The sequence below is a fragment of the Delphinus delphis genome, chromosome 2 (genome assembly GCF_949987515.2).
Source record: "Delphinus delphis chromosome 2, mDelDel1.2, whole genome shotgun sequence".
Lineage (NCBI taxonomy): Eukaryota > Metazoa > Chordata > Mammalia > Artiodactyla > Delphinidae > Delphinus > Delphinus delphis.
The window spans coordinates 78718189-78862367 of record NC_082684.1 but is presented as its reverse complement, the minus strand read 5'-3'; the positions used below and the strand labels follow the sequence as shown (position 1 = coordinate 78862367).

Sequence of the window (144179 nt, the reverse complement as noted above, 5' to 3'; positions counted from 1 at the left end):
AGAACTATTCTAGGCCTTTACCTGTATTATTTCATGTTCCTGAAACAAGCTAATAAGGAAAGTATTACAGATAGGAAAGTGGAGACTCGTTGATTTTGGGTACCGCGACCAAGGACACACAGCTGAGTCAGGACTGAGACTCAAATCATCACACTGGATTATAGTAAACCTAGCATCCCTACCCGCAACTGTGGTTTTTATATTTGGAGCAATGGGAAAGTTGTGATTTTCAAGGTCACAAGTCTCCGAGCCCAGAACTCTTCTCACTCACCATTTTGCCTGTTAGATCTGGTGATGAAAGAACCAGAATAACACACAGGACAGATGGTTCCGCGCTCATTATCTAGCTGTATGATCTTGGGCAAGTCAGCTGTTGAGATGTTATTTCATTTTTGAAACAGGAGGAAAGTATCATACCTACCCAGGTCATGAAATTCTTTGAAAATCAATTGAAAAAATATATGTGTAACTCTTTGAAATATAACATCCTGAGTGGGTGTTAGTTTTCCCTATTATTAAGTTTTAAAAGTGAGGGTAAATGCTGGAAGCAGGATATTTAATGGAATGAGCCATAGCATGCATTAAAACAATATATATAAAATATTTTTAAATTTTAATTTTTGTATATATACACTTTCCCCCTAGTATACAGCCCATCACTTCTGAGAATAGAGAGTATCTGAAAACTGAAAGGCCCTATAGGAATGCCGACAATGTCTCAGAACTCTTCAACCCAAATAAAAGATGAAAAAGTGAAGTTGATGATAAGTGTAAGTGGCTTCCCATACTCAGGGTCCCTACTGTTTAATTCATGATTCTCTCTGGGAAAGCTTCTGATTCTGACCTAATTACCTCCCCATGGAACTCACCAGCTCAGTGATAGACTAAATCAGCAACTTCAGTGGAGCCCTCAGCCCTCAAATTAGAAGGTGGGGTTGTACCCATGGTTCATAAGAGGATTCTATAAGGTGTTTGCCCTGCTGAAGTAGAGAGAACTTTAATAGGCATCTTATCAAACTAAGCACAGAAGGTACTGGCTTAACTCTTCATAGCCTTTCAGCACTTTCCATCTCTCTAAGTAGGAAAATTCTGCACTTCTTTGTCTGGTGGGATTGCTGATTCTATTTTAGTCCCCATATATTATACATGATAAATATAAAAGGAATTCATTTTTTTCTGATGAAAGAGGCTTTTATTCCTACATAAGAGAATCATAACTTTTAGTAAAAAATGGAAATTCACCCTGTTTTCATTAAATGTTTTGCATTTGTTTTGTTTAAGTGGAAGAAGCCATGAAGAAAAGTGGGCACAATTCTACCCTAGCACCTAGTGGTAACTGAACTGTGTGATTAGAAAAAGCATCCTCTTCAGACACACAAATTGTAAAAAGGCGCCTCCACCAGACATGGCAGTTAGACCGGAGCTTGCGGCCTTGCCCCAAGAGCAGAGGTGGAATTCAGCCCCCACTGCTTCCTTCTTACCTACTGGAAGGGGCCCAAACAGCACAATGTAGCCCTCTATGCCGAACAGTCTATTTCTTAACACTCAACCTTCTTAGAAAGTCAAGAATGGGAGAGGGAGGGCTGTATAACTAAAGCATATCTTTTCTTCCTATCTCAACGCTATGACTAGCACAACTGTAAATGCTGAATAATAATAACAAGGACGATGAGAGTGTACCCTGAAGAGGAGGGACAGGTGAGGGATGTGTCAGAGGGCTGGAGGATGAGTAAACCTCCTGGGGACAGGGATGTGGGCTTTGAAATGAGTTCTAGTGAAGGGAGTCAGCAGGAAGAGAGAGGTTGTTCTATGAACAGTTTGGACAAAAGCTCAGAAGTTATGAAGAGAGGAAAGTCGGATTCACTGGGAAGGAGTAGAGTTGAACCTAACAATGGAGAGGTGTAAGCTAGACAGTGAGTTCTTTGAAAAGATGGCTGGGTCGTCTTCAGTCTAACATCCGCATTGTTTAGCATGGAGCCTGGTTCAATTTATTTACTTAATAGATTGATTAATTAATAGATTTTAGGCAATGTCAGATTGACCTAGAGTCGGTCAGTGCAGCAGCAGGTGAAGTCATCCCCTACTCTTTATTGATGACCCAGCCAGTCCCTTCTGCCTTCACACTATAGCACTCACATCTGCCTGTAACAGCTGCACTTCCAGAACTCCCCGATCGGCTCAGTCATTTCAACCAGGGATTGCAAAAACTGAGTAACCACTGAAACACTCAGGGCACATTTAAACACAGCTCCTGGGTCCGCAGATGCTTCTGGTCATCAGCCAAGTGGAGCAACCATTCAGTTAACCAATAGCAGGAAAGAGGAGAAATTAGAGGCCTTAAGCTGAGGGAATGTGGGGAGTGGGAGCTTGCTGACTTCAGGCTCTGGGAGCATTCCCTTCTTACGCCCTCTCCCTGCACATCTCGGTTTCCTGTATCACCTAATGTTGACGCTACAGCAGCATCTGGGCTACTTCAGGTTCACAACCTTCGGGGCCACAGCATCGTGTCAGCTGTCACTTTGAATTCAACCTAGGTCGTCAAAGTAATTGTGCAGAAAGGCAGCAGAATGCTCAGGACCCAGCCCCTCATATGGTTCCATCTTCCAACCTCTCCTATTCAAAATACACCTTCTGAGCTGAATCACTGTTTTTTCCCAGCTCCCACGTCCATCCCCTGTCTTCAACCCCACTCTTCGAAAATCCTCCTTTCTAAACTACACAATTGTTATAGGATATTTCTAAGGTATAAGGGATTATACATATTCCAAAAATTTCTTTGTTGGAATTCCTTTGGAACTCAAAGCACATTTCCCAGAAAAATGATGTCAGACAGATTCTTAGGTCACCCATAAAGTTCTATTTAACATATGATTAAATTAATTCATGACATTTTACTCTCTCTAGTTGCTACTCATTTAACTGATGAGCAAACCAAGGCCCAGTGAAAGTGAGTTGCCCAACCCAAGGTTCTCAAGAAGGTTGGAGTGAGGACAGGGAATGCTTGGTGGTTGTGTGACAGGTGGCTTTGATGGGCTGGAGCTCAGGCAGTGGAGAACAGCTGGAGACAGGGTTATGTGGACACAGTTAGAAAGGCATCAGAGGAAAAGGGCTGGGTGGCCACCTGGATTCAATAACCCACAGAGTGCTACTTGCACAGTGTGGGGACTACCCATCTTCCCCCATGGGCCCTCCGTGACTGAACATAACCCTCCTCTTTTAGGAAGGAGGTGGTGTCTCCCGTTCTTGCCCTGACTCATGCCTAGTGTGTAGGTGTCCAGAAAGCGGGGAGGCCCTTGAGTTTGTAGACACACCGTGGTTCTCAGGAGGACTCCAACACTGGAGAAGAGGGAGGCTGGGGAATGCCTTCACTTGCACCCAGGAAGAAGTGGTGTGGTGAACGCGAGCGGCAGCTGCCACGGTGGTCCTTTCATTTAGGTGAATATTCAACATGTAATGAGTACCTACCATGGTGTGACGTATTTCCATATATAGTCCTTGAAGTTTGCTTTAAGTTGATTCTACCTATATAAAAGTAACTAAATGGGGGCAGGGGTGGTGCAGGAAGGGTACTCTCCCACTCCTGCTTTTATAAGTGGATATATATTTTACAGTTTTCATGTCATAAGCATATGAAGAAGGCCTGCTTTGTGTAAAACCTTGTGATCAATTGTATGTTGTGGCAGGAAGCAGGAAAGTTTGCAAATATAAAAACAGTCCTTCAAAAGACTTTGCAATTTATATGGGGAAGCAAATGTGCCTCAGTTATATGGGAACGTCAGGGAGAGGAAGGCTGACTGTGCAAGGGATGTACAGAGGGTCAGCCTTGATATCGCAAAGTGGGATTCTGCTCCTACGAATGCACTTTTTCATAGTTTATTTCTTATGTATAAGTAAAGCATGCACAGAACACGAACTCCAGTAGGGACAAAACGATATTCAATGAAAAGCCTATCTCTCCTTCATCCTAGTCTGCTTTCTGTCCCCAGATGCAACCATATTTACAGGTTCTTATACAGCCTTCCAGGGTATTCTCTGTATTTACATGCATCAGTTATGTTTTTCCTCTTTGGTTTACTTTACTTAACAACATATCTTAGAATTTTTTCCAGAGTAGTATATAGAGAGACTTCCCTCATTTCTTTAAATTTTCTTTAAACTACAGCCCACAGGTCAAATCTGGGCTCTGTCTGTTTTTGTAAATATAATTTTATTGGAACAAAATCACCTCCATTCATTCACACATTGTCAGTGGCTGCTGTTGCACTACAATGGCAGGGCTGAGAAACTGCAACAGAGAATGTATGATCTGCAAAACCTAACATTTTCTATATCCCCTTTGCAGAATAAGATTGTTGACCCCCTGCTTTAAATGACTACATAATGTTCTGTGTATGAACTGTTATAATTTATTTTAAGAGTCCCCTATTAAAGGATACTTAAGTTATTTCTAATCCTTTGTTATAATTAACATAGCTGTAATGAACATATTAATATTTGTGTTATTCTCAAATATGTGAGTATATCTGTATAAGAACCCAGGAGTGGGATCACTGGGCAAAAAATATCATAGGTTTTTCATTAATTTATGCATTAATGATGTAAAGGAAGTCTAAGGCCAGAAGATGGACCAATAGCGAGAATGAATTGAGAACTCTGGGCTGCTAGGAGATGAAATGAAGAACACTATTGCAAAGGAGAGTAAAAGGTAGTTGCTTTCAGCCACATGCCTTGAATGGGACTGTAGGAATCTGATGGATGGAAAGTATGTATCTCCATTCAAATAAATCTACTGATGTATCAGGACTGTGGAAACCAATGCAAGAGCATTCACTCCTGTTAAGGTCACTCTTTTTTTTTTTTTTTTTTTTTTTTTGACGTCTTTATTGGAGTATAATTGCTTTCCATTGTTGTGTTAGTTTCTGCTGTATAACAAAGTGAATCAGCTATATACATACATATATCCCCATATCCTCTCCCTCTTGCATCTCCCTCCCACCCTCCCTATCCCACCTCTCTAGGTGGTCACAAAGCATGAGCTGATCTCTCTGTGCTATGCAGCTGCTTCCCACTAGCTATCTGTTTCACTCTTTGTCCTAATTGCAAACTCCTCTCCACATCCCTCCCTGTTCTCATTCCCCAAAAAGAGCTGCGTCAGAGCCTTGGAGGCAAACACATTTGACTGTCAGAGCTGCTGCTTTTGGGGACAGCTGCATAGATCACTGGGGTCAGGGAGTTTGACTTTGTGTGGACAGGTTTGGTTGACTTTGCCTTTGCTAGACTGAACAGGTCTTGGCGATGGGGCTGTGGGTTCCCCAGCCCTGGGAGACCAGTTTGAGCTCATTCTTAGAAAAGGGGATCTGGAATCAACAAGCTTTGGGAAGAAAATCACCCCAGGAGGCGCAGAAGAGTTCAGCTCTTCTCTGTAGAGAACAAGAGGTGGGTCTGAGAACCAGGAGCAATTCAGGCCTCTCCTTTCACCCACTAATGCCCTGCTATGTGCCAGGCCATATGCTAAGGGGGAGTGTATAGGGATAAAGAAGACAATTTGGCTGACTGTCAAAGGGCTCACAGCCTAGTGGAGGAAAATAGACCTGCAGTCCCCAAACTGTGTATACCTTATAAATTTTCAAGAAAAACACATCCATGCTTGACATCTGTCAGACCTGGCACAAACAGCTAACTCAAGGTAGTCCACAGCTTCAACATTAGGATGAAACAGTCCTTTCAATGATGCCATGTCTTTGCTAAGCTAGGTTTTTGGAAGTTATTATGCTAAAAAAGAAGTAACACATAAAACTCAACATGGAAGAGAAAATGAGGGTGGTGGTATCCAGTTTGACACCAAGTTTGGGAAGCTATGCATGCCAAACAGGTACACGCATCCCATTAGTAAGTGAGTGTGGTTAAGAATTAAATAAAACATGGTATTTTTTTCTCCCAATTTATATGTATTGTTTTTTGAAATGACTACTAAGTTGTCAGGACAGAAATATTTATAAATAAATGGAACTGTTAGTTATTTCTTTTGGCCTTTGTGCACTGGAAAAAAATTAATGAAACACTAGGGCACAGAGAACTGAAAAAGTTTGGGAACTCTGAGATGGACGTGTAATGCTACTTCCAGCATTGTGGCCTTGAGAAAGTTAACACTCCAAGCTCAGCTACCAGTTCCTCAAATAGGGATAGCATAATAAGGATAATAAGGAAAATAGGGATAATAAGACTAAATACTTTTGGGGGCTGTTGTAAAAGTTAAATGAGATAGTGCAAGTAAAGAATTTAGCACAGGGCTTGGCACATAGTAAATGACCAAAAAACACTGGCAAGTATAAATCCACAGAACCTTGGAAACTGTAAGTTTAGCCCTAACTATCCTAACAACGTCAGCTTCAAATTCATTTTTAAGCCTTCTGTTTCTCAAATCAGGTGCTGTTGCCATGGTAACTGTTGTAATGTCCGTAATATCTGGTGTCAACTAATTCATTCTGAAACCAGGAAATTAACAATCCCCCAGGGAATTAACAATCCCCCTGAGATTTGTCATGGGACTATGTGAATGATTTCACTGTCAGTCTTCCATTAGGGCTTTCCTCCTTATATTAGTTCACAGATTGCTTATTCTGTTTGATAAATCTAAGGATCCTTTAAGAAGCAAATTTAAGACAAATTGCATCAAAATTACTTTCTGGTGTCTCTGAAATATTTGTTTCAAAAACTCAATTGGCTTGACTATGGTACGGTTTTATCATGGTTTATATTTTTTTAAAACTAATTTTGTATGTAAGATCTTATTTCCCTCCCAAAGACAAATTTATAGTAAGATCCATGAGTCCTCATTAAAAAAAAGAAATCCTGGGCTTCCCTGGTGGTGCAGTGGTTGAGAGTCCGCCTGCCGATGCAGGGGACACGGGTTCGTGCCCCGGTCCGGGAAGATCCCACATGCCGCGGAGCGGCTGGGCCCGTGAGCCATGGCCGCTGGGCCTGCGCGTCCGGAGCCTGTGCTCCGCAATGGGAGAGGCCACAACAGTGAGAGGCCCGCTTACAGCCAAAAAAAAAGAAATCCTTCCATTTTGGACGCTACCTTAATTCCAAAACATCCATGAAGATGGCTACTTCTACTATTAAACAGAGCCTTCCAGGCCTTTCAGCAAAGCTGGTAACTTTTCTGCTAGTTCCAGATGGGTTTTAAGAATTTATTAGACATGTTAACTTTAGGACAGTTGATCATTAGATAAAAGAAGAGAGAAAACCCTCACTCTAATTGTCTAAATCATTGGTTCTCAAATGGGATCGGGGAGGGCGTTTACGCACCAGGAGACATTTGGCAATGGCTGGAGACATTTTTGGTTGTCAGAATTTGGTGGGGGGAGTGTAGGGAGGCGGCACTGCTACTGGCGTAGAAACCAAGGATGCTGTTAAATTTCTTACAGTACACACAGGGCAGCACCCACAACAATTATCTGACCCCAAATGTTAAGATTACTGAGGTTGAGAAACCCAGGCTGGTGTTGATATTATTCCTTTTCTTCATTGAATCACACTTTTTGATTCTTCATTCTAATACCTCTTCTCCTGACCTTATGGATTCCTTTGAATAATTAGCTTCTGAAATTAGGTTACAGTAACTGCAGAAAAGTATCAGGCTTGTCTCCAAGTCAGTGGTCCGCAACATTTCTGCACATTAGTATCACCTGGGGGAACTTTCAAACTATGTCAGTGTCTGGACTGCATCCTTGACCAATTTAATCCAAATATCCAGAATTAGGACCTAATTGCAGTATGTTTCAGAATTTCCCCGTATCACCGTAATGGGCCACCAGGGTTGAGCACCATGATCTAAATAAATAGAAAGGTTATTTACTGTACTAGTCATGCACTCACAAAGAGAGAACTCAGTTGCAGGAGGGGGGGATAGTGATGTTTCTGTCAATGTAGAAATGCTTTTTTTCCCCGTAAGCGTCAGGTTGACTATCCGAATCAAGGGCTATTTGAGATTTTCACTCATGTGGCTTGATCACCTGCGATATTTCACTTTTGGTGGCTGATCTATGCCTGACCCAAATTTTATATACCTATAAGTTCTCAAGGGTTTTCTTAATCTTTTTCAAAAAATTATAAGTTAAAGAGAATTATGTAGCGCTCCTCTGGTGCCCCAAAACTTGACTTTCACCTTTACTTGAGTCTAAAGAAGACAGGAATATTTCTTCTTTGGATCTCATGCACCAGTGGAACCCAGATGCCTCTTAGCATCCTGAAAGGCCAAAGGACGGTTTTCCAACTCACCCTTTCTCTGTCCCTTTCGCCCTTACTCCCAATCGCCCTAGAAAATACCGCTTGAGCAGATGGTTTTGGTGTGATGCCCCAGAGGTTAACAGATGTGAATTCTGATGGAATAACAAGAGGACAGAACTTTTCCACTGCCATATTCAAACTAAACTCATGGTTTTCCCCCCAGCAAACAAAAGGTGCTTCAGATGGCTGACTTTAAACATCTAAGCCAGGGTCAGAGACTTCTCAGAACAAGGGGAGAAGTAGAAGCCAATAAGAGAGAGCTGATTTCATCATCACAAGAAATGAACACTTGTTAGTATGCAGCCTACTTCTCATTTTCCAAGGGTTGCCACCTTCTGGCCCTGCCCAGTGCCCTCCTTGAAGGACACCAGATGTTTAGGGAAATAGGCCTCTTTCTCTTGATGGACTGTGATAAACGAAAAGTGTTTTATCAAAATGGGGCACAGGACCATAGTTGTATCCTCGAGTCCAAGAGTTTTAATGAATATCTTTAATATTATGCTGTCATGTCATTCTAAACAGTATGTTAGCACAATTCTGATCATCTGAATAATTACCTTAAAATTAAGATGCCACTTGCTGTAGGTACCTGAAATTGTGTTTATGTTCTAACCCTGCGAAGGGTCGGTGATGTTGCCAAGTGCTGCCCTAAAACTTTGGTAGTTGACTACAGAAAGATGGGACAATGGAGTCATCACATTTTCACAGCATAGCAGTCCCACAATATTTGCTTTGTGAATGGATACGCCACACGGATACCAGTCGTGAATATACCACCTTGAGACAACAGGTGATTGACAGTGAGCAGAGTGACAAACAGACAATAAAGCATTCTTTTATTCAATTCTATAAAAATATTTTGATTATTACTACTAATACCATTTTATAATAGCTACTTATGAAAACCAGCATTCACTGCTTTAATGCTTTTATTTTGAAATATAAAAATGACTAAATTTAGAATTGTACCAGAGGCTACTTCTTTCTAGCATTAAACCCAAAATCATGTTTTGCTTCTGCAAATCATTAGTTATCATATTTAATTGGTATTTTAAATTTAATTTTCATTAGTCTTGTATTTTGTTTGTATTTAATATACAAATTTGGGTTTTGTATTTACATAAGAGCCATAATATATGCATGTTTGTATTTAGGTAACATTAAACATGTTAGTTCATGCTGGGATTCTGTGTGCACTTATTTTTTCCTTTAAGAAAGATTCACACATTGGTCAATTTTGAGAAATGCAGGACTAAAAGATTTCTTTTGAAACCAAGGCTGGTTGAAACCTTAGATTTGGACTAGGTCTGAGCCTGGAGACTGACTGAGCCAACTTAGGATGTTAAGGCAGATTTGACCCAATTTCCCCTGCCTTCACCAGAAGGCGAATAGCCATATTTTCTTCCTTCCTAGGTATACTTGCTGAATACTTGTTCAATGATAAAGAGAAGGAAGAAAGAAGTTTAAAAATAGACAAAAACAAGTAAATCTGAAAATAAGATTACAAACAGGAAGAATACAGATTGTGAACTTTACTTCCTATTGGTATAATTTCAAAACTAACACCCATAATCCTTGTATCTAAAATCTACTGTAACCTATTTCACTGCATGATCTCAGCCCCCTGCAAAGTCCTTCTAACCAAATATTTCAGAGTGTTCTAGTCTCACAGATGCTCGTGAAGGCATCTAGTCAGATACCAAGAGCTGTTCACCACTTCTTTCCCGGCCCCTCCTGGTAGCCCTATAGCAACCGGTCCTCCTGTCACAGTTACCACTTTGCTGGACACTGCTCCTGGTGCCCCGTGCTCTTGAGTTCAAAGCATTGGGAATGGCCCCCATCTCTCTTTTTTTGGGGGGGCACACCCCCTGGCACGTGGGATCTTAGTTTCCTGACCAGGGATCGAACCCACGTCCCTTGCAGTGGAAGAATGGAATCTTAACCACTGAACCGCCAGGGAAGTCCCACCCCCTCACCTCTTTTTTATGTAACATTTTGTTACCAGGATACCAAAGGCTTTGTGCTTTAGTGTCTTACAGATTTTCTATTTAAAGGAAAAGAAAAAAACAGTTTTTACCTTCAACTCTCCTTCCCTAGGATCAAGAAGTAGAATTACTAGCACACAGGTAGAAGGGAGAAGACAGTCATGTACAAGGCAAGGAGAGAGTTCTCAAAAGATGCTGACCCAACCCTGCTGACACCTTGGTCTTGGATTACTAGCCTCCAGAACTGTGAGAAATAGATTTCTGTTTAAGCTACCCTGTCTCTGGTACTTTGTTGTGGCAGCCCTAGCAAACTAGTTCAGGGAGAAAGAGCTCGGAACTTTCAGAAATCCACAAGTATTATGGAGGGGCCCATTATGTGGTGTCAGTCTTAACTTTTCTTCAAAATTCTCTGTGTAATCGAGTGACTTGCCAATAGATTTACTTAGTACGTAGTGAAACATTAGTTTCACCATTTCCATCCCAAATTCTAATGTTCTCTGAGCTCCCACAGGCATCTTACTTGTACCTTTATTATAAAACTATATCCTGGGCTTCCCTGGTGGTGCAGTGGTTGAGAGTCTGCCTGCTGATGCAGGGGACACGGGTTCGTGCCCCGGTCCAGGAGGATCCCACATGCCGCAGAGCAGCTGGGCCCGTGAGCCATGGCCGCTGAGCCTGCACGTCCGGAGCCTGTGCTCCGCAACGGGAGAGGCCACAGCAGTGAGAGGCCCGCGTACCGAAAAAAAAACCCACAAAACTATATCCTATGTTTAAACTGTTTCAACCATTATCTGTTTCTCCACAAGACCATGAGCCCCTGAAAAACAGGGACTGTGGTTGTATTTCAGTCTTCTTTGTATGCCTGGTACCTAGTATATAGTAGGTGCTCTACAAATGTTTATGGAACAAATGAGTTAATAAATGAATACATTAAAAACAAAAGCCACCTTTATCCAAAAGATAACTTGAAGGAGTTTTTTTTTCTGGGAGATTTAGACACAAGCAGCTAAAATTATTTATGCAGCCCTTAAGTCAAAATTGTGGTGGCAGCTGGGCACCAGAGCAGTATCACTTTTTGGAAGCCACCCAAAAGCCACTGCACATTTGCCCAGCCATGGGTGAGATCATCTGCACCCTGTCTTAGCAAGTATTTTGGAGGGAAGATACCCCAAGGTACACTGCCCTGGGAAGTCTTCTATGGCCTCCTATCCCTGGGAGGAACCTATGTTATTGTTTTGTCTTTTCTGTTGCATTTTAGTTTTATTTTTTTCTTAAACATCTTTATTGGAGTATAATTGTTTTACAATGGTATGTTAGTTTCTGCTTTATAACAAAGTGAATCAGTTATACATATACATATGTCCCCATATCTCCTCCCTCTTGCATCTCCCTCCCACCCTCCCTATCCCATCCCTCTAGGTGGTCACAAAGCACTGAGCTGATCTCCCTGTGCTATGCGGCTGCTTCCCACTAGCTATCTATTTTACATTTGGTAGTGTATATATGTCCATGCCACTCTCTCACTTTGTCCCAGCTTACCCTTCTGCCTCCCCGTGTCCTCAAGTCCATTCTCTACGTCTGCATCTTTATTCCTGTCCTGCCCCTAGGTTCTTCATAACCTTTCTTTTTTTTTTGATTCCATATATATGTGTTAGCATATGGTATTTGTCTTTCTCTTTCTGACTTACTTCACTATGTATGACTCTAGGTCCATCCACCTCACTACAAATAGCTCAATTTCGTTCCTTTTAATGGCTGAGTAATATTTCATTGTATATATGTGCCACATCTTCTTTATCCATTCATCTGTTGATGGACACTTAGGTGGCTTCCATGTCCTAGCTATTGTAAATAGAGCTGCAATGAACATTGTGGTACATGACTCTTTTTGAATTATGGTTTTCTCAGGGTATATGCCCAGTAGTGGGATTGCTGGGTTGTATGGTAGTTCTATTTTTAGTTTTTTAAGGAACCTCCATACTGTTCTCCATAGTGGCTGTATCAACTTACATTCCCACCAACAGTGCAAGAGGGTTCCCTTTTCTCCACACCCTCTCCAGCATTTGTTTGTAGATTTTTTGATGATGGCCATTCTGACTGGTGTGAGGTGATACCTCATTGTAGTTTTGACTTGCATTTCTCTAATGACTAGTGACGTTGAGCATTCTTTCATGTGTTTGTTGGCAATCTGTATATCTTATTTGGAGAAATGTCTGTTCAGGTCTTCTGCCCATTTTTGGATTGGGTTGTTTGTTGTTTTGATATTGAGCTGCTTGTAAATCTTGGAGATTAATCCTTTGTCAGTTGCTTCATTTGCAAATATTTTCTCCCATTCTAAGGGTTGTCTTTTCGTCTTGCTTATGGTTTCCCTTGCTGTGCAAAAGCTTTAAGTTTCATTAGGTCCCATTTGTTTATTTTTGTTTTTATTTCCATTTCTCTAGGAGGTGGGTCAAAAAGGATCTTGCTGTGATTTATGTCATAGAGTGGAACCTCTGTTTAATGCTAGCAAGGGAGAAGCTAACTGAAGTAAAAGCTTTGCTCACTCAGACACATTTGTTGTTGAAAGGGTATATCGTTCCCCTTGTGAACTGCTTTCTTCTTGGGAACTGTTTGCTTGCTGCTCAGCGTCTACCTAGAGACGGCAGCAAACATTTTCTGTAAAGGGCCAGATAGTAAGTGCTTTAGGCTGTGTGGGCCGTGCAAATATGCACCTGTGAATATTTCTGGAAAGTCATGGACCCTCTCCTCAGTCATTTCCAGCTCCCTGGGAATGAGTAAATAGCCAAGGCCTTTCCTCAAAGCCTGGAAGAAAATGAAGGTCAAGGATACTTGAAAGAAAATAAGATAAAGCCAAATTTAACCCAGCAAAGCCTTGCCTGACACCTGCAAAACAGCTTGCTTTGGTTACAGCTCAAGTCAGGTGGATTTTTCATTGAAAAAGAATGAGCTTATTTCTCTCATCAGAGGGAATGTTCTCATTTCAGATAAAGCAAGGAAACTGTTGACTCGCTGACCTCAAATTCAGTGAATGCCTGTGAGCGGTTGGTCTGGGCCTCGGTGTGAAGGAAGGAGGACTCACAGCTGATATGACTTGGTGTTGTGCCAGTCTGTGCAAAATTAGAAGATGGATTATTGTGGATTTGTTTTCCTTTAGGAATTAGGGCTGGCACTGGCTTAGCTTCAGTGCAGCCGAGCTATTAACTGAAATGCATTTTTATCTTAACAGCCACATCCCATTTAGCCATAGTGACTTTGGGGTGACTTCCAAAGCAGTCTCATCAGAATGAGTCGGCAGATTAAGGCTAACCTTCGTGTCAGAACTGTAGGCAAGAAGAAATGAAATGCACTGCATTGATCCTACTCCCGCTGCAAAAAATGAAACTGAACTGTGAGGTGGGCTAATGAATATTGGTGGAACTTTCAAATGGATCTCCTTTAGTCAGCTAGCTTCAGGAAGATTCAAAGCAGTATAAAACACGCACGACAAGGTAAAAATGTGCTGCTGTGTCTGGCCATGCACCATGCTGGAGGGCTCTTGTGATTCCATGTCAGGTCTGATTTGAAGTCTTTCCCTTGTCTCCTTACCTGTTTGGTAAATTCACTCAGCTCAGTCGGAGCATGTATGTGCATGTGCACGGAGCATGACTCCCTCTAGATGGCCCTCCCCTTCGCTGAGAAGTCAGCTAACTCTGGGAGCCTCAGCTTTCGCATCTGCAAAATGGGGCTTAGCGTCCACATCTCAGGACTGATATAAGGATTACATGAGATAACACATGTGAGGATGGCTTATAAACTCTACAAATATTGGCTTTTGTTTTACCCTCTCTCCTTGCCTAGAACCCAAACAGAATGTATTCTCTTCAGCTGCCTGCAAACTGGGGAATGGACAGCTGAGTCAGCAACCCAAAGAACTGTGCTCTTGTGGTCTTCTTGCCTTTTGCCTCCATCAATCAGCACTTATCAAAAGTATGTATGCATTAGAGCAGGAGACATTTGATTTACAGAAGCATGGATTTCTTCAAGGATGCAGTTCAATTTGTTGGTAGCCTCTAATTTTTACCTGCCCACCCCTGCCAAGCCAGTTCTGCACAGATCTATCCTTCAAACACACATAGAAAATTCCCAACACCGTACCATGCAAATAAGCACTACATACGTGCAGAATCAGTCTTACAAATAGACAGCTGGGTGATCACCCCCATTCTGTAGTATAGGAATGCCACTGTGGTTCCTCTGCTATAAAATACCTCCCTACTGACTTGGATTGTATATGCAAAATGCCACCATTATGGAGTTGTTCACTTAAGCTATAGAATTGCCCCTTTTCAAAAGCAAATATTTCTTAGAAAGGTAATATTTTGCTGCCACCAGATATTAACAAATTCATGTAAATGTCTTTATTATATCTCCTCTAGAGTACGAAGCCAAGGGCTTCCTTTAATCTAGTAGAATGGGCAGGGAAACTGGGGGCACAGAGATGGAGGAAGGACATATCAAAGAAAGGAAAATTTCCATTCCATTCTGTTTGCTGTTCTGCAAAATTTTCCAGTGAATTCTTGGCTGTCTCTTCCGCTTTGTGTCAAAGGCACCCTGGGGAGCATTCATTTGATTGGTCAACCCCAGGCCCCATGCCTGTGCCCTATCTACAGAGCTGGGGATATAAAACTGCCAAGGTTTTCACTTCTTAGTGGGAGGTGTACTCTGTCTTAAACTGTTAAGAAACAAAATCCCATTGAGTAAATTTTAAAGATCTTACTGGCTCTATTCAGTAATTCCTGAATCAGGCAGCATCCAATCTAGCAGAGAGAAAGGAGCTCTGAAGACCTGAATAAGGCAAGAGAATTTTATAGGCCAAAGTGAGCAGGAACAAAGGAGATATGCTGGGCATTTGCTGATTGGTTAAAGCAGGGTTTGTTTCCTTATATGGAACAAAGGGAAGTCTTAGAGCCAGGTCAGGTAACTAAGCAAAAGCCGATTGGCTGACCTAGGACTGCCTTTTCTGGAAGAGTTAAGCATAGAATCGTAATTAAATCTGGGCTTGCTGATGTGGGGCTTAGCATGAGTGACTCCATCTTGGGCCCAATCTGGTTACTTTAATAGCATCGAGACTCATAAAGTGAATAATTCCCTCAAATATAGAAAGGGAGCAAAATGGTGAGCAGTTCCCAAAATGATAAATGCCTTTTACCGGCCTGTTATGTGTCAAGCACTGTGTTTGATTCCAAGAATAAGACACAGCCACTGTCCTCAAGTAACTGATAGTGAAATGGGAGAGACAGGCAGGTCAGGGGACAGTTACACTGCAGTGCCCATTGTAGCAGCATTTAATATAGTGCAGAAAGTGCTATTGGATCCCACTGCAGGGAGTGACTAAACCCCAGGAAATAGGAAAAGGCCACAGAGAGGAAATACCATTTGAAATGTGTCTTGAAGGATCAGTGGGAGTTGCGTCCTGGAGAAGAGAGGGAGGTAGCCACCTTTCTTGTGTGTGGGGAGGAAAGCTTATACAAAGGTATGTAATCATGAGAAGTGAACAACTGAGAATTCTTCGTTATAATCAGCTTCCACTGATTCTGGCCAACTTAATTTGAAAAGGAATTCATGAGATGCATGGCTGATAGCTCAGAGTCAACAGAAAGGCAGGAACTAGGGCTGGAAAACTGGCAGGAATCAAGGGATTGTTGCTAAAGGGCTGGATCTTAACCTAGGAGCAGCCTGTCAGGACCCCAGTCACTGGACGAGGACCCCACCACTGTCCTTGCACACAGAATGCTGCTGCCACTGCCACCAGCAGAATGGATTATCAATGGCCTTTGCATCTTTCAAAGTCCTGGGCCAGAACACTCAAGTGACCAAACCAGAGGATACACCCATACTGTCAGTGCTCCCCAGTGAGAATACCCTTGGACTCCCACCCAAACTCACGCCTTGAGATTCTCCCCAGATAGGAAAGGGGTTCATAAACTGAGTAGCCAGAAAATAAATAAAACTGACAGATGTCCTTGGCAAAGGGTACGGCCTAATCTGAGAATATTCAGAAACTCTGCTTGTTAGTTCCTAGAATGTGTGGAGCAAAGTAATGCTAGAGGAGGTTGAAGAGAGATGAAACCGAATTTTTGAAGACTTGCATGACCACCTCATTAATTTGAACTTGCTCCTATAGGCAGTGAGAGTCAGCAGAGGTAGTAACAGCCAAATGACTGTGTGTGGGTTCTTCTTTTTCGAGAAAGATAATGTTGGTGGCAATGTGGACAGTGAACAAGAGTGGAGAGAGATTGGTATCTGGGTATCTGGAGAGTCAGTCAGGGCTTGTTGCTATATTACAAATGATAGACTTGGAGAGTTTGGGCTATGACGGTGCTCGGGCTGGAACTGAAATGCAGTCAATGGGATTTGATCAACTTGAGGTTGCACAGATTTTATCACCTTCGCTTAACCTGCTCAGTGACTTCAGTGTGGAGAGAAGTGGAGGGCCAGGAAGCAGCTGGGGATAAAGAAGCCTTATGTTCCCCCCTTGTCTGTTCCAACCCCAGGAGTGAGATCCTTTGTGTTTCCCTCATCAAGGCAGGAGCCTGTATCCTGAGGCTCCTTAAACAATCTCAGCTGCTGGCAAGAACTGAGGGTGTGGTGCTGCCCTGGTACCCTGCTGAGAACTACGTACCTGCTCCACAGCTAGCTCCTTTTAGACGAGTGAACCTTTGGTTCTTACCAATTTCCATCTGTCTCCAGCTTCCCATCATGGCGGAAGCTAAAAACGTGAGGCAGATGGGTCTTATAAGCCCCCGGAAGCCAGGGGGTGGAGGAGGCTCTAGGACCTCAGGGTCCAGCTATTTCCCTTGTCCTTTATGCATTCATTTTCAATGTTAATGAAGTTTCCACTACTAGCAGAGCCCTGCAGTAGATTCTATGGGGTGTCAGAAGCACTATAAGACACAAGCGTCACTCTAAAGGAAATTACAGTTGAATGGAGAAGACAAGGCATGAAGCCAAGTCAACAAGTGTCTGTTAACTGTGTGTTGTGTTCCTGGCACACTAGAGAAAAATTACAAGGCTCCATATGTCATGCATGCTAGCAGTGCTTGGCTAAATGCTAAGGATGCAAAATATAAAGAAATGAAAAGTATTGGGCAAGATAAATTGGAGAAGACTGCTTGGAGAAACTGATTCTTACTCTGGGCCTCAAAAGAAATGCAGCATATAGGTTCCTCAGTAGAGAAGAAAGGAGGAGTATTCCAAGGTGGGGGACCCTCAGGAACAAAGGCACTGAGGAGAAGTGAACAGGCAGTGCACAAGGGACAGTTCAGAGGCCGGCATCACTCTAACCAGGTGGCTGTGCAATAGAGTAGAGAGAGATGAGGATGGAGAGTAAAGTGGACCCAGCCATGAAGAACTTCAAATATCTGGCTAGGGGATTTCTGATGCACTGCCACTGAGAGTTGCTGTGTGGGTGAATCACATGTCAGATGATATTCAAAGGGGGTTAATCATGGGATTGGTCGGCATCATGGCCCAGGACAAGAAAAATTCAAGATCTCGCCCCTTGGGGAATAGTGTAGTAGTTTGGGTGTGGGTAACCAAGGGTCTGGAAAAGAGTATTGGGTATAGAATGAAGAGAAAAAAGTCAAATCTGGAAAACACATTGAAGCATTGAAGAAAGAGTGCATATTCCTGATAGGATCAGGATTTGGAGGTAGAATCAAAAAAATCCCAAGGCCTCCAGGAGCCTTGGAGAATGGTAGTATCCATAACAGAGAAAAACAAACATTGACCTGGGCGGGGAGGGAAGACTGGGCAGGTCAGATTTTGAAATGTCCTACATGGAAATAATAAATACCTCTTCTGTCTGACCTGATCATATCACCTCTGAAGACTGTAAGTGGTTCTAGTCTAACTGTGGAGACAGAGAGGAAGTATTATGGAGAAAAAATAACATACCATTTTCAAGCTTACACATTCGAAGGTGAAACCCTGAAATATTTTGACTACATGCTTCAGACTGTATACTAACTCATCATTTCATATTAATCTCTTGCATTTGTGACCCACTTTATATTTTTTAAAAGATTCCCCCATATTTTTTCCTGTGAGTTCATAATAACTGTAAAATAAACAGGGCAGGAACCACTGTTGGGACTGAGGTACAGAAAAGTGAAGTGATTGGTCCAAAATCACATAGCTAAAAATCATTGGAATGTTGATTTCTGGTGTTGTGTTTTTACCATTAACCCAGGTTACCTTCCTCATATGGCATGGTGACACTAACCATTATCTTATGATACAGTATTACTGAGTCTAGTATGGACTAGCTGCAATGCTAAGCCCTTTAAATACACTACGTCATTTCATTCTCCCACCATCTCTGCAAAGGTTTGATGATGGGCCAGCAGCACTGTGCTAGTTGTTTTAGATACATCATTCCATTTAATCTTTACAACAACCCTATGAGGAAGATACTGTTATACTCATTTTATAGGTGAGGAAAACAAGGCTCATAGGAATTCAATCACATGTACAATGTCATGAAGCTAAAAAGAGGCAGAGCTGGGATTTGAACTAGGACATTCTGGTTTCCAAGCTCATAGTTTTCCATTATTTTACACCACTTCTAAATTAGCAGCTAAGAGGTGATTTTTTAAAATAGTCTGCATTACATAGTGTTACATTGTCAAATGGAGCTGGATTCTGGAGGCTATGCTTAGTGTACTCTGTAACCAAAGTGCTCGTGATATTGGGTTTTCTTTTTGTGATAGGGAGAATGATTTTAATTTTCCTCTTTCACTGCTGAAGCCTACAGATCAGTCCAGGATACTCCCTATTGTTTTTTTTCATTCACTCTTTCCTTCTCTTTCTACTCCCTTTCCCAAGCTAAAGCAAAAATGCTCACCTGCAATGATTCTATCCTGTAAATTAAGAAAGGAATTAGAAATGTCATCGATGACTTCTTTGGTCACGTGTACCTGGCATCCAAGGTTCATGTTTCAAGAGATCATCCTGAAAGGATATGAAGGTCTTCATAAGCTTGGAGGCTTTTCAAATACTATAGATCTTATGCCAATAATTACACCCCTCCAGAATCTCCATTTCAAGAATCACAGTCCATCACCGTCACATCCTGTCCTTTGAGTGAGCGCCCTCACAGTGCCCACACCTTTACTCTGTTGTCTCTGACACAAAAGCATAACTAGCCTATAGAACTGACTATGAGCCTTCCTGCCACAGTATGGTGGCCTCTCAGGTTCTGCTCCTTACTGGATAAATCGCCTGACCTCAATGAGCTTCCACATGGGTATCATAATAGAACCTGCATCATAGGTCCATTGTGTGGGTTAAAGAAATGTTTAGCACAATGCCAACCACTAGAAAACACTCATTAAATGATTCTTATCATAAGAAAACTTCAAAAAAATAGTCCCTGAGACATGGGACAACTGGCTTTGGGGAATTACCTGGCCCAGTGCAGAGCCTGTTGTATGTAGGCTTCTAGGAGTCAGTACCAGCTAGATCTGCAGTGAACAGTCCCCACTTACGTGCTACTATCCTGGGGGGCTGAGTTCACATGCATACCCCAGCCTCACACCCTTTTCTTGAAGCACAGCACGTTGGGCACTTCCAGAGGGAGCCCAATGCTGGACCTGAGCACGAAGACCAAGGGTGCAGCAGCTCTGCAGCTCAGGAAGCTGGGGCTGCCTCAGAGTACACAGAGGCTGACCCCAAGCCTGCACGTCCATCCTGACATCTGCTGAAATGAATGGATTGAAGCCTAAGGGTGAATGGAGGCAGCAGGGAAGCATTTGATTTTTCAGTCAGGTTTAGAGAAACCCCAGAGCAGAAGTGGATTTTTTAAAAAGTAATTTTGAAATGTCTTGTTGTGTCATGAATGAAATTAATAGGGCCTCCATCCCTGCCTCAAAGGGGGGAGTTTGACAGACAAACTGCCCCAGGAGGAGCTTGGTGCCTCTACATAAGGCCTGACTCAGCCCTGGGAAGCAATCCCAGTGCTCCCTAGGACTCATGAGGAGACACTACAAGGCAGGGTGGAGTGGGGTGTGATAGCCATCCTCTAATGTTTGGAAGGCTGTCACCTGAGAGACAGAGTAGACTATGTGGTTCCAACAGGCAAAACAAGGACCATTTGTTAAAATTACAGGACAGACGTTTTTCACTTAACCAAATAAAGATCTTTGTAAATCTACTACAGTCAAACAATTGACAGGCAGTATTGTGATAGAAAGAACACCTGTATAATGCTTTCCAGTTCTAGTCTTCCATAAGTCAAGATGGACTTGGCTGTCTTGAAGGGATAAGAAGGATTCTGCACACCAAAGGATCAGAAGTCAAATGCATGTTTCATGCTTTTTAATGTCCAAAGTGTTCTGCTGTGAGAACAGGGCACACCTCAGGAAGCCAGGATAGCCATGGATGGAAGACCTAGGAAACACGGCCTCTGCTGGAGCCCCATATGCAGTGGCCCCTGATGCGTAACTGCCGTGGCTCAGGCATACTCACTAGCCCTTCTGGCTGTCACCTGTGTGAGCTGCCTATCTCTGCTACATCTGGAACTTATCTGGTGCCTGCCTAGGTCTGCGTTCTACAGTTTCTAACCTGACTCTTCAAATAGCCCCTTCCTGGTTCCCTAAGCTCCCAACCTAATCCAGAATAGTGGCTGGATCCGGTCTAAAATGAGTGGGGACGGGGGCGCGAGAGGGGATAGCCCGTGACGTTCAGAGGTGGCTGGTACTCACAGCTGAGCCGTGTGGCTCTCCTCTTAGATCTGAAAATCTCACAGAACTCCAGCTTCAGACAAGGTCACTCTGAGATCATGATAAACAAGGCCATGTCATAGTTTTGCCTAAGCACAGACAAAAACAAGGTCACCATGCCAACTACAAAATACCAAATACCTTTCTCTCAGCCAAAATGAGCAACCGTTACCTCTTTACCAATTACAACTTTATACTTACTCTAGTCTTCCTTCTCTGTAGATAAGACTTACTGAGATACCCAATTAAAGAATTGCCCCCACTGACAGCATCCAAGCTAGAGCACATCTTTTACGAGCTTAGACCGTCCCCTGAGTAACCCAACAAAAACGCAAATCTCATAACTGGTTCTTTCTATACCCTCTTACTGAGATGCCCTAAGGCTCTCTGCGGTGTGTGTTGCCTCTCACTGCAATGAGTAATAAGCCCAACTTGTTCAACTGCAAGTGTTTTCCTGGTGTTCTCTGGCTGGAGTGTATTGACAGCCTACCCTTTGTCTAGAGAATGAGCACCAAACCTCCTAGCCACCATTGTATTTTGCTTTAAATTTAGAGGCAACTTCATTGGACTGCCTCACCACCCAGTGGATTTAAAACCATCATATTCACACTCATGGGTCTCCTCCAGGTGCTCATTTCCACAGCTAGCCTTTCTCTAGTTATGATGCCTCCAAGCTACCCTACATACATTTGATGCACCAGATCCCCTCAAGTCCCTCTGCCATCAGGACTTGCAGTAGTTGATGCCACTCTCACAGAGTTATCTTTTAGCCACGATGAAGAGGATCAGAACCAATATTTCCAAATTCTTGACTACTATCTCATTATCTACCACGCTTATCACTTCACCCCCATTGACTCTCCAAGTACTGATTTGGGGATTTTTTTCTGTTTCCTACAGCTGGTCAGCATGGCTTCTTAGGGTCCTGGGGTAACTTAAGGAAGACAAAAACATGTTCAGCTTCCAAATCTTAATCTTACTGATTCCTGTTGGTATGGAAACAAAGCATGAATGTCTCCCTCCTTGCTCAAAGGCGACTATTTTGACTCAGGTTTATATAAATCACCAAAGCCCTTCTCTGATTGCAAATATTCCTAATTCCTTCCCAGTTTCAACGCTTTTTCATTACCCTAACTGCCTGTTTACCAAGTAGAGCAGCAGGGGAAATAGCAAATGAAAATGAAAGAGTCAGCCTAGCAATACAATCTTTGCCACCAATTTGGAGATGTCTGTCTTCACAAAGCCTTCTCCTTGGGAACCCTCAGCATCTTATGACATTATTTTATGGATTTTTCAGCCTAACTCATCTTCTGGTATCAAGGTTATCTCTTCTGTCCTCCCCAGTGCCCAGCTCCAGCAGATCAGAGAAATGCAGACTTTACCTAAATGCTGAGTATTAACTAGACAATACCTAGCAAACTATTCTAAGGAAAAAGAGACAAAACCAGACAGTTTGCTTTGTTGAGCAGATAAGGAAATGCAGGATGATGTACGGATGTGCTTAATGCTGGAGAACAAAAGAGAAGAAACATTTAGGGTTTTTTTAGAACTTAGATTCTTTCTTAGTTTCTGCCATTTTAGTTCCAGTCTTGTCAGCTTAATTGAGTCCAGTGTTGACTCCCCACTTCTATTTGAAACACATTCAACATAAGCTAATGCCCACTGTTTGTTATAGATCGGCAGTTTGGCTCCAAATTCCTGCAAACTCATGAAGGCTCCTTTTGTCTAGAACAGAGGAAATTCAAGTGGCTTGTTCCTTGACTCCTTTCCTCTGAGTCTATAGTAAGTCTGTTTTCTTGATCTCTGTACTTTATGGGCTTCAGGTATAGAAACTAGAGTCTTCCCCTTAAGAACTGACCACAAAGGCTCCCTTCCCCTCGGACCCCACCCTGGCCCTGCTAGGCCTTCCAGGATGGAGGGCAGGACTCCCCCAAAGGGGTACAGTTGAACCTCTGCAACAGTTGACATGGAGTACTTATCATATGCCAGGCCCTATTCTTGAGAGCTTTATTTCCTGAATTAATTTAACTCTCTCATCCATTCTATGGGCTAAATGCTATTATAATCCACATTTTACACATTAGCAAGCTGAAACACAAAATTATGTAACCTGTGCAAAGAAAACTGACAGGTAGGAAAATCAGGACTTAAACCCTGGAATCTGACTTCAGAGGCCACGTTCAGCTGCCCCTCAAGAAAGGAAAAGGAAAGAAGGAAGTGATCCAAAAATGCTTTGCATATTAGCGCCACCGTCCATATGGGTATGTCTGAGTACATCATGGTATCCATGTCTTGGAGTAAAACTTCTCTTCCCCAAGGTCAGCAGTGGTCTTCACACCTGGGAATGAGTGCCCCTAGGCATATGCAGAGGCTTTCCAGGGTAATGTGGGTGCAGTCAGTTTTAAGGGGACTGATTTCCATGTCCCCACCTTCCATGTGTTCTTTCCTAAAATGGATCTTCTTCAGAACTTACCAGCATGGACAGGCAGGCTCTCCCTCCCATCTCCCCTCCATAGTAGCCCTTCTTCCAATTAACAGAAGAGCACACCTCTCAACCTTCCCAAATATTGATACGGTTCATTGTCCCAGGTTGTAAACATCTAGGGCCTCAGTTCTGGAGCTGAGAAAGTGAATAACTCTAATGATTGGCTAATATATTCTTTAGAAAATCAGTGTTTCAACAAAACTGAAACACTACCTAATAGAGATGATGGATCACTAACAATAATTGTTGATGCTAGAGTACCACTTGACTTTAGCATATGATTCAGGAGTCTGAGAACTGAATGACATTGCTATAAAAAAAAACTCTTCAGATGTGTATGTGAACAAGATTATTTAGTGCTTACATCTGTTAAAATGGAACTAGGAATATAATTGTACCTTCATTTGTAATATTCATCCATGGATATATAATACTGTTTACCCACAGATATATGACTAATTGGGGGGCTGGGGGTGACACCCACTAGAGATGTATTTCCAAAATTTTTTACTTTTATGTTTTTTTATTGAGGTATATTTGATTTACAATATCATGTTTCAGGTGTACAGCACAGTGATTCAGTTATACACACACACACACACACACACACACATATATTCTTTTTCAGATTCTTTCCCCATATAAGTTATTACAGTGTATTGAGTAGAGTTCCCTGTGCTGTACAGTAGGTCCTTGTTATCTATTTTATATATAGTACTGTGTATATGTTAATCCCAATCTCCTAATTTATTCCCCACTCCCTTCCCCATTTGGTAACCGTAAGTTTGTTTTCTATGTCTGTGAGTCTCTTTCTGTTTTGGAAATAAACTCATCGAATCTTTTTTTTTAAGTAAGCCAGACAGAGAAAGACAAATATCATATGATATCGCTTATATGTGGAATCTACTTTTATCTTTAATAATCATCAAAGGTTATAATATAATTATATTGCTTTGATATATTACATACCAATAGTCATTTTGATAATATCTCAACCCAGAAGACTGTTTTTAAAACTTAGACCAAAGGTTCTCAAACTTTCTTGTTTCACGGCACCCTTAATGAGCCAGCAATATTTCCAGTGTCCCCAGACTAAAAGAATTACCTATCGGTTCCATTTATTAACTGCTTAGATCCCAACAACGTAATAAGTATTTATATCCTAACAACATAGTAGCCATTGGCAACAATAAAACACGTAAAGTGGAAGAAAAATTAATATTTTTTAATTTCATTCTTAATGAGATGTGTGCACCTGTTGTACTCTGCACAGCTTCTCAAACCTGGGGATCAGATTGGGCACCACACCCTCATTTCCTGTCCCACGCCATCTTTCGCGCTGACATGCTTTCGAATCACAGCAACTGCCGAAAAACCAGCTTTGCAAAAATATAACCTCATCAAAGGAATGTAGTTCAATCTAACGGAGAAGCTATAAACTACTTCTAAACTGTTGACACCGTGTTTCCTTGCAAATTTAAAGTACCCCACAGTTCCCCCGCGGATTCACTGAAGAGCCCCTGGCACACCTGGGTAAATAGTTGGGGAGTAGCAGACTTAGAGTCTCAGGTTCACAGGAAATAATTTTTTAAATCTCAATTTATTTATTTTGTTGTAGAGAAAATGGTTGTGTCATAAGTCTTACAAGCATAAACTATATTATGTTGCAATAATATTCCACAGAGGAAGTGGAATGGAAATACCCTTTTTTATGTATCTTTTAAAAAAGATGATGTTAGATATCAATTTGATATGGTGCTTAAATATCATTGGATATCTTTAAAACAATGATATAACTTGTATTGTTAAATATTTATTTTTAAATATCAGACTTAATAATATACCAGCCATTACAATCCTTTGCCACTGTTTAAACTTATGATGAAATATTTACATGTCAGCCTATGTGTAAAAGGGTCATATTTTTCAAAATTCTTTTAGGGCAGGGCTTCTCAACTTTAGCACCATTGGCATTTGTGGCTGTATAGGTCTTTGCTGTGAAGGGCTACCCTATATGGTAGCTACCTTATTAGCAGCAGCCCTGGCCTCTTTCCACTAATGCCAGTACTATTTTCCCCACATTGTGACAACCAGAAGTGTTTCTAGATATTGCCAAATGTGTTGGGGGGGGGGGTGGTTGGGAAAACACCCCCAGCTGAGAGCCATTGTTTTCAGGGTATTTAAGCAAAAAGTTATAAAAACCACAAGCTAGACTTATATGAGACGCAATAAAGAATGATCGTTAGGAACTCAGGTTTTAGAACTTCTGGTCCTACTGTTACTCACCTTGGGCAAGATAGCTAATTTCTCTAAACCCATCTCTTCAACTGTAACTGAGAATAAACTTTATTACCGCTCCAGAGAGTTGTTGTGAGCCTTAGATAAGAATATTCATGTGAGAGCCTTAGGAGAACCTGACACACAGTAATCTGTTAATAGGTCTTAGACATTATTAAATAGTTACTCCCAGCACCTCTTCAGTATGTACTTCCCTACAGAGGCCACTCGTCTACAGCATCATCTGCCTGAACTCCTCTGGCTGATATTCATGCCTTTTATAATCTGTCCCCACACTATCTAGCTAGCCTTATGCCCTAGTGAGGAAAGCATTGCACATCAGACTCAACATGATGCAGTCTGATTTCTTGTCTGAGTCTAGTTCCCGGTTCTGTCACTAAAGACCTGTGTGAGCCTGTGCGTGTGTGTCTTTCTGTGTGTATATGTGTGTGTCCGTGTGTTTTGGGAGGTGTGTAGCAAGACTTGGTAATCTCAAATTATCTCTTTAAACTTCAGAAAGAGGAGGGGGAAAGGAAAAGAAGAGGAAGAAGAAGAAAGAAGGAGAATGCTGTGGACTGTGGCAGGAAATTCTTTTCCTAAGGCAGGACTCTATTCTCTTAACAGGCCAGACTCCCTGCCTTTATTCGTGTTATCCCTGCTCCTCTCTGCTCTTCTGATTCCCTCAGGGCAGCTTACATTCCACCTCTTCTAACCCTGCCCTGCTCACCCAGCTCACACAGCTGTCTCTCACTTCTCTAAACTCCTGTAGCACTTGTGGTCTGTAAACTAATTAAGTGTAGCACTTAATTATATACCATCAATTCTCAATGGTCTCCCTTTATGTCTTGTGTCTGTCATATGACCCCATTGAGATGACTTACTTAGGGCAAAGAGTGCCTCACATCCTTTTTAATCTTTTCTTTTTTTAACATCTTTATTGGAGTATATTGCTTTACATTGTTGTGTTAGTTTCTGCTGTATAACAAAGTGAACCACTATACATATACATATATCCCCATATCCCCTCCTTCTTGCGTCTCCCTTCCACCCTCCCTATCCCACCCGTCTAGGTGGTCACAAAGCACCCAGCTTATCTCCGTGCTATGCAGCTGCTTCCCACTAGCTATCTATTTTACATTTGGTAGTGTATATATGTCCATGCCACTCTCACTTCGTCCCAGCTTACCCTTCCCCCTCCCCGTGTCCTCAAGTCCATTCTCTCCATCTGCGTCTTTATTCCTGTCCTGCCCCTACGTTCTTCAGAAACTTTTTTTTTTTTAGATTCCACATATATGTGTTAGCATACGGTATTTGTTTTTCTCTTTCTGACTTACTTCACTCTGTATGACAGACTCTAGGTCCATCCACCTCACTACAAATACCTCAGTTTCGTTTCTTTTTATGGCTGAGTAATATTCCATTGTATATATGTGCCACATCTTTATCCATTAGTCTCCTGATGGACACTTATGTTGCTTCCATGTCCTAGCTATTGTAAATAGTGCTGCAATGAACATTGTGTACCTGACTGTTTTTGAATTATGGTTTTCTCAGGGTATATGCCCAGTAGTGGGATTGCTGGGTTGTATGGTAGTTCTATTTTTAGTTTTATAAGGCACCTCCATACTGTTCTCCATAGTGGCTGTATCAATTTACATTCCCACCAACAGTGCAAGAGGGTTCCTTCTCCACACCCACATTTATTGTTTGTAGATTTTTTGATGATGGCCATTCTGACTGGTGTGAGGTGATACCTCATTGTAGTTCTGATTTGCATTTCTCTAATGATTAGTGACGTTGAGCATCCTTTCATGTGTTTGCTGGCAATCTGTATATCTTCTTTGGAGAAATGTCTATTTAGGTCTTCTGCCCATTTTTGGATTGGGTTGTTTGTTTTTTTGATATTGAGCTGCATGAGATGCTTGTACATTTTGGAGATTAATCCTTTGTCAGTTGCTTCATTTGCAAATATTTTCTCCCATTCTGAGGGTTGTCTTTTGGTCTTGTTTATGGTTTCCTTTGCTGTGCAAAAGCTTTTAAGTTTCATTAGGTCCCATTTGTTTATTTTTGTGTTTATCTCCATTTCTCTAGGACGTGGGTCAAAAAGGATCTTGCTGTGATTTATGTCATAGAGTGTTCTGCCTATGTTTTCCTCTAAGAATTTTATAGTGTGTGGCCTTACATTTAGGTATTTAATCCTTTTTGAGTTTTAGTGTATGCTTTAAGGAGTGTTCTAATTTCATTCTTTTACGTGTAGCTGTCCAGTTTCCCCAGCACCACTTCTTGAAGAGGCTGTATTTTCTCCATTGTATATTCTTCCCTCCTTTATCAAAGATAAGGTGACCATATGTGTGTGGGTTTATCTCTGCTTTCTATCCTGTTCCATTGATCTGTATTTTGGTTTTTCTGCCAGTACCATGCTGTCTTGATTACTGTAGCTTTGTACTATAGTCTGAATTCAGGAAGCCTGATTCCTCCAGCTCCATTTTTCTTTCTCAAGATTGCTTTGGCTATTCGGGGTCTTTTGTGTTTCCATACAAATTGTGAAGGTTTTTGATCTACTTCTGTGAAAAATGCCATTGGTAGTTTGATAGGGATTGCACTGAATCTGTAGATTGCTTTGGGTAGTATAGTCATTTGCACAATGTTAATTCTTCCAATCCAAGAACATGGTGTATCTCTCCATCTCTTTGTATCATCTTTAATTTCTTTCATCAGTGTCGTATAGTTTTCTGTATACAGGTCTTTTGTCACCTTAGGTAGGTTTATTCCTAGGTATTTTATTCTTTTTGTTGCAGTGGTAAATGGGAGTGTTTCCTTAATTATTCATCATTAGTGTATAGGAATGCAAGAGATTTCTGTGCATTAATTTTGTATCCTGCTACTCTACCAAATTCATTGATTAACTCCAGTAGTTTTCTTGTAGCATCTTTAGGATTCTGTATGTATAGTATCATGTCATCTGCAAACAGTGACAGTTTTACTTCTTCTTTTCCGATTTGGCTTCCTTTTATTTCTTTTTCTTCTCTGATTTCTGTGGCTAAAACTTCCAACACTATGTTGAATAATAGTGGTGAGAGTGAACAACCTTGTCTTGTTCCTGATCTTAGAGTAACAGTTTTACCTCTTCTTTTCCGATTTGGATTCCTTTTACTTCTTTTTCTTCTCTGATTTCTGTGGCTAAAACTTCCAACATTATGTTGAATAATAGTGGTGAGAGTGGACAACCTTGTCTTCTTCCTGATCTTAAAGGAAATGGTTTCAGTTTTTCACCATTGAGAACGATGTTGGCTGTGGGTTTGTCATATATGGACTTTATTATCTTGAGGTAAGTTCCCTCTGTGCCTACTTTCTGGAGGGTTTTTATCATAAATGGGTGTTGAATTTTGTCAAAAGCTTTTTCTGCATCTATTGAGATGATCATATGGTTTTATTCTTCGGTTTGTTAATATGGTTTATCACATTGATTGATTTGTGTATATTGAAGAATCCTTGCATTCCCTGGATAAACCTCACTTGATCATGGTGTATGATCCTTTTAATGTGTTGTTGGATTCTGTTTGCTACTATTTTGTTGAAGATTTTTGCATCTATGTTCATCAGTGATATTGGCTTGTAGTTTTCTTTCTTTGTGACATCTTTTTCTGGTTTTGGTATCAGGGTGATGGTGGCCTCATAGAATGAGTTTGAGAGTGTTCCTCCCTCTGCTATATTTTGGAAGAGTTTGAGAAGCATAGGTGTTAGCTCTTCTCTAAATGTTTGATAGAATTTGCCTGTGAAGCTATCTGGCCCTGGGCTTTTATTTGTAGGAAGATTTTCTTAAAAATAAATTTATTTATTTACTTATTTATTTTTGGCTGCATTGGGTCTTCGTTGCTGTACACAGACTTTCTCTAGTTGCAGCGAGTGGGGGCTACTCTTCATTGCGGTACATAGGCTTCTCATTGAAGGTGGCTTCTCTTGTTGCAGAGCATGGACTCTAGGTGTGCAGGCTTCAACAGTCGCAGCATGCAGGCTCAGGAGTTGTGGCTCACAAGCTCTAGAGCACAGGCTCAGTAGTTGTGGTACATGGGCTTAGTTGTTTCGTGGCAAGTGGGATCTTCCCGGATCAGGGCTCGAACCCATGTCCGCTGCACTGGCAGGCAGATTCTTAACTGCTGCACCACCAAGGAAGCCCTGCTTGGAAGACTTTTAATCACAGTTTCAATTTCAGTGCTTGTGATTGGTCTGTTTATATTTTCTATTTCTTCCTGGTTCAGTCTCAGAAGGTTTTGCTTTTCTAAGAATTTGTCCATTTCTTCCAGGTTGTCCATTTTATTGGCATATAGTTGCTTGTAATAATCTCTCATGATCCTTTGTATTTCTACAGTGTCAGTTGTTACTTCTTTTTCATTTCTAATTCTGTTGATTTGAGTCTTCTCCCTTTTTTTCTTGATGAGTCTGGCTAATGGTTCATCAATTTTGTTTATCTTCTCAAAGAACCAGCTTTTAGTTTTATTGATCTTTGCTATCATTTCCTTCATTTCTTTTTCATTTATTTCTGATCTGATCTTTATGATTCCTTTCCTTCTGATAACTTCGGGTTTTTTTTTCTTCTTTCTCTAATTGCTTTAGGTGTAAGGTTAGCTTGTTTATTTGAGCTTTTTCTGGTTTCTTGAGGTAAGATTGTATTGCTATAAACTTCCCTCTTAGAACTGCATTTGGGGTATTCCATAGGTTTTAGGTCATTGTGTTTTAATTGTCATTTGGTTCTAGATATCTTTTGATTTCCTCTTTCAGTTCTTCAGTGATCCCTTGGTTATTTATCAGTTTGTTATTTATTGTTTAGCCTCCATGTGTTTGTATTTTTTAGTTTTTTTCCTGTGACTGATACCTAGTCTCATAGTGTTGTGTTCAGAAAAGATACTTGATACGATTTCAGTGTTCTTAAATGTACCAAGGCTTGATTTGTGACCCAAGGTGTGATCTATCCTGGAGAATGTTCCATGAGCACTTGAGAAGAAAGTGTATTCTGTTGTTTTTGGATGGAATGTCCTGTAAATATCAATTAAGTCCATCTTGTTTAATGTGTTATTTAAAGCTTGTGTTTCCGGCACTGAAATTGAGACTGTGATTAAAAATCTTCCAACAAACAAAAGCCCAGGACCAGATGGCTTCACAGGCGAATTCTATCAAACATTTAGAGAAGAGCTAAAAACTATCCTTCTTAAACTCTTCCAAAATATAGCAGAGGGAGGAACACTCCCAAACTCATTCTACGAGGCCACCATTACCCTGATACCAAAACCAGAAAAAGATGTCACAAAGAAAGAAAACTACAAGCCAATATCACTGATGAACATAGATGCAAAAATCCTCAACAAAATAGTAGCAAACAGAATCCAATAACACATTAAAAGGATCATAAACCATGATCAAGTGAGGTTTATCCAGGGAATGCAAGGATTCTTCAGTATACACAGGTCAATCAATGTGATATACCATATTAACAAACTGAAGGATAAAAACCAAATGATCATCTCAATAGATGCAGAAAAAGCTTTTGACAAAATTCAACACCCATTTATGAAAAAAAACCCTCCAGAAAGTAGGCATAGAGGGAACTTACCTCAAGATAATAAAGTCCATATATGACAAACCCACAGCCAACATCGTTCTCAGTGGTGAAAAACTGAAACCATTTCCTCTAAGATCAGGAACAACACAAGGTTGTCCACTCTCACCACGGTTATTCAACATAATTTTGGGATTTTTAGCCATAGAAATCAGAGAAGAAAAAGAAATAAAAGGAATCCAGATCGGAAAAGAAGTAAAGTCTTCACTCTTTGCAGATGACATGATACTATACATACAGAATCCTAAAGATGCTACCAGGAAACTACTGGAGCAAACCAGTGAATTTGGTAAAGTAGCAAGATACAGAATTAATGCACAGAAATCTCTTGCATTCCTATACACTAATGATGAAAAATCTGAAAGAGAAATGAAGGAAGCACTCCCATTTACCATTGCAACAAAAAGAATAAAATACCTAGGAATAAACCTACCTAATGTGACAAATGACCTGTATGCAGAAAACTCTAAGACACTGGTGAAAGAAATTAAAGATGATACAAAGAGATGGAGAGATACACCATATTCTTGGATTGGAAGAATCAACATTGTGCAAATGACTATACTACCCAAAGCAATCTACAGATTCAGTGCAATCCCTATCAAACTACCAATGGCATTTTTCACAGAACTAGAACAAAAAATTTCACAATTTGTATGGAAACACAAAAGACCCTGAATCGCCAAAGCAATCTTGAGAAAGAAAAATGGAGCTGGAGGAATCAGGCTCCCAGACTTCAGATTCTACTACAAAGCTACAGTAGTCAAGACAGTATGGTACCAGCACAAAAACAGAAATATAGATCAATGGAACAGGATAGAAAGCACAGAGATAAACCATGCACATATGGTCACCTTATCTTTGATAAACGAGGCAAGAATATACAATTGAGAAAATACAGCCTCTTCAAGAAGTGGTGCTGGGAAAACTAGACAGCTACGTGTAAAAGAATGAAGTTAGAACACTGCCTACCACCATACACAAAAATAAACTCAAAAAGGATTAAATACCTAAATGTAAGGCCACACACTATAAAATTCTTAGAGGAAAACATAGGCAGAACACTCTATGACATAAATCACAGCAAGATCCTTTTTGACCCACGTCCTAGAGAAATGGAGATAAAAACAAAAATAAACAAATGGGACCTAATGAAACTTAAAAGCTTTTGCACAGCAAAGGGAACCATAAACAAGACCAAAAGACAACCCTCAGAATGGGAGAAAATATTTGCAAATGAAGCAACTGACAAAGGATTAATCTCCAAAATGTACAAGCATCTCATGCAGCTCAATATCAAAAAAAATCAAACAACCCAATCCAAAAATGGGCAGAAGACCTAAATAGACATTTCTCCAAATAAGATATACAGATTGCCAACAAACACATGAAAGGATGCTCAACATCACTAATCATTAGAGAAATGCAGATCAGAACTACAATGAGGTATCACCTCACACCAGTCAGAATGGCCATCATCAAAACATCTACAAACAATAAATGCTAGAGAGGGTGCTGGAGAAGAGGGAACCCTCTTGCACTGTTGGTGGGAATGTAAATTGATACAGCCACTATGGAGAACAGTATGGAGGTGCCTTATAAAACTAAAAATGGAACTACCATATGACCCAGCAATCCCACTACTGGGCATATACCCTGAGAAAACCGTATTTCAGAAAGGGTCATGTACCACAGTGTTCTTTGCAGCTCTATTTACAATAGTCAGGACATGGAAGCAACCTAAGTGTCCATCGACAGATGAACGGCTAAAGATGTGGCACATATATACAATGGAATATTTCTCAGCCATAAAAAGAAACAAAATTGGGGCATTCGTACTGACGTGGATGGACCTAGAGACTGTCTTACAGAGTGAAGTAAGTCAGAAAGAGAAAAACAAACACCATATATTAACGCATATATGTGGAACCTAGAAAAATGATACAGATGAACCGGTTTGCAGGGCAGAAATAGAGACGCAGATGTAGAGAACAAACATATGGACACCAAGCGGGGTAAGTGACGGAGGGGTGGTGGTGGTGGTGTGATGAATTGGGAGATTAGGATTGATATGTATACACTGATGTGTATAAAACTGATGACTAATAAGAACCTGCTGTATAAATAAATAAATAAAATTCAATTTAAAAATTTAAAAGAAAAAAAGACGAGATAACAAGTGTTGGTAAGGATGTGGAGAAAAGGGAACCCTTGTGGACAGTTGGTTGGAAAGTAAATTTGTATAGTTACTGTGGAAAACAGTATGGAGTTTCCTCAAAAAATTAAAAGTAGAACTACCAAATGATCCAGCAATTCTACTTCTGGGTATATATCTGAAGGAAACAAAATCACTATCTCAAAGAGATATCTGCACCCTCATGTTCACTGCAGAATTACTGACAATAGCCAGGATATGGAAAGAACCTAAGTGTCTGTCAACAAATTAATGGATACAGAATCATGGTGTGTATGTATATATATGTGTGTGTGTGTGTGTGTGTGTGTGTGTGTGTGTGTGTGTATACACACACACGAATGACATATGAGTTATATATATATGTATATATGTGAATGACACATATACAATGGAATATTACTGAGCCATGAGAAAGAAGGAAATCCTCCCATTTGCAAGAACATGGATGGACCTTGAGGGCATTATGCTAAGTGAAATAAGTCATACAGAGAAAGACAAATATTGTATTATCCCTATGATCTCACTTATATGTGGAATCTAAAAAAGCAAAAAAAAAAAGAAAAAAAGATGTGGCACATATATAGAATGGAATATTACTCAGCCATAAAAAGAAACAAAATTGAGTTATTTGTAGTGAGGTGGATGGACCTAGAGTCTGTCATATAGAGTGAAGTAAGTCAGAAAGAGAAAAACAAATACTGTATGCTAACACATATATATGGAATCTAAAAAAAAAAAAAGTTTCTGAAGAACCTAGGGGCAGGACAGAAATTAAGACGCAGAGGTAGAGAATGGACTTGAGGACATGGGGAGGGGGAAGGGTAAGCTGGGACAAAGTGAAAGAGTGGCATGGACCTATATACACTACCAAATATAAAATAGATAGCTAGTCGAAGCAGTGCGTAGCACAGGGAGATCAGCTCGGTGCTTTGTGACCTACCTAGAGGGGTGAGATAGGGAGGGTTGGTGGGAGACGCAAGAGGGAGGAGATACGGGGATATATGTATATGTATAGCTGATTCACTTTGTTATAAAGCAGAAACTAACACATCATTGTAAAGCAATTATACTCCAATAGCGATCTTAAAAATATATAAATAAATAAATAAAAAGCTTGTATTTCCTTATTTATTTTCATTTTGGATGATCTGTCCATTGGTGAAAGTGGGGTGTTAAAGTCCCCCACTATTGTGTTACTGTAGATTTCCTCTTTTCTGTCTGTTAGCGTTTGCCTTATGTATTGAAGTGCTCCTATGTTGGGTGCATAAATATTTACAATTGTTATATCTTCTTCTTGGATTGATCCCTTGATCCTTATGTAGTTTCCTTCTTTGTCTCTTGTAATAGTCTTTGTTTTAAAGTCTATTTTGTCTGATATGAGAATTACTACTCCAGCTTTCTTTTGTTTTCTATTTGCTTGGAATATCTTTTTCCATCCCCTAACTTTCAGTCTGTATGTGTCCCTAGATCTGAAGTGGGTCTCTTGTAGATAGCATATATACGGGTCTTGTTTTTGTATCCATTCAGCCAGCCTATGTCTTTTGGTTGGAGCATTTAATCAATTTACATTTAAGGCAATTATCGATATGTATGTTCCTATTACCATTATCTTAATTGTTTTAGGTTTGTTATTGTAGGTCTTTTCCTTCTCTTGTGTTTCCTGCCTAGAGAAGTTCCTTTAGCATTTATTGTAAAGCTGGTTTGGTGGTGCTGAATTCACTTAGCTTTTGTTTCTCTGTACAGGTTTTAATTTCTCCATCCAATCTGAATGAGATCCCTGCTGGGTAGAGTATCTTGGTTGCAGGTTTTTCCCTTTCATCACTTTAAATATGTCCTGCCACTCCCTTCTGGCCTGGATAGTTTCTGCTGAAAGATCAGCTGTTAATCTTATAGGGATTCCCTTGTGTTATTTGTTGCTTTTCCCTTGCTGCTTTCAACATTTTATCTTTGAATTTAATTTTTGATAGTTCGATTAATGTGTCTTGGTATGTTTCTCCTTAGATTTATCCTGTATGGGACTCTCTGTGCTTCCTGGACTTGACTATTTCTTTTCCCATATTAGGGAAGTTTTCAACTATAATCTCTTCAAATATTTTCTCAGTCCCTTTCTTTTTCTCTTCTTCTTCTGGGACCCCTATAATTCGAAGGTTGGTGTGTTTAATGTTGTCCCAGAGGTCTCTGAGACTGTCCTCAATTCTTTCATTCTTTTTTCTTTATTCTGCTCTGTGGTAGTTATTTCTACTGTTTTATCTTCCAGGTCACTTCTTTTCTTCTGCCTCAGTTATTCTGCTATTGATTCCTTCTAAAGAATTTTTAATTTCATTTATTGTGTTGTTCATCGTTGTTTGTTTCATCTTTAGTTCTTCTAGGTCCTTGTTAAATGTTTCTTGCATTTTGTCCATTCTATTTCCAAGATTTTGGATCATCGTTACTATAATTACTCTGAATTCTTTTTCAGGTAGGCTGCCTATTTCCTCTTCATTTGTTTGGTCTGGTGGGGTTTTATCTTGCTCCTTCATCTGCTGTGTGTTTTTCTATCTTCTCATTTTGCTTATCTTACTGTGTTTGGGGTCTCCTTTTCACAAGCTGCACATTCATAGTTCCCGTTGTTTTTGGTGTCTGCCCCCAGTGGCTAAGGTTGGTTCAGTGGGTTGTGTAGGCTTCCTGGTGGAGGGGACTGGTGCCTGTGTTCTGATGGATGAGGCTGGATCTTGTCTTTCTGGTGGGCAGAACCGCGTCCGGTGGTGTGTTTGGGGGTGTCTGTGAACTTACTGTGATTTTAGGCAGCCAATCTGCTAATGGGTGGGGTTGTGTTCCTGTCTTGCTAGTTGTTTGGCATATGGTGTCCAGCACTGTAGCTTGCTGGTCGTTGAGTGGAGCTGGGTCTTAGTGCTGAGATGGAGATCTCTGGAAGAGGTCTCACCGATTGATATTACGTGGGGCCGGGTGATCTCTGGTGGTCCAATGTCCTGAACTCAGCTCTCCCACCTCAGAGGCTCAGGCCTGACACCTGGCCGGAGCACCAAGACCCTCTCAGCCACATGGCTCAGAAGAAAAGGGAGGAAAGAAAAGAAAGAAAAATAAATAAAATAAAGTTATTAAAATAAATTTTTTAATTATTAAAATATAAAAAGTAATATACATACACACACACACATACACACACACATATATATATATATATATAAAGTAATAAAAAAAGAAGAGAGCAACCGAACCAATAAATAAGTCTGCCAATGATAAGCGCTAAAAAGTAAACAGATAGGGGGCTTCCCTGGTGGCGCAGTGGTTGAGAGTCCACCTCCCGATGCAGAGAACATGGGTTCGTGCCCCGGTCCAGAAAGATCCCACATGCCGCGGAGCAGCTGGGCCCGTGAGCTATGGCTGCTGAGCCTGCGTGTCCGGAGCCTGTGCTCCGCAACGGGAGAGGCCACAGCAGTGAGAGGCCCGCGTACCACAAAAAAAAAGAATTAAAAACTATACAGAGATAAACATAAAAATCAGAAACTGGTCAGTCACATACAGCAAACCCCAAGTCTACAGTTGCTCCCAAAGTCTACTGCCTCAATTTTGGGCTGATTCGTTGTCTATTCATGTATTCCACAGATGCAGGGTACATCAAGTTGATTGTAGAGCTTTAATCCGCTGCTCCTGAGGCTGCTGGGAGAGATTTCCCTTTCTCTTCTTTGTTCTCACAGCTCCTAGGGGCTTAGCTTTGGATTTGGCCCCGCCTCTGCGTGTAGGTCTCCGGAGGGCGTCTGTTCTTCGCTCAGACAGGACCGGGTTAAAGGAGCCGCTGATTCCGGGGCTCTGGCTCACTCAGGCGGGGCGGAGGGAGGGGCACGGGGTGCGGGGCGGGCCTGAGTCGGCAGAGGCGGGCGTGACGCTGCACCAGCCTGAGGCGCACCGTGCGTTCTTCCGGGGGAGTCGACCCTGGATCCTGGGACTCTGGGACCCTGGCAGTGGCGGGCTGCACAGGCTACCCAGAAGGGGGATGTGGATAGTGACCTGTGTTCGCACACAGGCTTCTTGGTGGCGGCAGCAGCAGCCTTAGCGTCTCCTGCCCGTCTCTGGGGTCCGCGCTGTTAGCCGCGGCTCGCGCCCGTCTCTGGAGCTCCTTTAAGCAGCGTTCTTAATCCCCTCTCCTCGCGCATCAGGAAACAAAGAGGGAGGAAAAAGTCTCTTGTCTCTTCGGCAGGTCCAGACTTTTTCCCGGACTCCATCCCTGCTAGCCGTGGCACACTAACCCCTTCAGGCTGTGTTCACGCCGCTAACCCCAGTCCTCTCCCAGCGCTCTGACCGAAGCCTGAGCCTCAACTCCCAACCCCGCCCGCCCGGGCGGGTGAGCAGAGAAGCATCTCGGGCTGGTGAGTGCTGGCCGGCACCAATCCTCTGTGCGGGAATCTCTCCGCTTTGCCCTCCGCACCCCTGTGGCTGTGCTCTCCTCCGCGGCTCTGAAGCTTCCCCGCTCTGCCACCCGCAGTCTCCGCCCGAGAAGGGGCATCCTAGTGTGTGGAAACCTTTTCTCCTTCACAGCTCCCTCCCACTGGTGCAGGTCCCGTCCCTATTCTTTGTTTCTGTTTTTCCTTTTTTCATTTGCCCTACCCTGCAGGTACGTGGGAGTTTCTTGCCTTTTGGGAGGTCTGAGGTCTTCTGCCAGCGTTCAGTAGGTGCTCTGTAGGAGTTGTTCCACATGTATATCTATTTCTGATGTATTTGTGGGGAGGAAGGTCATCTCCACGTTTTACTCCTCCACCATCTTGAAGGTCCTCCCCTCACATCCTTTTTAATATGTGTTTGTGATGCTCAAATCATATCACACAGCAGTGAATCAGTACGGGTTAATCAGTTAATTGTCTGTGTCATTATATTTTGGTGTGTGCTACACATGACGTGTGTGTCCTAGAAAAGTTTATTCAGAAATTATCATGGGGTTTGAAAATAAATAGCCACTCAAAATTGTACAAGCACAATCACGCAGGGCTATGTTGTGGAAATTCCCCAGTTGTTTCACATTTATTATGTCCTTCCATGACTGAACAGTGATGGGAAGGACAGAGAACATTAGACACCCAAGCTACTCTTGTTCATGTACTTTTATAGTCTCTAAGAGTGCTCTTCTAAGTAATTCCCTCAACTGTGGTTCATTAAGGACCGTTAACAATCCCCTTCTGGCCCTAATTAATTACCTTGCTTTGGAGTTAAAGAGGGAGAATTGTTGTCAAGGGCATTATTTGCTCAATTACCCAAAAGCCATAGATAATGTGTGGTAATGAATTGGAAGATGGAACACCCAGCCCTTCTCCAAACCCACAACTGTAAAACCTTGTTCTGCCCTTTAAGGTGTGTAACATCAGCCCTTAGAAAGAGCTTGTATTCAGGGCGACGCTAAATGGAATTAGAGGATGTAATATCTTCATTTTCCTTCCAGTAGAAACACTAAAATTCCACATTAATGTGGAAAGGCTCAGCTTTTTAGATGATTCATGGACCAATTACCAAGGCTTCTTGTTTTTCTTTCGTTGTCTACTCCTCCTCGCGGTCTGCTTTTTGGCCCTTTCACGGCTATTTCATAGCTGACTTCATCCCTAGGCTAATTATATCTTGTATGGTATAATTAGACCTCTGCTCGCAGGGTCTTCTGTTATAAATCTACATTTTACTTTTGTTTGCTTTTTAAAAAGCATGTTCTATTAGGGCTTGGGTTTTAAACTATAAAAGGAATGCTTTTCTTCTTTTTTAAAGAAAGAAGTAATCTTCATCAGACAAGAGTTATATCTGATCCTATTTGAGATAGTTGCTAAGGAGATACTTGGTGTCATGTTGAAAATAACAAAGCTTCAGGGGTAAAGAGCTAAGGTGAAGAGAAGTAAATCAGAAGCCAAGCACCTCTTCTCTAACAGGAAAGTGAAATCATGGCATTTTCCTTCTCTAAGAAGAAAATGATATGCTTTTTTCATGTGCTTGAGATCTTTCTCTTTTTACTTGAACCAAGGGAATTTGAAAGCAAATTTTTCTGATTAAATCATGAGCTGTCAGTACTTTGTGGCTTCCTTCTACCCATCTATAACAGATTTTGAACTGACATCGGCTTAGGGTCCTAAAGCTATTACAGTTCTAGGGTAGTCGGGGTGGGGGGTTGGGGTAGGATTAAGCAGTGGTTGCAAACCACTTTGGAATTCATAACACTTGAAATGCTCTAATTGTTTTTAAATATAATTATAAGGAAATTATTGTTTAAAATGTCTGATACGTGTAACAATAGGGGTATGTCAACTTGCACTGCTAGCACTGAGGAAAGGGTGTCTAGCTTTGCGATGGTGGTGGGGCTGTGTGAGGTATGTGTACGTGGGTGTGTGTTTGAGTGTGTGATTGGTGCATGAGTGTGTGGTATGTGTAAGTGTTCATGTGTGTGGTAGGTGTGACATGTGTGTGTGCATGTGTGTGTGAAGGCTTCACTCAGAAGGTAACTCCTGAGCTGAGTCTTGAGGGATGAGTGTTCCAGGTGGATAAGAAGGGTGAGGACGTTTAAATCAGAATAAACAGCACTTCAGCAGTAGAGAGGCCCTGAGGAAAAAGAAGCTAGATCCTGCTGAAGCAGAGACTGCAGGCTGGGAGATGAGGCTGTCATCGATGAGAGGCTGCAGACCAGCTCACAGATGCCTTGTCTACCCATACCTGGGCAAAACATGACACATGAGGAGAAGGCAGCTAGTCTGATCATTGATCAGATAACTGTTAAACTGGCAGCATGGAGCTTACCCTTCTGTACTGAGGCTTGGCCTGTCTGTTCCCTGGCCATCTCCTTGGGTTCCCTGGTCCTCTGGAGCTAATCTAAGCCAATTTGTTTAGACCCACTGGATTCAAACTTTGGTCCATTCCCCCAGTGTGCCTGTTACCGCCTATTTGGCAGACACTTTAGGCTTTGTTTCCAGCTTGCCAACTCTGAATCTGCTTCTCTTCAGCTAAAAGGCACATCCAGATCCCTCCTTAAAATGGAGATTTTCAGATGATTCCTTTTGTGCATACCTCATGTCTGTACCTTTCATATCCACTTCTCCAACCAAGCTTTTATTTTGGACATTCTTTTCAGCCCATGACACAAACTACAAATGCCTTTGCTTACCTATTTGAATAAAAGATTTTTTTTGCTTTGCTTTGTTGTGTCTTAAAACACAATTGACTGAAAAACTATGTGCCATCCTTTCCCCACTGTGGTACAGTAAGAAATATATTTGGTCTTTGTCCCCAGTCCCTGGCACAAAGGTGCCAAAACCCTCGGGATTTCCTGAGTGATAGGAGCCCCTTTTGAGCCCACCTGATTTTATGCTAATGAGGTGACTTAGAGACCCATAGGGAGCCTCAGGAAGGGACTGGTCACCAGAAAGCCTAGGCGATTAGAGGACTGGAATTTTTAGCCCCACCCGCTGACCTCTGGGAATTAGGAGCAGGTGGCTGCAGATTAAGCCCTATAAAAGCTCTTGAACCACAACAGTTGATGGGCCTCCACATTGGTGAATGTATCCACGTGCTGGTAGGGTGATGGACCGCAATTTCATGGGGACAGAAACTCCTGTGCTCAGGGTCCTTCTGAGCTTTACCCTATGTACCTCTTCATTTGGCTGTTCATCTTTATCTTCTATCATATCCTTTATAATAAACTGATAAAAGTAAGTAAATGTTTGACTTCTGTAAGCTGCTCTAGTAAAATACTTGAATCTGAGGAGGGAATCACAGGAACCACCAGTTTATAGCCGGTAGGTCAGAAGCACAGGTAACAGCTTGCCCTTGTGAATGCCATCTGAAGTGGGACAGTCTTGTAGGACTGAGGCCTCAGCCTGTGGGATCTGACAATCTCCAGGTACGTAGTGTCAGAGTTGAGTTAAATTTTCAGGACACCCAATCAGTGTCCACTGAGAATTGGAGAATTGCTTGGTGATGTTAGAAAACATACATCAAACCCACTAATCAGTCACATTTGGCCATTTAGGCCAAAAGGTCTCATTATCAGCCGTTCCCCCATCCTTCATCAGTCGTGGTTTGGTATAGTCCTTCTTGAAGACAGGAAAACACATTTGGAATCTATCAAAGTTCTTCCAATTCTCATGACTTCATGGTTTTATCCCTAGATGTAATTATTTGTAGCCCATAAATGCCAACAATGAAAGCTAAATAATACTTTTTGAATGATTTCTTTTCAAATTTCTGATCCCCATAGAATCACTTTTCTGTGTCAGAGGAGACCATGTTTACAATCTCTCTCATAGAAAGAATGAAATGTCACCAGGAGCTCCCCTGCTGCCACCCCCTGAGGATAATAAATGCTGTTACACTGACTAGTATCAAGGCATCATCAGCCTGGAATGCTTGCATGGGGCTCCCTCATTCTGGGTTATAACGAAAACAGACTTTCTGATTTCAGTAGGCACCTGACATCCAAGAAACTTGACTGTAGTATTTTGAGATGATTTTAGTCCCGCAGTTCACATTTTATCGTATTGCAGCACCTGGCTCGGTTTTGGTAGTGTCACCACTGTCACTGGAGGCCTGTCACAACACCTTGGCACCTCATCCATATTTCTCGGTAAATCCACGTATTTGCAGTTTGCAAAATGATCAGATTGTATCTTAGCTGTTTGGACTACTATAACAGAAATACTGTAGACTTGGGGGACCTAAACAACCAACATTTATTTCTCACAGTCTGGAGGCTGAGAAGTCCAAGACCAAGGTGCCAGCAGATTTGGGGACTGGTGCGTCCTCTTCCTGGTTTGTAAATGAATGCCTTACTGCTGTGTCCTCACGTGTTGGAGAGCTAGATTGAGAAGAGACAGTATTATGGACTGAATTGTGTCCCCCCCCTCCTAGATTCATATGTTGAAGCCCTTACCCCGCTGCCCCCCGTACCTCAGAATGACTGTGTTTGGAGATAGGGTCTTTAAAGAGTGATGAAGTTGAGGACTTTAGGGTCAGCCCTAATCCAATCTGATTGATGTCCTTATGAGAAGAGGAGATTAGGACACACAGAGAGACACTAGGGATGCACATAGAATGACCGTGTGAGGACACAGAGAGAAGGTAGCTGTCTGCAAAAAACAGGCCTCAGAAGAAACATCCTGCCAACATCTTGATTTTGGACTTCTAGCTTCCAGAAATAGGAGGAAATTAATTTCTGTGTTTTAAGCCACCCAGTCTGTGGTATTTTGTTATGGCAGCCTGTATGGTCAGGCCATTCAAGATGGCTGTTCTCTTGCTCTCTGTGCATCCCCTGCTCCACTAGTCCCTTCACTCACATGACTATCCAGTCCACTTAATTATGCAGCTTAATCAGTAACTGCCTACGTGCTTGCTCCCTGCCCCAGCCACTGGTTTCCCTGGTAACCGATGAGCCTACCTGACATTAATTCCCCCTGAGTAGTAAAGATTGCTGACTGTCCTGCCTGCTGTCTGCTGTTCACAGTGGGGTGTTGCTCCAGGACCTTTTGCTTCAGACTTGTAAGATTCCCTATTCAACAAACCATTGATGTCTCCTATTGCTGTCTCTGGGCTCTTTCTTTGGTCTTGCAGCTGGGCAATTGGAAGGCTTGAAGGCCTGTGGGGTGCACCCCAATACAGCCCTAGCAAATTAATACATATATTAATAATTATTAATAAGCATTTAAACAAATAAAATAAGAGACTTCTTTTTGAGGCTACAGGGTGAAGCAGAAATAAAATGACCCAATGATCCTACAGTTTCACCCTTGTTTTAGGGTGTTTGGAGGAAGACAGTATCACCCATAAGCCCTCTTAGAGACTGAATTGGGCTGATTCTGGATCTGGATTACTGCCACTACCCAGGCGCCTAGTGGTAAACTACTGACCATATGTTTTCACCTATTGTAGATCAGTTACTGTCTTTTCATTCTTTTTAGTGCCCATTTGAACTTTGAAATGTGTCCTGACTTATATGAGAAGTGATATAGTCATCTTTATAGGTAAGTTGGGGTAACGTGCATCTCTACAAGAAACCTCTTCGAGCTGGGATCAGAAAATCAAGCAACAGTTTCCCTGGATGATTTGCTGAAGGAGAAAAGGAGCCAGGCGTCCGCGGCAGTGTGGCAAGCGCATACCACACAACAAATGAGCACGCTAACAAATAAAAAGCAAGATTTAGTACATTGTTATAGGTCTCTGTACCACACGCAAACACACAGACAGCATCAGCCTAGAAAACGTCCACCATCCCTGGGTCCAAGTGCCTGGGGTTGTATCACACCTGACCTCTCTTCCTCCATGTTCTTTCAAAGAGTTTCTAAAGGATTTTAGCTTTGTGATTTCTCCCATTAAACCTGCTTTTTAAAGGAATTGAATTTTACTTGCTCCGTCTGCATAAATATATGTGAGCCTGTAGAGGAGATCCCACAGTGTAGTGGACCGGCATCCCCCTCCACTTCCTGCCTCTGCACAGAGAGAGGAAGGATACTTCCCCTTCTCCCAAGTAAATTTACTTACAGGCAGAACTGGATGCAAATGAAATTTTAAAAGAGTAGCTGCAAAGAAAGTAGATCATAAATGTTCTCAGTGCACACACGCACACACAATTGCAATTATGGATGTGTTAATTAACCTTAGTGTGGTAATCATTTCATAATATATACTTGTATCAAATCGTCCCCTTGTACATCTTAAATTTACACAATGTTATATGTCAATTATATCTCAATAAAGCTGGAAAAATAAAAGAGTAGCTATAACAAGGAAGATAGCAAGCAACAGTAGCTTAAGGAAAAATAAAACCTTTATATGAAATAATAGGAATCTAGGGAAGTGGCCTCCTAGACACTATTTTTATTTTCAGCATTTCAGGTTAACACAGATTGAGTTAATGATGTTTTCCTATAGCTCCCAGGCAACTCAGAAATGGCAGGGCTCAGACTAGCAGAGATGCACTTCGTGCAGATTTGGAAGGGGTGAGAAGCCAGGCCTGGGGGTTTTGCTGAGTCTCCAGTCAGTAGATGTAGAGGAAAGTAGTATTATGTCAGGGATTTTCTACTGCACCCTAGACACGTGGCAATTTTCACAGATCTTCTCCTTGTCAGTTTAACCAGTTTGAATCAGCTACCCAATTTCAGTGGCTAACAGGCTTTTTTATTAAAGTAACCCCAGAGGTTCAATGATGGAAAATGAGCCATATTAGAGGACCATTTCAGAATCCTAAATTCCATTTCACCCCTGGTGTTTATGTTTTCCATGGGAGAGATTAAAATGTGTATGTTCACAAAAAGGAAATTTCTGAAACCCTAATGGGAAAGTTTGAGATGTTTCCTGCTGCTAATGGATTGTTAAAGACTAAAGAATCAGCTCAAACTGAGGTCCACCTTTTGGTTGACTGGTGATTGCTACTTAGAGACTTTATGTCAACCTGTTTAAGTCAATGAAGATTGGTGGAGACATTTTGAAGTTCCAGCTCTACTTTCTTCTTTGGAAACATTTTCGCAACATCTGCCTTTTATGGAATTCTTTAATTAGTTTCTCAACATTACTTAATTATTCAAAAACCTGACTCATGAACGCTTCATGAGCTACAGCCAGCAAGTGGTGTGTGTGTGTGTGCACGCACGTGCATGCATGCTCACATGCACGTGTGTATATTTTCATGTGCTCTCTTTGGACAACTCTCTAAGTTTTCTAGATAATTGTCTGCATTGGGATCATATTCTTTGAATCATAAGCTCTAAGAGGACTACTTCTAGGTCTGTGAGTATTGAATTATATTATTAGATGGTGCTTAAAACATAAGCATAATAGAGATAGTGTAAGACAGAGGACCTTTCCTGAAAAGGGAATTGGAGTTTTTGGGTTATTCATATCATATTATAATTCGTATTAGCAATGCACATTGTCATATTTTATTATTATATTAAAATATTATTTTTTTTAGTATTGCCTTTTTTGCCAAAAAAAAATGCATTCAGGATAGATGAGATAAAGACAGTCAGCCTGATGTGACCTATAAAAACAGAAGTCAATGAATGTTTGGTCTTCCTATCAAACACTTGGCCTCCAGGCAGCATCTATTTCATGTCGGATGCACTGTCTATTGTGTTTTTATTGATTTGTTTTATTGTGGCAAAAACCACAAAACATAAAATTTACCATGTTAACCATTTTTAAGTGTACAGTTTAGTTGGGTTAAGTATATTCCCATTGTTGTGCAAAGGATCTGAAGAACTTTTTCATCTTGTAGAATTGAAATTCTATACCCATTAAACAACAATCCCCCTTTCCTCTTTTCCTCAGCCCCTGGTAACTACCATTCTACTTTCTATTGCTAAGAATTTGACTACTTTAGATATATAAGTGGAATAATACAATATTTGTCTTTTTTGTGGCCGGCTTATTTCATTTAGCATAATGTTCTCAAATGTCACAGCATCTGACAGGATTTCTTTCCTTTTCTTTTTTTTTTTTTTTTGCGGTACGCGGGCCTCTCACTGTTGTGGCCTCTCCCGTTGTGGAGCACAGGCTCCGGACGCGCAGGCTCAGCGGCCATGGCTCACGGGCCCAGCCGCTCCGTGGCATGTTGGATCTTCCCAGACTGGGGCACGAACCTGTGTCCCCTGTATTGGCAGGCGGACTCTCAACCACTGCACCACCAGTGAAGCCCTCCTTCCTTTTTTAAGGCTGAATAATATTCCATTGAATGTATATATCACATTTTGTTTATCCATTCATTCATCATGGACATTTGAATGCTTCTACTCTTGGCTGTTATAAATAGCACTTCTATGAACATAGGCATGCAGGTATCTCTTTGAGATCCTGATATCAATTCTTTTGGATACATACCTAGAAGAGAGAATGCTGGATCATACTGTAGTTGTATTTTTAATTTTTTGAGGAACCACCATACTGTTTTCCATAGTGATTGAACCTTTTTACAGTACTACCCAACAGTGCACAAGGGTTCCAGCTTCTCCACATCCTCATCAACACTCATTTTTTCCTGTTTTTCTGATAGTAGCCATCCTAATGGGTGTGAGTCTTACTGACTTTTGACTAACAGGTTCCATAACTTCTATTAGCGCCTATTTCAGTGTCCTGTAATCTTCACTATTGAAATACCTTGGTTTACAATTGTTCACTCAGCCTTTATTTAGTGCCTACTTTGTGCTAGGGATAGGGGATACAAAGACTTTTTAAAAAGACATCTTGCATGCCATCAGAGAGCTGACAGTCTCATCAGGGACAGACCTGTAGATAATCATGTATTTACATGTGATACAACATGTTATATTTATATCACATAAGCAATGTGGTAAGTGTCAAAATACACTCAGGTACAATGTTTCAAGACATTACTAAGGAGTGAGTACTTAACTACTTGGAAGAGAACCCCAAGGAAATGATGGTTGAGCTGATTCTTGAAGCATTAGACAGAGAACGAGAAAGGAAAGGCTTAGGGAGTTTGCATTTGCAGAAGTACAAAGCAATGGAAGATTATTCAAGTTTAGGAAACCACCAGTTGTTTCTCTGGATATGGTAAGAGCATAGGATATGTTGTGGAATGTGACAAAGGCACAAAGGAGTGTGACAAAGGAAATGGCAGAGTTGATGCTAAAATGTAGGCAAGAGCCAGATGTGAAGAGTCTTGTGTGTCATGCTCTAGAAGAGGATGTCACTTCCACGAGCAGGGAAGTGACATGGATGCAAAATGTAATGGAGTTGGAGGACCAGTGGGGAGGATAAGACTGAAGATAAGGAAGACAATTTAGAAACTTCAATTGTCCTATGCAGGTTAAATTAAGTAGAGATGTTAATGTTGGACCAGATTCAAAAGATACTTATTGGCTGAATATACGGGCTCTGATGAGTCTCTTGATGTGGTACATAATGGAAGGTGAGGAGTCTAGGATGGCTCATATTTCTGATTTGGGTGGATGGTGATGGCATTAACTGAGATGAGAATATAGGAAGAAGGCCAAGCAGGTTGTTTGGTGTTTGTTGGGGTGGGACTCTAGGAGGATGACAAGGAGATAGAGAGGTAAGAAACACCTGTAGGATACAGATAGAGAGATGTTTAAAGAGGTAATTGGAAAAATGAGCCTGGAGTCCCAGAATGAGGTCTGAGCCAGAATAGCATACATTTGGAAGTCACCACTGATAAATTAGTAAAGCCATGGGAAGGGATGCCATTATTCAGGCAGACCACGCAGAACAGGAGAAGGTTGAGTACAAAACTCCGGGGAGCCCAGTCTTCACAGGGTGAGAGACATGGGAGGACTTTAGAAGAGCCAGCAGAAAAGGATTCTCTGGTTGGCCAGAGAAGTGACATAATGACTGAAAATTGTCCAGTGAATTTGGCAACCAGGTTATTGTCACCTTGGCAAGAGCATTTTCAGTGGATTAATAGCCATAGAACTCAGATTACAGTGACCTGAGGGAGGTGAGGACTGAAAGCCATAAGCCATGTAGAATACTCTTTCAAGGTTTTTGTAAAAAGAAGAGGAGAGGGTAGGAGGCATAGCTGGAGAACTGAAAGAAAGTCTTTATTTTTCACTTTTTTTGTTGTTTTTCTGAGATGAATATGTTTTTAGGCTGGGAGAAAGGAATCAGTGGAGAAAGAAAAATTGGCAATGGAAGAGAAGGGGGAAAACTGATGGAACAAGATGCTAAAGTTAAAAGTTGGATGGGCTCAAAAGTGCAAGAGAAGACATTAGCATTGGACAAAAGAAGGGTCCCTTCTTTACAAGAAAATGAAAAAAGATGTTCTGGGGTACACACCTCTATATGTAAGTGAGATCATTCCTTATTCTTTACAGCAAGTCTCTTAATTCTCAGCAAAGATGGAAAATGGATCAATACCTTTCTCCATTATAATTTCTACTCCTCTCTTAGTCATTTGAACTATAGTTCAATCTTTTGTAAAAATCACCTTTGGTTTGAGTGATCCAAAACAATAGAAGGACTCTCCTAGGCTTACTCTTCAGGAATTCCCAGCAAAAAGGGATCCCAAGTTCATTGATGTCAAGGTAGCTAAGCAACCATGTCACTATCTAATATTATCTACCACAATGGCCTGACACAGAAAATAACCTGACTTTAAGTGTGAACGTAACTCCCTACTTCATTTTGCTGTCTCCCCCTCCCCCATAAATTTGGTGGTCTGTATTGAAAGGGAGTATTTGCCATAAAACACAAAGGGTATTTGCTTCCTTAACTGGAATTTCAGCATTCATTTAGCCCACGATGCAAAAATAGTGCCTATGTCCATCCCAGAACAGAAATCAGGGAAATCCTTAAGAGTTGTTAGTGACTTCATTTAGAAACACTCCCATCCATTGTACAGTTGCATCATGTTTGCTGCTAGGGAAAAATAGAAAAGATCTGCCATAAAGAATTATAGATAGGATTTAAGTATGAACATTTTTTATGAGCTTCAAGGTACTATTTTCTTGAGCATAGAGCACAAGAAGGTGGTAGAGGAATACAAGATTTCTTATTTATGCTTATATTTATTATTAAAATTCTTGATAATGTATTTTGTGTAATACTGAGATAACATTTAATGCTTACCCACTGTCATTTTTTGAGGAGAATTGTATTTCTAAGATGAATTATGATGACTGGGAGAATGGAAAGGGAGCTAATATTGATTAGGTCCCACTCGTAGGCTGGGAACCTTGGGCACATAATCTCATTTATCTCCCAAACCTGTGAAATAGTTATTATCCTTATCTACTTGAGGAACCGCCATCTCCTGGAGTTGCTCTCAGGTTTATGTGTTAGATCCAGGACAGTCTCCTCTCTCTTTTCCAGGTAGGGCGTCTGTTAAACTCCAGAAGACTAAGTGATCTCTACTACTTGAACCCTCTCAAACTCATCATTTTTTATAACTCACCTGATATATAACTGCTTTCTTACTTACCAAGCACTCTCCTCCCTGGACTGAGTGTTTTATTCCCCCTTTAATGCTCTTTATTCTTACCTTATCTTTGAAGCCTGCTATCATTCCGTCTTCTTATCAGGACCTCCCCAACAGTCCCAGAACTCTTTGATTGTCTGGTGTGCTGACTTAGGCCCTCACTAAGGCCACTAACAAATCAAGCCTATCTTATCAACTGACAACACATGCTGGAACTATGATGGATCATTAGATATCAAGTCTTCTATCGAGACCTCTATCAATACTTGATGTTCTGGGACTGGAAAATATCAATATGAATAGAAGAACTTCAAAGCTGCTAAACAGGTAAATAACAATGTGTACCGTATACTCATTAAAGGAAAGAGGATGGTATTACTTCTAGATCCTGTATAAAAAAATAACCAATGAAGATGAAACTGATGAGTGGACACTTCTTGAGATGAAATCTAAAGCTATCACTTTCCTTCTCTCACCTACCAGATTGGAACTCTCTGGTAAGAGCACAAAACTCTGGTTACCACTGTTAAATTAATTGAACAAGGAGACCATGAGGCCAAGGTGACTCTTATGCTGTTGTGGCCCACATAAGCAAACTGCAGTCTTAGCTATAAATGCCTCCAGGTTACAAAATTGAAGCCTAAGGACAGCTAATCACAGACAGCCAACTAGGCTTCAACTATATACCTGATCAATAATTTCCTTGCTTTGCTCCGCCCTTTCTCTATAAAAGTCTTTCCCTGAGCTCCTGTTAGTGGAGCACTCCTAACCACTTCTGGTTTGGCACTGTCTGATTCAAATATATTTTTGCTCAGATAAACTCTTTACGTTTTTTTTTAATACGCCTCAATTTATCTGTTAACACCACTCTATGAAAACTATGGACTGAATGAATGTGAGGGGAAAACTTGGTGAATAATACCTTGGTTTGCTTTTGCAATTCTAACCTATTGGTGATTGGTCTTCTCTTTCCTTCAAGGGATATCTCACTGCAAGATATACTCTGGTCTGCCTCCTCAACTAGATGTTCCCTCTCAAGGTAATGGCCTCTTCAATATTGCTGTGTCTCTAATGCCTAGCACGGGAATCGCTCAATGTATATGTCGGGTTGCTGACAATGATCCCTGAGATCTCTTCCCTCTAGGAAAGGGTTCAAACCTTCTAATCTATAGTCACCTTCCTTCAAGATCCAGAGAAAGAGATTTTGGAACATTAACTACCATCCATCTAGAGGTAAATAACTGGCTTCTTAAAGGTGTGTCTGCGTATGTGCTTCTGATACATTTTGAACAGGCATCAGATTGTGTTCCCACATCCCCTCTTCATCTGAATAAAGACTGTATATGTCTGAGATACAGTCTGTGAGAGTCAGATTTCCACCCACAGTAACACAGAGCTGCCTTGAAAAGTGCATTTCACTGGAATTTCATTCTAAATGAGTATTCAAAACCAGGCATGCAAAATTAAGAAAATAAACTGATTTTAATACAGTAAAATTGATTTCACCATCGTTCTAAGAAACTTGGAAAATAAAACTTCACGCTTGGCAAACTTGGCCATAAAAATGCACTAAGGTAGCTCATTCTTCTCATCAACCATAACTTTTGATCAAAAGTCAATACCTTTGTGGCCTACAGATCTGTTTGTATGTTTGTCAAAGACTGGGCTGTTCGTAAAATTTAATGTGTTCATGTGGATCCACTGGCTAATAAAAGAAAAGCATGGATTTGAGGACTTTTCTGCCCAGTTTATGCACAAAAATTAGCCTAAAACTGAAAGGTGTTTTGTGTTCCTTTACTCCCCTCTGCTGGTGAGTTCTAATATAGTGCTTAATTTTTAAAAAGTTGATAGAAACATTGTGTTTTTAAAACTGTAAGAGAAAATAACGTTGAAAATCATGAAAAGATTGTCTACAATGCAGTTCTTTCAGTTTGAATTTCATGCTGGAGATTTCTCTCTGGATGATGCTCCACAGTCGCGTAGACCAGTTGAAGTTCATGGCGATCAAATTGAGACATTCATTGAGAACAATCAGTGTTATACCACGCGGGAGATAGCTGACATATTCAAAATATCCAGATCAAGCATTGAAAATCATTTGCACCAGCTTGGTTATGTAAATCGCTTTGACGTTTGGGTTCCACATAAGTTAAGTGGAAAAAACCTTCTTGACCGTATTTCCACATGCGATTCTCTACTTAAACATAACGAAAATGTTCCGTTTTTAAAACAAATTGTGATGGGCGATGAAAAGTGGATACTGTACAACGGTGTAGAATGGAAGAGATCGTGGGGCAAGCGAAATGAAACACCACCAACCACACCAAAGGCCAGTCTTCATCCAAAGAAGGTGATGTTGTGTATATGGTGGGATTAGAAGGGAGTTCTCTATTATGAGCCCCTTCCGGAAAACCAAACGATTAATTCCAACAAGTAGTGCTCCCAATTAGACCAACTGAAATCAGCGATCAATGAAAAGCATCCAGAATTAGTCAACAGAAAACGCATCACCTTCCTTCAGGAAAACGCAAGACCGCATGTTTCTTTGATGACCAGGCAAAAACTGTTAACAGCTTGGCTGGGAAGTTCTGATTCATCTGCCGTACTCACCAGACATTGCACCTTCGGATTTCCATTTATTTCAGTCTTTAATGGAAAAAATTCTCTTAATGGAAAAAATTTCAATTCCCTGGAAGACTGTAAAAGGCACCTGGAACAGTTCTTTGCTCAAAAAGATAAAAAGTTTGGGGAAGATAGAATTATGAAGTTGCCTGAAAAATGGCAGAAGGTAGTGGAACAAAAGGATGAATACGTTGTTCAATAAAGTTCTTGGTGAAAATGAAAAATGTGTCTTTCATTTTTGTTTAAAAACCAAAGGCACTGGCTTCCCTGGTGGTACAGTGGTTAGGAATCCACCTGCCAATGCAGGGGACATGGTCCGGGAAGATCCCACATGCCGCGGAGCGGCTGGGCCCATGAGCCATGGCCACTGAGCCTGCGCATCCGGAGCCTGTGCTCCACAACGGGAGAGGCCACAACAATGAGAGGCCCGCGTATCGCAAAAAAAAAAAAAAAGAATTGCCAGGGATATTTAGATTGATGGAACATCTGTGTTTGAAAGGCTTTTGATGATTTCAAACTGTTACTTTCCTCATACCCACTCTATTTTCTCCTTCCTTTAATGGGAAACGTATATGATCTACAACTATGTCCAAACTTCTTAGATCTGAGAGACCACATAAACATTTGACTAAAGCTTGCAGACCCAGTGTGGGTATAGAGATAGGAAAGCCCACCAATAATGAGAAGAGCATTGCTGAAGGGTGTCTCAGTGGGTTTACATGAACACGGTGCACAGGGCACCAAAGCTCACTCCTCAAACACTAACCACCAAGTGCTTTGAAATAATGAGAAAAAGAATAATTTAACAGTGAAATACTAGGAAGTGCAGTCCAACTCCCTCCTCTTATTGGAAAGTCCCAGTGCACAATGGTGTATTAAAGGCCTCTAGAGACCCTATGGTAAGGAAACTGGTTTAAATCCCCACGCTTATTTGACAGGAGATCTTTTTAACATTCCACACAACTGGGAATCTGGAGTCTGTGCCCATAGACATGTTGGTTCCCCTGCCTTCCTCTCTTCCCAAATCTAGAGTCTTTCAATTTTCATCCTTTAGGTATTTTGTTGCTTTTGTTTGTTTATCCTACTCTGTAAGAGTAGGAGGGAAAGCTTTTCTTGCTAATAGGAATTCCTCATTCAATAATTCAAAAAGGATTCATTGAGATCTTTATTCAGAATTCAGGGCGACACTTCATGGGAAGTGAACATGAACCTGGCCCCTGCCCACTTGTGGGACTTAGACCTGGAGGAGGAAATGTAAGGCGTGCAAATAGCTGCTTCCGACAAGGACTCTAGTGTTGCCCTCTGAACTGTCAGGGAAGGTTTTGTGAGAGAAGTCACCTTTGTGCTGGCTGACAAGTGTCATCTTCCTTCACGTCAATTATAGCTCCATTAAATTTTCAAAATGGCAGTGACTTTACTTTTTAATGATTATCAAGTAACGTGTATTAGTCACTTAGGGCTACCTTAACGAGGTACCACAAGCTGGGTGCCTTCAAACAACAGTTTATTTTCTCACAATTCTGGAAACTAGAAGTCAAGGTTGGTAGGGCAGTGCTCCCTCTGCAACTCGTAGGGGAGAACCCTTCTTCGCCTCCTCCCAGCTTCTGGTGGTGGCCACCAATCTTTGGTGTTTCTTGGTGTGCAGATGCAGCACTTTAGTCTCTCTCTCCATCATCAAATGCATTCTCACCTCACATGGCTGTGTCTCTCCTCTTCTTATAAGGATATTAGTTATATTGGATTAAGGGGCCACCCTACTTTGGTATGACCTCAACTAAGTACATCCGCTAATAAGGTCACATTTTGAGATACTGGGGGTTAAGAAATCAACACATCTTTTGGGGGGACACAATTCAACCCCTAACAATAAACCCATTATGAAATATTCAAATGATAATAGCAGAAAAGCACAAAGAAGAATGCAAAAAAAAAAAGTCACTTGCAAAGTTACCACTCAGACATAACTGCTGTTAATATCTTTCCATTTTTCTTTGCATATACACATATAAAGCACAGCAGTCATATTATACACACAACTTTGTGACTTCCTTTTCTCAAATTGTATCCTGGATACCCTCCAAATCAATAAATATATCTATGTAATTGGTGCACAATAACTTATCTAATCAAGCCTGTACTGTGGTTGGTGGCACTATTAAACTGTCCATTTCGTAGTTTTGTCAAAGACAGAAAAATTCTTAAGCTTTTCTGTACTTACAGTTTTTATTTAATCATTTTGGCTTATCTATCATTATCTTTTTCCATCTCATTTTTCCTACCTTCCCCCATGCTCCCCATTCCCCCCACAAAAAGCAGCTTGAATTTCTTGCTCTAGAACAGAACAGAAATTTGTATGTGTCCCTTCCACTCACAAGTCTCAGAAGGCTATTATTCTCTGTTTGACATTTTTTGTCAGTCATTTCAGAGTTGGCACAAGTCCTGGACTATTCTTTTGGTTATTGGAACACCATACAAGGCAACCTTAAAGGCAAGAGAAAACCCTGTGACCTGAGACTAAAAGACCTAAAATTGACTAGTCAGGTGATGACATTTACTCTCTGGGTGCCCCCCACTTTTATTTGTTTAATTTGTGTAATATAAAATACAACAAAACATTTTGTTTGGTTTTCCCACCTAACAACCCAGAGTAAGAAACATTTTTGAACTTAGACCATTGTCCTTTGAACCTGGTCCACAGGTTCTTAAACTTTAGTATACAGACAAATCATCTGGGAACCTTATCAAAAGGCAGATTCTGATTCAGTAGGTCTGAGTGAGACCTGAGTTGCTCCTTTTCTAACTTCTCCATGTTGACAACAATGCTGCTGGTCCACGGACCACATTTTGGTAGCAAGACTCTGGTTGAGAGCACTGGTTAGGGAAAACCATCAACCCTGTATCTTAAGTTGGGCTGCCTGAATAACAGACACTGAGGTGGAGATTCGTGAGCAGGAGTCTTGCTGGGTCAAACTCTTGGAATAACAAGAGTAAAGGAGTGAAGATAGTAGGATTGGACAGATGGGAAGGCTGAGCTGTGATACGATTGCCCCATAGGCCTCAGCCCATCCCACAGGAAGCTCTGGAGCCGGGAGGCCCTTCAGTTGCCCTGAATTGAGGCAAGGGGCCAAGCTTATGGTCCCCCATATAAACCAGACACGGTAAGCACACTGCAGACCGCCCCCAGGAGGCATCATGTGGGGTGGGGCAGCTCCCTTCTGTGAGAGCAGTTCTCACTTCTCACAGGGGACTTGGCTGTGAGCCATCTGTAGCCAAAATTCCTGCGAGCAGGGAAAGCAAGCACCTCAGCCCTGGAGGGGGATCTAGGTGAAGCATCGCTGTGTCCATTATTCTGGTGAGAGCTCCAGTGACCTGAGAAAATCATTGTATTACTTTCTATTTTAGTCAAGTCTGAATTTTAGACATTTCCCCAAATGTTTTGGTTTTTGAAATTGTGTCTGTGCAATGTGCCAGGCCTTGGAGGCAGTGATTTCAAGGACAATCACTTTAGATTTACAGAGAAACGCTCTGTATCTGACTTGAAAAGCTACCTGAGTCACCTTTTCCCAAGCAGGGGTGCAAGAAGAAAATCTAGGGAAGCCCTTTGGCAGATACGTGATTTATGTCACGGTAAAGAGAGCTAACTGAAATATCTAAAGAAAAAGATGTGTGCCATCTAGTGGCACTAACTAAAAGCAAAGTCTCGGTAATTCCCTGGTGGTCCAGTAGTTAGGCCTCCATCCTGCCACTGCTGGGGGCCCAGGTTCGATACCTTGTAGGGGAACTAAGATCCTGTAAGCCACGCAGCACAGCCAAAAATAAAAATGAAAATAAAATAATAAAAGCATAATCTAATGTTCAAGTGAAAGCAATTTCCCCTTACCCAGTCAAGGTACTCTATGGGCATTCAGTAGTAGTGTTCTGCTACTTTCAGAGGCAGGTGTCAGGGGTTGCTGAAGTGAGATAAAATTAAAATGTCTAGGACTGGGTAGCCATATGGAAAATAATAAAATTTGATCCATTCTTTATTCTACACTGGATAAATTCCAAATGGATTAGAGATCTAAATATTTTAAAAGAAAGAAACAAACAAACCTGGCATTTTTAAAAAAAGAATAAATTATTTTGTAACTTGGGAGTAGAGAAAACATTCCTATCATTCAGAGTCTCAGGGACGAGGTTGATTATCTTAACTATAATTTAAACAAACAAGCAAAGCAGAAAGTCCAATAAAGGTTAGTTTTTAAAAGTGCAACCCATATCACATAGGGCTAATATATAAAAAGTTTCTAAATTTTTTTTTTTAAAAGAAGGCCATCTTGATGGAAAATAGGTAATGGATTGACAAGTCAAATAAAAAGAAATAAAATTCAGATAAAAAGAAACAGATGAAAAGATCGATTCACTTATTTCAGTTTGTTTTCCACTCAGTGGTTGCTTTTAAACTTTATTTTGTATTTTAAACATGTTAACCATTTACATGACTCCAAGGTCAAACTATAAAACAAGATATATTCAGAAAGCTAGCTTCCATTCCTGCTCTCTCCCTCCCCTTGCTCTTCCCCTATTGGTTCCCATTTTTATTAGATTTTGATTTATGTTTCCATTTTTTTAATCTTTTTTTTTTTTTGGCTGCACCATGCAGCATGTGGGATCATGTGGGATCTTAGTTCCCTGACCAGGGAATCAAACCTGTGGCCCCTGCAGTGGAAGCATGGAGTCTTAATCACTGGACTGCTGGGGAAGTCCCCTCCATTGTTTATTTTTAAAAATGTAAGCAAGTTTACATTTGTGTATGTATTTCTACCCCTTCTTACGTACATACTGCACACGGTCTTCCGTGCCTTGCTTTTTCCACATCATAGCTGTATACCTTCCATATTCCTTAACGGATTCATCCTTGCATTTCATTATATGTATTCATTTTATTCATGCACCATTCAGAAAGATGCTCCATATCATTCATAAAAAGATAAATGCAAAACTATACTGAGATACCATTTCTCACCTATCGTATTAGCAAAAATCTGGGAGTTTGACAATCCATTCTATGGGAGAGGATGTGGGGAAATAGGAACTCATATATTACTGGTATGAATACAAAATCACACCACTTCTATGAAGGTGAATTTGGGAATAATAAAGAAAATAACATTCTTTTACTTTCTAACCTAGTAATCCCATTCGTCCCAATCTATGCTAAAGATCCATTAGCAAGTAACTTTTTGTGATAGCAAAGACTGGAAACAGCCCACGTATCCATCAATATAGGTCTGGTTGATTAAACTACGGTACATCCATAATAACCAAAGAGAAGATGTACGTCCAGTTCATTTAAAACACAATATTTTGTCTGTACATTTCCAATGGGATATAATGTGAAGGGAAAAAAAACAAACACAAATTTAAACTTCATTCAGCAGCCTTACGTTAGCAATATTGCTATTCCTATTCTGTTTTTTATATATATATGTATATGTGTGTATATATTTATATACATGGATAAAGCAAATTTAAGTAATTATGTTAATATCATTAAGAACTAATATTTTCATCTTAAAGGACAAAACACAAAATCAAAGAGCTCAGCTTTAAAAAAGCATTAATACATAGTTAGAAAAATTAATATTAAGAGACATAGGAGGTCCTAAAGCCCAAAACAATGTGAAGTTTGGGGACGGGAGGAGGCTAAAGATAACATAAATAATTGTTATGTCTGAAGGAAAAGAGGAGAAATGGGTTCAGCATAGCCTCTGATGTACTGGCTCCTGTTAAAACTGATGGCTTTTTCTGCAGTGCCTTTTGTCTCCTAAATGCTGGTCCCAGTCCACCATCCCACCTTCACGTTTTACTAAGTTAATTTCTGCTGATTCTTCAGATCAGTCAATTGGTACACTGCCCCTCCCCCATCAAGGATCTTTCATTGTACCCTGTCATGGAATAATATTCCTTTCCTAGTGCACGCCTCTCAGTTAATAATTATGCCCCCATTCGTAAGTTACTTGGTTGATATTCTTCCCCGCTCCCTTCGAGGGCCAAAATTGTGTCTGGTTTTGCTCATCATCCTATACCGAACTGCGTGATGGGGGCTCAACAAATAACTGTTAAGATAAAGCAAAATGTTTAACTTCCATTTTGTTCCCACTTCTTCAGAGAATCCTCTGTAGATTGGGAAGGGTAGCACACCTAAAGACCTGAACTCCAAAAGGAGCAAAATGGTTCTAAGAAAACTGTTTCCCACTTAAATCCGTTCACGTCCGCAAATATGCATTTAGCCCCTGGCACAGTTAGGTAATAGGCACACAAGTGGATAATGCAGATAAAGTTCTGTTGATACTCTTACCAAGTTTACATGGGAGTGAGGCAAGGGTGGTAGTAAATGTATGCTGTATTGTCTGCAGTATTTGAGTCCAAGTCTCCAGCCCTAAACGAATTACATCCCCCAAAAACAGAAAACACCCTGATGGGATTGCTGATGTTTGAGAATGGAAAAGCAGCCCGGGAACTAGGGCCTAGTATGTGTAATCTTGTCTGTCAACAAGATAAGCAAGGTTTCTGCATTGTGTGGGCCCGGAGCCAGGCTCCTCCCTGGTGTCCTAAATCCATATTCCACCAAATGAAGCTTCTGCAGCTGCCGCCTTCCGCGGACTTCGCATGCCTCCCGCACTCTATACTCTCTCATGACGGGTTTTCTTTGTTGTATTTAACTACCTAAGAGCTAAGATTTGGGCGTCACCATCAGCCCCCACGCCAAGTATGGACCAGTTCCCATAGCCGAAGTTCCCACCAAACGCCCCAGCTGAGGGTTACTAAGATCAGCGTTTGTGAATTCTGACCCAAATTGTCTCCCCTCCGGTTCCGTAGAACAGGTTTCTCTGTAAAAGGGCCTTCAGCCTCGGCCAAGTTCTGAAAAAATAAGAAGTAGGTGTCTATTACATATCCCCGAATATATTGTCTCAGGCGCAGGCCGGGTGTTTTAAAATACACGATAAAAAGTATTTTCCTCCAAAATATGGCTAAGAAGGAGCAAGTGTAACTCGTGTTTCTTAGTTTTGCCCGCCACACCCTTCGTGGTCCCGCCCCTTTGCCCTTAACTCACTAGACAGGCAGTTTCTGGCCACCTTCCGGGGTCCTGATTTTGAAAAGAGGAGCGGGCCAATCAGAGTGTGGAACGTTTTTTGGCGCTGCCGTTTGAGGCTGGACTGGAACAGAAGGTGGGCCGGCCGAGGTGGCTCCGGTTGTCTGTCGAGGCGGTGGGGCGGAGGCATGAGGAGGGACACTTGACTTTCAGTGAGCGCACCCGGATGTGCTGGCCGGGGGCGGCAGGCAGGTTGATGGAGGAGGGAGGGAGCAGCCTGTGAAACGGTGACGGCGGCCACCAGCCCGGGCGGGGACCGGGACTGGAAGAGGCCCCTGAACAGCCGGCTGGTCCGGCGACTGGGCTAGGGTGGGGGACTCGGGGCCGCAGGGACTAACGCCCAGCTGAGTCTGCGGGGGGTGGGGCAGGAGGGGCGAGGAGAAGGGTTGTCTTTACAGTTCGGAGAGAGACGAGGGCAAAGGGAGGTTTGGAGGAAGGTGGCCTGAAATAGAAGCTGGTAACGGGCGTGGTACAAGGAACCGAAAGGATGTGGAAGAAAGAAGGGAGGTCTGTGTAAGTAGCCGAAAGGATTAAGTGACTAGAAAGAATGCCGGTGTAAGTGAAGGAAACGTGAGGTGTGGCTAGGTCAAAGGGCTAAGAGAAGACGGTCGGTGGAGCAAGGAAAAAGCCGTGGAAGTGGCTGGGGTCCGGGGCCGGAAGAGTGCCAGACGTGGCCGGAAGGCAACGGAGCTGAGCGCAAAACTGAGAGTGTTCGGAAATTGGAAGACTTGGTGGCGAAAGAGGGTCAGGACTCAGATCCCACCTCGGAGAGTGGGCGACGTGTCCGGGATGTGGGATCAGAGGCTGGTGCGGTTGGCCGTTGTACAGCAGCTTCGGGCTGTTTATGGCGTTAAGGTCAAGGGTGGCCGCGGGCAGTGCGATCGCAGGAGACAGGAGACAGCAGCCACGGAAATCGTGGTAAGTTATGGGGAAAGAGATTTAGGTTAAAAAAGGAGGGGGGCGTATTCCCTACCATCACTTATTACCGGGTCATGTTAAAATGTTCATTCTATATGGATCCAAAAGAGAAAATGTTTAAGTGTGTCAACTTCAGCAACACTGACATTTTGAACTAGATAATTCTTTGGGGGGTATTGGGGTTAGCTGTTCTGTGCATTATAGGATGTTTAGCAGCATCTCTGGCTTCTATGCACTAGATGCGCGTAGCGTGTCCCAATTGTGACAAATAAAAATGTCCTGCTAAGTTATTGTATTTTGAACAAGTTGCACGTGGGAAGGGAGACAAACACTACCCCACCACCACTGTTTGAGTAATATTTGGAGAGGAACAAGAGCTACCAGTATCTTTTTTAAATGAATCAGTAGATGAGGTGTAACAGTATTAGAAATAGGCTTTAGATAATAACTTTATATTCACCTATTTGAAAAGAACATGCTTGCTGCTTGGCTATATCATATTTTTGAGACATAAAGGTTTTTTTTTTATTAATGAGTAAATTGAGAAACCACAGTGGAATGATTCAGAAGCTGTTGATTTTTGGGTGGTTGAGGTTAGGGGATTTCGAATGAGATTTTAATATCTCTACAGAATCGTCAAGAATTTCATTGTGAAAAATAAGTTGAATATAAAGCATTTTGTTTTAGATTTACTTGCCTAATTATATGGTGCTTTCTAAATACAGATGAAAATTAAAAATTAATTTTCATAACTCTTAATAGTTTATAGTTTCTGAAAGAAAATAAGTACTTGGAGAAGAAAACTGACAAATAATGTATATTCCTCTTAACAGCTTATAAATTCTGGAGAAATTATTTTTGTTGTTTGCAACTTATTGGCAACATATTTGTTTATATTTAAAAACTAAGTGGTTTCTTCTGATTATAAAACTGGCTTTCCAAGATCTCAAATATAGTAGGTTTTGTACGTATATGAAAGAATTTGTATGCAGATTTTTTTCTTACCCCTCAAGAAAAACTGACACTTGGCCTTTAGAGTCAGATAGACCTGAGTTTGATTCCTGGGGTGTGATCTTGGGCTGCTTGTCCTAAGCTTTAGTTTCCTACTCTATAAAATGGGAATGGTATCTCTCGTTGAGTTGTTTAGGGGATTTAAAAAAATTATAAGATCTGTAGATGAGACTAGCACACAATGCCTGTCACATGCCACTAGTTGTTATGATAATCAGAGGTCCTCATCCTAATTGGTAATCATGCTAGAAACCCTAATAAAAATATTCTAATAGAGAAATACAGAAGATCATTGTGTTAACACGAATGAGATCTAACATGTTAGGTAATTATTTGAATACTAGATTTCTTTGGCTCTTTGGCGTTTGTTATCTAATGATAGTTTTGAGCTCTTTAAGAAACTTGCTAGACATCTTTTTAAAGATGATATTGTAAGTGATGTTCTAATACATAAAATTTTAAAAGCATGTTATTAGTTTTATTTTATGAGATTAAATTATAGCACTTACTTGTGAAGCCAGTTATTGAGCGTAATGAGACTTGAAAAAAAAAACGCTGAATTCTGGTTATGTAAGACATTTGTAAACTTACAATCAGCTTCAGCATCTGATTTAGTTTTGCATTTTGTTTGGTTGCACAGTATCAAGAAAATTCTGATTTACCCAAATAAGGGGTTGCCCATACTAAGTTTTTTTTTTAATTTAATTTTTTTTTGGCTGCACCATGCAGCATGCGGGATCTTAGTTCCCCAACCTGGGATGGAACCTGTGCCCCCTGCCATGAAAGCACGGAGTCTTAACTACTGGACCACCAGGGAAGTCCCCCTAACTTTTTTTTTTTAATAGCTCACCTTGAAATAATTGTAACAGCAACAAATATTCTTCGAATGTTTGCTTTGTCAGACACTGATGTTTTACATCTTTTAATTCATTTAATTCTCTCTGCAACTCTATGACTTAGGACCTATATAAGGATACTGAGGCACAGAGAATGACCATTTAATCCAGGTCACTCAGCTAATAAGTGGAAGAGCCAGGATTTAAAACTTGGCAGTCCTGCCTCTAGGAGCCTGCTCACTTAAGCACTATGCTACACAGTCTTTTCTATATTCGTCAGTTAAATTGAGCCAGCTACTTGAAAAGGGACTAGTAAGATTTTGTCAAATCATTAAGAATACTGAATGATTTTGGCTGCACTGTGGTTTGCGGGATCTTAGTTCCCCGACCAGGGGTGGAACCCAGGCTCACAGCAGTGAAAGCGTGGAGTCCTAACCAGTGGACCACCAGAGAATTCCCTGAATGATTTCTTATTATAAATAACAGGTTAAATAAGGTACTCTTACAACACAAGTGCTTCAAGAGCATTCATGGAGAGCAGATGTAGCTAAACTAAATTAAATCACATATGATCTGAACTAAATCACATATGAGTGATTAGATATGCGCACTTAATCTAATTTCATATAAGCAGACATATACAGGCTTGAATTTTTTTTAATTAATTAATTTATTTTTGGCTGCATTGGGTCTTTGTTGCTGGGCACGTGTTTTCTCTAGTTGCGGCAAGAAGGGGCTACTCTTCGCTGCGGTGCGCAGGCTTCTCATTGCAGTGGCTTCTCTTGTTGCAGAGCACAGGCTCTAGGCGCTCGGGCTTCAGTAGTTGTGGCACACGGGCTCAGTAGTTGTGGCTCGCGGGTTCTAGAACACACGCTCAGTAGCTGTGGCGCACAGGCTTAGTTGCTCCACTTGTGGGATCTTCCCGGACCAGGGCTCGAACCTGTGTCCTCTGCATTGGCAGGCGGATTCTTAACCATTGAGCCACCAGGGAAATCCCTTTAATTTACGTTTAAGTCCAAGGCAAAGCTACAACCTTCTTAATCAGTGACTTGTTTTTAAGAAGTTTGAATATATGCCCAAAGATAGTGGCAGATTCTTTATTCAGAGGTGTGCACAAACACTCAAGTTAACCAACGTACAAATGTGCTCTTGGGATCTTCAAATGTATTAAAATTTGAATGCGAGTAATACATTCCACTCTGACTTTTTAAAATTGGTTTTGAAAGTACGACGTGAAATTTAAATTGTTTGCAGAATCCCTTCCTTGGATACCTCAGAACAGTTTGATTAGTACTCTCCCATAGAGTGTGGAAAAGATAATCAGGTATAAAAGGAACCACCCTGATATAATTTTAGGAAGTACTGAGTGACAGGAATTACTGTTATAGGCCAATTTGGCCTTTTGTTCAAGTTAGTATTTATAAGGTGACCAACAGAAAGTTTAAGGTCAGTATTTATATAGTTACTAAAGGAGCTTGTAGTATTTTCCAGAAATGTTAGCATATTGGGCCAAATTCTGTTTAAGAATTTCCTTGCTGAACACTAAATGGATTGATTTTCTGTTGTGGGATTGGAAACTGAGGGAATTTGCTGCGTTGCTTAAGGGCGATGACTCTATCTTGACCATTTTTGTACTCCCAGCATCTAGCATAATATCTAGTATAAAGTAGTTATTTTTTAACAAATATACTTGATGTAATTGTTTTCTGTGTCTCGACCAATAGTTTATTTCTGCTATCTTGTTTTATTTTGTGAGGTTTTTAATTTGCCTAATGTTTAAGAAAACTTATATTGAGCCTAATATTTGTGTTAGAGTAACTGACTTTGTCATTTTAGGGTAAAATATTTGGAGTACCTTTTAATGCATTGCCCCAGTCTGTTGTTCCAGAATATGGACATATTCCAAGGTGAGCAAACTTTGAAATGAAGAGTAAATATTTCAAACTGGTATTGGAATGTTTAACAATAAATAGTTGAATGGCGCACAAAATTAGTTGGAACTAGCAAATGATTTTATTTCTCAACTAATGTTAAAAGTTGTTTTTTAAACTTTTGCGTATTTTAACTTTTTAATTTGTACTCATTTTCAGGATTGAATTTTAAGGTTTAGTAATGAATAAATGTTAGAAAGCAAATTATTTTTGTTCTAAGGCAGAGTTTTCCGTTCTGTACCGATGTTTTCATTGCTGTTTTGATGATACTCAGTAATATACTAAACTACCAATTCATTTATAATTTTAATATTTTTTATCTTAGAAATGTTGGACAAAAGAATATTTAACTATCGGAGTATTTGTGAATATAAATTATTTAACACGAGCTTTTCTGTGTCACTATTTGTAAATAACCTTTTGGACTAACTGCATCAGAAGTTGCTAGGGAAGTTTACGGCTTAAGAAAATAGTTTAAAAATGCGTAGTAGAAAGATACTACCTTAGCTCTTACTAATTCATTTCCCCTCTATCCAAAGTAAGGTTCATTCTGGCTACTCTAGTCTAATAACTTAGGTTTTTAATTGGTGCATTGTCCAAAAGTATTTGTTGAACACCTTGCTGCCTTAGAACAATTTTCCCTCACTCACCCTATAGATACAGATTCACAATCTTCATGAAGTAACCACTTACTATTTTGCTTTTTAAATGGCCTATGAAAGGTTTTTTTTAATGATGATTTTCAGCGTTTAGAATTGCAGTCATATCTCTAGTAATAATGACTAAATCTTTGTTGTCGTTTCTTTGTCTGCTTTTTTAAAAAGAAAGTTTTTCTGTCAGTTACTCTGGAACATTCAGCCACTATGCACCAGTACAATGCTTTCATTTACTTGCAGCTGACATCCATTCAAATTTTTTGTTACCAGCTGTTACCTAAGCATCTAAAGCCAATATTGATTGTTAAAAATTATTCAGTATAAAGAAATTGAGCCCACACCTCTAAATGTGTGAAGGATTGTAAGGACTGGGATGGATATATCTGACTTTCTGACAGGTAATGTTGGTGAGAAAAAAAAAAAGCCTTGCCTTATTTTTGGGCAAATGTAGTTGATGGTAGGTTTTTTAAGCTATGTGTGCTGTGCAAGATCACCTGTGGAGAGAGAATAGGTAAAGAAATGGAGAAGGCCTTAGAGCCCTGGTTGATCCTAGGATGGAGAAGTCTGGCAGAAAAAGAGGAGCCAGAAAAAGTTTGAGAAAGAGCAGTCAGGGAGACAGCAGAAATTCCAAAAGTGTAGTGAAGAAGAGTATTTTCAGGGCCGTCACAGAGTGGTCGAGTGTATCAGCTGCTGGTAGGACAAGCAAGATAAAGACAGTGAATTGACCATGGATTTGGCAAGGCAGAGGCCATTAGTGATCTTGATGGAGTAATGGGGATGAGTCTGATTGCAGAGGGTTGAGCAAAGACTGGGATATGAAGAAGTGAAGGCAGTAAAAAAAAGACAAATCTTGTGCTCTGAGCTGAAGCAGAGAAATGGATTAAGATTGGCAAGGATCGGGGATTGAGCAGGCTCACTGAAGTTGTCATGGGTAAAAAGATGGGCTTTAGAGAAGAGTTTAGGAAGCAAGAAGGAAAACTAAAAGTAACCTTCTATCACAGAGATTAAAGGGATTTGTAGCATCAGAGCTGAAAGGGGTGTAGTCTCTGGCAGGAGAATAGGATTTAGAGAGATGTGTGTCTTACCACCTAAAAAGAGTTCTCTCTTTCAGTTTTCTTGTTGATGCTTGCACATCTTTAGAAGAGCATATTCATACAGAAGGGCTTTTTAGGAAATCAGGATCTGTTATTCGTCTAAAAGCACTAAAGGTAAGCATATTCTTGAACTATAATTTTTCATTTGTACCACTTTTTAATTTGGTTTTTAGGATTGAAATATTTAGAACTATTACATGAATTATGGACAGAAATTGAGTTTGCAGAAAGCTTTTTTTCATGGCAGAAGAACCTTTTTCGTTTTTCCAAAATGTATATCATTTATATAATGCTTTTTTTAAAAATTGAGGTATAATTGACAAATACATTTAAGGTGTACAACCTGATGTTTTGATATATGTATATGTTGTGAAATGATTGTCATAATCAAGCTATTTATATTTTATAATGCTTTAAAAGTTTACAGAGTACTTTCAGATTCATGGTCCTTGTTCCTATAATGTACTATATGAAATGAAAATTTTTTTAAATTTTGTTTTTAGCCTTCTAAAGAGAAGTGATAAATACTAAAACAAGAGTTAAGAGAAATTTATTAAAGAAAGCTCTTTAGAGTATAAGAAAGGATACTTTATTTGCATTAAACCCTTAAGCCCCCGAACGCTCAAGATTGTTGTATTTATTTCAGAATAAACTGGATCATGGTGAAAGATGCCTGTCTTCTGCACCTGCTTGTGATATTGCAGGGCTTCTTAAGCAGTTTTTTAGGGAATTGCCAGAGCCCATTCTCCCAGCTGATTTGCATGAAGCACTTTTCAAAGCTCAACAATTAAGAACAGAGGAGAAGAATAAAGCTACATTGTTGCTTTCCTGTCTTATGGCTGACCACACAATTGATATATTAAGATACTTCTTTAACTTTCTCAGGAAAGTTTCTCTTAGGTGAGTAGTAATTAAAAGTTTTGGGAGATGGTAGTTTAATTTCTCAACTAGCTAGATTTACCCTTATGATAAGAAATTAAATTTCATTTGGCATGGAAATTTTTCTTAAAAATATTATATTTTTCCTTACTATAAGAGGTATACCCTGTATCATTTAAAAAAACAATATACCAAATATAATATTTCCTTGCTGTCTTAGGGTTGTCATGGTGGATGCCTTAATGGCTTATTGGTGTTTATAGGCTTCTTAGTCCATTGAATGGCTTCAGATTATTGTGTTTCTAAAATATTTGCGATTTGCTTTTCAAATTTTTCCCTTCTCCCTGCTGTCATTGAGACTGCTGGTTTTAGACATACTTGGCTGCCTTCAGTACTTCGAATTTTCTGTGTGTGGGTTTGAAAAATCAAAGAAATGTGTTCAATTTGTGTGGAAAAACAAAGCGTGAACTCTGTGGGTAGCAATGTTTTTATGACATATATTTAAGCACAGAGAGGCTGTGTATTTCTGGTTCTGTCTTATTTCAAGCCAGTCATGTAGATGGGTAGATGAAGGATAACTGTGTCTTGATTTGTGTTTAACTGATAAAATAAGAGGTCTGCAAAATGTGCCCAATATGTTATTTTAACTCTGTATTTTTATCTTTAACTCCATCTCATAAAACCTTTTTTCCTTTAAGGTGCAGTGAGAATAAGATGGATAGCAGCAATCTTGCTGTGATATTTGCACCAAATCTTCTTCAGACAAGTGAAGGGCATGAGAAGATGTCTGCTAACACAGAAAAAAAGCTACGATTACAGGCTGCAGTAGTACAAACTCTTATTGATTATGCATCAGATATTGGTAAGATGTAGTTGCATTATTAAATAATGGGATTTGTTTAAATGAGGGAGATCCCAGCTTTTTCTAAGTGAACTATGAAGACAACTGTTAGAAAGTGGCTATATACTATTGCAATGTTTTGAGGGGGAGTAGAGGAACCATCTTAATTGTGAACATTTTCGTTTAGGACATGTTCCAGATTTTATCCTAGAAAAGATACCAGCTATGTTGGGTATTGATGAACTCTGTGCTACTCCATCACTAGAAGGCTTTGAAGAAGGTGATTATGAAACTCCTGGTGACTGTAAGAGAAAGCGAAGACAAAGTGTAGGAGGTAAGCGGTCATGGCAGTCCTGTTTGTGGATGTACAGCAATTTGCTTTTGCCTGAAATGTGTTTGAACATAAAAAAGCATAAGCTATGGTGTATGCCTTTTTGGTGCTTACAGCATAGTTGGAGAGGCATGACATATGCATGTGAAAAATAAAAATGACAATATAATCTAATATTTATGTGCTAGATGTTTAACACAAATATAAACTGCATTCCAGGGAGAAAAGTTCCCTGGTTGTAATGACCAGGGACACTATAAAAAGAAAGTTAAACTGAACCTTCTTGAAGAATGGGTAGAATCTAGGAGAACTGGGTAGAGGGTCAGAATATTTGTATCCTATTCGAGGATGCTATGAAGAAAGATTTGTGTAAACTAGAAGTAATCTATGTCTGTGTCTGTAAGGTAGAAGTAATCTATGTCTGCATGACTTGAGTGGCTCAACCTAGGGATTAGGATGGTATTATGATAAGCTTGAACTCACACTAAAGAATTAGAACATTAAACTGGGTATTGGAGAACCATTGAAGGTTTGGAGAGAGGCATAACATGATTACACTATTTTAGAAAATCATCTGGTTTGGAGAATTGAGACTTGGAGGTAGGGAGAATAGTCAAAAATGTGTGGCAGTAGTCCATGTGTGAGATCATGACTTGAAACAATAATATAAATTAGCAGTATGAACTAAATAATGAAGGAAACATTACCAAGGAAGAATCAAAAAGAACCAAAGTTTCCTCTTGGTGGAATCAATCATGAGACTTCTTAATCTTCTTGATTGGGAAGACAGACTATTCCTCCAGTTGCCTTAGGAAATTTCTTATCTTTTGCGTATCAGAACCAATTTCTGTTAACTGTCCGATGCCTTTTTGAATCTTTTGGCTGATATGATTTTGCCTCCTCCTTGGTTTTTTTTTGCCTCCTTTGTAGATTTCCCTTATGCCTTCTTTGTTCTGTAACAAAGTACTGTACTGTACAGTACAGTACTGTAACAAAGTACCACAAAGTACCACAAATTACCACAAACTGGGTGGCTTAAAACAACCAAAATTTATTGTCTCACAGTTCTGGAAGCTAGAAGTCTGAAATCAAGGTGTTGTCTGGGCCATGTTCCCTCTGAAACCTTTAAGGGAGAATCTTTTCATGCCTCTTCGGGCTTCTGGTGGTGGCTATCGATTCTTGCCATTCTTTGATTTGCAGCTGCATCACTTCAATCTCTGCCTGTGTTGTCATATGGCGAACTCCCTAGGTGTTTCTCTGTGACACCAATCACATTGAATTAGGGCCTACCCTAATGACCTCATCTTTATTTTTTTCTTTTTTTTGAGTGAAAGCAGGTTTATTTTAGAGATACACACTCCACAGACAGAGTGTGGGCCATCTCAGAAGGCAATAGGTAGACTGTCTTGAAGGGCGAGCGGCCCTGAGGTGTGAGGGTCTTAGTTTTTATGGGCTGGTAATTTCATAGGCTAACAAGTGGGAGGAGTATTCTAACTATCTTGGAGGAGGGGTGGGGATTTCCAGGAGTTGGAGTACCACCCACTTTTTTGGCCTCTTATGATCGGCCTCTGAACTGTCATGGCACCAGTGGGTGTACTAATGACCTCATTTTAACTTGAGTTCATCTGCATAGACCCTAATTCTAAATGAGGTCACATTCACAAGTACTGGGAGTTAGGACTTAAACATATCTTTTTGGAGCACACAATTCAACCCACAAAACTTCCTACCCCAAATTCAGATATTCTTGGATACAGATCATCTTATTACCCTTTTCCCTTTGTGATTTCATTCACTCCTGTAAGTTTCACTTATTGCATCTAAATAGATGAGCACTTAAATCTCTACCACTGTTATCTCACAAATGTCAAACCACTTTAGTAAAAGTCTCTACTAGGCAGACATCACACTTCTGCTTTTCCTTGGTGCTTGAGCTCAGCATTTTGAAATGATCATCTTCACCTTCTTTAAACTGGTTCTTCTCGAATTCTTTTTTCTATTAATGGTACCACCATTCTCTAGTCACAGCTTTAAGCCATAGGTGCCCAACTATTACTTTACCGTCTGTATTCACAGAGTTTTCAGGTTCTGTAAGATTCTATCTGCAGTGTTTACTGCATGTTTACTGTAAGAATTTCCTTCTTGGTCTTTGTGCCTCCTCCTTGAATCTGCCCTGCTTATTGCTGTCAAGGCGATATTCTTAATATATAATTCTAATCATGTATCTCACATGCATACCCTTCAGAAACTTTCATTAATACTGATATCTGTAGCCTGACATTAAAGATCTTTCATAGGATTGCTTTACCATGCCTTTCTACTGTATCCTATCTCTCCTTTATGCAATCTATACTTTAGTCAAACTGCTTTCTTTATTCATTATTTTTAGACACTTTGTTCTTTTGCTTATACTTTTTGATATAATGTTTTACTTCCATCTACCTCTACTGTTCAAATAATATCCACTTGTCAAAACCCAGCCTAAATGTCTTATCCAGCAAGCTTCCCCCCTCCCTTTTAAAAATTTACTGTTTATGTATTTTTATTGATCTGACATTGGTCTATAACATTATTGTAAGTTTCATGTGGCCATTAAATTTCGACTTACCTATACACTATGGTGTGCTCACCACCAAAAGTTTCATTTCTATCCATCACCATACAGTTGACCCCCTTTACCCATTTCGCCCTTCCCACACCTCTCTTTCCCTCTGGTAACCATAACTCAGTTCTCTGTATCTGTGTGTTTATTTTGGTTTATTTGGTTTGTTCATTTATTTTGGTTGTTTTAGTTTGTTTGGGATTTTTATTCCACATATGAGTGGAAGCATGCGGTGTTTGTCTTTGTCTGACTTATTTCACTTAGCATTATACCCTCAAGGTCCACCCATATTGTCACAAATGGCAAGATTTTGTCCTTTTTTATGGCTGAGTAGTATTCATTGTGTATATATATACCACATCTTCTTTATCTATTCATCCATTGATGGACACTTAGGTTGTTTCCTCCCCCTGCCCCATTTTATTTATTTATTTATTTTTACATCTTTATTGGAGTATAATTGCTTTACAATAGTGTGTTAGTTTCTGCTGTATAACAAAGTGAATCGGTTATACATATACATATATCCCCATATCTCTTCCCTCTTGCGTCTCCCTCCCTCCCACCCTCCCTATCCCACCCCTCCAGGCGGTCACAAAGCACTGAGCTGATCTCCCTGTGCTATGCGGCTGCTTCCCACTAGCTATCTACCTTACATTTGGTAGTGTACATATGTCCATGCCTCTCCTTCGCTTTGTCACAGCTTACCCTTCCCCCTCCCCATATCCTCAAGTCCATTCTCTAGTAGGTTTGTGTCTTTATTCCTGTCTTGCCCCTAGGTTCTTCATGACATTTTTTTTTTCTTAAATTCCATATATATGTGTTAGCATACGGTATTTGTCTTTCTCTTTCTGACTTACTTCACTCTGTATGACAGACTCTAGGTCTATCCACCTCATTACAAACAGCTCAATTTCGTTTCTTTTTATGGCTGAGTAATATTCCATTGTATATATGTGCCACATCTTCTTTATCCATTCATCCAATGATGGACACTTAGGTTGTTTCCTTATCGTGGCTATTGAAAATAATTCTGCGGTGAACATAGGGATGCGTGTGTCTTCTCAAATTAGTGTTTTCATACTCTTTGAATAAATATCCTCATATGGAATGGTTGGATCATAAGGTGGTTCTAGTCTTAAATTTTCGAGGAATCTCCATAATGTTTTCCACAGTGGCTGCACCAATTTACATTCCCACCAACAGTGTATGGGGGTTCCATTTTCTCCACACCCTCTCCAACACTTGTTATTTCTTGCCTTTTTGATAATAGCCATTCTAACAGGTGTAAGATGGTATCTCATTGTGGTTTGGATTTGCATTTCCCTAATAATTAGTAATGTTGGACATCTTTTCATGTGCCTGTTGGCCATCTTTGTCATAAATTAATTGTCCATATATGTATGGATTTATTTCTGGGCTTTGAATTTTGTTCCATTGATATGTGTCTGTTTTTCTGCCAATGCCAGGCTGTTTTGAATACTATATAGCTTTGTAATATAATTTGAAATCTGGGAGTGTGATACCTTCAGCTTTGTTCTTTTTTCTCAGGATTGCTTTGGCTTTTCAGGAATTTTTGTGTTTCCATATAAAGTTTAGGATTTTTAATTCTGTTGACATGAAAAATGTCATTGGGATTTTGACAGGGATTGCATTGAGTCTTTAGGTTGCTTTAGGTACTATGGACATTTTAATAGTGTTAATTCTACTAATGTATGAACACAGAGTATCTTTCCATTTCTTTGTGTCTTCTTCAGTTTCTTTCAACAGTGCCTTAGCATTTTCAATGTACAGGTCTTTTACTTCCTTGGTTAAATTTGCTCCTAGGTACTTTATTCCTTTTGTTGTGATTGTAAAATGGGATTGTTTTCTTATTATTTCAAATAGGTTTTTAGTGGAGTCTTCAGGGTTTTATATATATATATATATATATATATATATATATATATATATATATATATATATATATATATAAAAACTATGTCCTCTGCAAATAGTGACAGTTTTACTTCTTCCTTTCAATTTGGATATCTTTTATTTATTTATTTTTTCCTTTTCTGTTTGCTCTGGTTAGGACTTTCCATACTATATTGAATAAGAGGGGTGAGAGTGGGCATCCTTATCTTCTTCCTGATATTAGAGGGAAAGCGTTCACCTTTTTGCTATTGAGTATAAGGTTGACTGTGGGTTTATCATATATGGCCTTTATTATGTTGAGGTACTTCCCTTTTATACCCATTTTATTGAAAGTTTTTGTCACAGATGGGTGTTGAATCTTGTCAAATGCTTTTTACATCTATTGAGATGATCATATGATTTTTATCTTTCATTTTATTAATGCAGTGTATCATGTTGATTGATTTGCGGGTATTTGATTCTTTTAATGTAGTGTTGTATTCAGTTTGTCAATATTTTGTTGGGGATTTTTGCATCTATGTTCATCAGAGATACTGGCCTATAATTTTCTTTTTTTGCATTGTCTTGCCTGGTTTTGGTGTCAGGGAAATTTGGCCTCATAAAATGAGTTAGCACGTGCTCCCTCCTCTTCAGTCTTTCGGAAGCATTCGAGAAGGATAGGTATTAAATCTGTTTTGAATGTTTGGTAGGATTCACCTGTTTTGTTTTGTTTTTCGCCTTTGATTTCTTGATTGACTCAGTAGTTCAGTAGCATGTTGTTTAGTCTTCACGTATTTCTGATTTTTCAAGCTTTCTTCTTGTAGTTGATTTCTAGTTTCATACCATTATGATCGGAAAAGATGCTTGATATGATATCGGTCTTCTTAAACTTATTGAGACTTGTGTTGCAAGTTATGCTCAATCCATGAGAATGTTCCATGTGCTCTTGAGAAGAATGTGTGCTGCTGTATTTGGATGGAATGTTCTGTATAAATCTATTGAGTTCATCTGGTCTGATGTTTCATTTAAAACTGCTACTTCCTTGTTGACTTTCTTTCTGGATGAACTATCCATTGATGTAAGTGGGGTGTTAAAAGTCCGTACTGTTATCGTGTTGTCAGTTTCTCCCTTTAGGTCTGTTAATACTTGCTTTATATATTTGGGCACTCATATATTAGGTGCATATATATTAACTGTTGTTTCTTCTTGGTGAATTGTCCCCTTTATCATTATATAATGTCCACCTTTGTCTCTTGTTAACTTTTTTAGCTTGAAGTCATTTTTGTCTAATATGAGTATGGCTATACCCATTTTCTTTTGGCTGCCATTTGCTTGGAGTATCATCTTCCATCCCTTTGCTTTGAGCCTATGTTTGTCTTTAGATCTGAAGTAAGTCTCCTGGAGGCAGCATATAGTTGGGTCTTGTTTTTTAATCCATCCAGCCACTCTGTCTTTCGATTGGTGAATTCAGTCCATTTACATTTAGGATGATTATTGATAGATGAAGACTTAGTACTGCCATTTTATCTTTTGTTTTCTGACTGTTCTGTATCTCCATTGTTTCTTTTTCTTTGTGTTTCTGTCTGCCATTTTGGTTCGATGGTTTTCTATGATGTTTTTCTCAGTTTTCTCTTTTATGTTCTGTGTCTCTGCTCTAGATTTTTATATATATATATATATATATATATATATATATATACATATTTTAAATAAATTTATTTATTTTGTTTGTTGATTTTTGGCTGCGTTGGGTCTTCATTGTTGCACAAGGGCTTTCTCTAGTTGTAGCAAGCAGGGGCTACTCTTCGTTGTGGTGCGCGGGCTTCTCATTGCGGTGGCTTCTCTTGTTGCAGAGCACAGGCTCTAGGCATGCAGGCTTCAGTAGTGTGGCATGTGGGCTCTAGAGCGCAGCCTCAGTAGTTGTGGTGCACAGGCTTAGTTACTCTGCAGCATGTGGGATCTTCCCAGACCAGGGCTCGAACCCATGTACCCTTCATTGGCAGGCAGATTCTTAACCACTGCACCACCAGGGAAGTCCCTCTAGATTTATATTTTCTGATTACTATGAGGTTTGTGTAAATTGTCTTACAGATAAAAGTCCTTTTTCTGCCAATAGCATCTTACTACCTTCATTTGCCTATATGAGTTTCATCCTTTTCCTTTTACCTTTCTGTTGCCTGAAATTGTCTCTTTATGTTTTGTGTTCTCTACCAAATTGAAGTAGCTATAGTTTTACTGCTTTTTTCCCTTTAACCTTTATTATAGAATTGTTTGACAGCTTATTTTGATATAGAGTTGCAATTTTCTGATTCTGTTTATCATCTTACTCAAAATTTTGTTTACTTTTGCCTTTTTGTTTTCTGGTAGAAGAGTTCCTTCCAGCATTTCTTGTAAGGCAGGTCTAGCACTGATGAAGTCTGTCAGCTTCTGTTCATCTGGGAAACCCTGTATTTCTCCTTCACATCTGAATGATATAGCTGACAGTTTTTATCTTTAAATATATTGAGTATGTCATTCCATTCTTTCCTGGCCTGTTGAGTTTCTTTGGATGGCGCCATTGTCTACTCAGTCATCAAAGTCAGAATTCTAGACGTCCTTATCTGCTCTTTCCTCATTCGCACATCCCACTATCACTTTGATCTCTTAAATACCTTTAATAATGCCTCCATTTCCATAGCTGCTACCTCAGTTAAGACCTTCTTCTCTTGCCTGGCTAATTCCCACTCTTCCTTCAGGTCTCAGCTTAAATATCAGTTCCTCAAGGATACCTCCTCTAACTCCACAGTCTAAATTCATTGTTATATTTGTACTTCACACTATTTACCCATTTGTCAATAGGTATTTATTTCCTTAGTATATTTAATGTTTGTTTCCTCCAATAGAGTAAGTTTTGTAAAGGTCACTGTTTCATATTTTGGCCACTGTTGTATCTTCATTGTGTCTGACACATAATAGGTACAAAATAGATATTTGTTGAATGACTGAATAGCATACTTAGAAGAAACTTTAGCTAGTTTGCCTGTCTCCATCCAAGGAGGCTTACCCCCCAATAAATCTGTCATACTGCTGCAGATTTAGTGATTTTCCTAAAGTGCAGAAATGATGACTTTGTTCCTTTTTGCCTTTGGAGAAGTTCAAGTTCTTCAAAATGATACACAGCCCTGTTCTGCCTAATACACAAGACTTATCTCTTACCGTATCCACTGTTCACTGTTTGCTCTAGCAGTATCAAACTCCTGGTTTCTAGTATACATAAATTCTCTTTTTTCTTACATACCTTTGCATATACTAGTCACCTTGCCTGAATTCTACCTTCCACCCTAATCAACACCTACAAATCCTTCAGAACACTGTCCAGGTTTTATTTCCCTTGCAAAGATTCCTCTCTTAATGCCATTTCTTTCCTTCCTCAAAAGGTAATGATTTCCTCTTCCATACTCTTTCTATACATTATAGATACTTGTTTTACAGTTCATTCTGTATTTATTTATTTGTATGTTTTTTGTTTTTGTTTTTGATGTGGACCATTTTTAAAGTTATGTTTTTAGTTTTTTGACTGTGAGACATGTGGGATCTTAGCTCCCCGACCTGGGATCGAACCCACACCCCCTGCATTGGAAGGCAAAGTCTTAACCACTGGACCACCAGGGAAGTCTCTCATTCTGTATTTAATGTCTTCCTATTTATCTATTTTTTTTTTTTTTGAGAGATATGGGAGTATAAGAGGGGAATGAAATACAAATATATCCTTTAGTATTTTTCCCCTATTTTGAAATAATTCCTTTTACATGACCTTAAGTGACTTTAAAACATATAAGCTGATATAAACTTAGATGCTAAAAGACCACAAATAGCAATATGAATTATTGATAAAAGTTAGGTAAATGTTGTTATAATTGATTATATGATTATAAATATGCCTTGCATTTCAGATTTTGTTAGTGGAGCATTAAATAAACTTAAATCTAACAGGACACCCTCTATTACACCTCAACAGGAAAGAACTGGTAGGTATTATATATATTTATTTAAGTGGACATTTATATATATTATACAAAAATTAATTACGATAATGATTACCTAACTTATTTTGTTTAATCAATTCCAAATGTAATTTTTAGTGGAGATATTGTACTATAATATTATGACATTGGCTATATATATGTAATACATAATATATAATTACATTGGATATAATGAACGTAAAATTGTAGGTATGAATTTATTTTAGTCTATTGTTATATCTTTGATCTTCTGAATCATGTTCTTCCATTTGTAAGTTGGATGATATTGAACATGTGAAAATAAATCTCATTTTTATTTTAGAACCAGAAGTTTATTAATATTTGTTCCAATTTTTTTTTTTTTTTTGGTTTGCTTGTGGCTGAAATTATTCAACCCAGTAATAGAAAATTTGATCACTTGTTTTGTTTTCTAGATTGAAGACATTAGCTGGTTAATACTCAGTTATGATGAAAATCAAAAATATTTAGATCAGTTTTTGTTTCAACACCTTGATTATAATTTTTCTTGCCTATTTAATACTCTTTAATGTGAATTATATGCATCTTTTAGTCTATTTGGTGTTGAAGTTACTAAGAGTCTGGCCTCTTTGCAACTTCACTGTTTTTATTTTAAGTAATTGCATAGTGTTAATTTAGTTTTATAATATATATTTGATAATGTTAATGTAAACATATCCCCCCCATTTTTGGTTCTAAGAAATAGCTTTATAAGAAGAAATTATATAAAGTGTTTGTATTTTATCAACTTTGTGGGAGAAAAAACAAGTTTTCTTTTTTTCAGCCCAGCTATCCATTTCACCAATGATTCTTACACCAAATGCTAAGCGTAAACTACCGGTAGATTCCCATGGTTTCTCAAGTAAGAAAAGGAAGTCCATCAAGCACAATTGTAACTTTGAGTTGTTGCCAGGTAATCTCTTCAGTAGCACTTCTACACCAGTATCAGGTAACAAATAGAATTTATATAATTGGGTTATAAACATTAACATGAGTGCCTATTCTGGGCAAAGTGCTATTTCATATTAATATGACCCTTTAGGAGCCAGAGTTTTATTCTCTGTTTTATCAGATCTCTGAATTTTATAAAGTCCCCTAACTTTTAAAATAGACAGTGGTTCAGTATAATTTGTGTGTGTGTGTGTGTGTGTTTTACTGCCATGCCTATTGAAAGTTATGGGTCACTGTGGATAGGATAGCACTTGTGCTCAGGTTTTACGTGATTGAACATCCTAAATTCTACTTTAGTTACTTCTGGATCTGTAGCTGTGGCTGGATTGCTGTCTTTTGTTGAGTTGAGGTCACCAGCGTTTGAGCATCTCTGAATCCAGAGTAGGGGTGTTACCATTGAAGTACCATTGTGGGTTAATTTGGGGGGCAGTATTTTTAAAGTTTTATACTCAAGTGGCTTTTATAAAAAGCCATCCTTATGGCATGGTTTCCACATCCCTTACCAGCCCAGCCATTTTATTCCAAATGAAATACAAGTTCCTAATGTGGCCAACCAGAGCCTTCAGAGAAAAATATAATCATGCTAATTTGAATACCAAATTTTTGTTAGTGTGATCTTGGATTGAGTCTGCTCCTTTAGCATGTGTAGAATACAAGTTGGCTCGTATTAACCTGTGGTCAACCCAAAATGAATTGAAAATCTAAGCCCAGGGTCTTCCATCTCATATTTGTGTCACATTTAGACAAAATGTGAGTAGCCTCTGATTCTTTTAGATTTTCTTTGGTTTCAGACAATGTTAAGAGTTTCAATTTGAATTTGTTAGCTGGGTTATGAGGTTTTCTTCCCAAAAGCCTCTCTTTCGCTTTTGTTATCCGAAAGGTTTACATTTTCCTTGTTTGTTGTATTAAAAAGGTGAACAGAATAGCAACTTGTTCTCTATGGTTCTTCAGGTTCTCTGTGGTTCATTAAAGTGTAATGATAAGAACTCTGAAGCTATGTCTGTAGTTCTATCTGTATTCACAGGCTGGAGACTTAAACTCCTTTAAAGTAACTTAGTGTGTTTTTAGTATTTAAAGGCTTTCTGCTTTGGAGGACTACTTCCAAGTGACAGATGTGAATCATAGTTCTACCTGCCTTTGTTTATTAGCAATACATCATCTTCCCCAAGAAATGAACCTGCAGATTCCTTCTCTCCAAGTTCCCCAAAAATAGATTAAACATTATGTTACTGTAACATTAGCGAAACTTCTTTTATAAAAAAATTAACAAGTTCAGCATCAGTAATTCTATTATTTTAACTCACCATTTTTCTTTGACCCTTTCTCAGCCACAATTCAGTAAATTGCATCTGCAAAATTGAAAATGAGTTGGTTTCTAAGTTTGGATTATAACAGATATGATGCTTTTCTTTAATATATGTAGGCAACAAGATTAATCTACAATCCATAGTGTACTTATTTTTAATTTTTTTCTAATATGTGTTGTAACTGTGTGTTATTCCATCTATTCTGACTGTGCCTCCTTGTCACCACTGATATATTTTCAAGATAACTAGACTGCAGCCCTAGAATAAAGCTACCTATGTCACATTGGATATATCATATTGCCTCCAAGCTTTCTTTTTAGCCGAATGCACCCAAAAAGTCACTGTAATGGTTGTATTATTTTCTGGTTTTGTAATTGAAAAAACATGGATATTTCTGTTTGGGGACCTGTGAATTCTTTATCGATACCAATGATAAGTTGAGAGGGTTCATGTTTGTTGAGTGTATCCTGGGCAATATTCAAATACAAATCAAATGTATATGGAGCCTTTGCTCATAACTATTATACTTTTCCCTAATTTTTTATTATAGTTGGTTTCATGGTATAGTGTTAAATAACTTAATCAAAATGAGCTGTTGTAACCTCCAGTTGTTATCATGGGACATGGCAGTAGCCAAGTGGTTAGGTGTATGTTATAGATCATCAGTTTTTGTTTGTTTGCCAAAACTTTTGGACAAATTGCACTCCAGAGTCAGGTAGACAGCAAGTTGGCTAGCAGGTGCATACTGGATACTCAGATACTAAATTGTTTTTCAGTAGTTTATTTTTGATAAGAGCATTAATTAATCTTATGTACCAGGTACTGTGCTAGACATCTTATATACGTTACAGTAATATTTATATTCACCATAGAAGTCCAGTTTTAGAGCCTAAAGCCATTTAGTAAGTGGTGGACAAACTCAAGTCTGTCTCGAAAGCTTGCTCCTTCTCCAATCTGCAACAGTGCCCACCCCTCCCTTGTAGTATTAAAAGAGTTTAAAGCAAAACTCTAATATAAAAATAATGTTTAATCTGACCTTTAATTGGTAACTAAAAAGTAAGAAATAGATTTTTTTTTTCAGTTGACTTGGGTTATTTGACCCCTGAAGATTCTAACCAGAAATTATGTGATTTTGTGGTTGTTTAGGGGTGGAAATTAAGACTTCAAATCTAATTGCTATTAATATTTTATACTTTGAAAAGAAAATGAGTATGTGTGGTCTATCACGTGTGGTTATTTTTATAGTTCACTTTGATACAAGCCCAGAAGGGTCATCTCAGAGTTCACTCTCTCCTGTCGCCGTCAATGGAAACCATTTGATCAGTACAGGTGTGCTAAGGCGAAGTAAAAGGCTTGCAAGCAAAAAAGTTTGCAGGTAATTTATCCAGGTTGGATAAAAATTTGGTATATACAGTTAATAAAATATTTTGTGTCTTTCTACTGAGAATCATAATTTTTAAAAATGCCCTTTGCCTTTATAGTCTTATTAATCAAGTGCATATCCTCTAGAGAAAGATTCCTAATTTGAATCCATTTTACTTGCTTAAAATCCTATTTTATGTTGATGTGTGTAATTTTTAAATTTCCTTTTAATATAAAAAGCTAGTCTACCCTAATGATTCTGGTTTATAAGTGACTAAACTCTGGTGATAAACAGGAAAGTTTATTTTATAAAATACTTGTATTTTTTATGCAAATACAATGTGTTCCTATATGGTATCTTAAACCTAAAAAATTATTACTCTATTCAATTACTAACAATGTGATTTGCTCTGGACTTTCAAACTTTATTTCGTAGGAATTCCAGTTCTTATGCTATAAACTGATGTTTTTAATTTGACTCTTTCTAGGGTGGAATCAGGAAAAGCAGACTGCTTCTCTCCTAAAATCAGCCGTAAAGAAAAGGTTCGAAGATCTCTTCGTTTGAAATTTAATCTAGGGAAAAGCAGCAAAGATGGAGTAAGTGTCTTTCACCATTTCATTGAAGTTTATATTAGGATAAAGCTGAAGACTTGATGCTAAAAGACTCTCTCAACCCTGCCTCTCTTCCATCTACTGTCCCATTCTCTGCTCTTCTTTATACCAGCCCTTACACTTGAGTTGTTATCTCCAGTTCCTCCTTTTCTATTCTGCTGAAATCAATTCCAGTGAAGCTTTCATCCCCAACACTCACTGAAACAGCTCTCATAAGATCACTCATGAATTGAGCATTGCTCAGACCAGTCCTTGTTAGCCTTGATATGTCAGCAGCATGTAACCTGGCTGATGACTTGCTCCTCTCTGGCATACTTTCTTTCCTTGCTTCGAGGACATATAGTCTCATGATTTTCTTCCTTCTTTGTCAGTTAATTTTCTAATTCCTTTACATTGGAGTGCCCAAAACTTTGCCCTTGGGTTTTTCTTTTCTCACTCCACTCACTCAGGGTGATCATCAGCTCTAAACATCATGTATATACTTACGACTTATATACTTACGACTTCAAGTTTATATACTTACGACTTGAAGTTTATATCTCTAGCCCCAAATGCTCTCCTGAACAACTTGACTGTTTAACCGACCTACCTACTTGACCTCCCTACTTGGGTGTTGATCCCAAGTAGGGAGGTGTTGACATCTCAAGTGTAACCTGCCCCAAATAGAGCTCCCAAGATGCACTTCTCCACTGTTGGTATTTCTCCACTCCTCCCCGTCTCCTCCACCCACACTTCTATTCTACCTGTAGTCTTCACCATCTCACTTATGGCAACTCATTCTTCTAATCACTTAGGCCAAAAACCATGCAGGCATTCTTTTTTTTTTTTAACATCTTTATTGGAGTATAATTGCTTTACATTGTTGTGTTAGTTGCTGCTATATAACCAAGTGAATCAGCTATACGTATACATGTATCCCCATATCCCCTCCCTCTTGCGTCTCCCTCCCACCCTCCCTATCCCACCCCTCTAGGTGGTCACAAAGCACTGAGCTGATCTCCCTGTGCTATGCGGCTGCTTCCCACTAGCTATCTATTTTACATTTGGTAGTGTGTATATGTCCATGCCATGTATATGTCCATGCTCTCTCACTTCGTCCCAGCTTACACTTTCCTCTCCCCAAGGAGAGGAAACGGTCCTCAAGTCCGTTCTCTACATCTGCATCTTTATTCCTGTCTTGCCCCTAGGTTCTTCAGAACCACTTGTTTTTTAGATTCCATATGTATATGTTAGCATATGGTATTTGTTTTTCTCTTTCTTACTTCACTCTGTATGACAGACTCTAGGTCCATCCACCTCACTACAAATAACTCAATTTCGTTTCTTTTTATGGCTGAGTAATACTCCATGGTATATATGTACCACATCTTCTTTATCTATTCACCTGTCCATGGATACTTAGGTGGCTTCCATGTCCTGGCTATTGTAAATAGTGCTGCAGTGAACATTGTGGTACCTGTCTTTTTTTGAATAACGGTTTTCTCTGGGTATATGCCCAGTAGTGGGATTGCTGGACCATATGGTAGTTCTATTTTTAGTTTTTTAAGGAACAACCATACTGTTCTCCATAGTGGCTGTATCAATTTACATTCCCATCAACAGCATGCAGACATTCTTGACCCCTCACTTTCTCGCACATGTACCGTCAAAACCATTAGGGAATCCTGTCTAACTTCTGCTTTCAGTCTATCCAGGCTGACTATTTCTCACCAGTACTACATTTCTAACCTTCTCTAAGTTATGTCATCTGGAACTTGGATTACTACAAGTTCCTACTAGTAGGTCTACCTGCTTCTACCTTGCTGCAGTACTAGAGCCAAAATTATCCTCTAAAAACCAGAGTTAAATTATGTCACTCATGTCACTCCTCAGCTCAGAACCCTTCAGTGACTCCTTGCTTCACTCTGAGGGGAAAAAAAGAGAAGCCAAAGTTCTTACACTGATCTGCAGTGCCCCGCATGATCTGTTCCTGGCCTTCCTCTTGGAGCTCTCCTCCTGCCACCCTCCCTTGCTCTCTCGGCTTCATTCACTTTTGCCTCCTGCAGTTTCTCAAGTGTGCCAGACCTTGCTTCAGCCTTAGAGGCTGCACTGGCATTTTCCTGTTCTGGAATGTTCTTCCCCCTCATACCTTCATGACTGTCGCTCTCATTTTTCTTTACTCACAAATCATCTTCTGTTCACTGTGTTTAAAATTATACCCCACCCTTCACCACTCCGTATCCTCCTTACCCTGCTTTGCTTTTGTCCTTAGCACTTTTCACCTTATATATTGTATATTATACTTTATAGTTTATTGTCTGTCTTCTGATCTAAATCTGCCCATCAAGAATGTAAATTCCATGAGGTAAGATTTTGTTCTGTTTTTCTGTTTTCTTTCACTCTTGTGAACAGGTACTGGCACAGTCATCACACACACAAAAAGTTTTTTAAGTTAATTTGTGAGGCTGTTTTTATTTTAGATCATAAAATATCCACTAATAGCCAAGTCAAATGCTTATAATTTTCATCAGCATGCATGCAAGTATATTGTGTTTGCTATAAAATTGTTCCTCAATTATATACACACCTTTTAAAATCAGCTGTAGAGGATTTTGATAACTACAAAGTAATATTTTGAATTAACTAGGTTTATTTCTTAACCAAAACTTTTTCATTTTGTTCTGTACAGAATGTGTGTTCTGGTGTCGATAGATCTGAAAATGTTGGTCGACGACTTGCAAATCAACAAAGTTTAAAAAATAGGATTGAATCTGTAAAAACAGGTCTGCTTTTTAGCCCATATATTGATGAAAGATTAACAAAAAAAGGTATATTTACATGATATTGTTAGAGTTTTATCCCAAAAGCCTACTTTCGTTGTTTTTTAAAAAATTTTCTTCCCATTTTAGTGAGATATAATTGACATATAACCTTTAGTTGTTTTTAATGATAAAATATATTAAGTAATTTACTATTCTAGAAATTGAAAATTCGTGTTTGAATAATGAAAATATTGGAATTGCAATGTATTTGTCTATGAATAATTGGAGGATCTTTAAAAATGTAAATATAAAGATGTTTGACATATTTATAGGTAAAAATTATCTCTTTTAACACAAATCTAGTTTATCGGAATTAAATGCTTAGTATTTAATTTGTCATGTATTTGAATAACATTTCAAAACTAGGTCAGATATAAATGATTAAAAACACTGAACTGCTTTATTTTAGGTTCAAAAAAGATCAGTAAGTCTGAGGAAAACTTATTAACTCCAGAGCGACTAGGTGGAAGAAATTACCGGATGTCTTGGACAGGACCTAGTAATTCAAGTTTTCAAGAAATAGATGGAAATGAAGCTTCTCCAATAGATGCAGTTCTTGAGGTGGAAAACTCTTCCTTGGAGACCGATATGATGGTTGAAAAGTCACCTGTTAGGTCATATGAGCTTACCCCTTCTAATGTACACAGTAGGCATAATAACAACGTAACTGGCAGCTCTCTTAGTGGGGATGAAAATAACCTGACCACAGAGACTGTGGTGAAAATTCAGAAAGCATTTTCTGAATCTGGAAGTAATCTTCATGCATTGATAAATCACAGGCAGTCGTCATTAACTAATGTAGGGAAAGTAAAATTTAATGAAACATCTTCTATCAAATGTAGCACAGAAAAAAATCTATTTGAAATTAATAATTTCACTGTGATAGAATCCAATGAACACCACACTAGTAAAGATGAAATTAGTTTTTCAGAAAGAGACTTCTCACTACATCAAACTCAAAAATTGGGTAGAGAAGCCCCTATAAAATGTTACTCAACTCAGATGAAGATAGAACTAGAAGACAACATTCATTCGAATATACCAAAAGATTATTTAAGCAAGCAGGAATTGTCCAGTGATGAACAAATAAAGAAACAAGAGTCCCCAAGGGATACACTAAATACTAAATTAAAGGAGAATGAAAATATGATCGAAGAGAACTTACTGAAATGTGCAGCTTCTAGAGAGGACGTGGCTAGCGCCTCTTCCTCAGAGCAGATTACGTGTAATAGTGCAAACCTGTCAAAACCTAGGCCTGTGAGAATTGTTAAACAGCAGTCACTGGTGGAAACATGTGATAAAACGGTTTCTGAACATTTACAAATGACAGAGCATGGAAAGGTTTCAGACCACATACAGTGGTTTAACAATCTTTCTTTAAATGAACCAAATAGGACAAAAGTTAAGTCACCTCTTAAGTTTCAGCGTATGCCTGTCCGTCAGTCTGTCAGAAGAATTAATTCTTTGTTGTTGTATGGTGGACAACCTCCAAGACATAAACTAGCAAGTCTTGGTGATGCTGCTTCTCCTCTGGTTAAATCAGTGAGCTGTGATAGTGCTCTTCCCTCTCGTGTAGAATGTACATCAAAAGATTCCTCTATTCCATGTACCAGATCAAGTCCTAAAGAACAGAAGGCTACATCATGCAAACAGTCGAATGTTGATGCGATTTCAAAATCAAGCATGGAGGTAACTTCTACATCTTTCTCACAAATGAAGAGGCACCCAAACTCTGGAAATGCTTCTCTTGGGTCCACCAGAGTTTGTAAGCAGGAAGTGATATCTAATGGCCAAATTAAGGTTCCCTTGGATGATCTGACAAATCACGATATAGTAAAATCTGTTGTAAATAATGATATGGGCTTTTCTCGTGGCATAAATAACAGGGTCCTTAGAAGACCATCAGATAAAGAGAGGGTCTGGTATAAAGGTTCTCCAAAAAATCCTATTGGAAAAGCTCAACTACTACCAACAAGTAGACCTGTAGACTTGTAATTGGTAAATGTTATACTACTTGTCATTAATGTAAATAAAATTAGCAATTGGCGATATGACTTGCAAGGTAATCTACGTGTTAGTTTGTAGCTCAGAATGATTGGTGTGTGATCAATTTTAATTTCATTGCACAAGCAACTTGAATTCTTAAGCTTGTATAAATGATGACTTTGTTTTTCTTAATTATGGCAATATTTAAACTTACTAATTTTATTGTCATCTCTCAAAGCAGAGGTTACACTTTACTTTTTTAAAGAAATTGTTGACTGGGTTTATAAGAAATTAATTTTTGAAAATTGCATGAATTTTATTTTTTAACATGCGATAGAAGAATGGAATGAGTTGTGCCTATTTCCTGTTACTCCTAAATCAGATGAGGTTTCTCTAAGAAATGTCTAACACAGAGAGAGAGATAAGCCCTGCAAATCTTATTTCCCAAATTCCGTTAATGTTTATTGTCTTTATCAAAGTCCCTAGAAATTAATTTGTTTCAATAGCATCTTAATCCTTTATTCCTTTTGGGTGCAGAGTAATTAGACATATATTGTCAATAGATGTGACAGTGTGTTCACTTGAACTAAGAATAATGGCTAATGCAGAGTGACGACTCAAGTGTGCTCATATAGTATGATGCTGCAGCAGTAACTGTGACTTTAAAGCCATACTATGTTTTTTAAAGTTAATTTGCACAAGTACATTTATATCTGTTTTGTCCAATATAGAATTTAAAATGTTTTAAGAGGGAGTAATTAAGCTTGGAAGATTTTAATCAAAGTGATTGCTTATATACAGATGCTTGATTTTAGACTTTGAAATAGTTGATGCACCTCTGTACATTTACCTTGGATTCTTACACTTTAGATACCTACAGGAGCCTGTGATGGTTTTGTCGTGTGTGTAAATGTTATTTATTTAGCAAAGACATTAAAGATAACTTTCTGGAAAATGACTTGCCTGAGACTCTAATGAAATTCAAAATAACCTTTTAGAGTTTGACCCAAATTGTCAAGCAAATCTATCTAAATTTGTATTTTAAATTATTAGAAATAACAAATCTTTAAGGAAAGAATAATATCAACAGTAGAGGGTATTCTCTGAGTTTTGGAGGAAGGAATATGCATGCAGACTCAACCACTAAAGACAGTTTTGCAGGTCAGTTGTTAGGGTGCCACATTCAAGCTTGGGGCAGAATAGAACCACACTGCACACCATTTGGAGCAACCAGGCGGCATGAATTTGTGTGAGGAATTTAAAGTCATCAGAGGTTTGCTTTACCAAGTTCTCCCTAATAGCAGTACATCTGTTTTATTTCAAAGCTATTTCCTGTTTCTATATTCACTACCTAGGAATCGACCCTTTCTCAGAATTAGTAAGTATTTACTTATATAAAGACTAAAAATCTGTAGATATAAACATCATGTTTATCTGACATGAAAACAGGTTTTTAATGTAGACTGGGTATGCATTTCAGATGTTTATGGTATAAGAGTAAGTGGATATAGAAAATATTTATAAATTCTGAGATGTTTGTTGTCTGGTTCAAAGCAGTTTTTTTAAACTTTGCTTTTAAAGTTTTAAAAATACATCAGTGTCCTTTTATATCCATGGGGGTAGGTGAAATGTTGAATTGGAAGACTAATTCAGTAAGAAGTCATAGGAAATTAACTGTACAAATCACCTGAATTAGTGGATTTTCTGAGAGATTAATCATTAATCAATAATGAAAGATATTTATTTAAAAAAGAAAACTACCCATATGTATCATCCCATTTTTTGTTAGCTGAAAGCTGCAATACAGATTAAAGGATTATGAAGGTGCAAACCTTGGAGATGAGGTAATTGGAGAGTCGTGAAAGCTGAGTTTTAGACTTGATTTAATATTCCTGCTTTTATTTTTTTCTTATAAAAAATAGAGATAATGTTACCAATCTCATGGGGATATTTGATCAAATGATATACAAACATACTTAACAAAGTTAAAGTGTATGGAGATGTGTAGTAACTCCAAAAACTATTTTTACTTTGTTCTTACAAGTAAATAAATTAATATTAATTTGATTATTATGAGCAACAAACAATACAGTTATACATAGAACTTAATAGACTGCTTGGCAATATTCTAAAATCACTAAAAACTTGATATAGGATTTTGAAAATCATCAAGCCCAGGACATATAATAGATGTTTTTAGAAAATCAAATTTCATATGAAGCATAAACAATTTAGTGTATTTCAGTCAAATTTCCATTCAGCATGAAGGCAGTAAATTGTAATAACGGCTTCTCCATTTTTCCAAGCACAAAATGAAGATAACAGTGAAACAACATTAATGTAAAATTCAGAATTGAATAAAACCTCAGTATGTGTGAATAATAAATATTAAACCCCAGCATGGTCTTTTGAGCCTAGAACCAATAGACAATATTTGTCCAGCTGATTTAGCATGCACTGAAACAAAAAGCTGGAAACCGAAGAGCATCCGTGGAAGAAAAGGTGCCAGGAAGGAGGCTGGCTTCAAACCAAACGGCCATGGATGAATTTTGCAGGCCCCCTCTTCATTGCATAAAATTGCTGTAGATGATAACGGATCTGGGGAACAGAGCTGGGGTATGTACAGAGTTCTGGATTCTAACCTCCTCAAGGTACTTATTCTTGGACCTCCAGGTACTTTACTCATCCCCAGTCTTTTTTTTTTTTTTTAAGATTTTTTCTTTGATGTGGACCATTTTTAAAGTCTTTTGTTGAATTTGTTACAATATTGCTTCTGTTTTATGTTTTGGTTTTTTGGCCACAGAGACTTGTGGGATCTTAGCTCCCCAACCACGGATTGAACCCCGCACCCTCTGCATTGGAAGGGGGAGTCTTAACCGCTGGACCGCCAGGGAAGTCCCTCAAATCCCCAGTCTTGACGAAAGAAATTTAAGTACTTATATTCATTGTATGGTTTTCCATTTCAATTCTTGTGTTTGAACAAAATTCAAATGTTCAAAGTTGCCCTATAAATCTTTTACAGAAGGTATTCTGGATCTACCTGGATACATTTCCGCAATGTGCAGGGAGTATGGTTTCTCTTCCGGCAAAAGGAATCTTACTTGATAGTTGGTGTGGAAGTTTAGAAGTAGCTCTCAGAACTAATATTCCTAGCGGTTTTCACGTGGTTTTGGTTTATCACTTTAACAGAAATTTCTATCAGCTTGTATTAAATATCCCCATAGGTTTCCTGCCCAATGAAGAGGCTTCTGAAAGCACTCATGATTTACCTAATCAGTGCCATCATTAAAAGCTCTTAAGGCCTCTTCAACTTTTGTCTCTTCTATTGCCCCAGTGCTGCTTTTCTCTTCAAGCTAAAACACTTCTAAAAAGCTGGAAGATGTGCTATTGAGAACGAAAGACAGAAATGGCGAGGCGATCTGGCACACTGTTTGGATAATTGCTTGAGGAAAGGTTAATTACTTACACAGGGGTCGATAGAGGAAGAGGGTCTCTGTGAGATGTGTATGTGGAATGCGTGGACGGAAGGCCCCAGCATCTGAGTTTGAGTTCTGGGGAGTCCTGGCCAGGCGACCTCCACCTGCTGGAGGAGGGACGGGGCGGGGCTAAGACGAGGAGGGAGGTGACGCACCAGAGACCCAGATCTCCCCGCTTCGCGCCCGACCCCCACCGAGGCCCAAACCGCAGCAGGCTCCTCCGGCTGCCGCTCGGTGAGTGCTGCGCTGAGGCCGGCTCGACCTCCTGACGCCCACCCAGACCAACGGGCTCTTCACGATCGGGAGTGGGGGAGGGCGTCAGGCTGAAATCCTTGAGCTGGAGGCTGGGGGCAGACAAAGGATGGGTGTGGGAACCGGAGGTTCGGCTCTAAATAAGAGGGAAAGAGTACCGAGGAAGGAGATCAAGTCAGAACGCTGTTGGCTGGGGGTGTAAATGAAACAAAGACATCCTGCATTCAGAGCGGAGGAGGGAAAGATGGAGATGGCCGGAGAGGCTGGTGTCTGCCTCTGGCCTTTTTCGTCAGATTTTGCGGGCTTTGCTGTCTCAGCTCTTTGTAGTACAGGGTTTTACATCTGAGTGGCTTTTTAAAAAGCCTTTCCTTTACAGAAGTAGATATTGGGGATAATGAATATTTCAGTTTCAGGGAATAAATGCATGCCGCCACCACCTTCTCCCCCCGCCCCCCCCCCCCCCCCCCCGCGCGCGCTCCCATAGAAGGATGGTCAAAAGAGGTTTTGCATGGTCACTGCCTGCAGTCTCCACCCTAACGTTCAGCAGCTGCAGAGGGAATTTGCGTGAATATTTGTTCTCTTGTTCTGCAGGCTTCTGGTTGCGTGGAAGCCAACATTCAGGACAGGTTGACTCCCCAGACTAGGTTTCTCCAGTCTCCTTCACCTGTTCTGTTTTCTCTCTCATCACCCTTCGATTCCCCAAATTCGAACCTCTGGAACAGTAAGGCAATATTGCCAACATAATAATAGCAATCTGGGGGGCTGTGTGTCTGGCATTGTTTTCAGTCCTCTTACATGTGCCCTCACACTTAACCTCAGAGTAACCCTATAAGACGATGCTTTTCTCATCCCTTTTTGCAGAGAAGGAAGTTGAGGCATTTGCCCAAGTTCGCCCTGCTAGCATGTGGTGCAGCAAGAATCCTTCCCAGATTAGAGGGCAGGCCTGAGCTGTGTGTATTGATGTTCCCTTGTACCACTCCTAAGCTTTCTATGCTTCTTTACCATTTGTGTCTTCCAACTCCTTCCCCTGAGCCTTTTCTTCACCAGGACTAGAAAAGTCAAGATGTCACTCTCCCTCTCCCTTTCTCAAAATTGAGGCAAAATTTTTTGTTGTTTGTTTTTGTTGGTTTAAGGGAGGGAGAGAGTGGTGGGGTAGGCATAATGCAGAGCTTCCAGGGAGCTGTAAGGACAATAAAAAATGAGTGAGAAGTGCCATTATAGTCTAGTCTTCCCAAGAATGTGAGGACAGAGGGAACTGGCTATCTCAGACAGACTGTTCTGTTTCTTTAATACCTTCTCACAGCTGATGTCCTGGCTAGGGTGGACACATAAGGCCTAAGCAAATCCTTAAGAATTTTTCATTGCAGTCCCTTCCTGGGAGGTCCTTGAATCACTCCCTGGAGTGATTACATGATTACATCATCACAATTGCCAGTTGTGGCCAATCGATATATGTTTGGTCTTTTTTCTGCAGGTTAAAAATGGTTGCCAGGATGGTTTCTACCATGCTGTCTGGCCTAGTGTTTTGGCTGACATTTGGATGGACTGCAACAGCTGCTTATAGCCCGAGAACCCCTGACCGGGTCTCAGAAACAGATATCCAGAGGCTGCTCCATGGTGTGATGGAGCAGCTGGGCATTGCCAGGCCACGGGTAGAGTATCCAGCTCACCAGGCCATGAACCTTGTGGGCCCACAGAGCATCGAAGGTATTTACTGTGTTCTGCCAGTTTGCAGTTTCCATTAGCAGTAAAATAATTAATGCATATTGAAGAAACTCTACTTCCTCCTTCTGTTTTCCCTTTCTTCTTATGCTACACAGTATATAGATACATACATACACATGAGAATATAAGTCCTGTGAGGGCAGGGACCTTATCTAATTCACAGCTGTAGCCCTAGCATCTAGCACAAAATCTGGTACATTAATATTTAGTAAGTGAATGAAGGAGCATCTAGCATTATCACTAAAAAAAGATTAGAACCCAGACCCCATGTCTTCTCCCAAACTGATCTTTGGGAAATTGTGTCCCCAGCTGGCTGCCTCTGAGCCACTGCCAGCCAGTATTTGTAAAAGATCTTCAAAATATAGGACCTAAAAGATCTGATTTGATTCTTAGGGATGATGTCAGATAAGCCCAAGGGAGCCAAAAGAGGTACTGATGTTAAGAGTTTATGTCAATAACTTTAAAAAAAGTTTTTTAATATAACAGATGTTAATTTAACTGTTTTAGGGTGATAAGACCATTTCCCACCTGAATTCCTCTAAGTTTCTGGCAATATGATTGTAATACTTTTATTAGAAAGTGATACTTTTTTTGTTTAGTGATTTACTTATAGAGAGAATTGGAATCTCGCTCTTATGAGGTGGTGATGAGCAGCTCTTAAGAGCAGGTGCCTTATTTCCATGCCTTGCTTTGTATCCCTCTGATTCTGAATGCTCTCTTTCTCCACCGAGGTGGAGCCCTAAAGCAGTAGCATGGTCAATTTAGTCTGAACACAAAAGAGCACTTCAAGTGTTTGCCCACAGGAGTGGGTCCTAAGGAAAAACATGAGTTCTTTCTCTGAGTTTTGTCAAAACACACACCCAGAAAATACTATTTCCTGTGCAATGATTTTGTATAATTTTGTCTGAGTCTATAATTTCCTAAAACAGCTATCTGCTTTGGGGGTCCTGGGAATGCCATGGATATTGTTGATATATGATTCGCATTTCTGTCTTGTTACCCATAGTTTTAAACCATTGAGTAAAACTAACTCTGTGGAGTTGTTGTCTATTTAGGCTGACATTTGATTTCAGGAATGGATTAACACAGATGATTTGAATCAGAAGCATGCAAATCTAGCACAGGGCTTGAGGCAGAACAAATCAGACAGAGCTTCGCACCACCCCTTCTGGGGTGAATCTAAATCCTTTCCAGCGTCTGCTACCAACTCTGGCTTCAAGTACACCTACCCATTTCAGACCAGCTCTTTCAAGACAGTAAATATCTGCCCTTTTGACCAGTAAAAGTGCTTGATTAGTCACCCAGCTGTTGTCATGGAGACGGCTTTCTAGGTTTCCATTAATACTGGAGGCCTGATCATCTGTGTGGAAAAGAAACAGCAACTCCCTGGGCATCAACAGCCTATGTGTATCCACAGCCTCCTTTCCTTTACTCAGTAGCCAGCTGTTCAGCACCAGCTCTGTGCCGGCCACCGTGCAGGAGACTGAGGCAGCTCTGCCCTAAAAGTTTCTCAGTCTTGCGGGGTGGGAGCCGGGAGAAGTTATTACAGTGTATCATGGCCAGTGTTTTGATAGATGGACAGGCAAGCTGCTGCCATGGAAGTAAAGAACACAGTAATTTATTCTGCTTGGGAGGGGATGGGGGTGTCTGTAAGGAAATGCTGTTTTGAAGAAGCAACATTTGACCTGGGTTTTGTAGTTTGAATAGGAATTCATCAGGTAATGTCAAGTGAAAAGGCATTGGAGGTGTGAAAGAGCATGGATTAGAACAATTCAGAACTAAAAACTGCTTTCATTATTACCCTTGGGGTAATGTGACGTCATAACCATGCTGGGTCTCCTCAGTGTCTGTGGAAGGGATGAATATCGGCTTGTGTTTTGGTTTTCTATTACCACACATTTAGCAGCTTAACACAACACCCATTGATCAGCTCACAGTTTCCTTTGGTCAGGAGTCAGGCTTGGGTTAGCTGGGCCCCCTGCTCAGTCTCATCAGGCTGAAATCACAGTGTTGACAGGAGATGCAGTCTTGGCTGGAGCTTGGGGTTCTCTTCCAAACTCATCTAGGTTGTTGGCAGAATTCAGTTTTTTGCTGTTGTGGGATCAAAGTCCCCTTTCTCTTGCTGGCTGTCAGCAGGGTCCCTTTCAGCTCTCAGAGGCCACTCTCAGGTTGGTTGTAAGCCACTGACCCTCTCACAACATGGCAGCTTACTTCCTCAAATCTGGAGGGAGAATATCCCTTTAGTCTGCTAATCATAATACAATATAATTATAGGAGTGACTATCTCATTACTTTTGTCATTTATCAAGGGAGTGATAGCCCACAGGTCCTACCCACACTCAAAGGAGGATTATGCAGGGCATGTACACCGGTAGGTGGGAATCTTGGGGGTCATCTTAGAATTCTGCCAGCTGGGTGCAAGCTAACAGGGAAACAAAATAAGCCTGGGATTTTTCCCTGTCCTGGAGTTTGGCATTTAATTTATTGGGTGGTCTAATATTTTCTCATGTGAGTGTAGGATTGTTTCAACTCATCCGTTTATTTGCATTGTCTCTGCTGACATTCATTCATGCTAATTCCCAGGGGTCTGACAGATACATGGGGTATCTTCCATATCCCTTCAACATTTATTTTAGTATTTTGTTATGAAGGACCAAGTTAGAAAGTTTTTGTTTCTAATTTTTATAGAAAGAATACGATATATATATATATATATATATATATATATATACACACACACACACACACACACACACACATACATACATATATTCTGGTGTGAATTTTAATGCACATTTAACATAAACTGTTCCCAAAGATATCTGGATTTAACCGGCAGCTCCATCATTTATCAGTAATGTGACCTTGAGTGAATTACTTCTTGAAGCTTCCATTTAGCTTGGGGGTAGGATTTAAATTTATTCACCTGCAAGCAGGTAATATTCCAGTTCAGAGAAACAAAAGTAAAGTTTTAGCATACTCCAACTATTCTACCATGAAATCATTTCTAAATGAATCATCATTGTCATTTTAGGTGACAATTACTGGACTCTTCAATTCTTTGCATGCAGCGCTGTTCATTGTCTAATAAGTGGCACATGGAAGACAATTTCCTCTTATTGTGTCTACTCTGATTAATTAGTTGTATAATCCTTAGATTAATCTCACTATTGAAGATGTATATAAGCTCTCAAACATAGCATAATAAACTCTCCTTTTAAAATAGGATGTAGTATCAGTGTAAATTACTATTAGGTCACTGGGGTCATATATCCCACTAAAAAAAAATTTCCTCCTTTGATCCCATATCCCTTCGAGTTACTCTACCATTTTTCTTCCACAGCAACCTTTCCACACATGCTAATGTACTTCCTCACCTCCTGTCCTCTCCTAGTCCATTGTAGCCCACTGTTCTCACCACTCATTTGTCAAGTCAACAAGCATTTTTTGAATGCTAGGCACTGTTTTAGGTACTGAAGAAATGAACATGAACCTGAAAGATTGGCAGGACAGGGGAGATAGAGTCATTACATAAAGTAATAAGTAAAATATGTAATAAGCCAAATGGTCATAAGTGCTATAAAAATATAAAGCAGAAGAGGGGGATGGAGGAAACAAAATAGGGGCAGGGGACTCCTCACTGGGAAGACAGGCAAAAATAAGAGTTGAGAGAGTCAGCTGTGTGATCCATGTCCTTCTAGGTGGAGAGGGCTGCAAATGCGAAAGCCATAAGGTTAGAGCAAGGAGGCTAGTATGGCTGTAGTCCAGGACTCAGGAGCGCAGGAAGAGATGAGACTGGGGTAAGGGCAGGAAGGGGAGGTGGGAGGTGGTGTGTGGGGACAGATCATGTCATAGGGTCTTACAGTCCTACAGCGGCTTTGGCTTTTCCTTTGAGCGTGTATCTGAAGCCGCTGGAGACTTTGGACAGTGATGTGATCAGCCTTCCTTTGAAAAGGACCACTCCAACTGCTGTCTTGAAAATACTCTGTAGGGAGGGAGGACTGCAATGGGGGAGATGAGTTAGGAGACTAAGGTAATAATCCAGGTGAGGGGTGTACTAGCATGGCAGCTAGAGAAGTGGCGAGGCATGGTCGGAGGATGGATATATTTGAAGTTGGAGCCAATAGGATTTGCCAGTGGGTTAGAGGTAGGAACTGAAAAACAGAGAGGAGCCAGGGGTGACGCCAGGATATTGGCATGATATCCTGGAAAGGAACTTTCTTTGTTTTTTTTGTTTCTTATTTTTGGCTGCGTTGGGTCTTCATTGCTGTGCGCGGGCTTGAAGCAAGCGGGGGCTACTCTTCATTGCGGTGCGCGGGCTTCTCATTGCGGTGGCTTCTCTTGTTGTGGAGCACGGGCTCTAGGCGCGTGGGCTTCATTAGTTGTGGCACACGGGCTCAGTAGTTGTGGCTTGCGGGCTTTAGAGAACAGGCTCAGTAGTTGTGGCGCACGGGCTTAGTTGCTTCGCGGCATGTGGGATCTTCCTGGACCAGGGATTGAAACCGTGTTCCCTGCATTGGCAGGCGGATTCTTAACCACTGCACCACCAGGGAAGCCCTGCACAGGTTAATGTTGAGATGCCTTTTAGGCTGTGCTTGTGAAGGCCAACAACTTCCTTGCCCGTTTCACCTGCACTCTGCCTTCATCCCTCCCAACCTCCCTGCAGCCCCACACCCACACCAGTGTCTTCCCTCCTCCAGGCTCTCACCTGTTCTTTCCACTCTGCGTATACCTGTCCTCCTCTGCAGGGCTCGGCTTCAAAGTCATCCGCTCAGAGAGGCCTACCCAGCTTCTCTGAGTGGCCCCCCCTTCTCTGCCACAGAGCCCTTTTGTTTTTTTAAAACTTTATAGCATTTTAAAAATTTATAATGAATGTTTGTTTCCTTGCTTATTTATTGTCCGTCTCCCCACTGGAACGGCAGTTCCATGAGGCAATAGCTATTTTATTTACTGCTTTATACCCAGACGCATAGTAGGCACTTGGTAAATATTTGAAGAATGAATGTATATTTGAATAAATATTTAAAAAATAAGTATATCTGGCAGCAATAAGTACATAAATTCTATTTGACTTCTGGATCTTTTGAGACTCTATTCCTTTCAGTTCAAGGAAAATATTCCATTTCTGTTCTGTGTTTCAAAAAATCTACCAAGAGGTTTTTGCCAGGAACTCAGTGATAATGTGCTTGGCAAAAGGTCTATTTACTTTGACTATGACTGATCACCAGGGTGCAAGGTTTGAACCTTCTGTACAGGGGCCTATTGAGAAATGGGAAAGGCTTTTTGCAGTTATGGAATGAAACCAGCAGGGGGCCAACTAGACTTGAGGCAATAGAGGATTCCTGAAACCTGGTACGCAGCCTCCTGGTTGTTAAGTCACTCGTTGTTAAGCCAGACTTCTGGTTGACCTGCTCTAAGTGGTCCCTGGGGAGGAAACATTTGCCCAAAACATCCTAAGAGGTTGGAGGTTATTTTTCACTTCTCCGTAGGTATGTTAAACATGACTTGGTAAGGAGCATCTTTCAAATGTGTAAATTCTATTTTTTTCTTTTTTTGAAACTTCATAAATAAATGTATTCCTTTAATTACAATTGTAAAGATTTTTGATGATGTTATAAACATTGTGAGGATTAATCATACTTTGCCCCCAAATTAACTGATTTTACATAGCTTTGCATATAGTGTAGAGAAAATAACCATGGAGTTTAAAAATTTGTATGAGAAACATCTTCTAGCATGAGAATTGCTAACCATTAAGTAATTAATGGAGAGTTGTGATTTGTGCTCATCTTCTGTGTGGGGAAAAAGAGAGACTATAGGGCTTCCCTGGTGGCGCAGTGGTTGAGTCCGCCTGCCAATGCAGGGGACACGGGTTTGTGCCCTGGTCCGGGAGGATCCTGCATGCCGCGGAGCGGCTGGGCCCGTGAGCCGTGGCCTCAGAGCCTGTGCTCCGCAACGGGAGAGGCCACAACAGTGAGAGGCCCGTGTACCGCAAAAAAAAAAAGAGAGACTATATTATTAAAGGATGGTCATCAAATGTGTAAATTCTTAACCCAAAGCAAAACAAAAATATAAAGTAAAGACAAACAGGCACCAACTTGTTTTATAGAGAAGAAAACACGCTTTGATGGTAAGGAAAAGCGGGGTTGAGTCTTTTTTTTTTTTAATACATCTTTATTGGAGTATAATTGCTTTACAATGGTGTGTTAGTTTCTGCTTTATAACAAAGTGAATCAGCTATACATATACATATATCCCCATGTCTCCTCCCTCTTGCGTCTCCCTCCCACCCTCCCTACCCCACCCCTCTAGGTGGTCACGGGTTGAATCTTAACCATACTATTTATTAGCTGTGTGTGATCTCAGCGACTGTTCTGAAACCTGGTTTTCTCATAGTGGGGCTTCAGCCCGCTCTCACAGTGGGTTCCGTTAGTAACTGAATGTAGGCCTGCCTCCTCTCACTCTGTGGATATCAGGAACACGCTTCCAGTCTTTAATGGCTTTCCCTGATATTATTTTGGATGACTCCCCCAGTGAGCAGTACAGTTCAGCTGCGTTTCAGTGCACCTTGTATCTCAGCAGTGCCCACCTCCCTCCAAGCTCAAAGTGGCTCATTGGTCCCTATGACATAGCTAAATGGCTACTGTTGTTATATTATCCCCAGAAACAAATAAAGCCACCAGCTGTCCAAGGGATTGATTCAGAGAGCCATTAGCTATGGGATAGAGATGCGTGGGAATCAGAAGTGGCTCTGCCAGCTGACACTAATGTTAGCTTTTGATGAATCCAACCGGAAAATGTGCTTCAGTCTTCAGAATAGGAGCCTCAGGTAAAAGAGGGTCTCCTCAATGCCACTGGTTCATTTTCCCCACCATTCTAGACCACATGATAACCCCAGATACCAAGCCACTTGATGGATCCCGATTAAATTTAAACCAGTATTGCCAAACCTAAAAATATCAAAATTCCTTTTTATAACACTAAATTTTGGGCTTCATCTCCTAAGGAGTCTCTACTTGGCCAACCTTTGGCCTCGTAAAGGAGCCGTAGTGCCTCCACTTGGCCACAGGGTGGCAATAGTTGCTTCCCATTTGAAGGTTGGAGGGAAGAGTTGTTAACATTGAACAACCGACCTGGGCCTCTCAAAGTTTCAGGCTAGCCTCTCTCGGCATTTGGAGGAAGGGGTGGGGCTGACTCTTGACCCAGGTATCCTGACTAAAATCTCTTTCTAGGTTATCCTCATCCTGGGAGAGCCAATGAGAGCAATGGGCTTGAAGGGTTGTCTTTCAGTGGACCAGGGCCTCCAGTTTAGCCCATGTCCTTTGGGGTTCCATTGAGACCACCCTGAACTCAAATCCTTAAAATTTCCCTGGATGATTTCCAGTGTTTTGTCTTAGGCAATTGCATGGATAGTGATAAGAAATTGAAAAGGAATAGGAGGAGGTCTGCGTTTTTTTTCTGGTGGAGCGGGGAGGATAAGGAGATGAAAATGATGATTTTGTTGTGTTTAAGGTGCCCTGGGACATCCAGGTGCAGGTGTGCAGAAAGCACACTCAGATGTATCTGACACAGGAGAGCTGTCTGGGTAAAGGAAGGAGTTTGGGAGTCACCCCATATTAGTGGCAGCTCATGCCATAGAAATGGATGAGATTACCTGGGTGGGTATCAAGTAAGAAGAGCAGGGGCTTCCCTGGTGGCACAGTGGTTGAGAGTCCGCCTGCTGATGCAGGGGACGCAGGTTTGTGCCCCGGTCCGGGAAGATCCCACATGCCGTGAAGTGGCTGGGCCCGTGAGCCGTGGCCGCTGGGCCTGCGCGTCCGGAGCCTGTGCTCCGCAGCGGGAGAGGCCACAACAGTGAGAGGCCCACGTACCGCAAAAAAAAAATAAATAAATAAAAGAAGAGCAGACACCTGAGAAAAGGCCCGGACTACTCAGTCTACAGGGCCAGGTAGAAGGATCTGTGAAGGAAACCAAGAAAGATTGGGCATTAGGGAGGACCAGTAAGGTGCGGTGTAAACAAGGAAAGAGTGTTTCAGGAAGGGGCAGTGGTCACCTTTGTCAAAATCAGCAGAGAGGTCGTGTGAAATAAGGACCATTGGGTGTAAAGTGTATACTGTGTGTAGCAACACTGAAGTTCCCGGGGGTCTTTGGGCAGAACGGGTTCTGCGGAGTAGTGGGGCCAGAAACCACAGTGCAGGAAACAGGAGAGAAGACACGATGTAAACATCTGTTCCAGAATGTCGGGTAGTGGGGAGAAGACTGAGTAACAGTTGTGGAAGGATGATGATGTAGAGATGATGGTGATGTAGAGATGAGGAAGGTTTTTGTGTAGGTGGTTGTTTTAGAGATTTGCACTGTTGAAGTGCTAATTGGCAAGACCCAACAGAGAGTTAAAGATGTGGAATGAAGAGCAGATGACTGAGGGGTGAACCTTCCTGGGGAGGTGGGAGATGAAACCGGGAGCTCAGATGGAGGCCTGGATTTAGGTCTTTCCTCAGCTGGGAAAAAAGGGAAGAGGCAGAAGTATGTCGGGATGCTGTGAAGTTCATGCTTGCAAGCAAGTTCACACTTGCTTCCTTGATTCAGGCAAGGAGAGCAGGTATTCTTTGCCACATTTTACAGTTGTGGAAGCAGAAGGTCAGAGAAGTGACTTGTCCAGGGTTGCAGCTAGTATTTGAATGTGTTTCAGAGCCTGAGCTGGACCCTGGCGTACCCTTCTTACGCTAGTTGATTAATGGTGTGGTTGAGGACAGGCTTGATCTTGGACCAAACTGGGGAAGTAGGTTTATCTTTAAGGATGATCCTTGTTCCTGGGCTTATTATTGATCTTTCTTTGAATTTGCTGCTCTATATAGACTGCCTGTGAATTGGCATTTATGATGAGGTTGCTGCTTGCCTTCTTCACCAGACTGTAAGATCTGCAGGAGCAGACACAATGTCTGCCCTGCTTTTTGTATCTGCAGAGCCTAGACAGGGCCAGGCACATAATAGATACTCACAAAATATCTTTTGAAAGAACCTCTCACTGTATTTGCTCTTTGGAAACAACATTGACCTCTGAGATGCCAGCAGGTGAAACTAGTGTTAGATCAGTCAAGATCATCCAGCCTGTAACTATATTTCAAGCATTTTATTTTTATTTTTTATTTCTTTGGCCGTACCACGCGGCTTGTGGGATCTTAGTTCCCCAGCCAGAGATTGAACCCCTGCCCTCTGCAGTGGATGCACGGGACCGCCAGGAACTCCCTATTTCGAGCATTTTAACCCTAAAATTCAAAATTCACTGGCTCTTCTTCCACCTACTCACTTAGGACCTCAGCTCCTGCAAAGTGCCCTAAATCCACGTATGATTCTGAACACAGAGCATTGAGCTGTTACAACCTCAGGGAGCCTGTCGTAAAGTGTTGGGTGGCGAGGGCATGGGGAGCCCCGTCAGTGTACCCCGTCAGTGTGCCCCTAAACCCTGGAGAGTTTTAGGAAAACAGAGCTTTCCATTTTATTTCTCACTGTTCCCAGCAACACCCAGCCCCCCACCTTGCTCTCCGTAGATCACAGGAGAGGTTGCACAGGGAGAGAAACCTAACTAGGCATCAGGCACCGTAGGGGTTAACAATCCCTCCCCCCCCCCCCACCCCGCCCACTAACCACAAAGGCAGGACTTATCCCTGCCTCAGGGTCTGCCCGCCAGACTCCTCCTTCCTTTGGTTTGAGCTTCTCCCCAGGAGGCATCTCAGTTCCTCATGCAAATAGCTTCTGGCTGGTGTCCTCCCAGACACAGCTGTCCTATCTGAAGCCCAGAGCAGGTTCAAGCTGGGACCTTGTCACCTGAGACTTGCCATCTGGAGACAGGGCACGGCAACAGCAGCGTTCTGAGTCACCACAGGACATGATTTCCACAGATAATGGACAAAGCAGATCACACACATGTGGGAAATGGAATAGTGGTAACAAAATCTTATATAATACTTTATGGTTTGCAAAACTACTTTCCCAAACCCTGTCTCGTTTGATATAACCTTTCTAACAGTGAAAAAAAAGTGTCAAGTTGCCCACAATCACACAGCTTGAGCTTTTCGATCTAGCTGGCAAGCCAGCCGTGTTAGGTTTGACTGAATTTCTCCAACCAGCTGTCTTCCATCCCCGTAGACTTGGCTAATCCTGTGATATTTAGCTGAGAAGCTGTAATGATGCTGGGAGTCGTGGTAAACCACAGGCGGGTTGGGGCAGATGGTGTTTCAGGGACGTGAAGCTTCAGAAAGCAAATTTTCCGACAGACTGCCCTCTTGGAACAAATTGGTGCAAATACCTTGGGCACCACGGTTCATAAAGAAAGCTGTGAAAGCCGGCTGGGAGGGTTTAGCAGACCACAGCTTGGCACCACGATTAAAACTAAGTGTGGCTTTTACCCATGGTGTGCCATGGGACTGGAGCGGCAGAAGGGGCACGTGGTGTGGATGGTGGGGGAGGTGATCATCACGTGGCGTAGCAGGAAAAGCACCGAGGCTCGAAGCCCAGGGGTTTGAGTCCTGGCTCAGACCCGCCATTGTGGCACTAAGCAAGTCCCTTAAACTCTATGAAGTTTAGTTTCCCAGTCTGAAGATGGAGGTAAGCTACCCAGGCCATCTCACAGGGTTGATATAGCAGTCAGGTTAAATGATACATATAAAAGTGTTTGGGACAATATGAGATATTACTCATATGGGAAGCATTGTTGTCATGGTCATTACCTGTTTCATTCTACCATATGTATTTCTAGGTATAAATGGCTTCAGGGCTGGAAGGTGGTCATGTCTACGGTCATATCCTATGTTCCCTGTTCCCTGTGTCCTCCTAGGCTTGGCCTGGGGAAACTGCCTGCCATAGCTGCATGTAAGACTTTGGAGAAACCAGTACTGTACCCATCCCCCCCAATCCCCCCACCCCCAGTCCTATGAAGTGCTCTACTAGTGTTGACCTTAAGAGTTAGGAACATGTGACTATAGTGAAGAGAGATGCTTCCTGAAAACCAGTAAATAGCAATTTTTCCGTACCCAACCATGCTCTGTTCTATTTCTTATCCTTATAACTATATGTCCTGTGTTTGGCCATGACATGGGTTATAGAAACATCTTTTAAAAGTCAAGAAGACTGACTGTTTAGTCAGCTGCGGAGCCAAGAGCGAAGCATGCTCATGTGCATGTAGGAGATGCTGGTGTGAGAATGGTGTGCAGATGGGTTGGAAAGCGTGTTCTCAGTCGCTTGAGAGCAGACTGTCCACGTGCTGGCGTGACTAGCAGGCCATGATCAGTATGCTTCCCCTGAACCATGCATCCTATCAAAATATCATCTAACACATTTCCATTTTTACTGACTCCATAAGTAATTACTGGGTGCCTACCGCATGCCAGGTGCTGTAACCTTGATACATTTTCAAACCAACCAACACACATCTAATTTTTTTACATAGGATCTTTGTGAAGTAAGAGTCAGTCATTATCTTCTCTTAGCCTGTTAGTAAAAGTTAAACTCTGACCCGAGGAATTGGGTAGTTTTCCTGAGGATCGGGGACAGAACAGGACTGGACTGCCTTTCCCCTCACCCCATCCCCGGATGCGTTTTCCATCGGTGCTCCAGAGGGGTGAGAATGAGAAAACACACGCAAGATCAGGAATGATAAACTGTATTTTCATACACCCCCTCGCTCCAGTGGAGTGGGTCAGTTAAATGGGTGTGATACAGACTGGTATCCGCGGAGCTGCAGGGGAGCGGCCGGGCCCGTGTTCTCTTAACTGTGACTGTAGCAGCCCTTGTCTGAGGAGCTTGAAGTCTAGGTGAGGGAAAGGGACATAAAAATAGAAATGCACACTTTCCACACGCTGGGATAGGAGCTGAGAGTCCAGAATGTGGCTCTCACAGTCACCACGCAGGAGCTCTGAGGGGAGGTAAGGCGTTGCCCTACGCACCCCCCAACCCCGCAAAAAAAAAAAAACACAAAAACGCTGCAGGTCAGTTGAACTTGAGCCGGGCTTCCTTGAGGAAGGATCTTGTGGATCATGGGGACTCAGGTTCAGGCAGGAGGAGGCGGGAGGAAATAGACATTGTATCCAGAATGTGTTGAGTGCAGGGTGGTTAGGGGTGGAGGGGAGGTGACAGGAAAGCTGGTCACTTTGAGGGTTGTCACCGAGTTTTTCTACTTAAGAGCATCCGGGGACAGGGGTACATGGTGCGTGTGACTCTGCCTGTCCCCCTTCTCTGCAGAGTGTCCTGCACCCTCCTCTGTCCCCTTGCAGATAAAAAGGCTGCCCCGAGCCTGGCTGGCAACGGCGGCGGTGGTGGTTTTAGGTGGGAGGTGGGTGGGGTATTTCTTTGTGTCTTGGTCAGATACGTGCGCATTAGGCACCAACACCATTGGGATCTCGGGGGACGGAGGTGGGCGTTGCTTCAGTCACTCAGCGCGTGTGGACGTCAGAGAGAGAATCGAGGGAGCGTGCCTCCCGCCGTGCTCAGCACAGGCTGGATGGTCTGTGGACCAGCTCTTTCCTCTAGCTGCTCCACCTGTTCCGTGTTGGACACACTGGATCGTAAGCTCTCAGGGGGCCAGAGGCTGACCCCTCCCAGCACTTCAGAGGACGCTGGTGCCCAGTGGGTGTGGCAACACCGTGCAGTGAGAACTTTGGCATGGTGTTTGGCCTGAGCAAAGCAGGGTGATACTCCCCCCAGGGCTGGAAACAACCAAGGTGACAGGCTCGGGGCACTACTGACCATCTCCCCCGGAGGCCTGTCCGAGGTTATCTGCATGGGACAGATTGTGGCTGGGGAGATGGTCAGTCCAGTAGAGTGGCCTGCCCTGTAGAGGCCCAGGGGACCTTCCTGGTCCGAGAGCTCAGCAGGCCTGTGTCAACAAGCCCGGCACGGTTTGGACGAGATGTGAGTGACTCACGTTCTCCACCTGAGCAGCAAGATTGGATGGGCCTGCTGGGAGGAGTCCCTTTGCTGTAAACTACCGCAGACACCCGTCTCCTGAACTGAACCAGCAGGTCGCTTCTCCTGTCTCTTGCTTGCCTGCCTTCTTTTTTTAATCCTTCAGCATTTGACGGGAAGGACCACTTGTGGGTTTGTCCAGACTCTGAATAGCCCTTGGTCGCTGGAGTGTGCAAAAATATGGCAACAGTGCAGGTGCTATTGCCTGAAAATGTTTCCGAAGGGATGGGTAAAAGAGCAGTTCTTCTGATGGTAAATGATGCATTTTACTAATATCAGAAGGATTCTTTGTTTTCGCATGGGGTCAGTGAAGAGGATTTTTGGCAGTTGGTTCTCATTGAACTGGGTCTGTATACAGCACTCTGGAGCCAGGTCAGCGCCTCTGGCTTCTTTTTACAGGCAGAGTTGTGGAGCCTGGAGGTCTGGGCTGTGCAAGACGTGCCTGCAGGCAGGGAGTGGTCAGCTCCTCCCAGCTCTCCAGATCCAGGCCTTGAGCAGAGTAAGCGATCGATCGGTACCTGGTACCCACGCAACTCTCTCTGCAGCCCGCCTACCCACCCAGGCCTCCCCACCCTGCTTCAGAGCCTTCATCTGTGGTCCAAGACGAGTCAGATCTCATCCCTCACCCCCACTTACAGCACCGAGGAGAGCACGTGATGACCGTCAGCCTCCCTCCGATTTAAGCAGAGATGCACACACAACACCTGTGTGTCCTTTGGTGCCCTGTGTCCCCCTCCAGACCCCAGGGTGGACCCAGTGGACAGTGTCAGGACAGAAGATCAGATTTTCACCTACATTAGCCCCAGTACTTAGAACATTTGCCTCCATGAGTTTTTGGTAGATTCAAGAATTCACTTTTTTTCATCCTATCAACCTGATATTAAAGCTCTAGAATCTGGGGAGAGCACATCAAAGCTGACTTGACTCCAAATATACGTTTGAAAAAGGTAATTGAGGTTAGTTAAAAGGTTAAGAAGCTCTCTTTTTATAATACCTAACAAAAGGAAACACAAAATTGAATACGTAATAGTATTTTTCCTTTAAATGTGGTTCTAGGGGAAGAGAACTAATGTTTATTTTGCATCTACTATGTGCCAGACACCATATATATATATATGCTTACTTTTGCCCTCAGAAATCCTATGGTTACTTTTGCCCTCAGGAATCCTATGCAGATGCTGCTCTCTCACAAGGGCAAGTTGATGTACAGAGTTGGTGAGTAGTTGACCAGGACTGACCAGCTAAGGGGGATACAGATACAGGTCTGGATTCAAATCGTGTGAGTTTGACTTGAGAGCAGGGTTTTCACTCTCAGCACCCGTGACATTGGGCCAGAGACTTCTCTGCTGTGAGGGCTCCATCTCTGGCACCTGCCCTCTACATGCCGGCAGAACTCCCTGACTTGTGACAACCAGAACTAATGTCATCTGTGGGTCAACATCGCCCCCTGTGGAGAACCACTTCTCTGCAGGCTTTATTTTTCCTGGTGCAGCACATTTCAGAAGGAAATTTGGGGTACCTTTAAAGACTCTCTAGGTGGTATGGACTACTTATATTTATAGTAATTTTTCTTATTATAAAAGTAATTTAAAAAAGTAATAAAGGCCACTGTGGATGATTTGGACAATAAATTATTTACAGTCTTACCACGGAGAGATACCTACTTTCAACATTTATTGTGCTTCTTTCCAGTCTCTTTTTCTATGCACATAAATGTAATTAAAAAAAATCATACTGTAAATTTTTTTTATTGAAGTATAGTTGATTTACAATGTCGTGTTAGTTTCAGGTGTACAGCACAGTGATTCAGTTATACATACATATATATATTTTTCCAGATTCTTTTCCCTTATAGGTTATTACAAAATACTGAGTATAGTTCCCTGTGCTGTACAGCAGGTACTTGTTGGTTATCTATTTAATATGTAATAGTGTGTATGCATTAATTCTAACCTCCTCATTTATCCCTCCCCCCCATACTGTAAATATTTTAATCTGGATTTTTATACTTAATATGATATCAAGAGCCTTTTTGTTTATCATTTTTAAAAATCACTGTAATTATTCTTAGTAACTGAATTATATTCTATTATATGTTTATCCCACGTTCAGTTAAGTATTCCCCAAATACAGGACATTTAGAGTTGTTCCAGTTTGTCCCCATCAAAAACATTGCTTCAGTGATCATATTTGCATATGAATCTTTGTGTAGACTCCTGATAAATTCTCTAGGGTATATATTTCTATGAAAAGAAAAATTGGGTCAAGCTCCATGCATATTTTTAGGCTCCATTTCCTACCTACTGTTAGATTGATTTCTGTAAATGTTGGAGTAATAGGGCTGCTCTCTCTTCCTCTGTTTGTGGGAATCTTGTCTCCCTTGTTAACTATTAGTATTACCTTTTTAAATCTTTCGACAGGCAAAAATGACACTCATTGTTTCAGCTTGTATTTATTTGATTACCAGCAAAACTGACCATCTTTCCATCTATTATGTAGCTGTTTGCTTTTCATATTCTCCAAAATATTTGTTAATAAGGTGCGTTGTTCTTTATTAGATCGGATTGTGACTAACCACTTTCAGATTTTGCCTTCTTCACAGTGCAGGCTTATAACTGAAGTTCCTTAAGCTTTTTAGCAGCAGTTGAAGGGTTGGACTCTGGGAAAGGATTGGGAGAAGAGATGGAAGGGAATGCTTGTGTATAAATTGGAGTTTACCTAAATGAGAATTAACTGAACCCTGAAGTTGGCAGAAGAAAACGAGAGAATGGCTTATGCCTGAGGTCCTCAGACAATGAGAGAGGAGGTAGCGCAGAAATACCTAGTCAGAGATTTCCTGGGTTGGCCACCAGGTGGTGCCATTGTCCTGGGACAATTTGGGATCTGGTTTGGGAGGGTGGGAGGAGGGTCATAACAAGTGGTCACAGGTGAGTGAGGTGATAAGGAGGCTGAATGCCAAACACGGAGGACATTCACCTGTTGGGTGTTTGTGATTAACCTGCCAGTGATCACAAGTTGGCATGGTACGTGTGTGGGTGTGTGTTTATGTGTGTGTGTGCAGAGGAGGAAGGGAAGGTTAGGGCTGGTTATTTTATTTTATTTTATTTTAAATGTTGAGCCTTCTTTTAATTTATTTTATTATTTTTGGCTGTGTTGGGTCTTCGTTTCCGTGCAAGGGCTTTCTCTAGTCGTGGCAAGCGGGGGCCACTCTTCATCGCGGTGTGCGGGGCTCTCACTGTCGTGGCCTCTCTTGTTGCGGAGCACAGGCTGCAGGCGCGCAGGCTCAGTAGTTGTGGCTCATGGGCCTAGTTGCTCCGCGGCATGTGGGATCTTCCCAGACCAGGGCTCGAACCCGTGTCCCCTGCATTAGCAGGCAGATTCTCCACCACTGCACCACCAGGGAAGCCCAGGGCTGGTTATTTACTTATGTATTTATTGAGATATAATTCACATACCATACAATTCACCCATTTATGGCATACATTTTAATGGTTTTCAGCATATTCACATCACCACAGTCAACTTTAGACCATTTTTATCATCCCCAGAAGAAACCCCATTCCCCTTAGCCATCACCACTCCTTCCATCTCTGCCCGCCTCGTCCCCTCCCTTTACTTCCTATTCCCCTTTCCCAACCCCTGGCAACCACTAATCTACTCTATGGAGTTGTCTACTCTGGACACTTCATATAACGGGATCGTACAATGCGTGGTCTTTTGTGATAGGGGTGTCCTCTGGCTGCTGTTACTTGTCCCAGCCAACACTGCCCCAGCTGATTTTGTAACAAGAGGCATCAGAGTAGCGGGATAGACGGTTTCAAGTGCTGTGGCATTTCCAGGCCTGTTAAGATAGAGAAAACTACCGAGAACAGCGATATTCTCACCCGCTGGGTAATCAGAATCAGCTGGGAAGCTTTTAGAATTAAAGATCCCTGGCCCCCAGTATCTCCAGGAATGTAAATTTGGGAGTTCTGGGGAGTTGGGGCTGCTGAGGATTGTTTTTTTTTTTGGGTGCCCCAGGTGATTCCAATGATTGTCCAGCTGTCAGCAATGGACAGTCAAGTAATGGAGAAAAGGAAACCTGGTTTGGAATGGAGGCATGAGGAAAAAAAAAATGACGTTTCCCTGCAGACCAGCTGTACCAGCCGCAGCTTCAAATCCACTGCCTCTCGTGGGAAGGGAGCTGCACGCTCGTGATCACCACGTCCACACGCTACAAGCCTGGTTCATGTCAGAGCGTCATCTTTGACTCGGCATGACAACAGCGCATTTTTTGAAGGCCATCAAAGCCGGTGACATCAGCCTTATTTACTGTTCGGCTGGCAAATGTCTGCAGTGGGGTGTAGCAAAAAGAACACTGAATTAGAAGCCAGAAGCTCACCAGAATACCCCGCTGAATACTCCCTGGGGCTCTTGTGAGCATCTGGTGAGAGTAGGTGAGAGGTGTGGCCTACAGCATAAATTAGGGTATTGGAAGCACAGGACGAGATGGGGCTTCAGAGAGCATCTTGTCCACCTGACGCGTTTCACAGTAGAGAAAATTGTGGTCTGGAGAGGTGAAGTTCCTCACTGAAGGTCACATACCAGCTGTTAGCAGTGCAGCCGGGACTGGGGCTGGGGGTCCTTTGCTGCTTTCTTTTCCCACTGTATCTTCTCCACATCTCTCTCTTTTGAGACTTGAGGAATCCTATGCAGTTGCTTGTCATTTTCGGAAGCGAGGAAACCCAGGCCTAATTTGTCCATGGTTCCAGAGCTAATTGATTTATATTTGCTTTGGATAAGTAGGAGTTAAAATAATGGCAGATAAAAACTCCACGGTGGTATTCATGGAAGGCTTTTAAGAACAGCTCAGAGCAGATCCAAGCTTTGTGAGGCCTGAAGCTTATGTAATTTGGAAACTTCTTTAAGGCAAATAACAGCAAATTACAAAATTAGGTCCAGGGCCTTGGAAGCAGTCTATGAAAATGTGAGGTTCTGAATCTTCAGCTTCATTCACTTCACTGTAAATCCACCTCTAGGAGCAGTTATAGCAACTAGTCATGTGTGTTCTGCTAGAATTTTTTGTTTGTATAAATAACACATAACCTGCTGAGAACCGTTTAGTTACCTCCAGTCTCACAGAACGGAGGCCATTCCATCAACGAATATGTCTTGAATAGCTGCTGTACCTAAAGAATACTGAAGGGGGGAGTTCCCTGGTGGCTTAGTGGTTAGGATTCTGGGCTTTCACTGCTATGGCCTGGGTTCAAACCCTGGTCAGGGAACTGAGATCCCACAAGCTGTACGGCCAAAAAAAAAAAAAAGAAAATACTGAAGGGGACAGAGAGAGGTCAGGAGGGCTACAGTCTCACTTAGGAGATGAGGCTCCAAAGCATAATAATAAATCCATAATAATTTCTTCACAACTGTGGGCTGGGCCAGGGATGCCTAAGGAAACCCAACCTCTATCTGTGCCTCCAATTTGGGTCTCAGAGACCCTTCTTCCTCTCATAATCATTCTTCTGCCTCTCTCAGGTGGGGAATAGACGTCAACATAAGTAAAACCCTTAGGATTTCTGGATGAAAAACTTTTCATGGTTTAAATGGCATTTCTGTGGTTGCGCAACCCTCCCCAACTCACCCCAAAGTCCCTTAAATCTCAAATCACTGCCTTTAAATGAATTAAAAGTACATTTATTCATCAGGGCCCCTTTTCCCTAAAACTGTGCCTGATGCCACTGAAGTAGTTGGAATACCATGAGTATCCTGAATAACCTCTATGCAGATTTTCAGGATATTTATTTCCATTTAGTAAGGCATCTGTCTGTGCCCAATTCTGTTTTATTTAATTGATCATATCAGCATTAACTCCTGTATTTTAAAAAAAAAAGAGTGGTTTTTGTCACCCTCGGAAAGATGTAACATGGCTACAGAGATAAATCTAGGGTCACGAGGGGACCTAGTTTAGTGGAGGGTGTTTTTGTGATGTTTGTTTTATTTCATTTTGTATTGTTACACTTAGTTTTATTGAATTCCTTGGAGAAGTAAGGAGTCAGAGCTGTGAGTCCCATTAGGTAAAATCAAGTACTGTTCGTGTCTTATCGAAATTTCCCTTTCCATTGGTGGGAGGAATGGCTGAGCCCTTGGTATCATCCAAAGCTCACTTTGTTTTTCGTGGCAGTTTTATTATTATTCAGAAATGAGCCTTCTGGAACGTTAAAGCACGAAGGGGCATTAAAACCTTGGGAGGGTTTACAACATCTCCTTGAAGTGCAGGGTGGAGTGTTCTGAGCCCCTGGTTTGAGGAATGGCTGGATCCTTCTGGTGTCATAACCAATCCCATCACTCTTGTGACCTTCCCTGTTTTGAATCATGGATTTCAAACATCCTCAAAAGCTCTTCTCCGGTAATTCCAAAACTCTTAACAAATCAATCCTAAGAAAAAATAAACAAATATGCAGAGGAGCAGAAGGATATTTAGGATATGGTTCTAATTAAAATTTTTAAGTTTTCCTTCTCAAAATCTTGTATAAGACATTAAATATGAAAAAACAAGCCTCGGAGTAGGAAAGCAGTCAAGGCCATTACCAATAGAGATTTTGAATTATATAGTAACTAAATAGTTCATTTGTTTTTCTTCTTATTAACACCAAGAGAACCAAGTCATGGCTGTAGCTTTAAAATATCGAATGGCTGTCTATTGAATTGGGCATACATAGCGACGTATCATAAAGGATGCAAATCCATCCTCCATCAGCCTATGAAACAGTGAGCCTGCTTGTTGTTAGATGGCTTCTCGTACAGGGACTACAAAAGAAGCACATCTCGTGGGCACTCTCAAACTGCCCGAGGTAGGTTGGAACCATCTAGATGCTTGCCTGTCGCACAGTTACCTTGTGACGATCAGTTTGCCAATTCCCAGGCCCATTTACCTCTGTTCCAACTGTGCTGGCCCTTTGGCTATTTCTCTGTTTGTTGACACCTGAATCCAAGGGGAAAGAAACGAACATTTATTAAGTGCTGTGTTTGTACAAGTTAATCTTCTTAATGAAGTATTATTATCACCTCTGTTTTACAGAAAAGGAAAATGAATATTTAAAGGGGTAAGGTAACTTGTCCAGGATCACATTAAGTTTTTAAGTATGCAGCACATGTATTGTAAAATTACAACAACTTAATATTTGCCAAGATCCATGCAAAAAACCTCACAAGGTCTATTTTATTTTATTTTTTTAGTTTTTATATTTTTATTATTTGTTTTATTTTTTATTTTTAAATTAAATTTGTTAAATTATTTTATTATTTTAAAATTTATTTGATTGATTGATTTATTTTTTTTTTTTTAATTTTATCCTCATACCAACCCCTTCAAATTGGCATTATTTGTATTCTCATTTTACAGATGAGGTCATACAGTAGTGTGATGGAGCCAAGATTCAAACTCAAGCATTCAGACTGCAGAGCCTCCACTTTTGCCTAGCATGCCTCACCTCCTCTGTGAACTTGAGCTGTCCACACAGACCCCAGCCATGGGTGACTACTACACACTTGACATATGGCTGGTTGGAATTGCGATGTACTCTAAACTACAACCCAGATTTTGAAGGCAGTACCAAAAAAAAAAGAAAGAAAGAAAGAAAGAATGCAAAATATATAGGTCATTTTTTATATTGATCACATGTTGATATAGCAATTTGCATCATTTGGAATACATTTTTCTAGTTATTAAATTTAACTTCATCTGTTCCTCTTTATTTTTTTGAAATGAGACTACTAGACAATTTTAAATTACCTATGTAGCTTTCATTATATTTCTATAGGACAGAGCTGCTATCTACTATTGCAAGTAAAGAGAGACTATGAAATTTAATTGTTTCTCATCAGTAGTTCTAGTTAAAATTTTGGTTGGTAAGGTGGGTGGGGAGGCTGAAGCCATTTAAAAATCTTTTAAATTATTTTTTAAGGCTATTTTAAAATGTAAGTCTGGATTTATGAATGAATTTGAATTCTGCTTTCTTCACTCCCATTACCATTTGTGGGTAAGAAAGATTGCCATTTTTAAGGTTCAGAAGAAACGCGTGAGTTATCACTTCAGTGTTGCATGGCGTATACCCTTCTTCTGTCCTGCCTTGTGGGAGCTGCTTCCACTTTCCACACAGCTTTGTGACAACCAACTTTGTGTCTCCTCCAGCATGCCATGAGCCCCTAGCTCCAGGTATGGTGCCTGGCACTTATTTTATACTCAGTAAGTAGCTAAGCATTTTTTGTTGGTTTTGACGTTGTCTTATTCCTTTTTAAAATTGATGGACATTTAGTTTATTTCCACTCTTTGGCTATGATGGATAATGTTGCTATGAACATTGAGTACGAGTTTTGGGTGGGTGTATGTTTTAATTTCTCTTGGGTATATACCTAGACCTGGAATTGCTGGGTCATATGATAGCTCTGTTGAACCGTTTGAAGAGCTGCCAGATTGTGTCCTGAAGCAGCTGTATCCTAGTACATTCCCATCCACAGTGTGTGACGATGTTGTTTTATTCTTAATAACGTCGCCAGGCAGGGATTACATGGCTACAAAAGGAAGAAGTTGGAAATATGTGTGTGAGATGGGAAAACTACAGGCCAGAAAAACTATACCAAATGTTTGCGGAGGATTTAGTCCCGGTGCCCACCCCTGCCCACCAACCCTCCTACACACACACCACCTGCCCTCTCCTCCCGAGGCTGCAATTCAAAAACAAAAAAGAAAGAAAGAAGAAAGGTAATAACTGCTAGAAACTCAGAAAAGAATGTCCTATAAGGAGATCACTGTTTGTCCAAAACAAATGTTTATGCTAGCTCTTTATAAGATGCTTAGTTACTTATAGCAGCTTTGGATGGAGAAAGGGAAACAGGGGATCGATAATGCAGATACCAATTGGTAAGACCAGGTGGGATCGTTCTTTGTCATGGCCCAGAGGCCTTCCCTGACCGGAATTGAGTCCCTTTGTCTTAATCTACAGACAAGGGTACTGCCATAGGAAATGATTGCATTCCTGGGCATGTACCTTCTGGGCTAGGTTGCTGCTCCTCTGGCCAGTACAGAACCTCACAAAGGAGGCTCTTGACACCAAGCACATGACTGCTAAGCCCTGTCACCTCCCATCTCCATCCCATCCAAAATGGACCCGCCATGGCCTCTGCTACCCTTTATTCACGCCTCCTTCTCAGCTCTGTGTTCCTAGTGACCTGCTGCCCCTGTAACACTCAAGCTGGTGGGAAAGAAATTATCAAAGAGCTTTAAGTCTGGAGCAGGGGACCACCTCCACGATCCCAAATGGCTTGTCGTTGACGTCACCTGTCAGCTCACGCAGTCATTTTTTCCCTATTTTCTACACTTCTGCAGCCCTACTTCTTTTTCCTTTGTGTTGGAAGCTATTTCCTTGGATGCTTAATCACTAATCATGAACCTTGCAGCCATTTACTTGGCTCCGGTTTGGCCTCTGATGTCCTCCTTACGTTTATTTCTGCCTGCCTATCAGGATCGTCACTGCCATTGTCCTTCCTCCTGACCTGAGAACCTGACATAGCCTGCTTGTCTCTTTAGCTGGTACACCAGGGGGACTGGAACTCCTGTTAGTGGAGTCATGACTTTAAGTTAAAATAATTATCCCAAGAATTCTCTAAGGTGTAAATATATTATACAGGAGCAGAGTACCACGGGTTAATTCATACTTCTTAGTAGAGGAATGACACCCAGGATTTGTGTCAGGAATGACGCCCAGGCTCTGGACAGAGGATGTCATCAGTAAGTAAAGTTTCAGAAAGGAAGATGCGGTTGGGGGCTTTGAATAGTTGGAGACAGCAGGACTCCTGGATGGAACCAGGTGCTAGGGGGTCCAAGTTCATAGTTTGACTTTTTTACCAATATCCTCACCTACTACCAATCCCCCCACAATTTTGTCTGTAGTCCCATTTTTTCAACATTAGTTGATACCTCAACTTAAGCTCCACTGCCTCCCAGTTAAGTCATATAATTTCAGCAAGAATCATAGCCTACAGGTTTTAAAGGACCCTAAATGGGTTTTAACCTCAGTACAAAAACATACCTGGCCTCCATACAAATTGCCAAATAGAGACTTCATTTCAGGCAGCAAATGAAGTTACATGAAGGGACTGAAAATGCTACTGTAAATTACCTGTTAAAATGATGTTTTCAAAACCCACAAAATTCACAGCTACCCTAAAAATGCCTCATTTTCAAATTAATGTATTTTGCTTTAATTTGGAGTTTTGGGGTGTATGTGTTGGGCAGGGGCGGGGCTTGTGGCTGCAGGAAAATGAGTTAAATTCACAGAATAGAATCTGAACTTTTGCAAATGAGTAAACAGCCAAAACAAACACCACTTTGGAAAAAAATACACATTTTCTCCTTTTGAAAAGCAAGCAATGCCTAAGCAAAATACCTTAAAAGTGAACTAAAAAGCTTTTCTAAAATAAACAACTCTGCTTGTGATCCTAAATTGGGACCATATGGAGATGTGAAAGCTACAAACGCAGTACACTTCAACCCCGACTTTCTGCCTTCACTGTTTGCGTGCCTCCCAGTAGAAGCTGATAATGTTGCCTTTGGTCCCAAAGGAGCCTGAGTCTTTTAGATCCTAGGATGAGGGAGGAAGCAAAAGAAGAAAGAAAAGCCATGAAAACAAATGCCTTTCAAGACAAAATATCAACAGTGAGTTTCATTTTTGCTTCCCTGCCAACAGGCGCAACTCAATTCAGATCTGTCCGGTATGTATAGGATGATGCCGCTGAAATGGGGTGCATTGGCCAGTGATGCAGGCTACGTGGGTAAGTCCCTGTTGAGGGACCAGGCTCGCACTCAGAGCGTTAAGATAGCTTTAGCAAGCTGCCTGGACCAGCCCCCTGCCCTGGGGCAAATCGATGAATAAGCCAGTTCAGCATAGATAGAATCATTCCTTTGTTTTTCTCAATTACCAAATGTTGTGTGCTTTGGGGTCACTTGTCATGAGTTTAGAGAATGTGAATGTTGCAACATAAGTCCTCACCGTTCTAAACAGCCTAAACTACATTCTGTTACTAGGGAGGAGAGTTGAGGACATAACATCCATCTCTAATTGTACGTGATCAGATGCTCATTTTCTCATTCTAGGATACATGTTTCTTTTCCCCCACTGTGCTCATGGTCTGTTTCATGAAATTGGCACTTATATGTGTTTATGTGGATGTGTTTTGTCCCCTGTAAGTAGATGGCAAAGCCTTGAGAAAGAGATTATGCTGCCTGGTTGAGGCAGAGGGGTGCTTGCCCTGAAAAAAATGAGTAGAATGAGTTCAAGCATTAATTTTTTAGTTTTTAGTGGATGAGGAGGCGCTGCTGTAAGTAAAAAGTTCAACTGTTTTTGAGCCCCTGTTTCTCACTGCCCCAAATACAGAACTGTGGGCATCAGAATGAAAAATAAGTAGGATAGTGAATTTGGCCTCTGTTAATTGTGCTGTTAGGAAACATGGATTGGATAATGAAAGCTGTTAACATTTATTGAGTTCTTACTACATTTCAGGCACTTAGCTATGCAATTAGCAAATTATGCCCAAGTGAAAAAGGGTTTGGGATGTCATGAGATGTGCGAGAGCATGTGGATTTGAACCCAGGGCCCGAAAAAAGGGAGGCTATAAAGGTTCTTTATATAAAAGGTGCTCTCTTGTCTGTGGGTCTTAGTAAATGAAAATTAGTTGCTTTTCATAACTATGTTTGAATTTTAGGACTCATTTCTCACCAGGAATCAAAGCAAAAAAGGCCTTAATGCACAGTTAGTTTTGAGAATGGACATGTACAGAAAGCTACTTTTAAAAGAAAATTTTATTGAAGTATAGCTGATTTACTATGTTGTGTTAATTTCCTCTATACAGCAAAGTGATTCAGTTATACATATACATATATATTCTTTTTCCTATTCTTTTCCATTATGGTTTATCATTGGATATTGAATATAGTTCCCTGTGCTATACAGTAGGACCTTGTTGTTTATCCATCCTATGTATAATAGTTTGCATCTGCTAACCCCAAACTCCCAGTTCTTCCCTCCCCCACCCCACCTCCTCCTTGGCAACCACAAGTCTGTTCTCTATGTCTGTGAATCTGCAGAAACTACTCTTAATTGTTTTCATTTCTTCCTTTTATCCCACTTAAATTATTGGGCTTGAAGGAAGAAGAAACAAATGTCAGACATCAAAAATTTAAAAATCTCACCCATTAAGTGGGCCATTTGTTTCAGGTATTTTTCCCCCGTTAATAAGGGCTAAGTTGTTTGTCTCTTTCCAGCCCTTTCTCCTTGCTTCTGTCTTTGCTCCAGTGCAGACAGTCGTGTGCTTGCCTGAAACTTGCCTGAACGCTGCGCTAAGGAGAAACCCATGGCTGTACGGGAGGTGACAGGTTACAGTCATATCTCATTTTATTGCACTGCACAGATGTTGCGTTTTTGACAAATTGAAGGTCTGTGGCAACCCTGTGATAAGCAAGTCTATCGGTGCCATTTTCCCAACAGCATTTGCTCACTTTGTGTCTGTGTCACATTTTGGTAATTCTCTCAATAAATCAAACTTTTTCATTGTTATTGTATTTGTTATGGTGATCTGTGATCAGTGATCTTTGATGTTACTACTACGCCTTGCTGAAGGCTCAGAGGATGGTTAGCACTTTTTAGCTAGACGTTTTATTGTTTGTTTGTTTTGTTTTTTGCGGTACGCGGGCCTCTCACTGTTGCGGCCTCTCCCGTTGCGGAGCACAGGCTCCGGACGCAAAGGCTCAGCGGCCACGGCTCACGGGCCCAGCCGCTCCGCGGCATGTGGGATCTTCCCGGACCGGGGCACGAACCCGTGTCCCCTGCATCGGCAGGCGGACTCTCAACCACTGCGCCACCAGGGAAACCCAAGACGGTATTTTTTAATGAAGGTATGTGCATTTTGTTTTAGGCATGATGCTATTGCACACCTAACAGACTACAGTATAGTGGGAACATAACTTTTATATGCGCTGGGAAACCCACACATTTGTGGGACTGGCTTTATTGTGATATTTGCTTGATTGTGGTGGTCTGAAACTGAACCCGCCACATCCCCAAGGCCCGCTTGTTGTCCTCCAAGCTGAGAAGTGACGGCACTTTTTGTAAAAGTGTGTTTATAGGTTGTGGGAAAAAACCCGCAAGCTTTTGGGGCCAGCCAGCCCTTCCTCCTTAAGCCCCCTCTGTCCCCTCATGTCTAGCCGGGGCTGCCTGATCACAGCACCCACACCTGCCCTGTGGCCTCGGAAACCAATATGAGGGGCCCCGCCTGCTTCACTTTTCTTTCCTCCTCAGCCCCCGCCGGGGGCCTTTGCTGTCTTTCGGCTTTCTTTCCCCTTTCTCAGCTGCCCCCTCCTTTGCCCCTTCAAAGGGACAAACCAAAAGAGGGCAGCATTAGTTGGGATCACCTCTCTGGCTGCTTCAGTCTCCCAGACCGTGAACAAAAGGAAAGCTGGACATCGCTTTATAAATGATGTATGGAGACACGCGGTTGGAATGAAGGCCCAGACCGCAGTGTATTTTTAGCATCTGCTGTTTGTGGTAACATAAGTGAAAACTGCTGGATCCGTTCCCTTCAGCCGAATGGCTGGTATTCAGGCGAGTGTGCCCGCTGCCTGCCAAACTCTCCTCACGGAACTCCTTCTTTAGGAGGAAGGTGACCGGCTCCCTGGCACCAGGCTGACCCGTCGCACGGTCCCCCCGGCGGCCCCAGCGCGGGGCTGCGGGTGAGACTCCTGGCTGCGAGCTTGGCAGGGTGTTGCTGGATTGTGAAGCCGAGTCTGCAGGGCAGGGGCTGTGCCTGGCCACTCTCAGCCTTCTGGCGTGAGGCTGGCGCTCAGACACGCGGGACCCACGGTGGGGAGGCCCGCGGCTGCAGCCCTGTCTTAGAGTCACCCCGCTGGTGCCTGGCTCGAGGGGGGCCGTCGACCCCCGCCCTGGTCGCTGACACTCTGGAGCCTCGGAGTGAGCTAGAAAATACGAGAGAGGCCCCTTTCATGCGGATAGGCCGTGCTACCAACTATTGCTCGGGAGCACGAGCTGATCTGTGGATGATGGACGGCAGGAGGCCCCGGGAGGGCTCTCCTGGTGCCTGGAAACAGCGCTGGGATCCCAGGTTCCCAAAAGCACTGACTCGCTGAGCGGCTTTAGGCAAGTAACGATCTCCTAGGACTCCCTTTCTCACAGTTATGAGTAGTAACTCTCGTCCCACTGACCTCACGAAAATGGTTTTAATAAGGAGATGAAAGTACTTTGAAAGTGTTGAAATCAGAGCGGTACAAAAAGGCGGGGGAGTGGTGCAGCCCCTGTTCATTTTTTTCTTTTCTGACCAACCTTGACTTCTACCAAAACTAGCCCCCTCAGCCCCGGGCTCTTGCATCGTGGCGCGAAGCAATGGGCTCCGCGGAGGACGTCGCTTATTCCCTGAGAACATAACCTTCGTGCTTCATGAGCAGGTCTTTACTTCCAGTGCCCACAGAATTAATTAGAATGGGAAAGGGTGCAGTGGGCTCCTTTTCTTGTGAAATGTGTGCGAGTGCCTCTATAATTAAAATACAACCTTAAATAAAGGGACTTCAGCTGTAGCTAGAGCTCCCTTATCTGAAACCTCAAGTGACTTTTAAAAAGCCTCTCAGCAGCCGTGCTGAATGTCACAAACTCCATGAACCAAGGTGGTCACTCCAAGGTCTCTCTCAGTGCTGACTCTTATTTTGCATATAATTCGAATAAGTCTGGCTCTCTGGTTTTCGAGCCCTCGCGGCTGAAGGTGTGGTTAATGGAGCAATAGCATCGGCATCACCTGGGGGCTCGTAAGAAATGCAGAGGCAGGTCCACCCCATCTTTTGATCAGACTCTGCATTTTGACGAGATCCTCGTGTGATGCATATGTGTGTGGTGAAGCAAATTTGAAGACAGGACTTACAGGGCCTTGACCCACTCCGTTTATTTATTTATGCACTGAGCTTTATTATGAAAAGCACTGGGGATGACTGGGATTAATAGCTTACAAAGAGGGAGGAGACAAAGAACTTTAAAAGCCCTAGCAGCTGGGACCGCTTAATACAGTTGTATTGCTGTATGCATTTTAATGCTCTGAGAACACACTGCTACAAAACTACACAGTCACGGATATTCCCAATACTAGGCCCAAGTTAAATAGAAGAGGTAAAGCCATATTTCAAAGCTGCTGTGTAGAGTATTTACCAAAAATTCATGGTGAAAATTTTCCCTTAAAGTGGTTAAATACATGAATATTCATGTTAATGGGGATGTTTCAGTTATCTGGATACTATGTGGAAAACCACATTCTCCAGTAAAGAGATAAGTGAGACGTTACTATAATTGGAAACCCCAGTTTGCTCAGATTTTATTGTTTTTGTTTTGAATTTTATTTATTTTTTTATACAGCAGGTTCTTATTCAGATTTTGTTTTTTATGCACTACATTTAGGAGAGTTAGATGACATCAAGATAAGGTGCGATACAGAAGATTTACTGCATAACTAAACAGCTAAAAAATTCAACTGTTAATACAAAAAAAAACCCATGACTGTCCAGAGCCGGGTAAAATTTTAGGGGTCAGTAAGTAGTATTCAGTTTTCATATTTTCATTTACTAGATAATGACAACTGATCTTCAGAATCACTAAGGCAGGAAAATGGATTTGAAACTGAATGGAGTTTTTAATTAACTAGAAGAGTGAGTGCCTTTTTCTGGATAAGTGATTATTGGTAGTGCTGGCTCCCGGCTGGTGGTCCTCTGGAGTCTTGCTGGGAGCTGCCATGTTGAGACCAGCCAAGGCTACAGGTGGCAAAGCATGGAGCTGAGGCTGACCAGATAGCTGTCTGAAACCAACAAGATCAACCACCCATTAGAATTGCCAAACTAAAAGGACACGCAGAGGAGGGAGAATCCCATCACAAAGCAGGGATGGGAGTGCGGGAAAGAGCTGAGAGATGTTGGAGAAATTCCCCAAGATGTGGAAAGAGCCTTGGCAGATTTTTATGGAGGGCTCCAGTGCAGGCCAAGAAGGAGATTTAAGGGCCTTGGCCTAGGTCAGACCAACCCAGGTCCCTTTCCCTTCTTCCCCTTCCCTGCTCTCCCTTGCCTCTGACATCACAACTGACTGGCATTTTATTGCCACAACAATGCAGAGAAAACCTACCAATGATTTGATATCTAGAATTTGAAAATAAACAGCTGGGTGGTCCCAGTTTTATTGTATAAAGCAAGGTTTATATAAGCAAAAGGGCTTATAACTTATTTGGCAAGAATTAAATATTTTCTGTCTATTCTAGAAACATGTGGGTGTGACGGAAACAAACAAAGTATCATCACAGGATAGAAATAATTAATTGCCTGAAATAATTTAAAAGCTGTAATGAAAGATCCTGTCTTTGCCAATGGCATTATTTTCCCAAATCAAGGGGGCTCTAGACTTTGGAAACCTCATGGACTCTTGACTCATCTCTCCCTTGTGCACTGTTTGAAATTTCTCTTATTTCTACTCATGCTGTGGCCACCCCAACCCCAATCCTTATCGCTTCTCCCCTGAGTTGTTAGCAATAGCCTTTTATTAGGTCTTCTTAACTTCCTTCCAATTTACCTATGTACAGTGGTCTTCAGGGTGCAGTGGATCTGGAGTAGAGGGCATTGGAATTTTGAAAAACTCCACAAGTGATACTGATGTGCACCCCGAGGTAGGAAAGGGGGCTTTAAACTGTTGATAAATTAATGTTCTATACAACATCCAATTATTATATCACTCTCCTGCCCAGAAAGCTTTGGTTGCTATTTGTTATATCAATTCATACTTTTCGGCTTGGCATTGGCCTTCTCCTCTCCCATCCAGCTTCTCCCTTCCCCAGCAGTGCTCATCGCTGGTGCTCAAATATCCCATGCTCACACCTACCTCTGTGCCCTCGCATGTGGTTTTTTCGTTGCCACCTGTAAGGATGGATCCTGCCTTTCATGATTCAACTTAAGTGTCACCTCTTCCATGGAAGTTTTCCTGGAAGGTTCCCTATTTCCTGAATGTCTACATCATTTATAGTCTATGCCATAATGAATTATATCAGGGAATGTATCTTATCACGTACCACTGGCTTATTGTGTTGGTGTTAAACAACCAACTAGAATGAAGAACCAAGTAGAGAGCAGGAATCGTGTCTTTTATGTTTGTGTCTTCTACAGCACTGCACATAATCATTGGCACATTCTTCTTGCAGGCAATCCTCCACATCTTAGATCTGGGTTAGATGTTTCTTCTCTACACACCTGTGACATCTCACTGTATCCCAGTTACACTATAAGTGCATCACAACTCTGCATCTTAAATCTGCGCTTCTTTTTTTATTGAGTTATAGTTAATTTACAATGTTGTGTTAATTTCAAGTGTATAGCAAAGTGACTCAGTTATACACCTATATATATATAATATATATATATTCTTTTTCAGATTCTTTTCAGATATATTCTTTCAGCTACATTCTTTTTCAGATTCTTTTCCATTATAGGTTATTACGAAATATCGAGTATAGTTTCCTGTGCTATAGAGTAGCCTATTTTATATATATTAGTGTGTATATGTTAATCCCAAACTCCTAATTTATCCCTCCCCCTTTTAACCCTTTCCCCTTTGGTAACTATAAGTTTGTTTCCTATGTCTGTGAGTCTATTTCTGTTCTGTAAATAAGTTCATCTGTATCATTAAATATGTGTTTCATTATGTATCTCTTACAGACTGTAAGCTCTGTGAGAGCAGGGCCCATATTTACCTGGTTCATCACTGACCCTCTAGTCCATGTCTTGATGTGTAGTATGTACTCAGTACATATTTTTTTAAGCTGACTGAATAATGATTTAAAAATATGTTTGGTTGAGTATGAGACAAATGGACCAAATAGCATCCATGGCATCCTAACAGTTTGGTTGACTTGGTTTCAGGTGCAATAGATCAGCATAATCTAAACATTATACTGAACCAGATAACTAGCATTTGATTGTATACTCAATTATATCTTTTTCTAATTATTTTCTATATGTGGTTACTTGTCTATAAAATTCAAGCTCTTGGAGAGCAAAGGATAGCATTTTTTTTTTACTTCCATCTATCTCCCATAGTTCCTCAGTATTTCTTGATTTGATGTCATTAAATATAGTTTTAAAAGAGCCTGTGTTATAATGTATCTGCCTGGTGCTAAACATCTGTTGCTTCCTAACAAGAGTACCATTCATTCTAATGGCACTGGTACACAGAGGTAAACAGAGCCTTGGCAGGTCTTCCATAAAGGAAACTGTGTTTGCTTCTTTCATTAATTACTAATGGAGCATTAAGACATGCACTCTTTCTGAAGCCAAGTTGGATAATTCCTGGCACTTAAGGCTAGGGTGCTTTCAAAAGTTGAGACATGTATTGACACACCAGAAGGCATGCCCTATAGCAAGCACAGTGGTGGCTCTAATGCCAAGATTGTACAGAACTTCGAATATATCAATACCAAGTGTACTGATCTGTCTCTCTAACGTTTTGCAGGTCTTGGGTTAATGTGAGTTAATAAATGTGAATTTCTAGAATGTCTCTGAAGGCAGGCACCTCAGTGTGAATTGGAAAAGTCATCAGAGAGATAAAGAAAGGTTAAAAATAAAAGAATGATCAAAGATTCACCAGACAAAACAACAGAATGAGAGTGGCAAAGCTAATAGAAGAAATATGTATCAAGATATGGTTTGTCACAGAGCTGGAGGAATCAGGCTCCCAGACTTCAGACTATACTACAAAGCTACAGTAATCAGGACAGTATGGTACTGGCACAAAAACAGAAATATAGATCAATGGAACAGGATAGAAAGCCCAGAGGTAAACCCACGCACATATGGTCACCTTAGTTTTGATAAAGGAGACAAGAATATAAATGCAGAAAAGACAGCCTCTTCAGTAAGTGGTGCTGGGAAAACTGGACAGCTACATGTAAAAGAATGAAATTAGAACACTCCCTAACACCATACACAAAAATAAACTCAAAATGGATTAAAGACCTAAATGTAAGGCCACACACTATAAAATTCTTAGAGCAAAACATAGGCAGAACACTATGACATAAATCACAGCAAGATCCTTTTTGACCCACCTCCTAGAGAAATGGAAATAAAAACAAAAATAAACAAATGGGGCCTAATGAAACTTAAAAGCTTTTGCACAGCAAAGGGAACCATAAACAAGACCAAAAGACAACCCTCAGAATGGGAGAAATTATTTGCAAATGAAGCAACTGACAAAGGATTAATCTCTAAAATTTACAAGCAGCTCATGCAGCTCAACAACAAAAAAGCAAACAACCCAATCCAGAAATGGGCAGAAGACCTAAATAGACACTTCTCCAAAGAAGATATACAGATTGCCAACAAACACATGAAAGGATGCTCAACATCACTAGTCATTAGAGAAATGCAAATCAAAACTACAATGAGGTATCACCTCACACCAGTCAGAATGGCCATCATCAAAAAATCTACAAACAATAAATGCTGGAGAGGGTGTGGAGAAAAGGGAACCCTCTTGCACTGTTGGTGGGAATGTAAATTAATACAGCCACTATGGAGAACAGTATGGAGGTTCCTTAAGAAACTAAAAATAGAACTACCATACAACCCATAAATCCCACTACTGGGCATAAACCCTGAGAAAACCATAATTCAAGAAGAGTCATATACCACAATGTTCATTGTAGCTCTATTTACAATAGCCAGGACATGGAAGAAACCTAAGTGTCCATCGACAGATGAATGGATAAAGAAGATGTGGCAAATATATACATTGGAATTGTACTCAGCCATAAAAAGAAATGAAATTGAGTTATTTGTAGTGAGGGGGATGGACCTAGAGACTGTCATACAGAGTGAAGTAAGTCAGAAAGAGAAAAACAAATACCGTATGCTAACACATATATATGGAATATAAATATAAATAATTAAATGGTTATGAAGAACCTAGGGGCAGGACAGGAATAAAGACACGGATGCAGAGAATGGACTCGAGGACACGGGGGGGGGAGGGTAAACTGGGATGAAGTGAGAGAGTGGCAGGGACATATATACACTACCAAATGTAAAATAGATAGCTAGTGGGAAGCAGCCACATAGCACAGGGAGATCAGCTCGGTGCTTTGTGACCACCTAGAGAGGTGGGATAGGGAGGGTGGGAGGGAGACCCAAGAGGGAGGAGATATGGAGATATATGTATAGCTGATTCACTTTGTTATAAAGCAGAAACTAACACACCATTGTATACCAATTATACTCCAATAAAGATGTTTTAAAAAAAGATATGATTTGTCCATTAATTTTTTACTTTGCCAATTAATAACACAATTAAAATGAAGAATTTATACTCTTGGACATGCCAATTAGCATAGCATCAAAATGCTAAAGTAAAAATGGTGAGAAATAAAAGATACTGACAGACACTTATTGGTAGTAATAGATTTTAACACATAGCCATCAGATTATGATAAAGAGATAAAATATGAATAAGGATATAAAAGAATATGATTAAGAATGTTGAATAATTGGCTATATATTTTTTAACATATTTACTTTATATATTTATTTTTGGCTGTGTTGGGTCTTCGTTGCTGTGCGCAGGCTTTCTGTAGTTGCAGCTCTTTGTTGCGGTGCGCAGGCTTCTCATTGCGGTGGCTTCTCTCTTGCAGAGCAAGGCTCTAGGTGCGTGGGCTTCAGTAGTTGTGGCTCGCAGGCTCAGTAGTTGTGGCGCACGGATTTAGTTGCTCCGTGGCATGTGGGATCTTCCCAGACCAGGGCTTGAACCCATGTACCCTGCATTGGCAGGCAGATTCTTAACTACTGCGCCACCAGGGAAGCCCTTGGCTGTATTTAGATGTTTATGGATTATATAAAAATACATCTTAAATACTCACAAGGAAAATTTATAAAAATAATATCTTTTTCTTTAAATGTAGAAATTTTGCAGGCTTGCTCACAAAACAACCCAGTTACTTTACAGTGTCTATATTTGGAAGATAGAGGAATTTGGAATTAAAGGAGATACAATTATCCTTTTAAGAATAAATGTTAATCTGGACTTCCCCGATGATCCAGTGGTTAAGACTCCGCACTTCCACTGCAGGGGACGCAGGTTCGATACCTGGTTGGGGAGCTAAGATCCCACGTGCCACGCTGTGAGGTCAAAAAAACGAAGAAACAAACAAAAAAGAATAAATGTTAATCAAACATAATAAATTAAGACAAAAAGATGCAATGTCACTTCAAAGAGACCATATGATTCCCAGGACACTAAGAGCTAGCCATGATCCTACTGAATATATTAATATTTCCAAAGAAAAACTGTGTTGATCCAAAGGGGAGCTAGTTCAACCAAAAAAGAGAAAAATATAAAGCAAGTGTCAGAGGGCACACCTTGGCTCAGCTCATCCAGGGGAAAATAGAGCCTCACCCAGCTAGACTTAGGTAATATAAACTATTGGCAAGACCATTCTTCTCATGAAGGTGGAAGTATGGTTACCTTAGCCTGATTTTGTTCTAATTTCATGCACATCAAACAAGAACCTTTTGATTTGGCCCTTTGTGTATAGGTCTATGTACAGGGTGATTGTGCATCAAGGGAGCTGTGTCACAATATGGTTAATAAATAGGAATTCATTCCTGAAATGGCTGCTCTAGGGTTGGAAAAGTAAGGTTCCTGAACCTTATAGGATATTAAGGCTACAAGAGGAGAGTCCGGAAGTTGATATGCATTATATTTAAGTAAAGCAAGTTACACAACATAAGTTGCTCTTATTCACTGCTGTGCCTTGGTATTCAGAGCAGGTTTTGGCATCTATGGGGCACCTAAATATTTGCTGAAGGAATGAAATATGTGGGGAAGAACAGAATCACTTAACAAATGGGAAAATGGTTAATTATTTTACATGCACTAAAACACATAGCGTATAGATTACAGAGTTAATTCTTTCTTTTCTTTTTTTTGAAGTATAGTTGACTTGCAATATTATATTAGTTCCAGGTGCACAGCGTAGTGATTCGATGTTTTTTAAAAATATTTATTTATTTTCCTTTTTTTTTTTGGCTGCGTTGGGTCTTAGTTGCGGCACACGGAAATTTTGTTGAGGCATGTATGATCTTTTTCATTACAGCATGCAGTCTGCTTGACTTTCTCTCTAGTTGTGGCATGGGCTCCAGAACACATGGGTTCTGTTGTTTGCACATGGGCTTAGTTGCCCTGAGGCATATGGGATCTTAGTTCCCCGACTAGGGATCGAAACCGCATCCCCTGCATTGGAAGGGAGATTCTTTACCACTGGACCTCCAGGGGAGTCCCAGTGGTTCAATATTTTTATAGATTATGCAATGTACAAATTTATTATAATATCATTGAGTATATTCCCTATGCTGCCTGTTACATCGCTGTGACTTTTTTATTTTATAACCTCAAGCTTGTGCCTCTTAATCCCCTTCATTTATTTCACCCAACCCCCTGCCACCCCCATTCCTTTCTGGCAACTACTAGTTTGTTCTCTGTATCTGCAAATCTGTTTCTGTTTTGTTATATTTGTTCATTTGTTTTGTTTTTTAGATGCCATATATAAGTGAAAACATACAGTATTTCACTTAACTTAATACCCCCAGGTCCATCCATGTTGTCATAAGTGGCAAGATTTCGTTCTTTTTTATGGTTGAGTAATATTCCACTGACTCTCTCAATAGATAGATAGATAGATATAGATAGATAGATATATTCTTTATATATATATATGTATATATATATACATAAAGATATATATATCTTCTTTATCCATTCATCTGTTGATGGACACTTAGGTTGCTTTCATATCTTGGCTGTTGTAAATAAAGCTGCAATGAATATTGAGCTGCATATATATTTTTGAATTAGTGTTTTCAGTTTCTTTGGATAAATACCCAGGAGTGGAATTGTTGGATCATATGATAGTTCTATTTTTCATTTTTTGAGGAACCTCCACCCTGTTTTCATAGTGGCTGTACCAAAGAGTTAATTTTAAAAATAGAAAAACTGAAAGAAATATCTAAATGTTGATAGTACTTTTGAAGTGGCAATGGTTTTGTAAGTTTAGAAGGTGAGGAGAAGTCACAAAGGATAACAACAAGTCTGAGTGAATAAATATTAAAAACTTATGTTAGCAAACTATCGATATTACAAATTTAATAACCAGAATTCAGTCAGACAACGTGGGGAAGTGTTTGCAGGAAATGTAATGGCCAAAGGCCTGATATCTTTATTATGTAAAATGTTCATGCAAATTGATAAGAGAAACACTAAAATTCCAAGAGCATAAACAGACAACTCACAGAAAAGAAATTAAAGCTAGTAAATAAACACATGGAAAAATATTTGAGCTAGTAATCAAAGACATTCAAAATAAAGCAGTAATTTTTCTAAAAGATTTTAAATTAGCAAAGACAACATAAAAATTTATTTTTGTAGAACCCAATGCTGGTTAAGATGTTATAAAAATGGTATTCTCAGATTTTGTTGATGATATTTTATTAATTGATACCTCCTTTTTGGAAAACAGTTTGGCAATATAAAGAGCCATAAAGTATTTATAGCCTTTGACCCAGTAATTTGACTTCTGGGAGTCTCTCCTGAGGAAAACGAATCCAAAATATAGAAAAAATTAAATGCCCAAGAGTAAATTGGGAAACACTAAACATCCCACAAAGTGGGAATGATTAAAATGTTGTGGTAGAGCCACTGGATAGAAGACTACATATTCATTTATAATCGAGGGCATAGAGACCATGCAGCCACATGCTTTAATAGTAAGTGGAAAACCAATAAACACTTAGATATAAAAAGATGTGCAGAGAAGAAAATTGAAGCAAATGCACCCAGTTTTAAGTGGTTGATCTAGAATGGCAGGAGGACAAAGACCTTTTCCTTCATCTCCCTTTTTTGTGGTCATTGGTTGTCATTCAGCCTGTTCTTTTACCTGGATGCCAGTCGCATCCTCTTCTCTTCCCTGAGCTCCATGCCCAGCTTCCAAACCCCAGCCCATCTGTGTCAGTGCCACTCAAGCTCCAACTCGTTCAAGAAGCCCTCCCCGTCCTATCAGCCAGATGAAACACTCCCTTTACTCTGCTCCCAATGCTATATTTTAACTTGTCTATGATAGCACATATACAGTGTGCCCTGTGTGGAAATGATATATGTGCAGTATGTGTCTGTTTCCACAACTAAAATTTTAACCCCCTAGAGGGTAGGAACTGTTGGATTTCCTTTTTTCTCTCCACAGCCTAGGGCACAGTGCTTTGTCTGTATGGTATGCCCGATAAATATTAGTTGAAATGAATGTCATTGCACTAACATGAACTACTTCTGATTCCCTGGCAGGTGGAGCTCATGAAGGTCTTCAGCACTTGGGTCCCTTTGGCAACATCCCAAACATTGTGGCAGAGTTGACCGGTGACAACATTCCCAAGGACTTCAGTGAAGATCAGGGCTACCCAGACCCTCCAAATCCCTGTCCAGTTGGAAAAACAGGTAGTGGGCATGCCCTTGGGTTCTCATGAAAGGTAGAGCCTTTGGGAGGAAATTTAAAATTCTAACATTGGCTGCACACGTTCAGAGAAATAGTATTTCTATTCCGATGAGCCCCTGTGTATCTGTATGTGGGTTGGAAAGGGAAGTTGATTCTAGAACCCTTGGTGAGTTCTGGTGTTCCGATACACCCACAGAGGACTCCCCTAGCCAAGGCTTTATCTTCTGTCTCTCTCCCTCTTTGGGAGTTGATGCTCTTTTCTGCACTGGCTCCAATTTTAATAAAAAGGGAGAGGGATTTTCTCTTTTTTTGCCTCTTCTACGATAAAATCGCTGCCCACTTTTAGTGTCTTTGGAACTTTTCAGTATGTGGATGATCCATGCTCATTTGTTTTCCTTACCTTCTCTTGACAATCGATATCTCAACTATGTTGTAACCAGTGAGCATCTATCCTGAAATATTTCTTTGGGGGCTGGGAGGCGGCATGAGAGAGGGGGGGCCCTGGAAGGCAAGAAGTTGGTTAAGGGAGAAGGTTGAAACTTTCCTTGCTCCTCATGTATCGCTCCCACTTTCCTACCACCCAATTCCAAAGAGAATGAATGGTGAGTGTGCTACACTTATGCTGGGCTTTGAGCGGTGTAGGGCGCGGTCAGCTAACTGCTACGCGGCAGGAAGCTGAAATAAGCTGAGTCATCCTTCCTGTGGCCACTGCGCTTGCGCTAAGTATACTAATGAGGTTTTAAAGTAGCGACCTATCCGATGCTGGCTCACAAATCGCACCATCGGCGAAAGCCAATCACAGAGCGACACATGTTCTTAATCCCTATATAAGCAGACTGCTATAGGATTGCGGGGTCTTCCTTCCATCTTTCTTCAACCAAGCTGTGCTCCAATAAAGTGTGATACGAGAAGAATCTTGCGTGTGGCGGCTCGTTATTCTGCCGGTCAGAAACGGCTCGCCGCAGAGCGGCTTACCTTGGTGGTTCAGAGTAGTGGCTCTAGACTGACGACTACTGGAATTCAAACCCAAGGTCAAGATATGTGACCTCGAACAAGTTAGTGAACCACTTGCACCTCAGTTTCCTTATTTGCAAAATGGGGGTTATTGGGGAATTATATGAAATTATCCATGTTAAACACTTGGTACAGCACCCAGCACAGAGTAAGAACTCATTAAATATCATCCTGATTATAAATAACTTTGCCGCTAGTAAGAAATGAATCTCTTTCCTTGGGCTTGTACTCGCTTCCAGCAACAGAGTAGTCTTTTCCCCACAACCTAATAATAATACTAGGTAGTATTTATTATCCCTACTTTACATATAAGGAAACTTAGAAAGTAACTTCACCAAGGTTATCCATGTAACAAGTAGTTGAGCCAAGGCTCAAACCCGGATCTACCTGATCCAGGACTGTGCATGCAACCACAATGTCATGATGTCTTGCTCTGAAAATTCTGTCAGTATTGGCCCCTCAGCTTTTCTAAAACACAATACAGGCTCTCTCTGAAAGATATTCCTCTTTTCATTTAGGGCGAGATCTCTGTTTTCCATGCGGGACAGAGGCTTCATCCTGGGATGGAACAACCAGAGTATTTGGATGTGGCCAAGCTAGTGCAGGGACGCTGGCCCAGGACCACAGGAAAATCTGAATCAGCCACCTTTTACTTGCTTGTGGGACTTTGGATGGGAAGGAAGAAAGGCCAGTTCAGGCTCCATGGGGATTTGGTTAAATTGATTCCATATCATATGATACAGTGGTTCTTAATATATAGTCCCAGCAATATCAGCATTACCTGAAACTTACTGGAAATGCAGATTTTCAGGCCCTACTCCAGACATATTAGATCAAAAGCTCCGGGGATAGGACCCAGAAATTCATATTCTAACCTGCCTTTCATGTGATTCTGGAGCATACCAAAGTTTTGAGAACTGTTGTTGGAGAATGGAAAGAGAACCAGAGGTTGAGCCAAAAGGTCTGAGTTTTTGTCCTAATCATAGTATGTCAGTTTACTTCCCTGGACCTCAGTTTCTTCATCTGTAAAATGAAGACATAGTCAGTGCCTTAAAAAAAAATTCAGTGTAGTCCTAGCTTATCCTGAAAGAAAAGCAATATATAGATCTATGTGATCAAGCAATAATTAGGAGCACTTAGGAGCTCCGAGATGGAGCAGTCAGGGCGATTTGATAGAGTTGGATAAAAGGACCCAGCTCCCAGGACCTTTCTTGTCTGAGATTACCTGCCATTTCCTTCCCTGTCTTTTCATTAAGCTAACACACGCTGCCATATGCAGACTGCCTGACCTCTCTTGCTTTGCTATCCCTTTCCTCCATGTTAATTGCTCTAGATGAAGTTAGATAAATAGTTCAGTGAGAAGTGGGGAGCCACGTCAGAGCCACACTAGGGATTTGTTCCAAATGCTACTGCCTTCCTCAGGAGCTTCATGCTGTTAAGGGCTGAGAGACTGGATGCTTAAAGCTGCTGGAAGGTGTCAGAGCAGTCTCAAGAGACCAGACTACCTGACTGATTGTATTAGACCCCCTTTAGTACTGACTTTGATGCCTCCTTATCCCTTTGAAAGGAAGTCTCTTTCATTCTAGTCCTGCACAAAATTCACATCCCTCCCCAGCGCCCCCCCTTTTTTTTTTTTTGTGGTACGCAGGCCTCTCACTGTTGAGGCCTCTCCCGCTGCGGAGCACAGGCTCTGGACGCACAGGCTCAGCGGCCATGGCTCACGGGCCCAGCCGCTCCACGGCATGTGGGATCCTCCCAGACCAGGGCACGAACCCGCGTCCCCCGCATCGACAGGTGGACTCTCAACCACTGCGCCACCAGGGAAGCCCCCCAGCCCCCCTTTTTAAAGCTGTTGTCTAAAACACATTAGAGACAGAAAAAAAAATGGCTTATTTTCAGAGTATTGTGTCTATTAATGATAGGGCTTAGGTAAAAGCAGCAGCCAAGAGAGACAACCTTTCTTGGGTTTGAATGGAAGACATGCTTTATTTCAAAGAGCATTGATAATATGAACTGTCATTTAAAGAAAGATGGTGAGGAGGGAACTAAAACATGGAGGAAACCTATTATGTGCGAGATGCTCTATATATGATCATCTCTCTTCCTCATAGCTACCCTATCAGGTAAGGATTTGATTATTCCCATCTCATAGATGAATAAATGGACTTAGACTAAGTTAACTTTCCCAAGAAACTAAACCCATCTATCACTCATGAGTTAGGATTTGAACCCTGAGCTTGGGTCTAGCTTTCTGACTCCAAGCTTACCCTGTTACCACTACAACACACAACATCAAGTACTGTCTAATAATTATTGTTCTTATATAATGGACTTTTGCCAAGAAGCCAGAATCATTTCTAAAGAGCCCACCCAAGAGAAAACAGAGTGAGTCATGTGGAATGGAAGTATACCAGTGAAGGAAATACTTGCCGTTATGACAGATAAAAAATAATAGTGGCTTAACACAATAGAAGTTTATTTCTCGTTTGTGTGAAGTCCTGCCAAAGGTGGGTGAGGGTGTGGTAGGGGTGGATGGTTCAGCAACGCAGACTGCCATCTTTCATCTTTGCACTTGACATCTACAGTTACCCTGGTCGGCAACATGTAGCAAGCAGACCGACAGAAGGCGGGGGGTTGGGGAGAGGAGGAGAGGGGGTCATATAGAAGGTTTCTATGGGCCAGGCCTGGAGGTGGAGTACATCACTTCTGCCCACATTCCATTGGCCCAAACCCAGGCATATGACTCCACCTGATTGCATAGCAAGGCTGGGAAATTAGCCATGTGCCAACAGGGAATAGGAAGTGGGTTTGGGGAGCAGCCGACCAGTCTCTGCCATGGGTAGGAGAGGCGTGGGAGTCTGGGATGAGCAAATCCCAGAAGGAAAGTGACTTAGAGTGACTGATGTGAATAGATTCTGACCTTTGGGTGCCTAGTTGTTTTTAATAAATTAACTCTTAGAATAACAATAGATGTCGTGGCTGTTCCTCAAAAACCTTTTGTTGTTTGCAGTAGATGATGGATGTCTAGAAAACACCCCTGACACAGCAGAGTTCAGTCGAGAATTCCAGTTACACCAGCACCTTTTTGATCCAGAACATGACTATCCAGGCTTGGGCAAGTGGGTAAGTCCAATCTTAATGGCTAATAGGTCTTATACTCTGGTACTCTGAAGGTACTGATGGTAGAGATGAGCAACATGAGTGGGGAGAGAGAAGGAAAATTGCTTAGAAGCTGATTTTTTCCAGAAATCTCTGGTCGAGAGGGACTTTAATTCCAAACCACACTCACTGTCTAGGGCTCAATACACCAATCCATCCAAAGAGTCAGGGACCTGAACCAGTCTCATCGGCTGTAGTCCCAGAGGCTTCTACTCTGGTCTACTCCATAGCCTGTGTCACAACACGTCCTAAAGTCTCATCAGTGTTTCCTGCAGCTCTTATAGGAAGTATATGATATTTTTGTTTTAAAGAAAAAGGATACTAAGAAAATTTGCAAGTTTTATCTCTAGACTGAGGGAGGTGATCTCTGCAGAAATAAGGGAAGACTATGCCAGAAGCTGAGAAACAGACGTGTAATCCTGCTCTATGGAAAGAGAAGATAAATTCCAAAATGTGTAGCAGTGGACTTGCTGTCAATACCAGGCAAGAATCTGTAACTGTCAGTTAAGGAAATTGTTTATAAGCACTTAGAAGAGAAATCATGACCATTTGGAGTAGGTTTGCTAAAAAACAAGGTTTGTCAATCTAATTGTATTCTTCTACTTGCCAGCATTATTCATTTACTTGCCAGCTTGATGAGGGAAATGAAGTGAGCATGGTGCAGTTGGACTTAAGCAAAGTGGTTGATCAGCTCTTTCATGATCTCCTGTCTGAAGAAGTGGAGGGATACAACCTAGGCAGGAGAACATTATCAGAAGGGAGTTTCTTAAAGAGTCCGTGTCAAGAGGGAGAGCGATTTCACATGGTATCCTGTGTGTCTTAGCGCTATCGCACTCCACATTTTTATAAATGTTTGTAATAAAAACTATAGAACATGAACTTATCAGATTCTTCAGAAAGACACGAAGTTGGAAGGGAGAGCACTGAATGACAGAGTTGGGATTCAAGAAGATCCTAACAAGCTGGAACAATGAATTGAACAAGATCACAATTGAGTGGAGAGAGATCTATCTTCCTGTGGCTTGGATGATGTAATCAAATGCTGAAGCCATGTAAGCAAAGTGGAAAAATACTAAGAAGTGTTAGTTCACATATACATAGGTGGTCATTACGTCTGTGGAAGGAGTGAGTGAATGAGGAATGAGGAGATACTCCTAATTGCCTAAGCCCCTCTAAAATTATAGGTCTCTTCTCAGCTCATTACTGGCAGCCGGCTTGCTGCCTACTTTACTAGGAATACTGTGATCTCAGGACTAAATTCTCTCACTTCCTTTTACATTGTTTCAGAGAGAGAGGTCCTTTCTCATTAATAACCACTTTCATTTTTCCATCATCTTTTCCATCATCCAAGCAGTTTGATTCCCTCTCCTGTCAACATGCACATGTTTCCTGTCTTAAAACAACAAAGCAACAATACGCTCTAAGTTAATTTTGCTTTTTCCATTATGCATTATTCTATTTCTCTTCTTTTTCATAAGCAGTTCTGTTAGGGAGAATTTGTAGAGCCATCCTGAAGCTTACTAGCAGTGTTTAAATATGTTGAATTACATAGGCCATCATCTATAGGTTCTTGAATAGGAGACTGAAATCATGAAAGTCTTCTATAAAAGTTATTAGGGTGGCATAGAGAATGATGAAGTATATAGAGAAGAGACTAAAGGCAGGAAAAAAATAGAAAAGGTAATTCTAGTTATGAAGGCTGTGAACATAGAGAATTTAAGTGAATCTCACCAACACAATGAGAATCCACGACATTTCAAAGGGGGCCAGGGAACTGACTAGAATTGGTATATGGTATATACATAGCATGAGGAGGAAAAAAGAGCTATATCAGGTTTATAAGAAATGGAAGGTATGAACTTTTCCTCTGAGGGAATTAAAAAACAAAAAGAAAGGAAGAAGAGAGGGAGGTAGCAGAGAAAGAAGGAAGCAGAGACAGGGTAGGAAAAAGTAGAAGACCACAGCAGAGCACTGGGAAGCAATCCATAAGAGATGAGCAGAAGTATTGCCAAACTGAAGCAAGGGCCAGGATGGAGCCTGCTTTGTTCCAGGCACTGTGCTGGGTGCTTGATATATAGTAGTCATCAACATGGTAGTGGTCTTCGATGAGCTTACCATCTTGTGATGAATTGCATGAAAATAAAATGAACCCAACTTAGCACTGTTCAGCTTCCTGATCCAGCTATACCATGAATATACCAGGTTAAATTACTGGGGGAAAATGCAAGAGAAGGGTAGAGGAAGACCCAGGACTGAGGACTCACGTGGTCAATTGTATGATAACAATTGAGGACGTCAAAGACACTAAAAAAGGGCAGCACTGAATTCTAGGGTGACATGTCTACCTCGCATGACTGATAGGCCGGAAATGAGGGAAAAGATGCAAGGGGGAAATGGAGAACAGTCTGAGTGAGGGCAGAGAGCCCAACTGAGGAAGTGGGAGAGATGGAAACTTCTCTGTTGCCAACTTTCCTCATCTCTTCTTGAAAACCTTTACAGATTTCCCTCATCACGTTCCACTCACTCCCAGCACTCCAGTTCAAGGCCAGCCACCATCGCTCATTCTTTTCTTGCTTCCTTCTCTAAATACTGATTTGTTTTCTCTCAGTCACTCCCATTCTTTGTCTACATCAGAGCTAAAGACTAGAAGTTAGGACTATTATAGATCAATGACCAGGAACAATGTTTACACACCTTTCTCATCTGTAATTATGTGTCTGTTTAAACTTAAGTTTCCTTCATTTATTTTCTCATTACCACCCAGCAGTCAAACATGATTTGCTTGATCTTCGCATGGAAGTGTGAATTGAGTATGTCTTGCTTTTGCAAGCTGGGGTCCCGAAGCTTTCCTTAGTGTTTATAAAGAATGATGGTCTCAAGCTTGTCTTAAGCTCCACTACCCTTTAAGTTAACAAAGGAATTATCTTTCACAAGAGACCTGCACACAAGACCCTGATTCCTTACTTGCTAGTAATGTTTCCCTGTCTTTGATATTAGCTGGAGCTCAGCTGGGTTTTGAGCAGTGATTCACATATTATAAATATCAGTGTCTGTCTAATTTCCTGCATTCCTCTCTCTTTGTTAATACATCAGGATACATTTATTAAATGCACATCATATGCCTTCCAGGCCCTGTGTTAGGTGATGGAAATACAAAGATGATGATAATAGTCATTGTATTTTATACTAAGATAGTAAATAGTCCTATTTGTTGAGCACCATACTGTGAGGCAGACACTATGCTAAATACTTTACATGAATTATTTCATTCAGTCTGCCCTTCCCTATCATGCTCATTTTATAGATGAGAAAATACAGGCTTAGGGAGTTTGAATAGCCTGCCCAATACCAAACAGCTGGTGATTGGCAGAGCTGGGATTTGAACCAGACCATTCAACTCTGAGAGTTCTGTAAAAACTGGATACATTCCTTATCTTTTCTTGGCTCATCATTCATAGTGTGTCCTGTACAGCAGTCCTGTCGAGTCCTATCTAGGACTGGTTGTCTTTCAGACGACGTGTGTATCCACAGCATTGAGCGGCCATATCAAAGGCTGGCTACCATAGATGTCAGCCATCTCCCCCTCCACACATTCATTGCTGAGTGTTACTCACTTAGGCAAAAGTTGTCTCGAAAGCAAATGTTCCTCCTTTCCAAGTGCTTTCCACATCTTTTCATCAGCAGCTCGGGTCTTTAATCGGATGCAGTTGAACGGAGCCATGAACCTGAGCCATGGGAGAAATGAAACACAGGACCCTCTGCCTTTCTTTATCTTTCATGCCCTCAATGTGTCTGAAGAGTCGCCTGCTCTTCAGTTTGGCTTTCTCTCATGCTTCCGTGTCATTAGACATGAGCTATGCCTTTCTGATGTGTTCTTAGTGTTTCCCTCGGGAGGCCCATGAAGCCAGTTTGTCCCAGAATTGGTGGTGACTTGGGCAACGTGGTGTCTGTCAAGTTTCTCCAGTGTAAAATCAGTATCTTTCCCTTCGAAATTAATCATTGATCTATGGGGATTTACTTCAAGACTGTATAAATATTCTGTACCCATTAAACTTTCAACTAACAATTTTAGAATCCATTGATGATGCTCACCAGAATCAATGATGACTATGGTAGTTGTAAATGGTGATTTTTTTTAAACTCTACTATTCTTTCGGCATTTCTTGGTTGGCATTCTCTTCTAAGCAAGATTTTTTCCCTGCTCCCCCATTTATTTATTTGTTTTAAAATTTATTATCAGTATAGATTCATTGTTTCCTATTATTATTTATTTTGCTGTGCAAACTGTCCTAGATTTAGCCTGTGGGAGTCTCTGCAGGCTGGCTTTCCGTTCCTTTCACTATGTCTCATCACTTTTTTGAGTACTTTCTGGCCCAATTAGATATCCCAACTTCATTTATCCTTGTACTTTCCCTGCCCTAGCCCTAGAATCAGACATTTCTCTAAGAAGCCTCTCTGGTTCCATTTAGGAATGGAATTTGAAGCCAAGATCTGGGCAGTTGTCCAAAATCTTGATGACACCATGGAAAGCTCTCTCCATGAACTCAAACCTGCTACTCACCTGGAAAACAGGCTCACTGCTCCCCCCCTCCCCACCCCACCTATAGGGAATGGGTGTCAGGAGAGGGGCTGGTTTCTTCTCATTCGTTCTTGTATACTTCTTTCACCCACCTGCCAGTCCCTGCCTTTAAATCCATATGATAGCGGGGCTAATCGGGAATGCCAAGGCCACTGTCAGGCGGGGGTTGGAAAGCATCCTGCTAATCCTAACCTGTGCTCTTAGGGAATCACAGGGACCATCTTTGAGAGGAAGACTTGACAGACCTTTGCATTTCTTTTTGAATGAAGGCTCTTATGAGTATAACCTGTCCCACGACCTTCTAAAGGGGAGTAACTAAAATGCTGCTGTCTTTAACCCTGCTGGCGGCACAGTGGACCTCTGCCATGGCTGATTGTCTGTCCCACCCCATGGTACCAGCTCGTGGGCCCCGGTGCCCTCCCTCCCGCTCAGGCAGCTGATCCCGGTGCTACACATGAAGAAGCCTCTTTCCTGGCCCCCTGTCTCCCAACCCGCTTCCCCAGCTTTAGCACGAACTCCCAGGACATTCTCTTGCATCAGGAATTGTTTCATCCACAGAAAGGCAAGTCCAGACAATGGGAATGAGCTTCACGGCAATATCCTCATTCCTCGAGTAAATGATCTGCAAGTCCGTCTTTTCTCCCTTCTGAGATTAAACTGATCAGTTCTCCAAATGAGCATGAGATGGAGGCTGCGGCCAGGGCCGGCCTTTGGGGCTGTGGAGGCTCCTTGACGCCCTGGCAGGGCCTCCGTGCATAGCTGAGGTTGGGCAAGAGATGCACATTGTAAATTGTGGGTGGAGTAGATTTTAATGAACATGAAAACTATGAAGCTCATTCTTGGCATTTGTCATTTTCATTTGCAAATCTATCATGAAAAAAAATTTGATATCCAGACAGCTCAGGAGATACTAGGATTGTAGAAACTTGTTGCTTACCAGAACTCTGTCGTCTCCTTTTTTTTTTTTTCCAATCAATGTCAGGGTATTTTATTTAGAGTAAGATGAATCACCTCTTTTATACATTATCTCCCTTCTGATTAAAAAATCAAATAAAACAACCACCTAAGGAAGCCCCCAATTCCCCTTCTCCCGTTCTCCCTCAGGTTAAGTGTTCTGTCTCTTGTAATCCCAACAGAATGGAAATCTATTCAGCATGCATCTGATATTCTAGAGCTCATGTAAGTCCACTACGTGTTTGAAATCTGGTACTATGAGGCAACACTTACACAAACTGTGGTAACGGAGCCTGTCCCCACCGCCCAGCCCCAACACAACTTTCCTTCTGCCAAGAAGTTTTTTGGCAGTTTTTAAAAGGTTCACTCTATTAAAAATGTTATAGACCGAATGGTTTTCCGATTGCCTTGACTGGGGGCACTGACTCAAGCCACAAGAGGAAGGGTCACAGAAGTCAGGTGTCTCGTTTGCTTACACAGAGGATTGTTACTAATAGTCAGACCCTACTCTAGAGAACGATTTATGTGTACAGCTCATAAAAAGGGAGTTAGATACCAAAGTAAAATAAGATAAAATTGTTTGTTTTAAACAAAGCCTGTTCAAAGTGAGGAGATGGGTCTCCAGTGCCCCTTGTGTGTTAGAATGTCGTATTTTCTTGTTTATGTGACTGTTGATGACACTGGTGTGCCTCGGGGCATTGCAGAGCACTTTATTAAAAACTGTACAACCACTGGCTTTTCTCCTGTGGTCTATCTTTCTGCCACGACATTCCTTTCATCTGGCTTCGTTTCCAAAATATGTGTATGCAAATATCCAGGGGGACACACCAGGTGTAAAATAGACATTGACCAAATGTGATCCATACTTCTGCATTTGTGTTTTCTTTTCTCCCCACTCTAGAACAAGAAGCTCCTTTATGAGAAGATGAAAGGAGGACAGAGACGCAAGCGGAGGGTAATGCCTGGCTGGCTGGCGGGCTGTGGGGATGCCTGGAGCTTTCTGAGCGGGGGCAGTTGACAGGCCGTTAGCCTCAGTGGTTGGAAAGTAGCAGAATCCTTTCACGTGCTGAACAGTGGTCCCAAGTGACAAGGGCCATGCCTAAAAAGTCTGCCCTTGGTTTCTGCGATGTCTTCCCCAAGCTTTAGCATGTGATTTTTAGTGGCATGCTAAGTTTTGTGGCAATTCTACTAGCTCCATTGCACTCACAAAATGTCAATTGCATCCCTACCATGGGTATAGGGACGCGGGGAGTACAGGAGGGTATGCCTTTCCTCAAAGGGTCTGTAGGCCACTGGGGGAAACTGCTCACACCTCTGCATCAATTATATAAAAACTTGAGACAGGAGCCAGGAAGTGTTGAACTGCCTGCTCCAGGCAGTAATTTTGAAGGAATGTAGGGGCAGAAAATGAGATGAACAAACCTCATTCCTTCTACATACTTTTTTCCCTTGCTCTAGCCAGATTGATGTAAAAATTCACCAGATCCATTATATTTGTTCGCTGACTGGTGAATTTACTGCAGGCTTAGTTATTAACCGTCTCTGGGCTGCCCAAGGTGCTGTGCGTTTACCCACTACAGTGATGCCTCTTGTAAAGCTGATGTCAATTTGCTTTGGGTTTACGATGCATTTTATGGTGTGGAGACTGAACAAGTGGTCGGTGGTTGGTGCCTTACTAGACAAAACCACCTGCCATTTGTTTTGGATCAGATGGAGGAAAAAGTTAAAGTCCTGCTTATTACATAGCAAAGTGCTACCAGGGAGTAACCGTTTTAGTTCAAATATACAAACCAAACTGTATACCCAAGGCTACTGACTGTTTATGTAGAATAGCAAGTGCCTGGATCCTGGCAAAATTTGGGAATCTGGACAGTGGTAACTGTGGCCATTCTGAATAGTTTTGCCGGATCCAGGCAGAGAATGCTTTAAGAGGGGTGGATTTTCTGGACTCAACATTAATTCCTCAGGTCCCTGAAACAGAAAGTTCCAAGCCCCTGTGCTGCCTGACAAAATACAGAAGACCTGTGGCCAGCTGGCTATTTGAGAAGCAAAGTTTTGCTTGTAAGCAGATCTTCAGAGAGTTAACAGTGTTATTCGGGGTTTTTCTTGGGTGATTACAGTTTCTAGTGGCAGATGATGGCAGGAAGGATCCGAAAGGTATAATGCGGTCTTGAGAGAACATCAAGAAATTCTATTCCAAGAGCTCAGGATACCCATAATTTACCAGTAAGATGGCTTGAGCGTCTCCCCATGGCACAGCAAGGATATTTCCAAATCAGACCAATGACCGTACCAAAATGAGTAACTTAGCATGAAGCTTTAATCGCCTCTCCTTCCTCGCTCACTATTCCTTCTGCCCTGACTCAGTTAATGACTGTGGGTCATGATTTAGGTCATTTTTCCATGAGACCAGTGACTACCAAACCTCAGGACTCTGGCTAGAACACATGTTATAAAGGATTTTACTTTGGCTTCAACTTCCTCCACATAGGAAAGGCTTAGAGTTTATGAAAATAACGATCACTTTGACCCAGAGGTATCAAGTTCTTCCTACTCTCAGGCGTCTATTGATACAAAGGTCCATGCTCATGCCGTTAACCAGGGGCCTTTCAGGTCTGGTGGAGAAACAGAACTTGCCTCCCCTGTCATCAGGCCTCAGGTGGTGTTCCCACCTTGATTGAAGACTTGAAACGATTCCCTCAAGTGTGCGAATCAATATAAAGAAATTATGGGCTTTTGCGAAAAATCAAGGCTTTCTCCAACTGAGCTCAGCATCTGCTGTGGTTTCCAGAAGTCACTAGAAGCAGGGATCCCATCCTAATGGTTTTGCGGTTGTGAAGTGGCAATAATGTTCTCTGTGTAACCTAGACAGTCTCTCACCCAAGGGAGAAGGTAAATATCTAAGTGCCTTGTCATTATTATTACTCTTACGTGTAGGATTCAATACTCATAGATATTTATCAAGAAAGTTCAAGCCCCGTGTGCTGCAACGAAGACCCAGTGCAGCCAAATAAATAAATAAATATATAAATATTTTTTAAAAAATACTACTGTAGTTTAAATTAAAAAAAAAAAAAAAGCTCAAGTGATTGCTCCTGTTACTTCCTCATTACTTCACTTTCCCCTGCCCTCTATCATTTGGCATGTTCCGGGTCTGGGCCAAAGGACTTGCTGCCATGACAGTCCCTTGCCAGGAGGGATTCTCCCCAGAGTTACAACAGAGCCTCAGGTGGTTTTATGCAAATTTCTATACTTGCTCAAATCTGGTTGAATTCCTAGTTGCTTCAAGAGTAAAAGGTCAATTCACCTTTTAAATGACTTTGCAAACTAACTCTTAAGATGTATCTTGTTGATATTTGAGATCTACTATTATTTAAAGAGTTTATCAACCCTTTATTCCCATATTTGATAACATGAATATCTCATATCCTTTTAAAATATATTAGAATTTTTAGTAAAATATATTTTTACGAAAAAACAATCAAAATATTTATAATCCTGAATACACTTTTTCAGTTCACACATGCTCCACCTAGCCAGAGATTCTGATACGATTCCCTGGGATAGGCCAGGCCATTCCAGTTGACAATTCCTGATATAAAAAGGTATTTTAGTTATTTAAAATATTTTAAAGATGCTTCCCAGCAAAGTACTGTTATTTGGTGACATATCACTTTTCAGATATATGAGGACATTGCATACTTTGTAATTCTCAGCTTGTTGGTGATGCATTTTTGCACAATGTGTGGGACCTTTCATCATTCATGCTTTTACCTGTCAGAATGTGGAAGGACATTCATTAAATACTAAACTCCGATTCCAGGCCTTGTCTTTTGGAGAATGTCTGCTCACCCTTCGAGAGTTATGGCAGACAATGTCCCGTGGGCAAGAGAGACCCCCTGCAAAATGCCTCCGTGCATCCATGGGGACTAGAGGTGTGATGGGATTGCTGATTATTTGTAACTACAGCTTCTTTCTTATGTTTTTGTTCAGTTATTGGCAGGCAACTTCAATAAACAAATATCTTCCAAAACTTCTGAATTTTTTCTGCTTGCTAAATACTGTGTTGTAAAGCTCCAGTTACTAGTTCAAATCCAAACCTCAAAACATAGATACGGATTAGAGAAGGAATGGAAAAACCTTGACTGATTCAGAATACCAACAGCTGAAAAGGATTTCAGGTGGTGGAGTCTTGAGTCAAAACTAAAGGAGCTCTCTGTGTAACTTCCTTCTTTTCTTCGTGTTTTGAATTTGACTGAGGGAAGGTGAAAATGATTGCTAGAGCCCCTGATGCGTCCTCTTTAAGTAGAATACTGCTTTGAAAGAATCAGTCACAGCAACAGGTGATCTGTGACCACTCTGCAGATACTGATTCCCATCTGGCCCTGCTCTGTCATCGTCTTTAGAACATTCTTCTTGTAAAATGATTTAATGCAGTTCACATTCTCTCTCCCCTAAAATAAGGCCATAGGATAATAATTCTGTTTCATGTGAGGCTTCGTATCTAAGTTAATAGTGAGGGTTTCTTAGCTGGTTCACTTCAAATCTTTATGCCAAAACAGGGGATGGAACCCAATTGTATGTGTTACTTAGCTGTGTGAAATAGTTGTGTGAAAGACAGAGACATCTCTGTCAGTCAATGTTTCTCTGGCCACTGAGGTATTGATTAGTGCACCGGAGTAATTATCTGGTAGGTAGTAGGCACCACTGTTACCTTGTTAACCCAATAGGCCAGAAACAATTCTTGTTCACTTCTTCTGTGCGATGTCTGTATCCAATGTCCACATATGACTCCGTGTATTTTTTTTCAGAGTGTCAATCCATATCTGCAAGGACAGAGACTGGACAATGTTGTGGCAAAGAAGTCAGTCCCTCATTTTTCAGGTGAGGATAAGGACCCAGAGTAAAGCGAAGATGTTGAGTGGAAACCCACACGACCTGACCCGTCAGACCTCCTTGGTGTTGCTTATGTGCACTCGTTGTCAGAGCCCCTGTGAATGGCAGCATGTTTCTAATTTAGACAAGTATGGATGAAAAGCAGCTGTATTTTGATATCCTATTGTCCTTCACACTGATAGCTCTGCTTTCTGCTAAATTAGGATAAGAGCTTTTTTCCTTTAGATGTGGAGCTGCAGTGAGCGTTAAAATTAAAACGTATGTGTCAATAACAATAAAAAGCAAATGAATGAAATGTCCTCCGATTTCTTACAGTTTAAAATGGTGTTTCGGGTGGCACTGTTTTGGCCAAGTCTGTAAAAGGCTGGCATTTGATTTTGATTATGTAGTTAATCCAGCCCTTGGGCATTATTACACACCAATAAAGAAGATTGTACCCAGGAGGGGCTGACACATTTCACTTGGCCGCATCTTAATGAATGTGTCTGCAAGCGTGAGTATGTGCATTTCTTTTTCACTTAGAGCATTCTAAAAACTCTCTGCTTACTAGAACAAACTCACAGATATGATCTTATCTGATCTTAACAATAATACGGTGAAGTAAATGGCGGGGGGTATTATTATCCCCATTTTACAGATGGTGGGACTGAGACTCAGCTTCCAAGAAAAGCTGAAAATGGCACAGTCAGTATTCGGGGACTAAGGTCTGCTGACTCTGAATTTTTATTCAGCAAACATTGTTTCTACCATGTGCCAGGCACAGGGCTGGGCTCTGGCGGGGGGCACACCGGGGACTCACACTGACACCAGCCAGGTCCTCAGGCAGCAAAGCATCCAATCCATGAGCTCTGAGTAGGTCAGTCAGCTCCATGCTGCTTTCAAAGCTCAGAACGGCAGATGCAGACGTGCTCTCCTGCATGCTTCTGAAGAGGCAGGCAATTTTCTTTCAGCCGAGTCCTCCCGAGTCAGAAAAATCAGTGAAAGGCTGGCAGGAATCGGTTCACTGGTGAGATTATTCTCGTGCTCTTTATACCTCCTCACTGTAAAAGAGGTGATGGTTTCAGGCTTTGATATCATTGGCCTCAATTTCGTTGTCTGTAAGAGGGAGACAGCAGTGAGAAAGGACTCAGGGAAGAAAGATCATTCTTGATTTTAATTTTAATAACTGCATATTAAATCCAAATGTCAGTGACTTGTCTAATAGAAATAGCTTGTCCATGTTTAGTTAGCATGTGAGTCTGTTATTACTTATACAAATCAAGA

At 41.0% G+C, this 144179-nt stretch overlaps 2 protein-coding genes across 4 annotated transcripts; both read left to right on the top strand.

The window, feature by feature from the left end:
* Window positions 1-59690: 59690 nt before the first annotated feature.
* ARHGAP11A (Rho GTPase activating protein 11A) lies at window positions 59691-86257 on the top strand. 2 transcript variants are annotated; one of them, XM_060004947.1, is made up of 12 exons: window positions 59691-60192; window positions 63876-63946; window positions 65738-65834; window positions 66367-66620; window positions 67298-67461; window positions 67628-67774; window positions 76202-76276; window positions 77076-77204; window positions 79795-79924; window positions 80400-80508; window positions 83192-83330; window positions 83734-86257. In XM_060004947.1, exons 1-12 carry the CDS (start codon window positions 60064-60066, stop codon window positions 85317-85319), a joined length of 3030 nt encoding a protein of 1009 aa, XP_059860930.1. In that variant the 5' UTR covers window positions 59691-60063; the 3' UTR covers window positions 85320-86257. The 2 variants fall into 2 exon arrangements, with proteins under 2 accessions (XP_059860930.1, XP_059860929.1); XM_060004946.1 differs by having other exon boundaries at window positions 77076-77240.
* A 2631-nt stretch (window positions 86258-88888) lies between these two features.
* Window positions 88889-143407, top strand: SCG5 (secretogranin V). 2 transcript variants are annotated; one of them, XM_060004949.1, is made up of 6 exons: window positions 88889-89020; window positions 90513-90745; window positions 128167-128316; window positions 132342-132451; window positions 138922-138975; window positions 142832-143407. In XM_060004949.1, the coding sequence occupies exons 2-6, from the start codon at window positions 90520-90522 to the stop codon at window positions 142925-142927; spliced, it is 636 nt and encodes a 211-aa protein (XP_059860932.1). In that variant the 5' UTR covers window positions 88889-89020; window positions 90513-90519; the 3' UTR covers window positions 142928-143407. The 2 variants fall into 2 exon arrangements, with proteins under 2 accessions (XP_059860932.1, XP_059860931.1); XM_060004948.1 differs by having other exon boundaries at window positions 132339-132451.
* The last annotated feature ends 772 nt before the right edge of the window (window positions 143408-144179 follow it).

Excerpts from the sequence above, each read along its gene's own strand:
- ARHGAP11A (XM_060004946.1), top strand. The coding sequence starts at position 60,064 with ATGTGGGATCAGAGGCTGGTGCGGTTGGCCGTTGTACAGCAGCTTCGG. Across the intron at positions 60,193-63,875 it reads CAGCAGCCACGGAAATCGTG|GGTAAAATATTTGGAGTACC; the intron begins GTAAGTTATGGG and ends TTGTCATTTTAG. Across the intron at positions 80,509-83,191 it reads GGAAAAGCAGCAAAGATGGA|AATGTGTGTTCTGGTGTCGA; the intron begins GTAAGTGTCTTT and ends TGTTCTGTACAG.
- SCG5 (XM_060004948.1), top strand. The coding sequence starts at position 90,520 with ATGGTTGCCAGGATGGTTTCTACCATGCTGTCTGGCCTAGTGTTTTGG. Across the intron at positions 90,746-128,166 it reads GGGCCCACAGAGCATCGAAG|GTGGAGCTCATGAAGGTCTT; the intron begins GTATTTACTGTG and ends ATTCCCTGGCAG. Across the intron at positions 138,976-142,831 it reads GACAGAGACGCAAGCGGAGG|AGTGTCAATCCATATCTGCA; the intron begins GTAATGCCTGGC and ends ATTTTTTTTCAG.